Source organism: Dama dama, chromosome 12, assembly GCF_033118175.1.
Source record: "Dama dama isolate Ldn47 chromosome 12, ASM3311817v1, whole genome shotgun sequence".
Lineage (NCBI taxonomy): Eukaryota > Metazoa > Chordata > Mammalia > Artiodactyla > Cervidae > Dama > Dama dama.
The window spans coordinates 17,398,273-17,534,532 of record NC_083692.1 but is presented as its reverse complement, the minus strand read 5'-3'; the positions used below and the strand labels follow the sequence as shown (position 1 = coordinate 17,534,532).

The following is a 136,260-nucleotide window of genomic DNA, read 5'->3' as shown; positions in this document are numbered from 1 at the left end:
ATGGAGATTCATTATTCCATTAGTTCTCCACTACAAAGTGAGGGTCCAGATCTTGCAGAGTCATATGACCTCAGTGCTGGTGTGGGGGTGGGAGTGGGGTTGGAAACTGGATTGAATTGTCATGCTAGGCAATATTTGAAAATAATGCTGAATAGAGTAACTGGCTGATGTTATTTCTTTAAAATTTATTAAAAAAAACTAGTTTCTAAAATAAATGGAAAAAAAAACTAGTTTCTCTGTAGCATTAAACTATTGACTACCTACATGTATACACACTGTAGAATATATAAAGATGGATGGTATATAATCTTTGTCCTTAAAGAGCTTTTTATTTCGGTAAGGGACAAATATGCATGCAAATGATGACAATGCAATGCACAACATGAGAATTCAGTTCCATGAACATCCACTGAGAGCTCATGACAAGCCAGCCCTGTGACAAAAAATATTATGAGAGCACAAAGGAGCAGAAAGATTCCTTCTGGCTGGCAAGACTGGGAAAGCGTTCTTGGAGGAAACGGCATATTACCCAAGGTTACACAACCACAAAGAATAAGTGATGGAGCTGGGATTTAGTTCCAAGCAGTCTGAATACAGAGCCTACTCTGTACTGAATGCTAGGTTCTACCACCTTCCAGTACATGGAGTTGGAGTAAGGCCACTGAGGTAAGACAGTATAAGTAGTCAGATGTGGCTGGACCCTGGGTGTATATTACCCAGTATATACTACTGATATACTACTGGGTATATATCAACCCTGGCTGTACATTAGGACTTCGGGGGAAAGTTTACAAAAGACTGATACCCAGGCCTTCCCTCCAGAAAAACAGCTTTCCAGGTAGCCCTAAAACACAGCTAGGGTTGACTCTGGGGAGGCAAGGCATGTTTCAACTTTATCCTGTAGGTAAAGAAGAAGCCATTGGGTAGGAGAATGATAGGTTCAGATGTATTTAGGATTTAGGATAGGGACTTTCCTGGGAGCCCACTGGTTAACCTCTCAACGCACATTTAATCTCCAGTCAGGAAACTAAAACTCACACATCACAACTAGAGAAGCTCCTACACAACACAGTAAAGACTCAGAACAGCCAAAAGAAGCAGATGTATAGCAGGAGAGTGGTGCTGTCCCAGTGAGAAGTGAAGAAACTCACCTAGGGTAGGAGAAATGAAAAGGAAGGGACATATATAAAAGACACTGCAGAATAAATTCAATAGAGCCTGCTGACCAGTTAGAGAGAAGGGGTGACAAATAGGGGGGAAGTGGAAGATGACTGATGTTTCAGCATGGGAGGGAACACTGGAGAAGTGGCTTGGGAAATAGGGAGGTAATCACAAGTTTGTTTTCTGTCATATTGACTTTGAGATACCTGAGGAACATTCATGTGCATGTGCTACGTGGGCATTTGGAAACTTGAGTCTGTAACTAAGGGAGAGAACTAAGCTAGATGCCATTGAAACAGGTGAGAACTGAAATTTCAGCATTTGGTTGAAATCATTACGGAAGAGAATGTCTGAAATTGCAGTTATATGAGAAATAAGATTTGGAGAACAACTATATTTGGGAGGCAGGTGAGGAAAAGATGTAAATGCAAGAATATGAAAGAAGATGGAAAAAGGACATGAAAAAAGAAACCAAGAAGGCACAGAGAAGCAAGTGAGAAGAGAGTTTCAACGGAGAGAAAAAATCAATAATGTCAAATGAGTAAGCTGAAGAAATAGCAGCTTTTGTCTTTAGGGTCATTGGAAGGTCACTGGTAGCTTGGCCAGTTAAAAGCGGAGACGAGGAAACCAGACCACAATGGACTAGACAATGAAGGAGAGTCAAAGAAGTGGGGACAGCAAATGTAAAGCTTTCTATTAAGAAGTCTTGTGGAGGAGAAAGGATTGGAACCGTAAGGTGAGAGGTGAGGTCAAGGGAAATGAAGCTTTTCTTTTTTTTTATTTTTGTAAGGCAAAGCTAAGCATATTTTAAAACCAAAGAAGAGTGTGTGGATGGATACAACTTGAAGTTAACAAGATAGATGGGTATGGTGAGTCAATTCCTGGAAGGTACTGAAAGGGACTAAGTCAAGAGAACTCAAGGAAAGACAAAGATTTTTTCTTCCTCAGAAACAAGATGGAAAAAAGTCAAGATGGAAGGAGGCACCCTGGGAAATTCTGCCAGGCTAAAGAGGAGCTTTGGGAGTTAATGACAGGCAAGCCCCATGCTGAGATAATTGGGACCTTGAAAAGAGTGAGAAACGTCTGGAAATGCATACACAGAGAAGGCAGTCGAGAGACAACTAGGAGAGAAAACAGGGCATCAAAAGACTGCTTTGGAGCGCCACCAAGGAATTTATAACATGTAAAAACTGCAATATGACATGCTGAAGTAGCAATACTGACCACTGCTGTCTATATTATTTTCCATGTGCATGAATCTTTTTAAGTAGTTACAAGGGAAAAAGAGTAAGCTGACTGTTTCAAACAGCTTGCACAAATGAACTGAAGTATGAAGACAAACTCTCTTTTGATGTTAACGAGTTATGGAATATCTTTAGGGTTGAAACCAGGTTACACTGAGTATTTTGGATCTGGTGGTTAGCTTCACTATCATTACACTTGTCTGAGTCATTCCTGGGCCCTAAGAAGACAGGGCCAGAGTTACCACATGAGAGGAAAACATAATATCAAAATAATGAGATTGGCTACAAAAACTTCCCCGGAAAGAGACTGCGTAGCAAAACCTAGCGGAGTTGCTAAAATCTGACGCAAGCTCCAAACTATGTGCGAGGAAAAGCATGGAGTCGACAGCCGTACCTGGGGCCCGTACCAAGCAGCCGAGAGTGCCAAGAAAGGCGATCAGCATGCCCACTCCCGCTAAGAGGAGGGCCGACACCGGGATCTTGCGGCAGACTGACCGGAGGGCGGATCTAGGCGCTCCGTCTTTTGCCAGAGAAGGGCACACCCCATGATCGGAGAGCATCGCTCTGGGCAAAATACAAGCTCTTTGATGGAGCCCCAGAAGAGCCTCTCCCACCCTCTACCCACGTTCCCCAAGGGCAGGGCTGGACGGAGCTGAAGAGTTGGCGGGACACCCCGTCTAGTGACACTACTGGACCGCGCCCGCGGCCCCGGCGGCCCCGGGTGCGCGGACTGCGCTTGCGCACGCCCCCTCCCCACCCCACCCCCTCCGCCACCCAGCGGTGGGGCGGGGCTGGGCACGCGCACGTGCCCCCGTCTCCAGGCAACGGGAATAACAGCCGCCCTCTGAGAGCGCCTGCGCGGCCGGCGGCTGCGGGAGGGCGTGTGGTCCGGAAGCCTGAGGCCTGCGGCTTCCCCTGAGCGGGAGCCGCCTTCAAAAGAGCCTCAGGTACGCGGAAGGGCGGGAAGGCATGGGGTCAGCGCCTTGATCTCCCAAAGGCCCGACGGACTGAAGAGCCGAGGGCTTGTACCCGAAGCGGAGTCACAAGTTGGGGACGTCCCGGGTAACCCTCCAGGACAGAACGCAACTTCCGCGTTCCGATCTAAACCCGCGGTGGCCGGATCGTGTGGTTCTTGGGTGAGGGTTTGGCAGCCAGGCACCTGCTGCATGCCCTGAACCGGCTCTGTGCTCTTTAGGATCAAGCTCGGTTCCAGCAGGAGGGAAGCCCTGGGTGTTTTTGTGCCGGTCACTTACCAATGGGCTGCAGTTTTCTCGCCTATAAAATGATGGGGCTGGACTCAGAGTCTTGCGTCCCCCGAATTCCAGTCCTGTAACTCTGGGCGAATCCCCAGCGAGGGGAAGCTGCTTCTCCTGTGTTACAGGCCTAAAAACTGACTTTCAATCCAGTAACTCTTTCCATCTGCTATGGAGTGTATTATTGTGTGTGCTGGAGCATCACTGTGTATGGCAGAGACTGATAGTGATATAAAGGAAAGGTAGGTGGCAAGAACACCTGTGTCACACTCCTTTTTCTATCCTCAGAACCTAATAAGCACCCACAGAACACAGTAAGCATTCACCAAATGCTTATTGAATGAAAGCTCTGGTGGACCCAGCACCAGTGTCCCTAAAATGTCTAAGGGAAAATGTGGGTAGGCAGATGTAGAAACAGTTATACTTTAGCAGTGGAGGTGAACCTCAGACAAACTCCTCACATATGTCTGGTTTAACTCTCCCCTAGGCTTCAGTCCAGGCCCTGAATGGCTGGTCTCCAGTTGGCGTTGCCTCTGCCTATCGGCGTTATGCTCCCACATAATAAAAGGGATGCTCCAGAGCTCCATTCAGCTAAGCAAGACCCCTATAGAAAAAGTGACTCTTCTCAGCTGTCCTCTGCAGGGCACCCGAGGAACAATTTCCAGCAGAAGCTTTTGAGTAACCAAGAACTGATGCTGGATAATCTCTACACTCACCCCAAGTGGAACAGCTGCACAAAAGCCCAGAGCTATTCGTATCCCCACTGTGCTGGAATGAGCCAGCACGATCCAAGGAGCAATCCCCAGGGCCAAGCCAAGGGTTTGTTTTACACATCAGACCCTCAGTCCCGGTATCCCAAAACAAATGACCAAGAATTCATCCCCTTGACAAAGAAGCGAGTGGGGGTGGACCGGGCATACCCTTTGAAACCTGTGTTTCATCGGAAGTCCCATAGTACAGGTGAGGCTGGCACTGATGGGGACCAGAACGCTTCTCCAAGAACCCCTGAGCCAAGAAAGTATTCGTACAGTAGCTTTGGTTCAAGGAACTGGGTGAATTCATTGATGGTTGGTCCAGTTGCTGCCACTCAGGAGGAAAGGGTCATGGCAAATGCCAGCAGGACAGAGTGGATGCAAATCCAAAGACTAGAAGCTGCAGGGGAGATCTTAGGGGAGGAAATCAGTAGAAAAGAGACTCTTCTGAGGGAAAAGCTGAAGAAGACGGAGGAGGAACTCAGAAGGATCCAGAAGGAAAAAGAACAGGCTGAGGAAAATGAAAAAAGAGAGTTACAGAGAATGGTGCTCTCCCGGAGAAGAGTTAAAGATAATAGCATCACCACGTACAAACCTATCTTCTCTCCAGCATTCGGGTCTGAGGAGGTCTTCAACAGAGATACAGGAGAAGACGAAACTTGGGGACAATCTGAAGAGAATTGTAGTCCATTCCATTTCTCTGATTATAGAATTCAGAAGCTCAAAAGGGAAAGACTGATGGCAAGCAATAACAAAATCCGAGACCCAGTCTCAGGGCCATTGAAGGAGAAGTTTTCTCAAGCTCCAGAAACACCGCTCAACACTTTGCGGAGATACACCAGCAATTCTAGGTCATCCAGGGCACCAGACTCTTCAGGCTCCAGACGTCCCACTGAAGAGCCAGAACTGGGCGAGTGCAGCCACTGTGGCCGAAAGTTTCTCTTGCTCAGGCTGGAGAGACACTCCAGCATCTGCTGCAGGATGCAGGGTTCCAAGAGGAAAGTGTTTGACTCCTCCAGGGCCCGGGCCAAGGGCACAGAACTAGAGCAGTACTTGAACTGGAAGGGTCCAGCTTCAGTCAAGGTAACAAGGGCCTTATGGATTTGCCTTTGAGTGGGGATCATTTTTAAGAGCCTCTTATGTCCTCATCCATTTTCTTTAGAAAGATGTCATGTATCTTATAGGGAGAAAGAATTCAAATTTGATTTGTTGATTACTACTGTGTGCCAGTCACAGTGATGGGAGGTTTTCATATGTTCCTCACTACAGCCCTGTGAAGATTTCATTATCTTATTTTATCAGTTCAGTAATCAAGTTTCAGGTTAATTTGCTTACGATCACAAACAGCTTTAAATGGCCGCATATAAGTCTGGGTCAGAATGATTCCAAAATCTAGATTTAAAAAAATATGTCTTTTTGATTATATAAGTAATAAACACTTACTGTAGAAAATTTAAGAGAATGAAAAATATAAAAAAATATTATGAAGCATTTCACTACCCTGACAAAATTCCTCATTCTTTATAATATATTCTGCCATCACCCCAAATTAGGACTTGTTACCACTCCTGGAACTCTATCTACTTTTCCAAGTTTGGCTAATTTTGATATACATGAAACACATGATTAAGTTTGGAATTCTTTTTCTCCCCATTTAGAGTATAAACAATCTAAAGGTGGAGGACTTTATTTTTTAAATAATTTTTATTGGAGTATAGTTGATTTACAATGTTATATTAGTTTCAGGTGTATAGCAAAGTGAATCAGTCACATATAGGTATATCTCTATGTCTATACACACACACTCATCTTTAGATAGGTCATTGCAGAGTATTGAGTTTCCTGTGCTGTACTGCAGGTCCTTATTATCTATTTTATATACAGTAGTGTGTATATCTCAATCCTAATCTCCCAATTTATACCACCCCCAACTCCTCCTTGGCAACCACAAGTCTGTTCCCTACATCCATGACTCTTATTTCTGTTCTGCAAACAAGCACATTTGTACCATTTTAAAAAAAATTTCCACACATGAGTGATATCACATGATATTTGGCTTTCTCTTCACTCAGTGTGACAATCTCTAGGTCCATCCGTATTGCTACAGATGGCATTATTTCATCCTTTTTTTATGGCTGAGCAATATCCCATTGTGTATATGTACTGCATCTTTATCCACTGCTCTGTTGATGGACATTTAGATTGCTTCCGTGTCTTGGCTATTGTAAATAGTACTGCTGTGAACACTGGGTTGTGTGTATCTTTTTGAATTATGGTTTTCTTCAGATATATGCCTAGGGGTGATTTTTTTTCTGGGATAGCAGACTTTATTTTTGGTGAACATTCCTAACTATAGAATAACTAGGTTGTAAAAAGTGACTTCAAGACACTTCCATACGTTTGGGAGAACTTCACAAGCACATGTGGACAGTCAGATCAGGAGAAGATTGTCTGGTTATACCTTGTCAAGGTTACACCACTGGGATTGTAAATAAGTGTTTCTCAAAGTATGGCATGCTGACAAACATTTTTTACTTTAGTAATTTTAATGTGTATTAGGCAAGTAAACCAAAACAAGCCCTTGATTTCTAGGAATATTGACTTTAAAGAAAAATAGTAAGGAGGATAAAGTGAAAGTGGTCTGCAAATGACCAAAATGTGGGAAAGCCTAGACCACATGATCGCAAAGCCCTGTCTCTAAACTCTGAAAGCATTATTCATTTCCTTCCAACCCTCCCCACTGCTGCGCTAGCACTTCTTGTCCATTGGCAGTTTATAGTTTATGTGTTTATTTGTGGGGCCTTTAAAAACTCACATTTATGTAATGGCTGTTAAGACATGTTTTTTGCAGTTAAGAGTTATTTCTTTTAGCATGGGAAATGACTACAAGAAAGTCATTTCTATGTTTATCGATGATCTCCCTGAAATCCTGTTGCCAATGAGAAGTCAACATTTTGCTCTTGCAGGTAATGATATGATCACAGGTTCCTGTTCTTTCCTGTTTTCTTTCTGGTCAACCCAATAATCCACTGGGGAATTCTTTGTCCCACTGCAGTGGTTTATTTCTGGCCAGAGCCAAAAAGAATCTTGTATTTCTTAAATTCCCAAATAGCATAGCAATGAAGCAAAACAACTGGATTTCTGAGATTAGATGCCCTGGCTTTGTGGAAACTTGTTTGAGGAAACATGTTGTGTTGAGGATACCATAGCAGAAAGTATCTTGATTGAGATGCACTCCCCTCCTTGACTGTCCTGAGTCTTTTCCCAAAGCTTGGTGCCTCTGCAAGCTGAGTGGTTTGTGTCTGTCATTCCTTCTGTGTACTCACAAGAATAGATGGTTTTTCTCCTCTCCTTTATTATTCACATAATTTCCAATAGACTCGTACTTCTGGTCTCTCTACTGTACATCGTGCATTTGAGTGTAAGAGAGTACATCTTTGTGCTTTGTGATTCATAAGTGTTAATTGAACTTCAGTACAATGAAGAATTAAAGTGTGAGTATCATATGGTTGAGGAACTTTCCCTTAATTCTAAAGGTTGCTAGATACCATCTCTAACACTGATTCTCTTGTCTCTTTCAGTAAGACTCTCCTGATGGATCCTTCCTTTCCTTTTGATAACATCTCTCCCTGTATTCATCACCAAGTAGCTACTTGCCTTTTTTCCCCTTCTTTTTAATATTAATTTTATTTTCATCTAACATGAATTTCATCTAATATGAATTTGAATACATTTAAAAAATCACGTATTGCTAAGTGACCTGTAGTGCAGATCAACAGTCTTCTGCCTCATCCCTCTCTCACCTTTCATTTGTCCCCCACAGGCAGTTCTGATAGGTGACTCTTCTGGAATGTCTATTTCTAATATACTTATTTTCTTGATTTATCAGTTTTGCACATGATCTGTTCACCTCCACTTATGGACACTGTGGGTTCATATCCCCTCTGCTCCCACTTCTGTCCTTCTGTTGTAGTGAAATCACAATTTTGGGTTAAACCAGTAGTCAGCTATTTATGTGATAATAATTACATAAATTTTGCTCACTGTTCAGTGAACAGAATCTGCCCCTGCCCACATGTACTGAGTTAATAATTGACTCATGTTTTAATTTGTTTGGTTTCCTACATACCTATCTCAAATGTTTTTTTCCCCCTAAATGGTCCTCCCAGGTTCAGACACCGGTTAATGTTTTTGTAACTGCTCAAACACTTCTCATTGTCTATCCATTTGACTTTTTCATTCTGAAACCTCCCTCCCATTTTTTCCTTCCTGCTCCAGTCCAGACTGGTTCTTCCCCAGGCCTGGTGCAGACCTGTTGTCTTGAACCTTCTCTTTGCTTCTCTTCTGTTCCCAGCACCTTGTGTCTTCCTTTTTTTTGCTTGACTCCTTGCTTTGGAGAGGCTTATTAAAAAGGTGAATGGAGGCATGTTTTTTTTTTTTTTTTTTCTTGTCATGGGATGAATGAAAATATCTATACAATAGTCTTATTTTTGACTGATGAATTGGCCAGGTAGAGAATTCGAGGTGGAAATTATTTTCTGTTAGAACTTTTATGATAGTTTACTACTAGCTTTTAGCATCCTGTGTTACTGTTGAGAAATCTGATGCCCTTTTGTTTCCTTCTCCATTATATGAAATCTATATATTTTTGCTTTTTATCCAAGTTTATAGGATTCTCTCTTTAATATGAAATTCTATAGTGATTGTGTTGGGTAGTGCGTAGGCCATTTCAATCTCAAGGGTAGGGACCTTTATTTCTAGGACTGCTTAGTGTCTTATTTATTTAATAATTTCCTCCTTGTCCTGTTTTTTGGAACTCCTATTGGTTGGTGTTGGATTTTCTAGATTGGCTTTCTAATTTTCTGATGTTTTCTACCTTCCATTTTAATTCCTTTTTCCCATTCTGAGTAATTTTTCTGACATTATTTACAACAGCTGTTTTTTAGTTATCACAGTATTAATATATAATAGTTACTTCTGGTTTTCTCATTACTTTTTCATAATATATATATTCTCATTTCACAGACAAAATCTCTTCTAATACTCATTTGTTGATATTATGACTTTTAAATAAAATTTATTTTTAATTGGAGGATAATTGCTTTACAGTATTGTGCTGGTTTCTGCCATGCATCAGCGTGAGTCAGCCACAGCCTGCCTCTTGAATCTTCCCCGTACCTCCCACCTCATCAGCCCAGCTAGGCTGTCACAGAGCACCCGGCTAGGCCCTCTGCATCCTTCAGCAGAAGCCGCTGGCTTTCTGTGTTACACGTGGCAGTGCGTGTGTCTCAGTGCTGCTCTCTTCTTTTCCCACCCTCTCCTTCCCCCACTTTGTCCACGAGTCTGTTCACTATGTCTGCGTCTGTACTGCTGTCCTACAAATAGGTTCGTCAGTACCATTTTTCTAGATTCCACATATGTGTTAATATGCAATATTTGTTTTTCTGAGTTGCTTCACTCTGTATAACAGGCTCTGGGTTCATCCACCTCACTATAACCGACTCAAATTTGTTCCTTTTTATGGCAGAGAAATATTCCATTGTATATATGTACCACAATTTCTTTATCCATTCATCTGTTGATGGGACATCTAGGTTGCTTCCTGGCCTAGATGTCCTGGCCACTGTAAATAGTGCTGCACTGAACACTAGGATACATGTATCTTTTAGAATTGTGGTTTTCTCAGGGTACATAGGCCCAGTAGTGGGATTGCTGGGTCATATGGTAATTTTATTCCTAGTTTTTAAAGAAATCTCCAAACTGTTCTCCCTAGTGGCTGTATCAATTTACATTCCCACCACAGTACAGGAGGATTCCCTTTTTTGCATACCTCCTCTAGCATTTATTGTTTGTAGATTTTTTTGATGATGGCCATTCTGGCTTTCCAGGTAAGCTCAGTGGTAAAGAATATGCCTGCGTATGCAGGAGACCTCCGTTCAATCTGTGGGTTGGAAAGATCCCCTGGAGGAGGAAATGGCAATCCACTTCAGTATTCTTTCCTGGAAAATCCCATGGACAGAGGAGCCTGGCAGGCTACAGTTAATGGGGTTGCAGAGTTGGATATGACTGAACACAGAGATAGAGCATTCTGACCAGTGTGAAGTGATATGTTGTAGTTTTGATTTGCATTTCTGTAATAAGCAATGTTGAGCAAATTTATCATGTGTTTATTAGCCATCTGTCTTCTTTGGAGAAATATCTGTTTACATCTTCTACCCATTTTTGATTGAGTTGTTTATTTTTCTAATATTAAGCTGCCTGAGCTGCTTGTATATTTTGGAGGTTAATCCTTTGTCAGTTGCTTCATTTATAACTAATTTTTTTCCATTCTGAGGGATTATCTTTTCATCTTGTTTATAGTTTCTTTTGCTGTGCAAAAGCTTTTAAGTTTAATTAGACCTCCTTTGTTTATTTCCATTACTGTAGGTGGGTCATAAAGGATCTTGCTGTGATTTATGTCAGTGTATTCTGCTTTTTTTCTCTCTGAGTTTTATAGTTTCTGGTCTTACATTTAGATCTTTAATCCGTTTTGAGTTTATCTTCGTGTATGGTGGTAGGAAGTATTCTAATTTCATTCTTTTACACGTAGCTGTCTTGTTTTCCCAGCACCACTGACAAGACTGTCTTTTCTTCATTGTATATTCTTGCATCCTGTGTCAAAAATAAGGTGCCCATAGGTGCATGGGTTTATCTCTGGGCTTTTTATCTTGTACCATTGGTCTAAATTTCTGTTTTTCTGCCAGTACCATACTGTCTTGATGACTGTAGTTTTGTAGTATAGTCTGAAGTCAGGAAAGTTTAAAGTCAGAGCTTTACTCAAATGTCTAGTGATCCTTGTCTGTCCACTCATATTCAAGCATAAGTGGGGCTTGTTGACTGAGGGCTTTCATATTAGGGTTATCAAACAGTGAGCCTGTTAAGTGCGGTTGCTCAGAGTCAGCATTTCAACTTCTCTATCAACTGCTTGATGCATCCAGAGAAATCTCGTCTCCTATGAGGGTGCCAGTGTGCCTGGTACTCTGGAGGATGGTGGGGGACACAGTATATCATGTACAACTTGCCCTTAATCCCATTTCAGCTCCTAGATAACCCTGTTCTCCATTGTACCTGGATATCCTGAGTCTGAAACCTGTCTGGTTCAATTTCTCCAGAGAGGGTGTCGGAAGTGCTGGGCCCTTGGATTTGCAAGGTGGAGAGGAGCCATGTGAGCCAGCCTATTCTCAGCCCTATACCTCCCCCCTTCCACTACCTGTATTTCCAAGCATTAAGCTTCTCAGGGAAAACCAGCTTGCCTCTCAGTGATATTTGCCTTTGCAGGCCTTTAGGTTTAAGTATCTCCACTCTGGCAAGTCAGTTATTGTTGCTCCTTTCCTGTTCTCTTTGACCTTGTGTATTAACACCCTTTTAACTTCCTTACTATAATTCTAACGGAGACTCAGGAAAGGGATGACCTAGACACCAAGTTAAATGATTAGTCTTTCTTCAACTTACAGGCCAAACCTCCTTGGAAGAGCAACTGGAGACAGAAGCATGAATCCTTCATCCGTACCCTCCGTCAGGCTCGAGAGTTCCAGCAGGTGATTGCCAAAGGTGGAAACCCCTCAGACCTGCCTCCCATCCTGCCTGTAGAAAATCCAGACTATATTCAGTGCCCTCACTGTAGCCGCCACTTTGCTCCCAAGGTGGCAGAGCGGCACATCCCCAAGTGTAAGACCATCAAGAACCGTCCTCCGCCTCCAAGAAAGCACTACAATTGAGCAGACAACAGTGGAAACCTCCTCGATGGTCCAGAAGGCTTCTGCTTCTCTCGAGCAGTAAGTAGGAGTAGAGTAATTTGATGCAGAGCAGAAAGAACTAAAACTTTTACATATCCCAGATCTGCCTGCAGAGCTGAGATCAGTGAAGAAAGAGAGACCCATTGCTAAGCAGCAAGATGCAAAAGGAGGCCTCAGCTTCCCATTAAATCCCCACCTCCGGCTGATGTGCCTGATGTAATTGCTCTGAGAACTGATGGCTGAAGAAACTTGAAAGCAGTGAGCAGGCTACATTAAAGCTCTCTTCTCACCAGCCTGATTGTGGTTTGTGCTAGTTTAAGTGCCTGCATTTGTTGTGCCTTCTTGCCACTGCCTCTGCATGTATGTCTGTGGTTCCGGTTAACTCTTCTTGTTCTTGTAAGAAGTTGGCTCACTGGTGTCACAGGATCATGCATGGCATCTCTTATAAAAAATACACTTCTGCTCTAAGGCAAATGACCTCCCTGGTACATGCTCCTGGCAGAAAGTCAATGCAAGTATGTCAGGTTAGGGCGCCAGTATGTCCTAAACCCTCCCCATGCTGGGCTGTGTAATAAAGGGAACCTCATCTTTATGTACTTTACAGGGTAGGGATGGGGGAAAGCACACTGTGTCTCTTTTCTAATGGATTTCATATGTCAAAAAAAAAAAAAAAAGGAAGGAACTTTCGTTTCAGCTGCTGCTAGCACTCTGTTTTCAAATCAGTTTGGTTTGATGACTTTTAAAATGACGCAGCAAAATATACCCTCAAAGCAAGCTGGGACATTTCAGTGTCACATGTCTGTACTGATTATATCACAGTAAACGTCTCTTCAAGAAAGTAAACTTTGAAGGAGAAGATGCTAGATCTAAAATTTTCTCAGCAGAATCGTGCCTACTGCAAGTAACCTTCATAATTAGGCATTGAAAAAATAGGTTTGGGGAATTTAAATCATAAAATCAGTGAGTCCTAGACTTGTCAGTGGAGAAGAAAATGGCAACCCACTCCAGTATTCTTGCCTGGAAAATCCTATGGACAGAGGAGCCTGGTAGACTACAGTCCATGGGGTCGCAAAGAGTTGGACACGACTGAGTGACTTCACTTTCAGACTTGTCAAACAGGAGAAGTGATAAGGCAGTGTCTGATGGGGGAAATATCAGTTCAGGTACAATGAAGTGAGCATAACAGATCTGAAATACTAATAAGATTACTGTCCTGAGAGCATTACTTAAACTGTTAGTTTAAAATACTGGAGAAAAGTCAACGAAGCTGGTCCAGGCAAAGGGCGCTGTGCAGACCATAAAGCCATGTTTTCTAACTACAGGCGGCCGCTCACTCTTGTTCCGTTTCCTCTGCAGCTTCCGCCAAGTGGCTGGGCCAACAGATCAGACCAATTTGATATGCCCATCTTTAAGGCATTAGCTGTGAAGCTGCTGGACACTGGGCTGAAAACAAAATCATATATATTTTAAAAAACAGCATATAATGCTTTATGCTTTTCCTGTTACAAAGAAAAAGAGGTATAACATAACGGGGCCTCTGGTTGGTCATTTCAAGAAACCTCACAGAGAAACACCGGATATTTAACCCAATATATACAGTTCCCTGGCAAGTTTAACAAGGTACCCACTTTTAGGTTTCACACTTGACGGTAAAAGCAATAGATGATGAGAATGAGTGGTGGCCAAGGTCACAAAGTGGTAGCCTGTGGACTGCTTTGCTTCACAGGTGTGTTTTGACTGACACAGCATTAAAAGTATAATCTGACATTTAAAAACGGTGATATGGAGCATCTTTTGAAAAACTGGAAGTTCTGGAAACCCTGGGCCTGCAGCTCTGCTCAGCACCGACTGGGGTTCAGAACCAGCTGCTCCTTCCAGACGGGGCGGAGCAGAGAGAGCACCAGCACCCGTCCCTTGCCTTGTCTGTCTGGTCAGGACCCCTGGATGATGTTACAAGGTCACAGGCCGGGGCCTCCAGGGAGAAGGAATGTGTGTGTGGGGAGCACTTTCTTATGCTGCTAGAGAGATAAACAATAGTCAATGCCCTAGTGTTCCCTTCCATCTCAAAATGTTTAGGCCTTGATTACAACAGGAATATCCATTAGCCTTTTAAATTTAGCTTGATTGGATCTTTGGGAAGAAGTAAGAACACTTTTTCTAAGTCTCTTCCTGGATAGCAGAGGATGACAGAGGATAAATAAATGCTGCTTGTTAATGTCTCTGTGTTATACTACTGTATCCAAGAACCTTTAGTAAGTAGACGCTATAAATTTTTAAAGTTCAAAAGGTTAAGCAATGGGAAAAAAATCTCACAGTAAGACTCACTTCGTTGAAAAGTATATGCAGACACGCTGAGACAGTATTAACAGCAGTCTGTTGAATGCAACACCTCACCTTTGGCCAACATTTGCTGTAGGTCATCAATTTGTCACTTTTCACAGCTACACAGGAGGTAGCAGAGAAATGATATAGTGTGTTCCTCCTTAATGTTCATGATTCTGAGATTTAATGATCAGCATGAACCACTAAATTATCTCTATGGTTAATCACTGCAGTGATAAATGATTTTTTGCTTTGTGGCTGGAAGGAACACGTTTTGCAGTCCTGACTACAGCAACTCTGCCCTGACACTATCATGAATAATACTACTTTGGAGGCCCAGGGATGCTCATTTGAAATAATTTATTTACAATACATCCTTGCACCAGAGTTGTTCTATTATGAATGTTTCCAAATATATGGCAAAATCAAATGAAATGTGAGTTTAGGTCTGTTCTTGCTTTTAACTTTAGTGAAGTGTTCAGCCAAGAGAAGTTATAACTTGGCTGTGCTATGTCAGGGAGACCAAATACAGTTCAGCCTTTTTGAGGGAAAACAGTTTTATAAACATAAACTGGCAGTATCACTTGAAAAAGCCCACTAAGACTGAGGAGATAAGTACAAGACATCACCCTTCGTCTTTTAATGGCTCATGTTTTTTTCCTTCTGCGCTTTAAAGCACTATATTTTAGAAGTTTGGGGGTTGGGGGAAGAAAGTTGTAGCAGCAAAAATGATTCTATTACCAAGAAAAACAAATTGGAAAGAAGCAAAGACTATTTCTTTGCAAATGCCCCTTGCATTTATTTATTTATATAAAGACTTACTGAATCAAAGATTCACGAAGGCCTGGAGTCTGTGTGTTTGATCCCCAGTGACTAAGGTCCATGTGCAGGCTCACTGAGGCATAGCACTGATGGAGAGTTGAAATGTTTATTTAAAACAGAAATGCCAAACCACTCCACCCTCAACCTTTCAAACATCTGGCTAACAATAAGCTAATTCTTCAGCAACAATGTCAGAGCAAAGGAGTAACTCAGGTTATACTATAATGCAAAAGCAATACTACTGGAAAACTTAAAACACCTAGCACTACATAAAGAAGAAAAACAGGACACAATTTAAAATTAGCTACAGAAAACCAGTTAAAGGCATTTTTGCTGCCTCACCTTTCACTTCTTATCTGATGTGTGGCTGCCACCTATGAACTGGTTTCTGTTTGCATAGCTTTTTGGTGGGAAAAATCATGTGGCTGTCCCAGGCACAATTTGGGAAAGTGCAAATTGTCTCTAAGGCACAGAACTTAGATTCTCATCCAGATTAAGAGCAAACCAAGACTTCCCAAGGGAACATGCTAGAGCAGATGACCCCAGTGTTCCACTGCTGGAGAGCGACTCCCCCTCCGGAGCCAGGGCTCCCACCCTCCCTCAGTGCTCCTTCACCCACAGTCTCAGCAACGTGCCCATGTCCCTCAGTTCCATGGCACAAGCAATACTCATGATTAACACCATAACTGACCCTGCCTCTCAGGCCTGCTGAGATGGTGAGCATAAGGGATACAGGAACATGAAAGGCCAGTCAGTCCTTTAAAAAAAAAAAAGTTACATTTACATGATGAACCAAAACCCACTGTTAGGGTTTGTTGCAAACCCCCCAAGTCCCCAGAACTTGTAACTTTAATCCAGGGGTGGCCCCTTCCCTTATTTTAAGAAAAGGCTTCAGTGATTACATTAGTACCATTGTACTAGGCTTCCCAGAATTGAGAAAACAATGGGAATATCAAACCAAAGAAGATCCCATTGAGTAGAGTTGCCCATCCCCAGCTGTGGGGTTTTCCTGGAGCAGCAGCCTTTACACCACCAATTGTAGGGAAATGGCAAAATTTCCATTGCACAGGTCCTTCCAAAATATTAAATAGATATCAAACATTTACTTGTTGGTTGCGGAAAATGAAACAAATCATTTTAGCTCTTTCTAAGGAGGTAGGATGTGACGGTCATCAAGGCAGCTCATGTAAAGGCGAGCTGGAAACAAAGCTCGCCTCCTTAAGTAAAACCATCAAATGTTTCTAGGACACTTGCTCTCTTTGGAAGAGCTGGCGTGCTCCTGTCTACAATGACATGAAGACACGGGGATCAGAAGGGAGCTCTCAGCCAAAATTCCTCTCAAAAACTGGTAGGTTCCTCCTGTTCTGTCAGGCTTCAGGGACTACCAGGTTTTGGTGCTGGCTCTGGGCCACTCAAGTAGGAAAGATGATACAGATTCACTGATATGATAAAACACCAAAAGGGGAAAAATACTGACTAGACATACAGAAAGGGAGTGGCTGGGGCTGCTGATGTCAAGATTAGAACCCTAAGAGCCACGAAGGTAGAGGCACAAGTAGCCTCCTCAGAGGAGAAGACTCAAGTCACTCTAGGTCCTCTCGAGGATACCAAGCAGAGGCAGCTAAGGAGGACCTCCCCTCATGGTTTCCTCCAAAGTCCATTCCCTCTGCCCCATGGACTCAGTTCTCTACGAGACGCCTCATCTCTCAGAAGGCTTTCCCAAAGCTAGGAAATCCCACCCTGACACCCCTGCTGTGTGACGAGGAGGGGCCTGCCCTTCTTTCTCTGCTCCTCACTGAACAAGTTCCACTCAACTCTCAGAGGAAAAGCAATCTAAGCCCATTGTTCCTCCTAAAGCATTCAGCTGCACAAAGTAATTCAACTTTCTGAAAACAAGCTGGAGACTTACTCCACCAGACATACTTTCTTGGACTAAGGCTCCTGAGAGGGCTTAGAACACTTCACCACTCTCCAGATGACCCTGGATGGGCCATATCTGGTTCCAGCCCCCTCCAGCTTTACACTTTAACCTCCTCCACCCAGAGGTGCAATGCCTGGCACTGAATTCCCAAGGCAGCTTCCAATTAACGGTGAAAATGATAAGTGGGATATAAGCTGCTAGCAGCAAAATGAACGTGAGCATTGTGTCTCCTCTTCAAAGGTGGGATCACCAGATGAGGTACAGAGCTGCTGTTGCTATGGCAGTCACTGAGGACAAAGCCAGGGCCATGGGGCCCTCCGTTCTCCAACACAAAACCACTCCTAGATCCTAATAGGCAGTGCTACTCTCCAAGTGTACACGGAAAGTGCTTCAGAACCTCCGCCTCGCGCTCCTTGTCTGCAAGTGAATGAAGCCAGGAAAGCGCTCTCTGCGTTCAGTAAGTGTGCTGTGAAGGTCTTTGGATCCTAGTTTCCTGGAGGCTAGACAAGCTCAGGAGACTAGAGGCTGGGTCTACAGGAGTCTGTTCCCAGGAGACACCAGGAATCTGAATCTAAGTCAGGCTTTGGATCCACTTCCGTCTCTTCCTTTGCTGTCTGAGTTCCTCTGGAATGCATCCCCACCTGTCCAGATAAAACACAGTTCCAGGTTAACTGCCACCTGGTTACGGCGGCTCAGGACTACATTTTCAATGCCACCCCCTTAAGAATGTGCAGCCACAGTTTCGTGAGCCCATAATACTACCAGAATAACAGGACTTTATGTAAAGGCCACTCCTGGACACTTGTTGCAGGTAGGGTGACCAAGTGTTGCAATTTGCCCAGGGCTGCAGGATTTTCTGGGATGCAGAATTTTTGGTTTTTAAAACTCTTAACAGCCCTAGGCAAAACAGTCCTCCTGCCTGCTACCACTGCCAATCACTTCATGCTTACCTCAACTGTGTATATTACTTTCCAAAATACCGTCACAGACATTATTTCATTTAATCCTCAAAACAACCATACAGGGTAGGTGGTATTTTCTTCTTCTTTCAGGTGAAAACAAGGGCTCAGAGAAACAAACTAATTTGTGCAAACGTGTAAAGCCGATAAAGGAAAAAGCCAATGGTTCACAGTATTTCCCTATCCTAGTTCACTCTATACAGAGCAATACTATGACCCTTTAAAAATGATGCTAGCAGCAACACCAGTGAAGTTTTTTTTTTTACCAAAAAGGCTTAGCCTGAATCTAATCAAGCCTTAAGTCTAACTTATAGTTTACAGAAATGAGGTGACAAAAGAACAAGTGAAGTAACATCTCAAGAAAATAAGACAAAGCCAGAATGTAGAACATTCTGTTAAATGACTGACCCTGTTTCTTCAACAAACCAATGCCATGAAAAATTTTTTAAAAACAGAGGTACGAGTGGTAATGCAGGGAATTGTTCTACATAAAAGAAACAATAAACATAATGTCAAAGGAGGTTCTTAACTGGTTGCTGGTCTGATAAAAAGTTATAAAGAACATTTTTTTTTGTGTGGGAAATCTGGGAAAATTTGAGTGTCAACTGAGTACTAGATGAAAATTAAGAATACTAGTAGTATTTTTGTTAAATGTGATAATAGTACTATGGTTCTCCAGAAGCATGAGTGTCTATTTTTGGATGTATGTAATGAAGTATTTAGGGCAGCTATGTCATGACTTGCATAATTTGTTTGAAAATGGTTTAGCTAAAGAAAAAGAAAAAAAAATACACATATATACACAATCCTATTTCAAATACACACAGATAAATACCAACACATATTTAAACATATACACATTTGAAACAAGCACAGCAACATATTAACGACTGTTGAATCTAGATGGTGGATGTAGGTGAGTCCACTGAACTGCAATGTTTAAGATTTTTCATAATAAGTAAAAGAAAAAACAAAGGTAACAAAAAAACAATGGAGTTAGGTGATGAGATGATTCAATCCAGGTGCCTAAAAACAGACCGAGCTTCTGGGATTAATTACAAAAATTACACTGTCAAAAAATAAGTACTTGCAAAGAAGTAAGTCTATTTCAGTGACTGGTGTTTTGTTTCTGTGATTCTTCAAAACAAAATTAGAAATTGAATTATTCTTTTAATGCTCTCACCTGCTGCCCTCCTTCTAATTTATTGTTCAGCTTCTGTAGCTGGGTAAAAATCTGAAGATTTTCTTGCTGTAACTTCTGCTGTTCAGCCAAACACTTCAACACCAGACCCTGCAATCTCTCAACCTCCACCTGCAGAGTACTGCATGCACAGGTAGGAGCCAAGGGTGTTCCCTTCCCAGCACATGTTCCTGCAGGATTCAGCCGAGGTGGCTAGAGAGACAGGAGAAAAAGGGTCATAGGAGGTTCTGCCTGTATGCTACAGCTCCCTAATCCAATGTCCCTTCTATGTGCTACCAGATTTTACTTTTAAAGTAATAAGAAAAAACACACACACATGAAGTCAATGTAAGAGAAACAGAAAACTTCTGGGATTTCTGTAGAAGCTGGTTTTAACATCACAGAGCAAGGGAGCTCTCAGTGCCTCAGTTGCATTATGGTAAGCTAAAAGAAAAATCATCTATTTTGGAGGACTCTGTGAAATAATTTAAAGTCACTGATATCTTCCCAATTTAAAGTTGTGGGAGAATACACAATTTGATTTGGAACAAGTATGATCACAATGAGGACACCATGATTCAAAGGGTCAATATTCATGAAATATAGTGGATCATACTTGAGAAGAGATTTAAGAGGTGTTCAGTAAACTGCATCACCAAAACAATTCAAGACTGTTAACTGACAGAGGAATAAAAATGTTTACCTTGAAGTTTCAAAGGCTTTATGTCCTCTTCTGGGAAGCTTTTCAATTATGCTAGCCTGGACTTTTCTCCCTTCTTCTACTGTACTTTTAAAAAAGGGTCAACAAATAATAGCCATTGGCCAAATCCAACCTACAGCCTGTTTTTGTAAATAAAGTTTTACTGGAACATAAACATGCCCATTCATTAGGCGTTACTTTTGGCTGCTTTTGTGCTGCAATGTCAGTGTTGAGTGGTTACAAGAGACTACATGGTCTGCAGAGCCTAAAATAATTACTATGCAGTCCTTTAGAAAAAGTTTGATGATCCCCAGTTTACAGTTTTATTGAGACAGTTACCACAATTTGATTTCTACCAAAATTGGGGATAAATACATTGCTCTCCCAATAGACTAAAAGTATTATTTCTTATTATACTTAAAACTCCAACCTACGCTCACAGTGTCATGAAAAACTGGACTTGAATTTTGGAATTTCTAAGGCAGAGAGAAAAACATCTACTTCTGCTCCACCGACTACTCCAAAGCCTTTGACTGTGTGGATCACAACAAACTGTGGAAAAGTCTTAAAAAGATGGGAATACCAGACCATCTGACCTGCCTCTTGAGAAATCTGTATGCAGGTCAAGAAGCAACAGTTAGAACTGGACATGGAACAACAGACTGGTTCCAAATCAGGAAAAGAGTACTCCAAGGCTGTATATTGTCACCCTGCTTATTTAACTTATGTGCAGAGTACATCATGAGAAACGCTGAGCTGGATGAAGTGCAAGCTGGAATCAAGATTGCCAGGAGAAATATCAATAACCTCAGATATGCAGATGACACCACCCTTACGACAGAAAGCAAAGAACTAAAGAGCCTCTTGATGAAAGTGAAAGAGGAGAGTGAAAAAGTTGGCTTAAAACTCAACATTCAGAGAACTAAAGTGATGGCACCTGGACCTATCACTTCATGGCAAATAGATGGGGAAACAATGGAAACAGTGAGAGACCTTATTTTTGGGGGTTCCCAAATCACTGCAGATGGTGACTGCAGCCATGAAATGAAAAGACACTTGCTCCTTGGAAGAAAAGCTATTACCAACCTAGACAGCATGTTAAAAAGCAGAGACATTCTTTGCCAACAAAGGTCCTTCTAGTCAAGGCTATGTTTTTTCCAGTAGTCATGTATGGATGTGAGAGTTGGACTATAAAGAAAGCTGAGCACTGAAGAAATGATGCTTTTGAACTGTGGTGTTGAAGACTCTCGAGAGTCCCTTGGACTGCAAGGAGATCCAACCAGTCCATCCCAAAGGAGATCAGTCCTGGGTGTTCATTGGAAGGACTGATGCTGAAGCTGAAATATTTTGGTGAATACTTTGGCCACATGATGCGAAGAACTGACTCATTTGAAAAGACCCTCATGCTGGGAAAGATTGAAGGCAGGAGGAGAAGGGGATGACAGAGGATGAGATGGTTGGATGGCATCACTGACTCTATGGACATGAGTTTGAGCAAGCTCCGGGAGTTGGTGACGGACAGGGAAGCCTGGCATGCTGCAGTCCATGGGGTTGCAAAGAGTCGGACAAGACTGAGCGACTGAACTGAACTCAACTGAAGGCAGAGAGAAAAGAAAGACAATCATCTGGTATCGAAAGGTGTGGGCCTGTCAGAAATACGAAAGGGTAAATACTTTCCACAGAGGTCAGTTTAGCCTTGCATAGAGGCTTTAAGCACTACTGAACAGATAGTGTGAATTGATGCTGGGCAGCTGGGAAACAACGAAGCTAGAAGGGGAGACAGGAAGGCCAGGAGAATGGGGCGGAGCTTACAGCCACTGTTTATCTAGTCTTGACTTTAAGGCAAAAGCTCAGTTACCCAGGCTCCTGCTGGGGGCTTGTGTTCCAAAGGCTCTTCGGAAGCCATCTTGAGTCCTTGTAGCTCGTCATACGGCAGAGTATCTTTCTCAGATTCTGAAAAAGCTGCACTTAGGGGAGATGGGCTGTCAGGCATAGGGATGAATTCTGCATTTTCCAGCTCCTATGTATGAGAGAAAGAACCTCATCAGTTCTGAGCCATTCACTTTCGTCCGAATTCCTTCCCTGCTATAGCTTTCACTCTGACGTGTCATCGGCACCCTCTAGTGGAGCAGGACAGTTGTGGTTACAACACAGTTTGCCCTGTCAGTCAACATCCTGCCAGTCCTTCCTCTGAGGAGCTCATAGTGAAGGGAATTCAAATTCAAGAACACTTTTTGATACTCAGTGTGATGCCTCAACACATTCAGTCAACAAAGGCTATTCAGTAAGTTGGGAAGTTCTAAGGTGATGGCAGTGAGGCTAACTGCCAGGCTGCTAAAGGTTTAGACAGAACTGTGTGCCGCTTCTTTCATTCACATTCCTAAGTAGCTATCAAGTTTATTATTATTACAGAGGGGGCTTTACATCTACAGGTTCCGTTTTTTGTTGGGGGGGGGGGTAAAAAATTTTAAATTTCTCTTAATTATAATTTTTTTAAAGAAGCTTTTCTTTTTTAATGTCATTTTGTAAAGTCATTTTTAATGTCATTTGTAAAGTCTTTTCACTGTATTTGTTACAATACTGTTTCTGTCACTAGGCATGTGGTATCTTAACTCCCTAGTCAGGGATCGAACTTGTACCCCCTGCTTTGGAAGGCAAAGTCTCAACCACTGGACTGCCGTGGAAGTCCTTAACTATAAATATTGACTGTAGAAAATATGCAAATATAGACAGGCAAAGGGACATGATAAAAATCACCAGTAATTCCATCACTCACAGGTAACCATTGTTAAGGCATTTTTCTACTGTAAGGCATTCCAACGACCCCAATATCCTACTTCTACGAACCACAGTACAAAATCTACAAGTTTAATCTTTGCACACATGCATTACAAACACTTCTTTCAAGGAAGGTTACATTAATTTCCATTCACTTAAGTAATACAGGTATGAGACCACCTTATCTTTTCTTGTCAGGAAGAAAAAGGATTAGAGATTTGATGATTTCGGCTCAGGTAGAAATCAGAAACCTAGATGCCTGCTGCAAAGAACTTGAGCAGGACATGGGAAACAGAGATCCTTCTAGTCCCTACAGAGTTCCTGTCACCAAAGGAACTACCTTTCGAAGCCAGCCAGGACAGGAGCTGCTGGCCCCACTGCTGATCCGCATGGCCTCGGTGGGACTGACGAGACCTTCCATGCCTCGGTCTGCTTCCATTGTTCCTCGGAAGCCTCCACTTGGATCAGGAGTTTCAGATTCCTGCTGACTGTCCTCTTCTTCTCTTCCGCCACCGCTGCCACCTCCTGGGCTGGAGCTCTGAACCACTGACAGATACACAGCACAGAAATAGAGAGCTTTGCTATGCAGCAATATTTACAAGCTGACAGCCCCACCAAGCCCTGGAAAGCTTCCTAGAGTTGTGTGAAGTGGAACAGCAATGGTGTAAGTCAGATACCTGGGACTAAATTTCTAGTTTTTTACACAAGGTATTGTACATCAGGATCTTTATGACAGTATTCACTTCTACTTTCCAAACTTGCTTGTATTTATGTTCAGCAGATTATCACTGTTCTACAGGATTACTGAATACTGACCCCAAACACTGCATCCACACCTTAAATGTTCAGACTCCAACATCCTCCATAGAGGTTCATCTTATATATTGAATACAAAAGATTTTTCACATTTGAGCCAAACACCTCTTAAAGTTGCCAGATAAACTCACCATTAATTCCTTTTCTGGGAAAACAATTGAATAGAGAAGTCCTCAACCATTAAATTCATCAAATTCTTTAATGACTATCTGTAAGAATTTAAAAAATATGAGGGCTTCCCAGGTGGCTCAGTAGTAAAGAACGTGTCAGGAAGATCCCCTAGAGAAGGAAATGGCAGCCCACTCTGGTATTCTTGCCTGGGAAATCCCAAGGATAGAGGAGCCTGGCGGGTTATAGTCCCTGGGATTGCAAAAGAGTTGGACACAACTTAGCAACTAAGCACAATAACAACAAACACAAACAAATAAAACTGCGATGGCTGGTTCTTTCATGTCACGCAGCAGATTCCAAGTTACCTTTAATGAAGATGAGCTGATGCACAGACAGGAAATGAAACTGAATTTTCAAATGTGTCAAAGAAAAATATAACTGAGAAATTTGCCAAAAAACAACAAAAAAAGAGCTGCACGGTATCTTCTAAAGTTAAATGTAAAGGATTATTTATTCATGACGGCCAGCTAACTTGGTGTGAGGACTGCACAGTGCCACACTGTGCTCGTATGAAAGCGGCAGAACTGTGGACGCCAAAATAATCTCTGAAGCTTGCTTTTTTGTCTTAATGGCTTTAAAAAAAGTATATTACAAAAAGTAAGTTATATTACCACTGACATATACATAAGACTATTTCTAACATGTGTAAGTTTTGATGCCTAACAAAATAAACATATATGAATCTACTATGTGAAAGTACAATTACTTTCCAATATGGTAGCTATTAGCCATATTTTGTTATTTAAATTTAAACAGGATTAAAAATTCAGTTCTTCAGTCACAAGAGCCACTTTTTAAGCGCTCGGCAGCCGCATGTGACTGGTGGCTGTTACACTGGACAGCACAGATACAGAACATTCCCACTGCTGCAAAAGAGTTACAGGACAGGACTGAACAAGGATATTGCTCTATCTACCTTGTGAATTCCTTCCTTCTCTGGCATCCCACCTAGATATAACTACTCTGATTAATTTTGTATTTTTCATTTCTTCTTGAGAAAAAAAAAAACTTTATCACACACTTATGTATCCTTATACAATATATTATTTATTCTGTTTGTATTTAAACTTTATAAAAAGGCATGTAGACTGCTGTAACTTGCTTTCTACATTTCACATTATGGAAATATGTGTGGATGTTGTTCATTTTAACACATATAATATTCCACTGGATGGCTGTAACACATTCAATTAACAAACACTTACTAATTATAAAATTATAATACCATTTGCAAGGAACTCTTCTAGGCAATGTGGATAAAATTATTGAAGAAAAAAGACAAAAACCCCTGCTCTTATGGAGTTTACATCTTCCAGATAACGGACATGTGCTTTTAATCTTATGTTTTTCCTTTAAATACTGTTCCAGTAAAATAAAGCTGTAACAGAACAGCTGTGTTTAGCAAAAAGATACTTTATCATTTGTAACAGATATTAATATGGACAAACAGATGCTGAGCAATGAGTTACTAAAGAAAACTAATAATAGGTATGATGCGTGTTTATGTCAACTAGAGTTTAACCAGTCTGGATCAGATTTGCAGCTGTCTTTTTGGAGGATTAATTTGCTTTCATTCTGGGTCTTTATCTGTTTTGATTCCACAAAATATCCAGTTTTGAGACATCAAGGACTATAGGTACTCTAGCAAATGGAAAACCAAAAGGAACACAGATTCAGTTTCCTAGGAAGGCCCTAAATAAGGGAACCATGAAGAAAGCAGCCAAAGGAAAAGTATTAGAGACCTTCAGGCTGATTTGCCTGACCACAGTGAAAGTTAAGCCAACTTTTAATTCTGAGGGCCTGTTTTGAAGGACTATTTCTACAGATTAGAACACCCCTGGGAACACCATAGAAGTAAAGGGTGGACAGAACACATGGCCCCTAGCATTCTAAGGAAAGGAACAGTACATAAGTCACATTACAGTGTTGGGCTAGCCACGTAATTACTCCCACATGTGTGGTGGCAAAGATGTACTCTCCCCCTGACCACAAAGTAAAAGTCATAATCTATTGTGAAATCTACCAAAATATGCTCTTCCCTCTTGATCACTGTGCTCCTCATTTCCCAAAGATATTTCCTATTTCCTTTTTTTGGGGAGACTGCATGGAATTCAACCCAAAGACTCGCACCTGAGAAAACCACTGGAACCTGAGATACCGCTACTTACCAGTTCCGATGGATAAGCCACTGCTATTGGAACGGATGGTCTTAGAATTCAATACTTTCTCTGAGGAAAAATATTCAGTAGGTAAGCATTGTTTACAGCTAGAGGCAGGAAAAGTGACAAGACTTGGATAGGGACTTAATCTAGGAGAAAACTGCTATCTCTCACACCAGACAACTAATTACTATTTTAGATATAAATATTAGAAGCCAAGCACCACTAGCAACTCTAACTATAATCACTGTGTGAAGCAGCAATTCTCCACCTTAATTATTCTTTGGAATTAGCTGGGAAGCTTTAGAAAGTAGCAATGCCTAGTCCCAACCCAGAGGTTCCGATCTAATTGGTCAGGACAATGGGATTTCTAAAAACTCAAGGGATTCTAATGTGCAGCCAAGGTTGAGAACCACTGACCTAAAACAATGAACTTGTAGACCTTTACACAGGCCTTTATAATTTAGTTCATAACAAAGGAATCTTTATGCAGAAAACAGTTATGGTTTAGTTTCTTTTTAAAGGTGTACTGAATGTTTCTCACAGAAGCATGATTACAGATAAACTAATTAGTGGACGACCAGAAGTAACAAATTCTATGTTAAGGGGGCAGAGCCCAAAGTTTTCATGAGATAGCAAGTGACAAAGCTCAGGAAATAACAATGTTCTGTTCCTACCACCTGATCACTGTTAGATTACAGAAGTTGCTTCTTTTCTTTAGGACACTTTTGTTTGCAAGAGCGTGACCCTCAGTAACTTAGGTGAGGGTCTATCCTCTGTCAAAGCCATCCTAACCAACAAGTGGAACCCTTACCAACAATGAGAATGGTGTGCCAGCCTCGGCAAGACAAGTCTGGGACGTGATGCAAAGATCCAAAGATGGGCCGAGGCCATGAAGTGCAGATATCTGAGCCGTGGGGTCTCTCTGTGGGTGTCATTGCCAAGCGACCATTACCACCATTGCCCCAGGCAAAAATGTGATTATCTATAAAAAAATAAATAGCAGAAAGTTGAACAGAACAGTGGCTTCCCAACTCTTTTGGATTCCCCACCTTTATGTTCTAGAGCTAAAAAGATTTTTCGCCCCCGTTTATTCCCTTGTATAAAGCCTAAACAATTTCTGATGCCACCGACGTAAAAATGACCATCGCTTCTACATACTGCCATCCATTCATTCACTCATTCAACATTTTTGGTCATCCATTCAAGTATTTATTGGACATCTACTTCATGACAGGCACTGCTTGAGGTCCTGGGAAGACAGCAGTGAACAAAGCAAAGTCGCTGCCCTTGTGAAACTGACCTTCCAGTAGGGAGAGACTGATTAATTATTTTAGGTAGCATTAAGTGCTTTGCAGGAAGATCAACAATAAAGAAAAGTGGAAATAAACCATAACAGTGGAGTATCATTTCTTTAGATAGTGTAGTCAGAGAAGTGCTTGCTGATACCTGAGCAGACCGCCTGAAGTGAGAGGGAACCACGTCTATCCAGGGGAAGAGCTTTCCAGGCAGAGAAAACAGCTAAGCACATAGCTCCATGTAGGTAAGGTGAGTATCACAAACACAGAGCAAGAAGTCCTCTGCAGTTGGAGCAAAGTAAGGGAGCGGACAGTGGCTACAGAAGAGATCAGGAGGTGACTGAAGTCTGGGTCACGTGGGCCACTGCAATGACTTTAGTTTTTATTGTTTGAGATAGGAGACCAATAAAGATACTTAACAGTAGGTATTTAAAAGGATCCCCCAGGCTACCATGAGGAGAACAGACTGCAGGGGCCCAAGGGTGGAAGTAGGGAGATCAGTTGTAGTAATGAACTGTAATGATGTAGTAGTGAAGTGGTTGGATATATTCAAAGATAATCTATAGAATTTGCTAATGGATGGAATGTGAGGTGTAGGACAGAGGCGCTGTTTTCCAAAACAGGAAGGCTGCAGGAAGAACTGATTTGAACAAAAAATCAGAAATTTGTTTTGGAATACAGTAAGTTTGTTTGAGATGTTCATTACCTCTTATCCTAATCAGGACACTTTTTAATGAAAAGGGGGTGCTATTAACAATTAAGCTCAGACAATAGTAATGAATCAGGACCCATCTGGGAAGACTGGGCTATAAAGCCACCTTATCTTTAGACATTCTAAGTCAAGAGGCTGTTGAATTAGTGAGTCTGGGAGTCAGGGATGGTAATATAAAGCTATCAGTGTACAAGGGAGGATTTAAGGTAATAACCTCACTCAGAAAATAAAGGGAGGGAAGGACTGAGCCCTGGACACTTCAAGCTTTAGAGCCGGACACTGTAATCACAGCAGTGAACCTACCTGACTGCACTAATCTGTTTATATGTACATCTCCCCTACCCTACTAGACTATGAATTCCCTGAGAAGAGCAGCTAAGACTTTTTTTTTTAATTTAAGTATAGTTGATTTATAATATTTTATTAGTTTCAGATGCACAACATAGTGACTCAATAGTTTCATAGATTATATTCCACTTAAATTTACTATAAAAGAATAGCTATATGTTCCTATGCTATGCAATATATCCTTGGTGCTTATTTTTTATACATAGCAGTTTGTGTTTCTTAATCCCATGCCCCTATATTGCTCTTCCCCACTTCTTCCTCCCCACTGGTAACTACTAGTTTGTTCTCACTCTGTGAGTTTGCTTGTGTTTTGTTATACTCATCCATTTGTTTTATTTTTGAATTTCACATGTAAGTGCTAATATAGAGTGTTTGTCTTCCTCTGACTTATTTCACTAAACATAATACCCTCTAGGTCCATATACGTTGTTGTAAATGACAGTATTTCATTCTTTTTAACGGCTGAGTAATATCCCATTCATTGTATATGTATATCATATCTTCCTTATCCAGTCATCTTTTGGAGGACACTTATGTTGCTTCCATGTCTTGGCTATTGTAAATAGTGTTGCTATGAACACTGGGGTGCATGTATATTTTTGAATTACTCTTTTCCTTTTATTTGGAGATAAGCCCAGGCATGAAATTGCTGGATCACAGTTCTGTTTTTACTGAAACTCACTTCCATATTCCCAGAGTCTAAAAGAGGATCTGGAGCATAGTAGGCACACAGCTGATGTCTGCCATGTGAGTGAGGCGATCAAGTACAATTCAGAGAAGTAGAGGAACAAACATCAGTAGGTAATATGCCCAGTCACAGAATCTAATTCTAAACTCATCATTCTGAAGTTTAACCTGAGAAGTACACATCTACTGAAAAAACATTCCCTCTCTAAGGCCCTGTCAGAAAGTGCTACTGAACTTGCTACAGTATTTTTAATTCTCAATGACACACTCATTCTATTTCTAACATTTGCAGTTATCTAGCATGAACTAACCAGTCTGTTCCCTAAAACCCCTTGTTTTGAGACAAACAACTCTGAAGGCTGGTTCACTTCCTTAAGTATGGTAACAGATCACTTATCTGACACTATTGCTGGATCCCGCCTGTATGAATAGCAGGCACAGACTGAAAGAAAATAAAGACATCTCCGAGCATGAGCAATAGTAAAAAAAAAAAAAAAGAGTCAAAAGATAAGAAAATGAAATGTGTTTTGCTGCTCACCATTCACCAGAAAGAAATGACTACAAAAATCAAGGTGATACAGGAAGACAGAAAAAAAGAAGCAGAAGAAAGAGGAAAGGGAGTAAAGGGTAGCAGAAGTAACACCAAGAAGATGCTGAGGAGAATAGCTGAAAGGAAAGAAGAAAATCCCATTAGACCAATTCAGAAAGTTGAGAGAGAAACGATATACAGCCTTTCAAGTTTTAGCAATCCCCAAGGACATTGGGGTCACTGCAGTGCAGTGACCCCAACCTAGGAGCAAGGTCAAATCATGATGTTCTCCTCTCTAGCCAGGTGGCACCAGTGGTAAAGAATCTGCCTGCCAATGCAGGAGACACAAGAGATAGGTTCGACTCCTGGGTCAGGAAGATCCCTGGAGTCAGGAAATGGCAACCCACTCCAGTATTCTTGCCTGGAGAATCCCATGGACAGAGGAGCCTGGTGGGCTACAGTTTGGTGGGTCACAAAGAGTTGGACAAGACTGAGCACATAGGCGCACACACACATTCATCTCTCTAGCTACTCAGCCAACATTTATTGGAACCAACATTGTGCTGGGTAAGGTATACATATAAGTATTTGATAATTCTTAAAACATTGTGCCAAAAAAGTAAAAGTTAAAAAACCAGCAATTTAAGGGTACTAACTTGCCATTTCCTAGAAATCTAACCATTTTACAACAATCACTATGTTGGACACATGAAAAGTTAATGAGGCTCCACAAGCATAAAAACATAACCATCAATTTAACACAAATAAAAAAGTAAACATATGACCCAGCTATACATGGCCAGTCCCCCTCTTTCACACCCCAAAATTAAAATATACACATCTGTCCAGAAAGCTTGAAATAATGTGAACAGACTCACCATCAGTAGCTGCAATGGTAAACTCATCACCACAGGAGACTCTGATCACTTGTTTTCCACCTAAGGGTCCCCGCAACAGGTTGATTCCTAGACGCTTCTTATAATTTCCAACGCCCAGCTGTCCACACTTGTTGCAGCCAAAGGTCAGTAGCCGGCCTCGCTCTGAGACAGAAGCAAAAATAAATAACCAGGTACAAATGGGTCATGAAACAGAGAAAAGGCAGACAATGCAGAGTCCCACAGACTAGCTTTTGGTTATTAAGAATATACAAGTATAAACTGCCACACAGTCTCAGACCCAGGGCAGTTAGGGGAACTATGACCAATCAGATACAGGGAATGACTCAATATTATATATTCTTTAAAAAAAAAAATAATCGTATTTGTTTTTGGCTGTGCTGGATCATCATTGCTGCAATGGCTTTTCCTCTAGCTGTGGCGAGTGGGGGTTACTTTCCGGTTGCAGTGTGCGGCTTCTCACTGCCGTGGCTTCTCTTGTGCAGCACAGCCTCTAGGGTGTGTAGGCTTCAACACCTACACCTACACACAACACCTACAGCACAGTAGTTGCAGATCCCAGGCTCTAGAGCACAGGCTCAGTAGCTGTGTTGCACGGGCTTAGCTGCTCCATGGCATGTGGGATCTTCTTAAACTAGGTATGGAACCTGGGTACCCTGCATTGGCAGGCAGATTCTTTACCACTGAGCCACCAGGGAAGCCCTATATACTCTATTTTAAACATGGAAAATGGGTACTATTTAACTTAGAAAACGTCTCAGTTCAATTCAGTCGCTCAGTCATATCCGACTCTTTGCGACCCCATCAATCACAGCACGCCAGGCCTCCCTGTCCATCACCAACTCCCGGAGTTGACTCAAAACTCATGTGTATCGAGTAGGTGATGACATCCAGCCATCTCATCCTCTGTCGTCCCCTTCTCCTCCTGCCCCCAATCCCTCCCAGCATCAGGGTCTTTTCCAACGAGTCAACTCTTCGCATGAGGTGGCCAAAGTACTGGAGTTTCAGCTTCAGCATCAGTCCTTCCAATGAACACCCAGGACTGATCTCCTTTGGGATGGACTGGTTGGATCTCCTTGCAGTCCAAGGGACTCTCAAGAGTCTTCTCCAACACCACAGTTCAAAAGCATCAATTCTTCGGCGCTCAGCTTTCTTCACAGTGCAACTCTCACATCCATACACGACCACTGGAAAAACCATAGCCTTGACTAGACAGACCTTTGTTGACAAAGTAATGTCTCTGCTTTTTAACATGCTATCTAGGTTGGTCATAACTTTCCTTCCAAGGAGTAGGCGTCTTTTAATTTCATGGCTGCAGTCACCATCTGCAGTGATTTTGGAGCCCCAAAAAATAAAGTCAGCCACTGTTTCCACTGTTTCCCCATTTATTTGCCATGAAGTGATGGGACCGGATGCCATGATCTTAGTTTTCTGAATGTTGAGCTTTAAATCAGCTTTTTCACTCTCTTCTTTCACTTTCTTTTTTTTTTTTTTATTTGTTAATTGTTTATTTATTGAGAGACTATTTCTCACCCCAGATAGTCACAGTTTCATAGTTCAGGAACACAGGAAAGTGACAAACTTCCATAGAACTCAATCCAAGAAATTCTTTATATTCCAAATCACTTTGCACTCTGAAAAATACCAGCCTTCCTCATCTCCTCAAAATCTTTCATGGAATCATAATTTCTATAGAAATCTGCATATGCCTTCTTTCTTCGTTCAGCCACAGCAACCTTATAGAAAGTTGCAAACCCCAGAGAGACCATGAATGCTCCAACAATATGAAATCACAGACGTTTGGCCAGGAGGCCACGCATCTGAGGTTTTGCCAAAGCAGTGGACATGGTAGTTCTCCTTCTCGGCGGCTCAACTGCAACGTCCTTCCAGGCTGATGGAGAAATGGACGGCCTCTTCTTTCACTTTCATCAAGAGGCTCTTTATTTCTTCACTTTCTGCCATAAGGGTGGTGTCATCTGCATATCTGAGGTTATTGATATTTCTCCCAGCAATCTTGATTCCAGCTTGTGCTTCCTCCAGCCCAGCGTTTCTCATGATGTACTCTGCATATAAGTTAAATAAGCAGGGTGACAATATACAGCCTTGACGTACTCCTTTTCCTATTTGGAACCAGTCTGTTGTTCCATGTCCAGTTCTAACTGTTACTTCCTGACCTCCATACAGGTTTCTCAAAAGGCAGGTCAGGTGGTCTGGTATTCCCATCTCTTTCAGAATTTTCCACAGTTGATTGTGATCCACACAGAAAGGCTTTGGCATAGTCAATAAAGCAGAAATAGATGTTTTTCTGGAACTCTCTTGCTTTTTCGATGATCCAGCGGATGCTGGCAATTTGATCTCTGGTTCCTCTGCCTTTTCTAAAACCAGCTTGAACATGTGGAAGTTCATGGTTCACGTATTCCTGAAGCCTGGCTTGGAGAATTTTCAGCATTCCTTTACTAGCGTGTGGGATGAGTGCAGTTGTGCAGTAGTTTGAGCATTCTTTGGCATTGCCTTTTATAAGAGAGTTTTATAAGAAACTTATAATTTTTACAAGAAAACTTACAGATGGTGCTAATTAGAGACAGCAGTTGCCAGAAATTATAGGTATGGCATTTTCCTTAAGAAATGTATTCATTATACATTTGTAATGATTACCAACAAAACATTTACTTGAACGCCCAAGTTGTTAATAAGATAATACTTGATGAGGGGGGAAATAAGGAGAACATACATTTGGTTAAGAAGAGCTACTACCTGATAGAATAAAAGAACCTGAAATTCTAAGGCCTGTGCACACATTTGTAAATCAACTCACCATCAATAGCAGCAGTGTGAGTCTTGCCTGGGGCGATTGTACGGATCTTATAAAAGGACAACTGTTTGGCCAAGGTAAAGGAGGTGGTGTAGGGAACTTCGTGGTATGCCTGGAACAAGATAAACAAAGACTCATGAGGTAAAAAATGGAGGGAAAATAGGCTGAAAATATTGTTAGGGTGACCAAAAGGACTTTCAAGCAAATCATGTTACTAAGAAGGTACCAGGTAACTTTTCATCTCTAACAGAATAAAAAAAGAAATAAATTCAATATGTAATCAGAATTTAGCATGAGACTGGACTTTCTGACAACAAAAGTTTTAAATTCCTAAATTCAGTTCAGTTCAGTTCTGTCGCTCAGTTGTGTCCAACTCTTTGCAACCCCATGAATCGCAACACGCCAGGCCTCCCTGTCCATCACCAACTCCCGGAGTTGACTCAAAACTCATGCCCATTGAGTCGGTGATGCCATCCAGCCATCTCATCCTCTGTCGTCCCCTTCTCTTCCTGCCCCCAATCCCTCCCAGCATCAGGGTCTTTTCCAGTGAGTCAACTCTTCGCATGAGGTGGCCAAAGTACTGGAGTTTCAGCTTCAACATCAGTCCTTCCAATGAACACCCAGGACTGATCTCCTTTGGGATGGACTGGTTGGATCTCCTTGCAGTCCAAGGGACTCTCAAGAGTCTTCTCCAACACCACAGTTCAAAAGCATCAATTCTTCGGCGCTCAGCTTTCTTCACAGTGCAACTCTCACATCCATACATGACCACTGGAAAAACCATAGCCTTGACCAGATCGACCTTTGTTGGCAAAGTAATGTCTCTGCTTTTTAATATGCTATCTAGGTTGGTCATAACTTTCCTTCCAAGGAGTAAATGTCTTTTAATTTCATGGCTACATTAGGGTATGCAAAACATGAACTCTCCATCTCAGAAGGCATCTATATAAGGACAGAATCATTGACATCTGTCTTGGTTATACACTGTGCATAGCTAACAAAAGCAGGGCAAGGAATTAAAGAATCTTGAAGACTCTCTCTAGCCTATTAAGCTATCCGTTTACTGTGACCTAATTTTACCTACAAAGTTCTCAACCTGTTAAAACCCACATCCCCTTAGATTAGCATAAAATCTTGTCATGTAAGTTTAAAATTTCACAATACAATTCAATAACAAAACCCAAATCAAGTAATGTTAATTCTGAATATGTCTTTTCAAACTACATAGACACTCTCCTAAGACCTGCTCCAAATTTGTACTCTCCCATTTCACAATCACTACTTTAAAACAGAGATTGCTTAAAATTAATTCCATTCTTTCCCACTGAGTCAGCAAACTTGTCTCTCAATATGATTCTTTAGAAAAGGACGAAAACTCATACTACCACAAAGAGGGTACTAGGGCTTAATATTAGAGGTGCATTTTATGACATGCTTGAGGGAGGTAACAGTAATTACATTTAATAAGCCTGTATAGGATCAGTGATTTGAGAGTAATCTTAAAAACTCTCCTTGGAGGTGATACATGGAAAAATGTTTCTTTTCACAATGTTAATTTTCCTGTGTTTATATTTCAGGGACAAGGTAGAATCTGAATTCTGTCACTTGATTGTTTATAATCAATTAATTTATTGAGCTATAATGTACTGTACAATACTGTACAGCTTGATATATTTTTCTACAGGTATATAAATATAAAAACTACCCACACCAAGATACAGACCATTGCCACCATCCTAGGGTCTCTGCTACCTTTTCTGATAATGCCAATACCCCTCCTCCCGGAAGTAACCACTATTTTGACTTCTGCCATAATAAGTTAATTTTGCCTTTAAACTTCAAACAATGGGCATCAGTGGGCTTTCCAGGTGGCACTAGTGGTAAAGAATCTGCCTGCCAATGCAGGAGATGTCAAAGATGTGGGTTTGATCCCTGGGTCAGGAAGATACCTTGGGGGAGGGCATGGCAATCCATTCCAGTATTCTTGCCTGAAGAAGCTCATGGACAGAGGAACCTGGTGAGCTACAGTCCACGGGGTCGCAAAGAGTCAGACACCATTAAAGAGACTTAGCACACACAAACTTCAAATAATGGGCATCATATAGTATGTACTCTTTTGTGGCTGGCTACCTTTGCTGGACATAGTATCTGTGGAGATACTCACTTTCTTCTTAAGTGGTCACAAATCAATAATGGCATTTCCAAAGAAATTTCAACCTAGAGAGGTTCTGATGGTTTATTTAGGACACCAAATGGGGTACTCACTTCATGGTTGATGATTCCAGACATGCACTGATTCAGACCCAGTTTGTTGAACTCATTGAGTCCACAGGCTAACACTTTGCCTGACTGGGTCAGAAGAAAAGTCCCATCACAGCCACACTGAACCGCGACAATAATTAAGGCCTTGGGAACATCCACCTGCAAGAAAAAAACAAATTAGAAAAAAAAAAAAAAAAAGAAATCTCCCCAACACAACTTGTATTAGGAAAAATTCCTCAAATTCTTTCAAAACTGTGATGTTCTGCATTTAGCAGAATGACTACAGGGAAGTAAAGGTTGCTCTATTCTCTTCAGATTTGCAACCCAAAAAAGATGTCCTTTTCATTATAGGGGATTAGAATGCAAAAGTAGGAAGTCAAGAAACACCTGGAGTAACAGGCAAATTTGACCTTGGAGTACAGAATGAAGCAGGGCAAAGGTTAATAGAGTTCTGCCAAGAGAAGGCACGGGTCATAGCAAACACCTTCTTCCAACAACACAAGAGAAGACTCTATACATGGACATCACCAGATGGTCGACACCAAACTCAGATTGATTATATTCTTTGCATCCAAAGATGGAGAAGCTCTATAGAGACAGCAAAAACAAGACCAGGAGCTGACTGTGGCTCAGATCATGAACTCCTTATTGCCAAATTCAGACTGAAATTGAAGAAAGTGGAGAAAACCACTAGACCATTCAGGTATGAAATAAATCAATCCCTTATGACTATACAGTGCAAGTGAGAAATAGTGCAAGTGACCAGATCTGATAGAGTGCATGATGAACTATGGATGGAGGTTTGTGACACTGTACAGGAGACAGGAATCAAGACCATCCCCAAGAAAAAGAAATGCAAAAAAGCAAAATGGTTGTCTGAGGAGGCCTTACAAATAGCTGTGAAAAGAAGGGAAGCGAAAAGCAAAAGAGAAAAGGAAAGATATGCCCTTTTGAATGCAGAGTTCCAAAGAATAGCAAGGTGAGATAAGGAAGCCTTCCTCAGCGATCAATGCAAAGAAATAGAGGCAAACAAAAGAATGGGAAAGACTAGAGATCTCTTCAAGAAAATTAAAAGATACCAAGGGAACACTGCATGCAAAGATGGGCACAATAAAGGACAGAAATGGTAGGGACCTAATAGAAGCAGAAGATATTAAGAAGAGGTGGCAAGAATACACAGAAGAACTGTACAAAAAAGATCTTCACGACCCAGATAATCACGATGGTATGATCACTCACCTAGAGCCAGACATCCTGGAATGTGAAGTCAAGGGGGCCTTAGGAAGCATCACTACAAACAAAGCTAGTGGAGGTGATGGAATACCAGTTGAGCTATTTCAAATCCTGAAAGATGACGCTGTGAAAGTGCTGTACTCAATATGCCAGCAAACTTGGAAAACTCAACAGTGGCCACATGACGGGAAAAGGTCAGTTTTCATTCCAATCCCAAAGAAAGGCAATGCCAAAGAATGCTCAAACTACTGCACAACTGCACTCATCCCACACGCTGGTAAAGGAATGCTGAAAATTCTCCAAGCCAGGCTTCAGGAATACGTGAACCATGAACTTCCACATGTTCAAGCTGGTTTTAGAAAAGGCAGAGGAACCAGAGATCAAATTGCCAACATCCGCTGGATCATCAAAAAAGCAAGAGAGTTCCAGAAAAACATCTATTTCTGCTTTATTGACTATGCCAAAGCCTTTCTGTGTGGATCACAATCAACTGTGGAAAATTCTGAAAGAGATGGGAATACCAGACCACCTGACCTGCCTTTTGAGAAACCTGTATGGAGGTCAGGAAGTAACAGTTAGAACTGGACATGGAACAGACTGGTTCCAAATAGGAAAAGGAGTACGTCAAGGCTGTATATTGTCACCCTGCTTATTTAACTTATATGCAGAGTACATCATGAGAAATGCTGGGCTGGAGGAAGCACAAGCTGGAATCAAGATTGCTGGGAGAAATATCAATAACCTCAGATATGCAGATGACACCACCCTTATGGCAGAAAGTGAAGAAATAAAGAGCCTCTTGATGAAAGTGAAAGAAGAGAGTGAAAAAGCTGATTTAAAGCTCAACATTCAGAAAACTAAGATCATGGCATCCGGTCCCATCACTTCATGGCAAATAAATGGGGAAACAGTGGAAACAGTGGCTGACTTTATTTTTTGGGGCTCCAAAATCACTGCAGATGGTGACTGCAGCCATGAAATTAAAAGACGCCTACTCCTTGGAAGGAAAGTTATGACCAACCTAGATAGCATGTTAAAAAGCAGAGACATTACTTTGTCAACAAAGGTCTGTCTAGTCAAGGCTATGGTTTTTCCAGTGGTCGTGTATGGATGTGAGAGTTGCACTGTGAAGAAAGCTGAGCGCCGAAGAATTGATGCTTTTGAACTGTGGTGTTGGAGAAGACTCTTGAGAGTCCCTTGGACTGCAAGGAGATCCAACCAGTCCATCCCAAAGGAGATCAGTCCTGGGTGTTCATTGGAAGGACTGATGCTGAAGCTGAAACTCCAGTACTTTGGCCACCTCATGCGAAGAGTTGACTCGTTGGAAAAGACCCTGATGCTGGGAGGGATTGGGGGCAGGAGGAGAAGGGGACGACAGAGGATGAGATGGCTGGACGGCATCACCAACTCGATAGACATGAGTTTGAGTCAACTCCGGGAGTTGGTGATGGACAGGGAGGCCTGGCGTGCTGTGGTTCATGGGGTTGCAAAGAGTTGGACACAACTGAGCAACTGAACTGAACTGAACTTAGAGACTACTGTTTTCAATAAGGAGCTTAAGTTTTATAATAAAGAGGCAACTGCAAGTTGACTAAACAGATAGCTCCTGTCAAAGTTTTAGCAACACGTACTTAGTTACTACTTAGGAACACTTCTCAGAAAACACTGGGGAAGGAGAAGCTTCAATCTATTACTGATTTAGTCCTCTGAGATTCAACATCTCATGATGGTTACAGAAGAACTCAGCCCTGTGGAGTCCCAGTCATACAATAAATGAGGTGACCAAGGACTGAGGCAGCAGCCAAGATGTCTGAAGACTCATATCCCTCTGTAGCTAACTAGACAGGGCTGGAGAAAGGTGGGAGACATGATGGGTGTACCTGTGAAACCTGAAAACTCAAACCTTCTAACAATACCATAGCGTTTTCAGGTGAAGAGGAACAGCTATGAATTCTACTCAGTGAAAATGGTTCCCCAGATATATTACTTAATTTTTAAAATGTAAACAAACATCGTTCATAGTGAAAGGTATAGCTGATTACAGTCAACCTTCCAGGGGGCGAGCCTCTGTTCTAGGGTGGGAACGTGACTGTGCTCTCCCTCAGCTGGTTTCCGCTCCCATGCCAGCTCTGACAGAGCCAGCTCCCACAGTGCTGAAGAATTAGGTATTATGCTTCATACAGTATGACCCCTAAATACAAACAACTACTTCATCTGGTGTGTAGTTGTGGAGGAGGAAGGGAAATGGCTGTGCCAGGTGAGAGGACAGCATACTGCGTTCCAGCATCTTCCCTCACAGGGTGTGTGTAGCTTGATGTGCCTTCTTCACTGGACATGCTGACTGCAGTGCTGCCTGATGAGCACGCCGTGACTCCAGAGTGTCCACAGTGGCTACACCATTTCTCCACTTTTCAAGGTTTAGTCAGATGACAAGACCACAGAGTGCTAAATTAGGAATCCTGGATTGTCAATCTCCCAGATAGGGAATATTTCAGAAATAAACACCTTGATAGGAGGCGGCAGGGAAGGAGGACTTATTCCTGGACGCTGTGTGACCTAGACAGGCTCTAAGAAGAAGCTGCCTCTGATTTTACCTTTTGTGGTGTGTAGTAATCCTCTTCCGAATCCAAACCCAGTCGTCCTGAGACACACACGAGAAAGAAAATCATTAATGTGAGGGCTCCCATCCCAATGAAAATGTTCTGTAAGATCCTCTTTTACTAAATTAACACTTAAATAGAGGCTGCATGACAGGTTTAGAGGTGCACAAGCTTGAGGTCAGGCCGTGCCCCTGGGAATAATCGGAGAGTGTCAAGGCAGCACCTACCATATTCACCACAGCCCCAGGAGTAGACGTCTTTGTTTCGTGTCAGAACCACCACGTGATTATCTCCACAAGAGACCTGCTCCACTGGATTGCTCAGGAAGAAGTCCAGCTGCATGGGTTCTAAGACTTCAGGGCCAGCAACCTTGTCCACCCCCATGCAGCCATAATAGTCAGATCCAAAGGCATAGAGCTGACCTTCATCTGTGAGAAGAAGGAAAGCAGAACCCACCAAATCAATTACTTGTTTTGTCTAATGAGAAAGCTGGACAGGACTGGAACGAGGACAATCTCAGACAATGAGCTCATATCAGATGACTGCAGCAGAGAAATCTGACAGACTGTCTACGAAGCCTAGAGTTCTTTGTATTTAGAGGGTCATGCATACTGTTATGTAACAGTTTTTTTTAAAAAATGGTGGGATGATCGTGTTAAAAAGGCTTAAAATTTTGCCGGGCCATCTCTATTTTACAGAGAAAAAAGGAAGCACCAAGCAATCATAAAGTAATGGTAAGACCAAAACTAAATTTTAGCTCCTGATTCCTGATTTAGTATTATCTACACCTGACTAGGTAGTGAGGTTATTCCTCCCCAGCCCCGCCCCCAAAATGGGAAAGACAATATAGTTCTCCTAATCCCACCTCTTCTGTTACCCACCTGCTTTCTCCTTGCTCATCACTCCCATAACGCTATATCAAGTTGGGCATATTGCTATTAAAGTGTATATTTGCTCACTGCCTTTGGTTCTTTGGAATCTTGTCTTTTGTGTAAAATCCCAGCTAAAACTGCATAAAATTAAGTACAACACTCCACCTGAAATGCACCTGGGTGCTTTCTGCTGCTGGCTTACCTGTTACACAGACAGTGAAATCATCACCACATGACACCTGACGGATAGCTTTGCCTTGCAACTTTTCTACGTGCTTTGGCTGTCGGTAGGAGGCTTTGTCGCCATGGCCCAGCTGACCATGGAGTTTAGTACCCCCTTGCATGTTCTGTGAAATAAACGGGTCTTGTGAAGTTTTAAACTTTTCATGCGAAAGCAAATCAATCTTTAACATCACTTCTTATTAAGAAAAACAGTAGGAAAAAAATCAGCTGATAATTAAGAAACAAAAACAAAGCAAAAAGGTAAGGGCATGAAATCTTTTAATGACAGATAGTAAAAATCCCCTGCCAACAGATAAAGATTTTTAAAATATCTTATCAGGACTTAAAAGGACACATTCCCAATTCTATCTTTTTCCTTCAAGTCTAAGGTAAACTAATTATGGGTGATGATGAAAACAATGTCTTTATATAGTTTAGCTTGATTTTTTTCTATAGGAGGACAGACTCTTGGAAATCCTTACAAAAGTTTTACAAATTTTAGTCACAGGGGGGTTTCCCTTGTTGCTCAGCTGGTAAAGAATCTGCCTGCAGTGTGGGAGACCTGGGTTTGATCCCTGGGTTGGGAAGATCCTCTGAAGAGAAAAACTACCCACTCCAGTATTCTGGCCTGGAGAATTCCATGGACTGTATAGTCCACGCGGTCGCAAAGAGTTGGACACGACAGCATCCTTCACTCCCTGAAATATGCAAGTCATAAGGAATCTGGCTACATCAAAGAGGCTGCTAGAAGGCACTGACAATAGTCCTAAATGACTTCCCAGCAGTTTTAGAGAGGTGAGTCATTCTTCCCAACTGTAAGGCCTTCTACAAATGTTTTTTAAGGCACTAATTTCACTCTACCTCTAGAAGTACCCCCAGAAGCTAGTTCTTCAAGTGAGAGGGTATTTGGAAATAACAGCAAGTTAAAACTCTGTAACAGAGGTCAAATCACTCATTCTTTCCACAATAGTTGAGTGTCTACTCTGTCACACACTGGGGATAAAGCCTGTCCTCTTGGAGAACTTATCTGAAACTACCGGAAAAAATGAGCTTCCTCCAGAAGGAGGAAGAGTGGGAAGAACTGAGGTTCTCAGACAGGCTGGATAATGAAAAAGCAGCATGAAGTGAGCCTAAGAAGGCACAGCTGAAGAGACAGGAGGAAAGCCAAGAGAACATGCTCCCGTGGAAGCCAAGGGAGGACAAGGCTTCCTGCAAGAAGGAAAAGTGACCAATATGTTAATACTGAGGTCAAGCAAGGACTCAAGGGCACCTATCTGTTTTGTTTTCATAATTTAGAGGTCATTTTGTCAAGAGTAGTTTCAATTGACTGGCAGGTGAATGAGGAATGAGGGGGCGATAAGAAGAGACAGCAAAAATATGCAGTATGTTCAAGGTGAGAGAGAAGGTAGTATCTAGAGGGGAACAAAGGAAAATTCTACTCAAGATATACCATCTTCAATCACTGATGGAGGTCTTAGAATTTTCCTGACATGGTATACTACTTCATTTGTTTACAAAGCGACTTCACAGATCTAAGTTGCTCTGAAATGCATGATAATAGAACAGAGTAAACAAGTGACTTTCTGAAGTCACCCACCTGTAAATGAGAATCCAGTCTCCTGAGTCCGAGCCTTTTAATTCTTTCTCTCCTTCTCTCGCTCTCTCTCTCATTCACTCATTCAAAAAACACTTAAAAGCGACCTAACATGTACCAGGCACTTGGGACACATCAGTGAACTAAACAGAAAAAAATCCCTCCTCTCAAGAGCTTCCATTCCATCATCTCATGCTGCCACTTCAGCAGCACATACTCAACCAACAAAATTCTTACACATCCTGGGCCTAGTGAGGTGCACGTCATTGTTCTAAAGTATGTAGCTTTCACTTACCACCCAAGTGTATAGCTCCTTCTCCACTGTGACCACAGCAAAGTGGGTATTCCCTGCACACACCTGCCGGGCACTACAGCCACTCTTGATGACATCCAGTTTCTGGGGGGTGGATTTCCCACCACCCCAGACATAGACTTCACTTGTTCGGGATGTTACCACAGCAATGGGTGCTTCAGTCACAGTGCTTGACCTGCCAACAACCCCCAGAACAAAGGCACATTTAACATAAAAATTGTATCAAAGAAAAATGCTTTCAGTCTGTTCCCTGAGTAGAACTGCCAATTATGGTATGAGAAAGTATGTTCTTTCTTGACAACTTACTCCAACCCTCTATCATGGCAGGCTTTGCAATTCTTGCCTCAGGGCTTCATCACAGCCCAGCCAGATCAGATACCAGTCTGATCCATAACACCTACACTTTTCAGCTTTTCAACATTCATCATGATAATGATGTCCACTTTGGCAAGAGGGTGAAATTACAGCTTTCTTTTTCTCTGAAATGACTATTTGATATTTAAATGGATGCTGGGCTTCTGAAAGGATGCCAAAGGCTTCTTACTGGGATCAAACAATGTCCAGACCCAAGAAAGAAAGACCCCCTGGTGGTAATTTACGATATATTACTTTTTTCAAGAGTCTCCTGAGCATTACCTTGGTCTCTTTGTAGGTGCATTAAGCAGTGTGACTTTTTCCTCCATCTCTCTACCAAAAGAAAAGCAAAGATACATGAGAGAAATAATAGTTCTATATTGCACCAGTATCTCTTTAAAACCTTTCACAGACTTAATCTTCTATAAACCATATGCCTCATATGATGCTATAACACTTTTAGCAAAGTACTTCGATACAACTCAGTTACATAGGCCTAGCATTAGACAATTCATTAACCACAATGAGGCGAGCAGTCTGGGGTCATTTGTTGTCTATCTCTGAGGAATGTTCTAGGCTGGACCAGAGAGCCTCGAGAACTTCCTTCTTATGCACGTTTTAGGAACCTGCTAACATCTCCATCGAGTTTGCCCAGTGACTCCCGAAACTCAACATCTCTAAAGCTCAGCTCACCATCTTTCTCCCCATACAGCTTTTCTTTCTGACTCTCCTGATTCTGTAACCGGCACCTTCAATCCTCCCAGTGAGTTAGGCTTAAAACTTCAGCGATTCTGGATTCAGCTGTCTTTTCTTCAATATTCAAATTCTACAGATTCTACTTGTACAATGCCCTTTATCCTCACCTGTCCTTCTCAGCCTCACCACCTTAGCTCTGGGCAGCTTTACTTCCCAACTAGGCTGTTCAGTTCAGTTCAGTTCAGCTGTTCAGTCATGTCCAACTCTTTGCAACCCCATGGACTACAGCACGCCAGGCTTCCCTGTCCATCAGCAACTCCTGGAGCTTGCTTAAACTCATGTCCATCGAGTCAGTGAGGCCATCCAAACCATGTCACCCTCTGTCGTCCCTTTCTCCTCCTGCCTTCAATCCTTCAACCCCAGCATCAGGGTCTTTTCCAATGAGTTAGTTCTTCACATCAGGTGGCCAAAGTATTGGAGCTTCAGCTTCAGCATCAGTCCTTCTAAGGAATACTCAGGACTGATTTCTTTTAAGATTGACTGGTTTGATCTCCTTGCAGTCCAAGAGACTCTCAAGAATCTTCTCCAACACCACAGTTCAAAAGCAGCAATTCTTCAGCGCTTGCTTTCTTTTTGGTCCAACTCTCACATCCATACAACTGTCCAACTAGGCTGTAGAAGCACCTAATTGGTCTCACCAAAGTTTCAATACACTTTATTCAGTCCTGCACTGACTTAACACTGATATTAGTATTGCTAAATAACTTTTCCTAAGGTTCCATCTCTTATCACATGAACTGCCCTCTCAAATATCCAACACTTTCATACAATTCCCTGAATACAGCACAAATTCCTTCATCTGGCATTCAAGATTCTCTACCTACTTTTCCAGGGTTCCTCCCATCAATTCCCATGTTTCAGCTCAGGGTTCCCATTCTGCCTAAACCAATTATAGCTGAAGACCTGGGGCGGTGCTTAAACACCAGTAATTTTTAAAAGTTCTAGTGGTGTTGCTACTGAGAACGCCAGGTCTAAAACCTCTAGTGTAGCCAAATAGGACTTAGTGCTTCCTGAATATTTTCACAATTCTCTGTGTCTGTGCTTTATCTGGAAAGCTCTTATGTTTTTCCATCAAAGAACAAAGTGCTAAGGAAGTACTATATGTATATCTCCAATAAAACATCTCAATAAAAATTACAATTACAAATTATCAATGGAAATATTTAAATAAGAGATTTAAACAGTGATTATACTGTTAGAAAATAAGCCAGATAAAGAATTTAAATATGCCTACCGAGCCCTAAAGAGTGACTGCCTGAATATGAATAGAACATAAATGAAAGGTTACAGCGCTGCACTTAGAGTGTTATACGTAATTCTAGGCACTAAAACACTGGCTAGAGATCAACTGGAAAACCAGAAAAGATTAACACAACAGAATAAAGATACTGACCAAAGAACAGAGATTACAGAATTAGGTATACACTTAATGCATCCAAGGGCAAGACTTGAAAAAGAAGACAGTACAGGTTTGAATGTTGGGAAGATTCAAAAGAACTGGCAGAAGAAGTAAGGGTAAAATAGTGTAAGAGGATGAAACAGAGACTAGGGCATTTAAGAAGGATAAAGAACATCTTTTCCTATGAGCTAGGGTTTGAAGCCTCCTACAAAAAGTGAGGGATAAAGGGCCTTCCTTCTACCTCTAGAGACCTCTAACACTGAATAAATCTCAGAAAATAACCTGTCAGGAATCAATCAAACTCGACTATGGGAAATGGGCAAAAGGTATCTGAAGAGGACCCCTCCAATTACAACCTACCATCTAAACAAATGCACTAAAAAGCAATGGCCCAGTCCAATCCCGCACTCCTATCCAACAACTGTTGAGCACCTTGTGCCAGGCCCTGGGCTGAGCACTTTATATGCATTGCCTCCTTCAATCCTCAGCCGACCTCACTTCATAGAGAAGAAAACTAAGGGTCAGAGATGTTAAATAACTTGACAAAGACAGTGACAGAACTCAGATACAAACTTAAGGGTGACTGAGTCCAGAGCCTTCCTCTCTTAATTACTACACTCTCGTGCCCAAACTCTAGAGAACTCACAGAAGATGGGGGGTTTAGGGCCTCATCAGGATCGATTCAGAACATACTAGCAGGGGCGAGGGAGGTTGAAGTCGAGCGACGAAAGCAGAGATGCTGGAAGAAAATAGCACCAGAGTGGCCACGTCAGGAAACACCACCCTCTCTCTGCGGTACTCTGGTCAGGCCTATATAGTCAGTTGCCCATCTACAGAAAGACAATGAAGCGACTTCTTTGTTCTTTACCTTCTGCGTTTCCTGAGAAGGGGTCGATCTAGAAGTTCATCTGCAGTGGGTCTCTGCTCAGGATCCTAAAAAGTACCAATGGGTTAGTTTTAACTTAAAGGAAATGGGCAAAATGGGATCTAAATAGGCATTTTACTTCCTCTCAGAAGGCTGCAGGTTTGCTATTGAGAGACCACTATATATCATCCTTTTTATTTAAAAAAACTATTATGTCACATTCTATGCTTCATGCTCATTACCATCAGCACTTCCATGTCAGAATGAGAAATGCACCTTCCTCACTGGTTTTAACTGTTAGGGTAGTGATTCTCACATTTCAATATATACAGAATGTAAGAATCTCCTGGAGTACCTGATACAAATAAAGATTTCTGGGCTTTATTCACAGAAATTCTGATCCAGAAGGTCTGGGGTAGGGCCCAGGAATCTTCATTTTCTTCTTGTAAAACTTGCCCACCCCCTGGGGATTCTCACGCCTGTGGTTCCTGGAATACCTCTGAATAATACTGACTTAGAGCTACACTGCAAGGCAACTGTGACATTTAAAACTATATACATTCTGTACATCAGGAATTCTAAATTACCTCTTATTTTATACAGTTTATAAAAATTAATCTTGATTATAAAAAATGGAGCACAATTTCCCAAACTAATAAAGGGAGAATCTGTTGGCTGAAGCACACTACTCGCGTGAATTACCAATTCACCTGAATGGACCTCCTGGTGGCTCAGACGGTAAAGAATCTGCCTGCAATGCAAGAGACCCGGGTTCGGTCCCTGGGTTGGGAAGATCCTCTGGAGAAGGGAATGGCTACCCGCTCCAGTATTCTTGCCTGCAGAATTCCACAGACAGAGGAGCCTGGTGGGCTACAGTCCATGTGGTCGCAAAGAGGCAGACATGACTGACACTTTCACTTTTCATTCACCTGAATACAGCCACAAATACATCCTACCCTGGGGATGTGGACGTGGTTTTGTGCAAGTTCCTCTGTGCCATACTCCAGACACTAAGGCTGGAAGGGAAAACAGTGAACTGAAATCAATATGCAAATTATACTTACCTGGTCAAGGCATGCATGGACCATTTGGATCAGTTCCAAAGAGTACTGGCTAGAATCAACTTCCATGGCCCGGATGCCTTGTACAATCTTCACACACAAGTTGAGTGGATTCTATGAGAAAATGATTACGGTATTGTCCTTGGTTTTATAAAGATGGCATTACAATCTACCAGTAGGGGCTTTGAGATATCTGTGATTATCATATAAAGAAACGGCAATAGCTGTAAATTAGGTCTGACTTCTTTTTACAACTATTAGTATACTTCACTAAGAAATGGCTGGAGATGCACTACTACTATCAGAGAGAATGAAACCAACTGGCCAACACAGAGGTATGACTACGTGACCAACAGAATAATACTCAAGAGTATATTATAATCTGACCCCTCAACTGACTCCCAAGAAAAAGGAAAGCAAAGTTAGCTATGCTTCTTGACTTTAAGTATCTCCTTTGCTAACTAATTTGCCTCCTGATTTATGTATCCTAATAATGGTCAGGTGATACTATGCTGCAAAAGACAAGGCAATGAATAATAAGTTGATAATGATAAGAAATTATTATAACAATGCCACCACCACCTTTACTAAGAGATCATTATGTAACATAAGTTGCACATGTTTTTTAACTCTTGTAAACACCACACAAGGTTATCATCACCAATTCAGAGATGTAAGGTAACCTGCCCAAGACTACACAAACAGTAAAAAAAATGGAGCCATAATTCCAACCAAAGTCTGTTTGACTCCAAAACTCATTTTCCTTCCACTATATTACTTAAGAAAATAAACTTCAGGACTTAGAAAAATAAACAGGTCTCATAAAAGGCCAAAGAACTTTGCATTATCTTACATTTGCATTTTCATATACATTAGAAGAGCAGCTCTATAAGGGGAATATGTATCTTTTCCCTTGTTATTGACAAAACAAGAGAATCAAAGAGATGTGGTGATTTGCCTAAGTTCTCACATCTGGTTTGTAGAGGATATTGGATGTGAATCCACTTGTGCTACTCAAATTGTGGTCCATGAACAAGCATCAGAATCATCTGGGAGTCTGTCAGAAATGCAGAATACCAGGACTAGATCTAGACACACTAAAATAGAGTCTGCATTTTAACAAGATGCCCAGGTGATTTCCTATGTATATTAAAGCTTGAGAAGCACTACTTAACACTAGGATAAGAAGAGAGACTTAAAGGTATTTGTTGTTTATAAAACAGTTTTAGTAAAACTAAGAGTCAGTGTGTAATCTTTCACAAAAAAGATCAAAACACTTTAATGAGTATTATACAATTTGCCTTAGCTTTTATAAAATGATGTAGCTAGAGTATAAGAAATGAAATGGCTTACCCAAACCGCTGCATCACACAATCGATCCTACAGTCAGTTTTAAAATTATAGTCAATGGATTCAAGGACCATGCTCAAACTTCTTGATTATGATTATTTTTCAAAGGGGAATTCAAGTTGGAAATAAATCTTGTCTGTAGTACTTTACAATACACTACTAAGCCAGTGCCTGAACACTGGTTATTATTTTGCCTACAGTTGATTTCTGTTCAAGAAGTCAGAAGCTCAGGGGTAAATGAAGTTGATTCTCTCAACCAAGTTGGACCATTTGCAAGGACAACATAGGGATAATACATCAACTTACTGTAGCATCAAATGTTCTCTTCAGTGTAAGTAATTCAAAAATGACACAGCCTACTGCCCAGATATCAGACTTGAAATTGTATTTTACTCCTTGGCAGAGCTCTGGAGACATATAATACGGAGTTCCCACAAGCTGAACAACAAAGAAAGCAATCAAAAATTAACTTCTTTTCTGAGGTAACTATATTAATATTTTAACAACTAAATTAAACTTCCCAGGAGTTAGTGATAACTATAGAACATTCATCAGCATATCCCAAAACATTCCCATTAAACAGCATATCCCATTATCATTCTGAGCTGATGCCACTCTGGGGAGAAATCTTATTCATATCAAATGTCCTGGGCCAGTTATAAACAGACAATCTCTGTGGTGAAGACCTGTGGTAACTTGGGAGGCAGAACAGCTCTGTGATTCCTGGATCACAGAAGATTTAGGCATTCAAAGACCACTGAAGACTTCACAGACTTGGAAAAAGCATACTTGGTAAAAGTTCACCAATGGAAAAAAAAAAAAACAAAAAGCGGTAGTGGGAGATGGTAATTGAATAAAGGGGTTTAAAAGTTCTAACTGAAACACAGAGTAGTGAAACTCTGTAAACAACTCAACTTAACATCTGTAATACTAACATAGTGAATTTCTTTCAAATTCAAAAAGATCTTCTGAGTTCAAGAATGTGCTGGAAGGAAAATGTCCTGAATGGAGGTCATGCCTCTCCCGAGATGAGAGACAATGAGTACCCAAGAAATTCTAGTAACACTGATAGCCATCTTTAATGAGCAAAACAAAGCAATTTTTCAGACGGCTTACTTGGCATTTATTTTACTGGATTATTCTTGATGAGAAAAATCCATGCAAGGGCATGACTACTTCCTCAGAAACTCAATACAGCAACATCATACAAGCAGACTGTCTCTGAAGCAGACTCCCAACCCTGGCTATCAGTATCCTTGGATGTTTCTAGATTGCTTGCAGGGATATCTCAATATTATTAAAAAAAAAAAATCAGGACAAAATTAATTTTAGTAACTTACATTTTCAAGGTCTTCTAAAGACAGAGCACTGTGAAACCAGAAGAGTAATAATTGGGTTTTATAAGTCCTAAAAGGATCAGATCACTATCGTCAGAGATCAATTTATGTCTCCTCTTTACCAATGGTCCTTCATAGGATCAGGTGAGAAGGCAGCCCTGTGGTGCAGACTGTGTATCATATTAAGGATGAGATTGTTTTCTGGGCATCAGCCTTTACTTGTAATATAGGGTTTCAGAACCAGAAAAAATTCAAAGGAAATACAAAGAGAGACGTCTACCATTCGAAACTCAAAACATTAAATGAGAGACAAAGTGAGATCTACTGAAGATCCTAAGCTGGAAAAGATGGTAAAGCATTTTATTGCTTTTAGAAAGTCTTTAGTCAGGGTTGGAAACGGCGATGATGTCTGAGCTGTTAAGTGGACAATGGCTCTTAAAAAACACGCGAGCATATAAATACCTGGTAGTGGGTCTAGGGAAAAGACTCCTTTTTAAAGTATGACTTATAAAAGATTTGCTTTCTAAGTATGAAGAACTTGCAAAAACACTGAGAAAAAGCATGCAAGATTTAGGAGGTACAGTTATATCTCAAGGTGCAAGAAAGGAAAAGAAAAAAAAAAAAGTCAAGGGGGAATTCCCTGGTGGTCCAGTGGTTATCAGGACTTCACTTAAGGCCCCTCAGGCTGTGTGGCACCACCAAATTACAAAAAATAAATAAAAAATAAAAAAAGCCCAACTAAGTCAATGATAACACATACTTACCGTCTCAGCCATGGAATACTCAGAATTCAGTTTCTTTGCTAGGCCATAATCTCCAAGTTTTATCAGGTTTGCCTTGGTCAGAAAAATATTTAATGTCTTTATATCCCTGGAGAAAAAATGCTGTATATTAAACCCATACACTCAACTGTTTTATCTCATCTACCTTCTTGCCCCAAATTAGTACAAAATAAAAGAGTGTGTTACCACTGTTCAGGCTGTTATGGGATCCAAAAGAGTGTTCATTACTTTCTCATACATTTTAACACTGAGAAGGGAACTTGGGAAAGTAGAGGCAGAGAATTACTTCATTCTCCAGGGACTCACAGCATAGGCACATCCCCCAAAACACTGAAGTCATTAGGAAAAGTTGAAAGGTCAGATTAAAAAAAAAAGTGCCCTAGGTAATTCCTATAAGGTGTACTGCCTCTTCAATTACCACTGGTGCCTTGAATTAAGTGATATTCAGGCAATTTTAACACTGAGTTGTGTCAAAGTTTCAAATCTGTTAAGGCAAGAGAAGCACATCCCAGCAGCAAAATGATTAGGCCATACAGATCACCTAAATAAAATCACCAGCTATCTTTCTAAAGATGAACTGACCATTTGTAACACAAATAAACTGTGCCTGGTTCACCCTGTGCCTTCCTTTATTGAAAGATGTGAAAAAATCAGAACAATATTTTTGATAATTTTCAAAAATAAAACAATATACAACTGTAGCTACTCAACAACTATCAAGAAATATGTTAAATGGACAAACCAATAAAAAAAAAACTAGTGTATTAATATTAATCTCTAGCAGTAGTCCATGACTCATTTAAGGGTATAGTGAAGTGGAAATGTTCTTTTTTTTTAAGTTAATGGTCTTTTTATTGGAAAAAAAAAAAAAAGACTAGCATTTACAACTTGGAATGGACGTAAATTGTAAATTTCTTGAACAGTAATGTTGATGGTTGTGCTGAATAAAGGTGCTCTCCTATAGCCAGAAGTGAATAGAAAGCTGTTTCCCCCTGGTCAAGATCTGGTAAAACTGCATAATTAATTGTAAAACAATGAATAAGCTTTTTACTTAAATTACGCCAATTTTATTGCTCAGAGAAAACATTTACTGTGAATTCCAACCAGTCTAATACAACTTTTATAGTGGCCTTCTAGGCTATACTGATGAATTAATGAACTCACCTCTAAAATAAAGAGATGACTGAGAGTACTAAGCTAATAAGGAGACTCTTCCTAGATCACAAACAGTTTAACTTCAGGAAGTGACGATAATGCCCCTCATTACTCACTCTTTCCTTCCTAAATCATTATCAACGGAAAAGCCTTGACTGTTTAATCAAGAAAATAATAGTGCTGATGGGAGGTACTCAAGGTGGGGGTTGGATTGGTGGAAAGGAATCTATCCCATATTCTTTCACTCTTTACCTATGAAGGATCCCAGCTTTATGGATACAGCTCACAGCTGAAACAATCTGAAATAGGTACCATACCACCATCTGCAGAGAAAAAATAAATTATACTTGGCCTAGAAACAAACAAAAAAATATCATTTAAATAAATACACGCACACGCACACACACACACACACACACACACACTCAACAAAGAAAACTGCAACTAGAGGGTATGATTCAACATGACTTGACATTTCTTGCTTGTAGGTTGAATAGGCAAAGAAAAGTGGTAGGGGTAAAAAAAAAAAGCAGATTATCATAAAATAGTTCAAATGTTGTTATAAAATATAGTATGGTGAAGCAGACTTGTGGAAAGAAATCCAGGAAGAACGCAAAGGTAGAGAAAACTGGGCATACCAGTATGCAGTAATAGAACCGGGAAAGAAAGCCCATAGAGAATCATGATGTGGAGGTAAACCGTTTAGGAAGCAGCTATAGACAGCTTCCTTTTTAGAGGTTTCCTTTCTCATGAATATCAATCAGAGCCTGGAAGGAGTATGAACAAAAGGAAAAAAACACTCTTCATTGTTGGAAGAGTAAATACAGAACTAGAATGCAAGAATCACAATACAATTCTAGCTTCCTTTCACAGAAATGTGAATTACCTCTTCTTCAAACAACTTGTCCTTCTGTCGAAGGATTTTATCATACAGGTTCCCTCCTGCAATTAAATAAGAAACAGGTTTGAGTTGCTTAACAGAGATCAAAGCTACTAGGATTTTAACAGGTGGCATAGCAAGTGAAAGATTCTGCATGAGTGCATGTATGCTCAGTCATGTCTGACTCTGAGACCCCATGGACTGTATCCTGCCAGGCTCCTCTGTTCATGGACTTCGCCAGGGAAGAATACTGGAGTGGGTTGGATTTCTTCCTCCAGGGGATCTTCCCTACCCAGATATCAAACCCACATCTCCTGCACTGGCAGGCGGATTCTTTACCACCAAGCCACCTCGTTCTGCTTCCTTTGAAAAGATACCCCCCTCTTCCTTCGAGCTCTTCACATGGGTAAAAAACTTCCCATCTGTCAAGGACTATATCTGAAATATTCTCCAAAGATTCCCCTTCCTAATAGAAGAGACTCAGTATGAAAACGGGAAGTACAACATTTTTAGAAAAGATAAAAGTAAAGACCATTTCTCTAGTACCCTAATTCATGAAATTACTTTGAAAGTCTTCAAAATCAGATGACTTTCTTTTTCAAAACTCCTATTAAAGGAATCTGCAATATTTTGGTAACAACTTCCTCAGTCTATTAGAAGATTTGGGTTATACCTGTGAGGTTATGTTTTACAAAAATAGGTATATATCACCATCAACTTCTTTTTCTTTCCACTTCACACTGAAAAGGTTTCTCAAAATTTAGGGTAGACTCTAGATTGCTTCCAATTATTACTCCCTTTACTAACTCATTCCTTCAGAGTTAAGTCTGAATTTGCTTCTCCTTTTTATTATCAGGTAACAGATGGCAAATGATGATGGTTTGCTTTATTTCCTATCCGCAGCTATAACTTACTGTAGTCCTAGTTAAGTTTCACAACTTCTTCCCCTCTGCAATTTAGTAACTCAAAAGTTTCAATAAATGTACCATCCGTTCTAGTTCCTCCTAACCACAAAGGAAGTTAAGAGGCTTCTGCTACTTCAAAAATCTCTAATATAATCTCATACATTTAGGGTTGAAAACAATCAGGATACACAAGAACCTAGTAAATAAATGACAAATCTAGGAGCTTTCTCTTAGAGATTTAAATGAAGAATATGCCTGGACCATTTTAGCATGCAGCTCAAGAATGGGATTTGGGCGTTCTCTTAGGTAATAATGATAACAGCTAGTACAAAATTTATCAAAAATTTGCTACATATCAAGAACTACTGTAAAATAGTATACTTTCCCTTAAAATAGAAATGTTAAAGTTGCTGGAGCTTTACATATTCATTTAATACAATAACCCTAAGAGGTAACTACTGCTTATTAGCAAACTTACTTAAGATGAGGAGGCTGAGACACAGAGAAGTTAAGTAGTCCGTGCAAGATTATAGAGATTAAAAAGTACTGAAGCTTAGGATATGGGTTCAGGGTCTATTTTTTAACAAATAGGCTATACTGCCTTTTTTTTTTTTTTTAAACAAGCAAAAGGGCTCAAAGAAATCATTTTCAGTCAGCTATGGTCTTTAGACCACTTTTCAGTAGAACAGCTTTAGCTGAAATCATTACAAATAAATATCACCTATAAGATTTCCCTATTAAGTGTCAAACCATGCTATGCTTCTAATGCCTAACTAATGTTTCATAAGGAAAAAACCTTGAAAAATGAGTGTAAAATTCAACTGAACAAATAATTTGAAGATGGAATTATCATCACAAAGCAGAATTTGAGTATGCAGGGGGAAAATCCCTCCCCTCATTTTGTAGATCACTTCAAAACTCTTCTGGGCCTGAACTATTTCTCTTAAACTCTAGCAGTCCACTTAAAGTTCTTATTCTTTGTAAATATAGATCTTATTTTTCTCTCCCCCTCAAGGTAAGTATAAGCACAAGAATGTCTTGCTGGAGGAAGTCCCACTGAATTCTACCTTACCATTACAATATTCCAGCTCAATCAGCAGGGTGGTATTGTCCATGAAGTGATTGTAGTAGGCAATAATGTTGTCATGCTGCAGCAGTGCCAGAATAACAATCTCATTCAAGGCATCACGACGTTCCTTCTCAGATAGCCGGGTCAAATCAACTTCCTTCCACACGACCAATGAGTCATCCTACAACACAGCAACAAAGGTGTTGTGCTTTCCTCTAGCCTGGCAGAGAATGAATCCACACGGGGATCTCTGAGCCTAGAAAGAAAACTTCCTAGATGGGCAGAAACTGACTCTTTTTTCTCCTTTAAACAAAACATGAAGAGACTTGAAAAATTCTGCATACAATTGAGCATCAAAATTTACTGCAGGTCTAGGGAAAGCATCAAAATGTTATGTTGTTTCTACACTTAATTTACATAATGTCAATTCCAGGTAAAAAATATGGGATGGAAGTAGATCTCAGGGTTTCTACTGAGGGACATTATGAAAGACTGCTAGTCATGATGAGGACTGTAGTATGGTTAGACTACTGGAAAAATAGAGAACTGGAGAGTGGTTATCTATGGCTGACATTTCTTGTAAAATAGACATGTTAAAGTTGCCTCTAACTTTATATGGATTTCTCTAGTGATTTTCATTTCTTCTTTCTAGATAAAAATAAGTCATGTCTAAGAGCTCTGAGTTTACTTTCCTTACTCTGTCACGTTCTATGACTGTTTCTCCTGCATTTTTATGTTATCACATTTTCCTCTATTCATGAAGACTTACCTGCAGCTCCTAATATTCACTCCATTTTATAACACCTCTAATTTACTGATGTTCCCCAGCTCAGAAGCATCCCCACCTAAATAACCCTCCCTGTCCTTTAGAATGGCTGTGCTGGGCCTTTGAAACTTCAGCGGAAGATCAATGAACCTTCTACTGTGCAATCCCTTAATTCCCTTCCACTGAAATATTTGTCCATTCTTTCACACTTATATACACATACAACTTAAATGCTATTTGTTACTAACAAGATTGACATGTCTTCCCACTGAAATATATGCTTCTTGAGGGAAAAATTTGCTTCTAATTAAACCCTTGTAAACTCACAAAAGTAATAAACATTTGATGTTATGGATAATGCTATGCAATTTTGGGGAAAGCATAATCAAACTTAACTTAAAACAATCTTGGTAATCAAGTTCAACGCAATAATCATGGAAAGGCATGGACAAGCAGATGTGACCCTCCATTCCAGCCCAGGATTTGCTTCTAATTTAAGTGAGCAAGTCACTTAAATATACTACCTTAGTTTCTTCAACTATAAAATAGGAATACTAAAGCTCATCTCCTCATTCTCATGAGAATACTAACAGTAACTCATAATACATTAATCTTGCAACCACCTCTCTCCTCATCCATCTTTTAGACTTAAAAGTACTTGGAACACACACCTGACCTGCAGACAGATCACTGATAGAATCTCATCTTCAGCAACCCCAGCAATCCCACAGAAGCTTAACTATTCTGAAACTACAGTTTTAAGACTTTAGTGATCAAAGTTTATGAACAATTTTGGAAATAGATTCCCCACTCTAGGGTTTTAATAAGTATACATTCTGAACTGGGGACCAGCAATCCAAGAATCTCTTCAAAGGATTTGTATGTGTGCAACAGTGGATAAGCGGGAAGGTACCTTTACATTAAATTCTCAAAGAAGTCCTTTATCCCTCCTGAAGTTAAGAACGACTGGTTTGAAATATACCAAAAAAAAAAAAAAAAAAAAGTACTTCCCACGTATAAACACTGCTGGATCATCACTGATGAAGAAGCCCACACGCTACAATCTTACCAATGACCTTCAAGAAAAATCCCCAACTGAGTGTTCATATCTGAGCTTAAAGATTTGGCAAAGACAGTGAAGCTGCCGCGGATGTGGGAATTTTGAAGCTGTCCCCACTTCTCCACCTCGGCCTTGGAGAGATGTAAGGCATGAAAGGAAGGAAGTTTTGACAATACTCCCCATTCATATACTACTTTAACTCTCAATCTCCAAAGTATCCTCCTTCGATGCTCAAAATAATCTTAAAAAATATTACTTATAAGGCACTTAGCTATTCCTAACTCCAATTTACAGAGGGGAAAACTAAGGCTCAGAGAAGGTTTAATGGCTTGCTCAGTCCCCATGGTAAACAAAAACGACCGGCTAGAAAAACCAGTGCTGTTACGCACTCCTAGTACAGGAGCGGTGAGGACCCCAAGACAGACACCCCTGCGGGACCCGATCGCGGAGCGAGGACGAGGCAGGGGAGAGCGGGGCCGCTACCTCGGTGCGGCGGTACAGCGTGGCTTCCCCGAAGGCGCCGCGGCCCAGCACACGGATGGGGATGTAGTGCAGCTCCTCTTGCTCCGCCGCGCCGCCGCCGGCTCGCGGAGCCGGACCGGCGCTGGGCCCGGGGCCCGAGTCCCCGCCACCCCCGGACTCGCTCCCGAAGTCCGAATTGAGGGAGTCGCAGTGTCGCTCGTACTCGCCCAGCACCGACATGGCGTCGACGGCGGCGACGGGACAGGACTGAGTGTCCCGGGTGGCGCTGGCCGCGCTGCGCCTCTCCCGCTTCAGACGCCGGCCCGCGGCCCCGTCAGCCCCACCACCCCGCGAGGCTCCATGGTGGCTCTTCCCCCTCTTGACCCGGAAGCAGTTCTGGGTGCTTCCGGCCCGGCGGGGTTTCCGCCTCCTTTGCCGGTAGTTCCTTTAAGCCCGGGGGCAAGACTTCTTTCCCTCTAGGCGGGCCGGGCAAACGACGCCTCGGGCGGGGGTAGGCGGCACCCGGTGGAGACCGAATGGGACCAGATGGCTCCCACAGGGGCAAGGGCGTCCTCCTCGGGTCTATAGACCCCTCCCCTGATTCCTAGCCCGGTGCCCAGACAGTTTTGAGGTCCAGAGGTCGTCCAGTCTCATCTTGGCGCCAGGCCTATCTCAAGGGCAGTGACTGGGGGAAGCAGCCCTTCCTAGCGCGGCACAGCGCTCTTTGTTTTAGAGAATTGTTACAGCAAAGATATTTTTGAGTGCGTGCTAAGTCGAGGTGGTGTCCGATTCTTTGTGACCCCATGTACTGTAGCCCGCCTGGCTCCTCTGTCCATGGTATTCTCCAGGCGAGAATACTGGAGTGGGTATCTTCCCAAACCCAGGGATTGAACTGTCTCTTAGGTCTCCCGTTTACCTCACCTCCCTTCCCTCTCCCAGAGGAAAATTCTTGTCTCCTTTCATCTCAGTTAGTGGGCCCAGTTATTTCTTTCAGAACTACCCTGGGTCCCTCTGTCTTCCACACATCTTAGAGCAACTCTCCTGACACTCCTCTCTTTCCAGATTTCACATTCTTCTTCCAAGTGTATTTCCAAATCTTTGACCACCTGATGATCTCATGCAACATTCTTCATGCCGTAAGTGCCATATACTGTAATCGGAGGTGGGGAATCTGCAGAGCCCTCAAGTCACTAAGAGAATTGCAATACAGTGGAAAAGCGTGTTCCATCAGTTGTGTGCCTTGAGCAACTTTACATCTCTAACATAACTTTTTAGTCATAAAGTTGGAATTATTGACCTACAGAGATCACAGCTAACATTCATTATATTTATTATGTTCCTGGCACTATGCTAAAGGTTTTCTTTCCATGTGTCATTCCATTTAATCCTCATAGTATTCCCATTCTGCAAAAGGAGCTAAGATAGAGGGTTAAGTAACCTACTGTATGTTACATAGCTATTGAGGGGAGCTGGGAGTCAAAGCCAGCAACAAGGCCTGGGATCTCTTTCAGAGAGCAGGATATTTGGGGGCTAAGAGAAGATCATGTGGATGGAGATCATGGTATTTGTGGGATAGAAGCAGAAGACAAGGCCTCAAATATTTATTTATACAGAATTTGACATTTCCTGTGGGCAATGGAAAATATTGGACATTTTTAAGCAGAGGAGTATATGATCTGTGTGTCTGCATGTTCTGATTTGCTGGGGGGAGTCCCAATTAATACTTTTCCCCATAGCATAATTAATGAGTCTTCTTTTGTTCATGTGCCCAGCTCAGACAATAAATAATGTCACCTTGCATAAGACCAAAGCTATACTTTACAAAGAACTGATGACAACACGGAAGATAAAGACAGGAGGCCTAGAAACAGGCACTCAGGTGCTATCAGTGTGAGTGGACAGGGGGGCAAGATTTAAGAAATCCATCTGAGGAACATTTAGAACTTTGTGATCAGTTGGGATATGGTTGGTGAAGCAAATCTGAGTCCAGGAGACTCACATCTAGGTTTTTAAGTAGGTGGATAGTGACAGCAAACATAGGAGGAAGAGAATGGGTAGAATGGGGTGAAGGGTACGAGAGCTAATGAGCTCACGTTCCTCTGACCTCTGTAGAGTTCATCAGCGTTCCTTTTAAAGCATGATATCTTACACTCTGCGTGACATTCCGCAATGGTTCTGAATAGGAGGGACTTTTGTCTTTCTTGATCTGGATCCATTTTTTCTGTTAGTGTACCAGACTTAATGATGGTCTGCTTATACTGTGTTTGTATTTAAGCAAACCTCTTTTTCACATCCAATTTCATCCAAAGTAACACAGCTCTCCCGCCAGATCACATCACTCCTTATTTTCTTCACAATGTTTACCTTTAAAATTGATGTCTTATTTATTGTTTACTTTAATTCCCCCCTTCATTAGAACATAAGCTCCACGAGAGCCTGGATTTTGCCCTCTTGTTCACAACTATGTATCATCAGTGCCTAGAAAAGTGCTTGATATAACAAGCCTAAAATCTATTTGTTGAAAGAATATCAGGTCATTGTTATCATATATGTACATCTCTTAAACCAAAATGCCCGACTGATAACACCCTGGTAAATTTTTTATTGGTTTCATTCCAGGGTTCTAGACTGTATAGATAGTTTTCAATTTTCAATTCATTCATCCAACAAACACTAAGTACCAACTTGTGCAGGTGCTGGGTTACAACAGAGGTCAAAATAAACATGGTTCCTCTTCTCCTGGAGCTCATAGTCCATATGAACAGACAAAAAAACCAGGCAATTACAATGGTGTCTAAGTGCTATTATAAGGAAAGTACAATCTTCTAGAAAGGTGTTTAGGAGGGGCATCTTTCCAAGACAAACTAGCTGGGTTAGTGAAAGCTTTCTTAACTTCCACAATGTTAAGTCAGGGGTGGCTAAAGCAAGTATGGAAATCATGCTGGACAGAAGACATCCCATCTACTTCCTCCTATCAATTAGAAAGCACTTTGAGGACAGGTATTGCTTCTTTTTCACCTGGGTCTACTCCAGAGTTTCGTTCAGCACATTAAACAGATGATCAATAAATTTTTGAGTTGCATGGAAAAAACAATCGCTTAGAGCTACAAGTGTTGACTTGCATTCGGAGAAGCTGAATAGGTTTCAGCCAAAGCTTAAAAATTCACTCTTCTTTGTGTGGAAACTAAAAGTTTGCAATGTGGAAACAGTTTTCTATAACTTGGTTAGCCTGATATTATGAATTATTCTGATTATAATACATAGATAAAAGCTTAACAAATGTCCTTTTTCATCTTAGACAAAACAAAACTAAAGAAACTAAAGCTCAGCACTTCATTACATCAGATATAAATGAAACTAAAACTAAATATCTGACTTTCGAATACTCATAAGCCCAGAAATAGTCAACATTTTAAAGGTATAACTGATTTTAAAATACTTTTGGTAAAAAATGGTATTTCCATTTTATATCTTAACAAGTGAATAGTTAAATTGCCAAAGTACTTAGCAAAGTCTATAGCTTCATTGTTCAATATGGTCGCCAGTAGCGACCACTTGAATTATGGCTAGTATGAATGAAGACATGCTGTAAAATGCACACCAGATTTCAAAGACTATAAGGAAAAAAGAATGTCAGCTATCTCAGTCATTTTTACATTTCTATATTGAATTTTATGTTGAAATTCTATTTTGAATCTATTAGACAGTGTATAATTAAAATTAATTTCACACTATTTATAATAGCCAGGATATGAAAACAATCTAAATACCCATTAACAGATGAATGGATAAAGAAAATGTGGTAGACATATACCACAATGGAATATTACAATATACAATGGAAATTCAGCCATCAAAAGAACAAAATAATGTCATCTGCAGTGACTTGGCTGGACCTAGAGATTGTCATACTAAGTGAAGTAAGTCCAAGACAAATATGCTATCACTTATACGTGGACTCTTTAAAAAAAGTGGTACAAGCAAACCTATTTACAAAACAAATAGTCACAGATGCAGAAAACAAATTTATGGTTATTAAGGAGTAAAGCAGGGGAGGGATAAATTGGGAGATTGGGATTGACATATACATACTACTATGTATAAAATAGATAACTAAGAAGCTAGTGTATAGCACAGGGAACTTAGTACACTGTAGTGACCTATTTGGGAAAAGAATCTAAAAAATGGTGGATTTATGCAAGTGTATAACTGATTCACCTTGCTGTACAGCAGAAAAACACAACACGGCAAATAACTGCAAATCAACTATACTTCAATAAAAATGATAAAATAAAAAATTTCATGTTCCTTTGTACTTTTTAAATGTGGTACTAGAAAAATTTATATTATTCATGGGGCTTATGCTATAGGAGACTGTAGCAGACTGAATAGATAATAATTTGCAGAACATGCACAACCATTTAACAAATATGATACTGCTGACACAATTACATTTAAATTTAAATAACATTAAATTTAAAGTCATTTAAATTCACACTTAAACATTCTGCTGCCTTCACTATTTATGTTCTCTAAAGTATTAGGGAGAAAGGAGACATTTTCGAAAGTATTTCAAATGTTGAGAACCACTATTTATAAACTAGAGATTCACTGACTTATTAACTTTTTTTGAGGATTAGAGAAAGAGGCTAAATAGGAGGCTAGCTAGTCAATGTGTAAAGCACTTCACGCTGACTCTTAAGAAGCTTCACAGAAAATACTCAACTGCAAGTAAAAGGAAAGATGATCTTGCCTTTACCTGCTGGAGTAGGGTTTTACATAGATGTGATGGTCCAAAAAAATAAGTCCTAGAGGTTCTAAATTAGGAGGGGTATTTTAAGAATGGAAGGAAAGGGAGAAGACCCTGTAGTAATAACTTCAACAGCAGGTTCCAAAACAGAGAAGCTACAGAGAATTCCTGGCTTACAGAACCCTATTTAGTCTTTCCAAATTAATATATTTTAATATACATAGTTATACATTTACAAATAAAGTATAATGAATTTATGCTACCTCACATAAACTTTATCCATCTGGAGTACATTACAAATATTTTTTTCTCTAATCTGTCACATATACCTTGCCATACTTTTAATACTGAGGAATGTGGAGGAATTATTGTCAATCCAGACAAAGAGATACTCATGAGTAACAGAAAAATACAGCTAAGATGGTTTCTGCTAGCCTTTATTTGAGAAAATTTACACAAAAATCCCAATCCAACACTTACAAGTGAATCTGTATAAATCCCACATGCCTCTTTCCATTAAAAAACACAAAAACAGCTTATGACAGGGGCTTATGACAATGATATAACAAAGCTTACTTAAAACTATCACTCTGATCAGTAATTTAAGACTGTGTTGAACAACAGAGCCCAAAATAGGGGAAAACAGACAACATCCTTGTTTTTAAAGCTGATTTGCTCTTGCACTAGTCTTTTATCAAAAGCAAATAATTTTACTTTTCAGATAAAATCAAAGTGTAATATCAATGAACTTTAAACCCAAAGCACAAATGTCCAACTTGGCAGTCTTGACATGAGTAAAGGAAAGGATGTGAAAGAATTTCAATTTCACAGTCACGTTTGGGAACAAAACATTAGCAAAATAAAATATTTTCCTCTCCTATCTTCTTCTTTGACACTCTGTCAGAAGACTATAACCAACGGAGCAGCTTTCATTGCTTCTAAAAAGGGGGAAGGCACCAGTTAGAAATGGAAAAGAGGATCTTGTTTGGCTAATGGTTTGGAACAGAATTTCACCTTTAAATGTCTGAAGATGGAGCTTAACTCACAAGTTGGGTTATTCTCGCCCTGTCTGGATGTTGTTTAGTATCTGTAATATGTAATAGCCTCTGTTGTTTAGTATATGTAATACCACAGACTCTCTCAACATCTGTTGCTCTTATGGGGTGTCACTGATGGCTCAGATCAGATGGTAAAGAATCCGCCTGCAGTGCAGGAGACCTGGGTTCGATCCCTGGGTTGGGAAGAACCCCTGGAGAATTCCATGGACTGTAGAGTCCATGGGGTCGCAAACAGTGGACACAGCTGAGCGACTTTCACTGAAACTAAACACTGTTGCCCTTAATGATGAGATTTGGCTGTCAGGATCTCAGAAGCAGTACCTATTTTTCAACAGCAGATGGCAGCGTTACACAAACTGATGGAAGAACCACTTTCATGCCACATAGGAGGAATTCGAGTGTGTGCTCAGTTGCTAAGTCATGTCCAACTCTTAGCGACTCCATGGACTGTCACCCACCAGGCTCAGACTTTATCCATGGGATTTCCTAGGCAAGAACACTGGAGTGGGTTGCCATTTCCTTCTCCAAGGGATCTCCCTGACCCAGGGACAGAACCCATATCTCCTGCATTAGTAGGTGTATTCTATACCACTGAGCCATCTGGGAAGTCCAAGAAGAATTCATACGAGGGGTCAAAAGACGGTGAAAAGCCTTTTGTGTTTACAGTAGCTGGAACATTAACAGAACAGGCTGAGATTTTAGCAACATAATTTGCCCCCCTTCCCCCTTGGTACTTTATCCAGGTCATCACAACAGTGTTCTGTTAATTCTAATATGCTGCTTCTTAACTGCAAGCTGCACAGCCCTAACTCCTATAATTCTTGTCACTGCAATGGGACAAGCCCTGTAAGAGTCAGAAGACTTAAAAAAACAAAAAAAGAGATTACAGAAAGGACAAACTCCCACCCACTTTACTGGGAGAAGTGGGGAAAATGTCAAGTGATATTATATGTCACTGTCAATGAACATGGTCATCTGTGCCCACACTTTCTCTTATTCATATTAGTATTGGCGTTTAGGCAGGCATATGTCCCAAAGCGATTCTTGGCTTTGCTTTTACAACAAATATTTTCAAGTATTTACTCGATTCATGATCCTTCTAGGTGTGTTTACGTCATATATCTTAATTTCCTCATGAACACATGAGAACACAAATCAAATAATCAAGTCAGTGACTTACCATGTAAGAATACTCGGCAAATTTTACTTGTTTTTTCTTCTGTAGAAGTTATGTTAAAATTTAAGCAACCACAAAACTGACAAAGGACTTGTATCTAGGATATATAAGCAATTCTCAAATTCAATAGCATAAATCAACTATACTTCAATTAAAAAAAAAAAAACCTCAGTAGTGAAAAGAACACACAATCTAATCATAAAATGGGCAAAAGAATAGGTATTTCACTGAGGAAAATATACCAATAGCAAATGAACACATGAAAAGATGTTCAACATCATTTGCTAATAGGAAAATACAAATTAAAACCACATGCCTCTCAGAATGACTAAAAAAACTTTAAAAAAAAATAATAGCAAATACTGAGGATGTTGAGAAACTGGATTGGTCGGACATTGCTAGTGGGAACGTAAAATGACACAGTAACTCTGGATGAAGAGCAGGACGGTTTCTTACAAAAATAAACGTCTGTTTACCATACAGCCCAGCAATTGCTCTTTTGGGCACTTATCCCAGAGAAATGAAATTTGTGTTCACATAAAAACCTGTACATGAATGTTCACAGCAGTTTTATTAGTAATGGCCCAAAACTGAAAACAACACTGATGTCCTTCAATAGCTGACTGGTGAAACCATGGTACACCCACGCCACAAAAGACTACTAAGCAATAAAGTGACACAAACTACTGACATATGCAACAACTTGGATAAATTTCAAGGGCATTATGCTGAGTGAAAAAAGTCCATCTCAACAGGTTTTATGTATATACCGTATGATTCCATTTATGTAACATTCTTGAAATGACAAAATTAGAGAGATGGAGAACAGCTTAGTGGCTGCCAGAGGCTGGGGCTTGGGGTTACAGAAGGAGGTGACTGCAGCTATAAAAGGGAACCACAAGGGATCCATGTGATGAAATGGTTCTGCATCTCGTGGTGGAGGTCACACAAACCCATACATGTGATAAAACTGCATGGAACTAAACACACGTAAATACACAAAAAGAGAAAAGTTCAAGCAGCTGAGCACAAATGTTTTAATTCTCTAAAGTGAAATTTTCTTTAAGAGCTATCTACAGTTCAAAGCTCATTTCTATGAGGTGTCACAGCCATCACCCTTTCAAGAGACATAAAATTATGAAAGGGTATCACCAGAAGCTAACTAAACATTTCGGCTAAGGGTCAAGAGAAAGTTAAGGGTGTTGTCACGCAGAAATCCAAAGAGGACAATCAGAGAGAAACAAGTTCAACATGGTCATACAAATGTTGGTAAAACAAGTAAAATGGAAGCCCAAGCTGGTGAGCAAGTGGGAGAAGGAAAGAAAACATGGTTCAAACAGATCATATGAGGAAACCCAGTACAAATGCTGGCTTTGGCATTATCTAGGTAACCCCTATTTTTTGTCATAGGTGACTCTAATAATAGTCTTGTTGCAAAACCAGTCCAAATCCTACCAGGTTAAAAAGAAGTCCCTCTTTGACTTCTTGGGTGAAGGTGGTAACACACGTCCTCCCACATCAAAGAGATCAGTTCTGGCAAGAAAGCTCCAAGGTGCCTTGATGGTGCTGTTGGTAGGATGCCTTTTGCCAGCGATGTTCTGCTGGCCAAGATTCAAGGTGGGAGCAGACTGGGCTTAATTACTCAATCAACTTCTTGGCCTTGAAGAAGCGACGCAGGTAGAAGACCTGCCAGGTGGCCAGACCAATGAGGCAGAACATTGAAAAGATGCTGAAGTACAGGACCCGAGTGTTCGTGGACTCTAAAACAAAACAAAAAGCAGTGTAAACATAATGAAGTGAGGCTCAGCAGGCTAAATGGCCAGGGGAAACGGCAATTAATTAGCTTCACTCTGCCCCTAAACCTTATAGTAGGACTTCAGAGAGTTTTTTCTTTAATTTTCATTATCCTATATATATATGTTAAAATTACAAAGATTAGTGCTATTAATTTGATACACTAAGCTGACTGATATGATCAATTGCTTATTACAGAAAAAAATGTTATTCCCTTGAAAATCAAACAAGGCTCATTTACCTATAACAGCAACAGCACTGAAGTGAGCAAATCACCCTTCATAAAACACCCTTTGGTAAAACTGAGAAAAGGGTACATCAGAATTTAAAGTACGGGGACCTATCTCCTTTATGGTGCACTCACTGAGAAGTAAGAGTCGCCCTCCTCTCACCATTGGTATCGCGCATCTCTTCTTCTCGCTTCTTCATGTAGGCAAAATCATTAACAATAGACTCTGAAAGGTCCTCTAGGCGTCGTAGCTCCACCTCCAAAGGTTTGAGCTTCTCAACTTTTGCAATCTGGAAAAGAAAGGAATTATGAACCCATTCCCTAAAAAAATTGCTCTGGTCAAGAACACTATGTAACAGAGCAGTCTTTTTAAAAGTTTCACCGATCTTAAAATCTGTCATCATTCTAACACATTTTAAAATTTGGGCTTCTTCCCTTTCCTACTGTCTAGATGTTTTTATCTCAGACTTTTTTTTATACTTTCATTCTAATTAAAACCTCCTTAGAAATACTAATAACATGGTAGGCTATATTTCCCAATTTTTCTGACTTTAATAAAGCATTTTACTTGACATTTCACTTTTGTCTGAGAAATAAGCAATATTATTAGACATAAGTGTGAGCATCATAGTATTAGTCAAATGTGATTTTAAGAAGAAAACATACCAAATTCCCAATAGAGAATGCACAGGAATGAGAGAGTACAGATAACTATAGCACTAAGATAATAACTCAAACTGCAATGCCAGTTATCAAAATAAATCCCCAAGGATACCCTCGTGTGCTAAGGAGCATAGAGTGTGAGAAATAAACTTGCTTCTTTTTTCAACCCAGACCACTGTGAAACTTCTAAAAGCATCTAGTAACTGAAAGCACATATGACCAGAGCAAGGATTTCATTATTTTATTTGTGTTTTCTTATCAATCTTAGATTATGATTTGCTTTAAAAATGTGGATATAGTATCAGAGCTTTCCAAATCTTAAAACTCATGTACCAGTTGCTCTTAATTTTCTACCACAGAGAATTCTTCAAAAAATATTTCTGCATCTGCTTCTTTATTCCCTATACATTCTCTACATAACTCCCTACTTTTTCTTCTCTTTTGTCCAATGAAACTTTCTTGTACTTTCTCTGTTAAATGTTGACAGCACTTAACATGGGGTGAATGGGAACAGCTTGAGGGTGTTCTTATGTTCTATTTACTGAAGAACAAGCCAAAGTTATTAAAAAAAAAGAAAACTAGAAACTGTTAAGATAGGAATATAAAAATTGACTTTATATTTAAGGTACCTAAAAATATGGGGATGGGTTTTTAATGATCCATCTAAGTTTTCTTTCACTGGATGTACATTTTCTTATAATTATAAAAGGTTGGGTAGAGTTAATGGCACGACTGACAGATGCAGAACAGAATAAAGCTAACTGGGTATGAGATTTACACAACAGTCAATACATTGAGCTAACACTTCTAGCTGAATACACAAATGTCAGGCTTTACCATTAACCTACAAGATATATCTATTAATTGATCTCACATAGAGATGGAGAGCAAAGAAACCCCCCCAGGAAAAGGATACAAGACACATAATTAAATAAGCCGAACGTTAGCCTGTTTAACATTTTCCCTCCTGGTATATGCTTTCCCCTCCAAAGCTTCTTGAATGTGATAGTATAAAGGCAACAGCATAATACGTCTTTATAGAGGTAAGTGATTTAAGGCTCCCTAGATAGAAACTTGGGCTTCCCTGGTAGCTCAGCTTCCCACCGTAGCTCCCTGCTGTGTGGGAGACCCGGGTTTGATCCCTGGGTTGGGAAGATCCCCTGGAGGAGGGCTTGGCAGTGCACTCCAGTATTCCTGCTTGGAGAATCACCACAGACAGAAGCCTGGGAAGGGCTCCAGTCCATGGCGCCGCAAAGAGTCGGACACAGTGGACACCTCAGCACAAGCACAAGCAGACAGAAACTTAAGGAACTGGAAGTGAAACTGTGGCTGTACCTTTCTCTGCCGGCTGAAAATAATATTCTTAAAAATCACTTTGAAGACTACTTCTAACTCCCCATCCTTTTTTTGGGTTAAGAGACAATACCCCAAAGGCCTAAGATCCAAAACAGGAGGACGGAATGAAAATAAATTTGGTACTGAGAACAGCCTCAGTAGTCTCCTAAAACTGATCCTAATCCCAAACAAGAAACACATTCCTCCTACTAAGGAATTTAAATTATTCAGAAGTAAAGAAAATAAAAACAAAAGGCCCATCTTCACAGCTCCTCAATCCCTACATCCACCCATTCCTTCCTAAAGGTAACTTTGGTTATGAATTTAGTGTATATCTTTCAAGACCTTGATAGAAGATAACACACTATTTATGCCTTTGTGTGTCTACAAATGTACAAAGGAAAATATAATTAAAAACGTATCTATAAATGTGACCATAATGTATATGTTGTTCTATGGCTTCCTTTTTTTCATTTAATAAAATCTTTCTAAAAACTTAAGTGTTTGTAGATTGACCCCATTCTTCTTGACTGCTGCACAGTATTCCATATGGTACACAGGCCAGTGTTTAAGCATTCAATTTCCTAACCCCTTTTCTGGTATAGATCTTACTCTACTCTATACTTCTACTCATAACATATCATCCAAGTTGAATCTCATTTCCCCAATGAAATCCCTACTCAATCCTGTCTTTAATTCAGTAAATTATCTCCAGACTTCTGAGTGGGATGAACATCAGTACAAAGAGCTAACAAAAAAATCTCTATCAATATCCCCACTGACTGTTCTGCTACTCTAAACATCTGATTTAATGTTCAGATAATCTTTAAGAATGTGAAATTAAACCTGTTTCATGAAGGCAGGCCATTATTATTCTAGTCTACTTTTCTCTTCCATGATCATAAGGATGACGTGTGTTTTGCCAAGTTTGATAAAAGCAAAAGCCTATTTCACAGGTTTTCCACTAGGAGGTAGCATTCCCCTTTCAGGCTGCATTTAACCATTAAATAAATATCAGGGCTAAAAGAGACTTCACTTTACAAATAAGGAAACTGACAATTTCATAAAGTTATTCAGTCCTCGGAGTGCAAGACCAAGACCACCAGTACCATAGTCTCATGACTCCCTATTCAGGGTCACCAAAGCATTTATTTAGCATCAAAACTGCAAAGCTCTGCTATAAAATGTAAGCAAAAATGAATCCCTGACTTCCAAAAGCATACTCATTCAGTGTATCCAAATCCCACCTATCTTTCCAGCCTTAACCATGAAGCCTCCTTTAACCACTACTGTCCACACTGATTCCCTCTTCTCTAAAGCCCCACAACATTTAAGACTGTGCCACACTATTAACACTCAATCATACACTGTCATATCCACGTTGTTTTGCTTTTTATCCTTTTCCCCCACACTAGTTTGGATCTTGAATGCAACAGCATCAGAATGATATATACTTTGTGTAGTCCCACATGCCTGATACAAGGTACATACTTGAAGCTGACCCACTGTATCCATTCTGTGCCTTCTTTAAGGAGTCAACTTCCTATAGCAGATATTAAGTGCTGCTGGTCCCCTGAAGCAAGTACTTCTTGAATGTTAAGAGCATCAACTGTTACTCAGCATTCATTTTCACCAGGCCCACTGCCTAGGAGAAAGTTTTCTCTACCACAATATCTATCACTCTCATCTGTAGTGGGAGGTATTATTTGAAAAAGCTTTCCCTGCACATCTACAATACCTCCCAAATAACTGTAAAGTTACCCTTTAAACTATACCCAAATCTTCCATTCCTCTAATGATTTGAATTCTGAAGAGTTCAGAGTTCTATGTAATTATACCAAGGGAAGGTGGTAAATCTGAAAGACTGCTTCCTGAAACACACACGTGGAACCTGCCTCTAGGGAATCACTGCATTCTTTCCCTTGGTGGAACTTTGAGAAACTCAAGACAGAAGCTTCATGAGGAGAGCCAGATTTAGGCAAATGACTGTTATCTCCATACCCGCACTCACAGCCCCTGCAAATTTTAGAAGCATAGCAATAAAAGAGGAAACCACCCAGTCTTAACACAATCAAGACAATGAAGACAGACTTACACCCAAAGCCAGGTCTACTTATGCACGAGGGCACATGGATCACAGGCTTCTTCAACGAAGGTCAGAAGGTCAACAACATGCCAAAATAAGTCCAGAAAAGACTGCCAATCTTAGGACTCAGTGAGTGAAATTTAGAAAGATCCTTTATTCACTCTGTCATAGCCATGTGGCAGCTTCTAGGCAGGGTAGGAGAAAGGAGCTAAAATCTACTGAACTGATCGCCTATGTGTTAAGTAGCTTACCCATGTTATTTCATTTAAGCTATATCAAGAAAGGGCTTTTGGATCTAGTATGTAGAACCAGAGTTCCTCCTCATGAGGGCATTCAGAGAAACAGAACTTTTGAAAAGGCTTCAGCTGATGCTTCAAAAAGTGCAACTGTGTTTCTGGTGTATCTGTCGGTAGCAAATGGTATACTAATAGAACCTCTAGGCAAAACATGATTTTAGTTGTGCTGAAAATACTGACACCTAAGCAAGAAGGGACATACACAGCCCAGCGAGTTACAGGATATGTCAGACAGCTCCTTCCTGGTGGGATAACTGCCTTCATTCCCACAACTTCTAAGATTAGATAATAAGTGCCTGCAAACAGCTGTTCTAGTTCACAGACCACAAACTAAAAAGAAATGGCTCAATTCACATACTGATTCTACCAAAATGGGACCCTCTTAGGGGGCAAAAGATAGTGGTGAGAGATCCTTAAAATCTATTGGAGGGAATTAAAAATGTTTTATTTCTGAGGAAATTAGCATTTTTTCTATTTAAAGATTTCAAGCTACAAAACTATTTCTTTACAAAATGTCAACCATTCTGCCTTCAAATAATGTTACCTTACATTTGTAATTTGTAAACAAATTACATTTGTCTACATAGCAAATGTAGACAAATGCATTCACATGCATTAACTAAACCTCCATAATAATTTGGTAGGTAGTGTGGTACTCTGTCCAGTTGTTTAGACAATGATTACTACTTAATTCTACAGGACCATGTGGGATTTCAGATTTATGAAGTCCACAAATGTGAGGTAGAGATATATTCAATGTGAAAAAACATTAAAAGAAATATACCGGGGGGGGGGGGGGAATCGGGATGGGGAACACATGTAAATCCATGGCTGATTCATGTCAATGTATGTCAAAAACCACTACAATATTGTAAAGTAATTAGCCTCCAACTAATAAAAATAAATGGAAAAATAAATAAATAAATTCCCTGATCCCAGTCAAAAAAAAAAAAAAAAACAACATACCACCTTCCTGAATCTAAATACTGATGCCAAAGGGCCCCAATCCTCTGGAGATAAAGCCTTTCCCTTGCCCCAAGGGCCTGAAATTAAACGCCTCAAAACCTCTACATATGTTCAGTGCTCTCTGGTAATAAGCTACACAGCAAGTGCTCCTATTATTCACGTTCCTGTCACAGGTATCGGACCAGCGACAACTAAACAGCTATTTCTGAGCAAGGTTCAAGGGAGCCAGCCTAGCTCTGGCCTGAGAAAAGGGCCGGTTTTTGGCCTGTGTCATAATCACATGTCATCCTCTGTCTCAGTTTGATCTGCTTTCTGATTGAGGGGTCGGGGAGAGGGGAGGCAGGGCACCGAAGAAAGTAGTGGGAGGAGTTTCTTGGTTAAGAAAGAGAATCTGAAGCTGTGTTGTAACCATGTGCGTAAAGAAAGGCTTAGGACGTGCCAGACTGCTGAGGCAGGAAGCAGCAGAGGAAGCTCCGTGGTTTCCTTTCTGCTAGGGATTCCCCTCTTGGGTTAAGTAAAAGGTCAGGAAAGATAAAGGCCCTTTCCTAGTGTCAACAAAGTCCAAGGATGACGGAAATTCCAGGAGGTACAGGGGTATGGGGGTTCTAAAATGCTATACGGTGGTGATGTCCACATTACTGTATATGTCAACTCAGAATAATACTGTCTGTTTCAGAGAAGCAGCAGCTATGTCTAGCATCTAATCTGAGGGTGAGAATATAGCAGCAGTATTCAAAAACTGAAAATTCTTTTACCTATTCTTCAACCTCATAATAATACAACATTTTTCGTAGTGTTTTATATCATACAACAGTGCTTTAACTTACTAAGTACAATTAGGATTCCTCTGACTCATAAAAGTTCAAAAGGATTTTTCAATGTACTCTTAAGTTCACTGAACAAAAAAGCTCTTGGCTTTATTTCTTTTAATTAAACCAGCCTGGAGACAGAAACAAGCAACCAAAGTCTCTACCAGGAATTGCCTTCCATTCACAACTGCATCACTTGCTCCGATTTACTGCCTACAAATAATTCAGTCTAGTTTTGTTCAGTTGAATGCATGAACTAAGAAAAAAGAGGAAAGACCTGGAGAGCCACAATTATTGTACTACTACTTCCTGTTGCAGAGCCAGCCACTGGCTTCCAATCTTCTTCCATTTTAGGATATTTCCCTTCCAAATTCTGACCAAAGATAGAACAACCTCTCCGGTTCCACCATTCCTAGAAAATTACCTTAAATCACTTAAAACAACTTTCCTTTGTTTATTCAGTTTACATTCTTCAAAATCCACTTACATTTCCTGTAGCCTGTCTCTTCTATATGCCTTCAGGTACTTTCATAAAAAGACTGACCTCGGGTAAAAAACACTCTTATCTTTCTGTAAAGATCAATCCTCCAGTCTTAAAGAGGTCTTGTGGTTTTCACAGGTGCTCTTCATGTAAAGAAGCGTTTTGTGCTGCCCCAGTCTCTCACAATAGATTAGAAGAGCCCAGTCCCCCTCCCCTAATTCTAAGCACACTTCCAGCTCCCTACCACCCAAATAAACGCCTGTTTTTATTCTCTACAATACATGCTGTTAGCAAAACTCCAAGTCTCTTGTAGTTTTTTCCTTCCATCTTGCTCTCTTTTTGAAAAATTTGAAATTATTTTAATTAAAAGCTACTTTTGATTATTGTGTTTCTCAAAGACAACACAATTGTTCAAGTCTAAAGAGCACTGAATCTATGCCCTAGCTATACCTACACATAGCTGTCAGTCTGGGAATAAAAACCATAGGAATAAAAAAAAAAATCACTTTTCTTAACCTTGAACATTAACATTAATGAATTCTAGCTTTTAGAAATTCTAAATATATATCTGATTTCTGTCTCAAGAGCACTTCTGGCATGTGCTTGAGTGTTTTATCACACCAACATTTCTATGGGACAGTTGGTCCAGTCATTTGGCTGACAGCATAGCCAGAATTATTGTTCAAGGCTGTTAACACAACTTTTTTATATCAAGCTGGCTATCACATGACTGCTGAGAAAACCACAGCCTTCTGGGCAAAGCACAGCCTGTTGGCCTGACTAGGTCACAGAAACCTCACAGAACGGCAAGCTACTGCCTCCACTGGCTGTTAAGCAGGACGTACCTCTTCGTAATTTTTTGCTTCCACTCCATGCTTCATGTCTAGGATCACGAGTTGGTCAGGTATCCGCCCTGTTCCTGAGAAAGAAATCAAAGGGTTCATTGTGAGGAATATTTAAAATTCCGGGAAATCACCCACCCGCCCTCCCTCTCCCTAACCCCTACCCTCTCAATAGAGGGAAACAGTCGCAACTCCTCCCCCTACTCAGCTGCAGAAAATTCCTGGCTCTAGTTAAAAATCACAAGCATTCCAGACAAAGCCTCTGTGTGTGTGGGGTGCCGGAAAGCGACAAGAACATGCTGCTGGCAAACATCTCTGAGGGAGCGGGACACACGATCCTGCAGCCGGTAGAACAGGGGAACAGAGTAGAAGAGAACACACACAGACTCACTAGGTTAGGAAACCAGAGCCAGAACCGTGCACCACCGTGGCATATAGACAGTAGGTAGTGGGCACCCACGCAGGCTGAACAAGCACATTTCCACATCTGAAAAAGGCTTGCGAAATTCTGAGAGAAGGATTACTAGGTATCAGCTGAGCTTGGATTTACTTAACATAAATATGAGTACTGAAAAGTACACAGGATTTGTCTACTATTCCACTTCTTTCAAAGGTTTTAGTCAACGTAAGGCCATTTCAACAGGTAAATAAAATGGTGCAGGACTATCCCCACAAAGCCCTTAGAGGAGCCCAAGAAGAAACTCAATAGTAAGAATACAATTCTCAGGGATACCTCTTACAAACAGAAAAGTCCATTTGGGATATAGTAGGACCAACAGAGCAACGTTCCCATGAGAAATGGTAATCTGATCAACAAGATTTCTATCCTTATCAAGTAGGAGAAAGGGAAAGATTGCAAAAAGCCCCAGAAAACTGCTCAGTCCTCATCCTGTGGAATTCACCTGATTACTTATAAAACTAACAACTACCTGCATGAAATCAGGAGTTCTGGGAAACAGTGCCATTTAAGCATTGTGGTTCCTGAGACCATAAGCCATAGGGAATGGTACTGTACCCTGAGAAACACTGGAGATTTTCTGAAATATCAATTCAAAAAGCAACTCACTGAGAACTCACAAAGTGCTAGGACCGTGGTGGTGACTGCAATCCTTGCCTTCAAATAATTTGATGGGCATCTAAGACACAAATATGCATAATAGCACAGTGAAAATACAAAGCAGTCTAAAACTTTAAGGAAAAAACAAAACCAAAAATGGTTCAGATAATCCCGGCTATTCAGCAAAGGCTAGAAGAGGGAAGAGATTAGCTGTGGACAGACGTCAACACCTGAAGGCAGATAAAGAAAGTATCTAGGCAGAAGGGAACACATGGGCAAAGACTCAGCTATTGGAAGGAATGGAGGACTTCCCTGGTGGTGCAGTGGATTAGAAGCCACCCGCCACAACTAAAAAGTGGCTCCCACTCGCCTCAACTAGAGAAAGCCTGTGAGCAGCAACAAAGACCCAGCACAACCAAAAATAAATAACCAGGAAGGGAGAAAAGAGTGCAGCATGTTTAAAGGACAGTAAAGATGTTCTTCTGGATAAACCGGACAGATCAAGTCGAAAGCAATAAAGTAAGACTGAATAGGTAGGATCAAGAAACTAAGCTCTGGTGGTCCAGAGACTAAGGCCCTGCACTCCCAACACAGGGACCCCGGGTTTGATCCCTGGTCAGGGAACTAGATCCCGCATGCTACCACTAAGAGTTCACATGCCACCACTAAAAAGTCCACATGCCACAACAAAGATTGAAGATTCCAAAACTAAGGCCCGGTCAAATGAATAAATAAATACTAGAAAAAAAAAAGAAACTAAGCCAAATCACAGATCCCTTCTGAGCATTAAACCAATTAGGTTTCCAAGAACAAAAGAAAGCAAAACAAAAAAGGGACCCTCAGAGAGGTCTCCTCTCCCAAATCCAAATTTTTTGCTTCTTTTTCCTTATTTAAAAGTGAAATCCAAGCAGCTCATAGCTCCACCTGTTCCAAATGATCAAGATACTCTCCTAACAGACTTCTCCCACAATCTCTCTGTCACAGCACAGCTTCAGCATTATTCAAACACAAGTGAAACCACAAAACCATAGACCATCGGAGTCCAAACCATAGTTTCTTGCACAGAATAGCCAGCCTATCCCCTTAGCTGACATCATGGCTTTAAAGGGTCTCCTTTGTAAAAAGACCCATTAGTAATTTCTCTTTGCATTTACCTGGCAAATGGACAAGCTTTTAAAAGGTGCTCCAAAGACCACGGGGTATCAGATATTCATAACAGAATAAACAAATGGATAAACTCAAATAAAACTAGAAATTGAGTGTTGACTACAATATGTGTGTATATATACATGTTTATATATATATGTACACACACACACACAGTTTAAAACTAATTCCTAGACATTTACATGCACGGCATCAGCATATAAGAAATTTAAAACAAAAGATCTCTGCCTTCAAAGAACTCAAAATTGGGAGTGTAAAATATACACATGAGACATTTAAACAACACAAGGCTGTGTGTGTGAGATATGTGTATCTCCAGTAGCGAGTGATGCGCTGTTCGGAGGAAGCCACAGTTACCCCCTTGCTACTTCTGAGACAAGCTCAGCATCTCAAGGTGTTTGCTTTTCCCCAAAGCCCTCATGACCATCTGACTTATATTTGCCTACTGTCTATTTGATCCAATGAAAATGTAAGCTCCATCGAGAGCAGAGACTTCTGTTGTATTCATTGCTATCTCCCCAACACCTAGAACTGCGATGGATAAATCAGTTGATTGAGATATTAAGCAGACCAGAATGGCTGCGAGATGTATTCTAAAAGTAAACTTATGTTTAATATAGGAAGAGGGTATTCCAGCAAATGAATAAATGTGAGAAGTTTAGAGGGAAAAACGAACCAGAATGGCTGCAGCCTGATGGGCAGAGGGAGATAAGGCTGGATGGAGCAAAAGTATAAAAGCTATTAAAAGCCACGGTGCCTAAAATCTCATCCAGCTTGAAAATTTCATGATTCTGGGGTTCATTCTACAGAACAGGAACATCACTGCCACTACAAAGCAGCTACAAAGCTTTCAAAGAAGGACTGATATAATGCAAGTTTTAGGAGATAAATCTGGTGGCAGTATTTGGATGTATGAAAAGCAGGGATACTAGTTAGAAGGCTACTGACATAATCCACAATTTTATAGATGAGAGTTCAGAGTTGTGTGGTGGCAGATATAGGAGGTATTTTGAAAGAAGTATCAGCACAACTTGATGACAGACCAGAAAAGACTTAAGTATGTAATTTCAAAAATGTGAGCCCAGATAACTGGAAAGACGGTGGTAATACTGACGAATAAAGGGAACTAGTCTGAAAGAGGTGGTCATGAGTATAGTCTTAGATGTCTGAGTTTTGAGGTAAGAACAGTACAACCATCTAGAATACTATTGAGACATCCTGGAACTGGCAAGGCAAGAGGCAGGGAGAAGGGTATCAATCATGAAATCATTATTACAGTCTTTTAATGGTCCATTCTATTATTCCATTTACTTTGGGAGAACTTCTTTCAGACTAAACTGACCCATTTGAGGTCAAGGGGTCAGTTTCTGGTTAACTGTTAAAGGCTGCTAGTTCTTTTGCTATTCCTGGGAATCCATTGGTGCTGCTGGCTAAGGTGCCTGTTCTTCTTCTAGGATCATTATGTTCTGAACACTGTATAAATGTAAAATTGCCAGAAGTCCTTTTGCTACCCTATGGAGAAAGCCTGAGAATAAAGTCAAATGGAGGTAAAAAGCACTAAAAATGAGGTAAAATGCCCATGATTCTACTAAAACCCCAAGATACTGTCGTTCCTGAAGTCAGCACCACATTGTAGACTCCACGGCTCACAGTCACACAGTCTTCCTTTAAGCCAGTTTGAATTTCGTTCCTTTTGTCCTGCAGCCCCAAAGGGTCCCAAGTAATATGACAGGTATAAATGCATACAGTTTTTAGAGTCTGGTGTCCTGAAAGCTGCAGAACAGGGAGTGAAGAAGCATCTGCTTTTTCACCAACCACCATGCGCAGAAGCCATCAGGTAATCAATAAGCCTAGAAGTTTCTAAGGACTCTTGGCCTTGATATGCACAGAAGAAGCCACAGCAAGACACCAGGACTGGGAAACATCAAGTGCCCTGGAGATCAAAAGTGTTTCTGACGAGATGTGATTTGTCAGACAGACCCTACTTCTAACCTCTAAGAAAACATGTCACTAGCATATAAATACACTATTTTCTAGCATCTATACAAAATTTAACTCTGTTATTCAAGCCAAGTATAGCACTCAAGAAATGCCTACTCTTGCACATGCAGAACTCTACCCACTCACCGACTTTCACTTATATGTATATCAGTTCAGTTCAGTTCAGTCGCTCAGTTGTGTCCCACTCTTTGCAACCCCATGAATCGCAGCACGCCAGGCCTCCCTGTCCATCACCAACTCCCGGAGTTTACCCAAACCCATGTCCACTGAGTCGGTGATGCCATCCAACCATTTCATCCTCTGTCGTCCCCTTCTCCTCCTGCCCTCAATCTTTCCCAGCATCAGGGTCTTTTCAAATGAGTGAGCTCTTCACATCAGGTGGCCTAAGTATTGGAGTTTCAGCTTCAGCATCAGTCCTTCCAATGAACACCCGGACTGATCTCCTTTAGGATGGACTGGTTGGATCTCCTTGCAGTCCAAGGGACTCTCAAGAGTCTTCTCCAACACCACAGTTCAAACGCATCAATTCTTCGGCACTCAGCTTTCTTTATAGTCCAACTCTCACATCCATACATGACCACTGGAAAAACCATAGCCTTGACTAGATAGGCCTTTATTGACAAAGTAATGTCTCTGCACCCCAGCAAATGTAGTTTTCATTTCCTCTTCCTGCCCAGGCCAGGAGAGAAAAAGTTCATGCTCTAACTTACTTGGAAGATGCTGCTTAATTCAGGGAAAACTTATTTACTTACCCTTGCTCTCAAAACACACTTCAAACATGTCATAATCTTCAGTGGTAAAGGCAAATTTTCCCTTGGTTGCATCCTCCTTGGAGTACAGAATATGGCCAGCAGAATCTGTGATCTAAAAGTAAAAAGTAAGTAAGAAAAGGTAGCAAATAATACTTGTGAAGAGAACTTATAGAAACTGGAGAAATAGAAGAAAACACTCTCTATAAAAGACAGTCTATTATGACGATATGGTCTAAACACTCCCAAAGACAAGAATTAGGTTAGAAGGTGAAACCCAAATACAGTAAATTTCAAACATTCTAACCGTTGATACAGTTGATTTAAGTGACTTTATTAGCAAAAGCTCACTTTATACACTGTAGGCCAAGATCATTTCCTAGAGAGAGATGAGTCACAAAAATACAAGTGGACAATTACCAAAAGAATATACTGAAAAAAGGAGAAAGATATATGAGGACACATTTCTTGTATAACACAAATCTTGATGTGGTGCGAGTGGAGAGTGGAAATATCCTTGTATCAGGGCCCCTGATACAAGGAGAGGCAGAAAAGATGGCTTGACAGAGGACAAGTCTGGGAGAGCTACTCCTGCAAATTTCACATTAATTATGCCAAGGGCTACAGGAGGTGTGGGAAGATGGGCATGGGGATAAGAAGTTACTCCTAAAAAAAGACAGCTTTGCTTCCCAAAAATAACAATCCCTGTCTTCTAAGTTGTTGGCTCTTCTAAGTTTTCCAAACTTAAACTGCTCCATTTCTAGAGAAAGGCCTGTAACAGATGAAGCGGCATATACTGCTAAGTGAATGGTCGCAAATAAAGCAAAGGTCTGACACAGTACTATGACAGACTGGGTCTCAGGCTTCTTTTCTAGAGCACATGAGTGTCTGGGCAGAAGGCACATTTCATTACCTAAGACAGGAAGCTACTTGCGATGTGGAACTCAAAAGGAGTAGATTCCTTATAATAAACTGGATGTTCTAATGCTGTTTGTAAATCAAGATTCAATTATAGGTGAGATTTTAAAGACAAAAATTGAGTAGCATACATATAAACATATTTAATTAAAGCACTTTAATAACATTAGTTATTTTTGAGTAGTGAGATTTCTCTATACTTTTTTTTTAAAATGAGAGTAATGTGATTCATCTTGCAATTCAGAAAGATAAATCTGCTAACACTGTGAAGAGACCCAATACTGTGAAGAGATTCAAGAGGGAAGAATACTAGAGATAAGAAGATGGGTTAGGACACTAACCCAGGAATCCAGGTTAGAAATGATAAAGGCTCTGGGTATGGAGAGACAGGGGCCAGGTTTGAGAAATTTTAAAAACAGAGAGCCCACAGAACAAGACCACAAAGCGTATGCCCGCAAGGATGAAGCAGGCAGCATAAACTGAGTCCAATGGGCCAGTACAAGTCCGCAAAAGGGCACAGCAAGCTCGCAAAGGGTCCCTCTTAAACAATAAAAGAACAGTTTAAAAATTTACTGTGAAGTTCTTAATTAAACAAAGGTAATACCAAGCCATAAAATCTGTCCATATGACATCAAGGAATAGGAAGTAATAAAGGTCTGTTTCTAGATAACACCTTCGGAAGAAAAAAGGCAAGGTAAAGTTCACAACTTATAAAATAGGAAAGTGTCAATTGTACATGCACGGTAGCTGATGTCAAGAATATGTGAATACTCACATCATAAAACAAGTGAGAATACAGGTCCACTGGGAATACAGACTCATTTAGAACTTTATTTTCTTGGACCATTCTAGGTATTGGTCAGAGAAGACAGGTTCTTGGGCAGGTCCTGCTCTGGAAGCCTGACACTCTTCCTTTGCCACACACTCAAGATAATACCCTGCCTGCTTCAAAAGGATCAAGTAGCTTAGGCCCAAACAGGCAAATAAAGCAATTAAGAATTTAAGGAACAGAGTTCACCTGGAAGAAGAAACAAATAGGTACTATCAAATAGAATGAAGGTACTAACAATTAGAACTAAGCAAATGGTATCTGCACAATAAATCTGGCTCTCAGTTTTCCGGAAGCCAAGATTAAGAAAGAAACAAGTTGGGTTACACATCATTTGTTTACTGATGAAAGCTCACAAATTTATCTTCCAAGATAATTTTCCTGGAACTAAACGAGAAGAACAATTTATCAGGAAGGTCCTTGTGAAAGGACTGTAACCAACATTAGACTCTCCACTTTCAAACATGGCTTGGCTAAAGATACAAATATTAATACAACTGAGACAGATCCTTTTAGTGACCCGCCATAACATCTGCCTGATCTAATGCAGAGGCAGGACCTGAAGGAAGTGGGTGAAAGCTCCTGAGCCCCAGGCCTCCGCCCTTTACCCTATCCTAGCTCTTCTGGCTGCCCTGAGAACTCTTAGCCTTACGAAAAGTTGCAATAAGGCTGGGACTACTTTTGGCCACTTACTGCTACTACAAGAGTGTGTATGTGTGTGCGTGTGTGCGTGTGCGTGTGTGTGTGTGTGTGTGTTTAAATGTCAGGAAAAGATATCTTAAAATAATACTACCCATCCAGATCTTGGGTTCTAACTACCATTCTTCAATAAAAGGCCCCCCTGGAGAAATGGCTGAACCCAGAACTGGGGCAAGAAACACACAAGCATCTTGGGGCATCTTGTAGAGCCAGAAAGTAGAGAAGCGCTCAAAACAAACCAAGAAAAAAACGACAACGGGGTATGTCAAAGGGACACACGAACTGAACGAAAGGACACCCAAAAGCCAAAGCTGAAACAATCTGAGCAACAGAATAAAGTAGTACTGGAATGTAATGCAGAGTATAAAATAAACAGCCATGAATCCATAAGTGATCAAACAAACAAGGAGGGGAGAAGAGAAAAATATTCCATGAAGAACACTCTCAAATGATTTATATAGAGACAACACCCTCAAAGAGGTCGAGCATAACTCCCCACTCAAGTGTGGGCTGTACACAGTGACTTCCTTCCAAAGAGTGCAGTAGAGAAGGGGGGTAACTTGAGAAGTCTGACAGACACGACCTCTGCCATATGATCAAGGTCAACACAACACTGATAATTCATGTTGACAGTATGCTCCTGTATGTTCCATACGATATGATGAAAATGACACTTTTGTGTTCTTCTTTCCCCAAACCCATAATCCCAGTTTCATCACAGGGAAAACATCAAATGAACTCTAACAGAGGAGTCCCTTAAAACATACTTGACTAGTATGCCTCAAAACTCAAATGGCTGTCAGAAACAAGGAAAATCTGAGAAACTATCATAATCTAGAGGAGCCCAAAGAAATATGACTAAACGTTACATATCAAGGATGGTATCCTGGAACAGGAAAACAAAACATTAGGTTAAAAACTAAGGAAATCTGAATAAAGTACAGACTTCAGTTAAAAATGATGTATAAATACTTGTTCATTCCTGTGACAAATGTACCATACAACAGGGGGAACTGGGTGTGGGGTACCTGGAACTCCATTATCTTCACTGTTATTCTGGAAATCTAAAACTAAGATAAAAAGCTTATTTTAAAAATACTATTCAGAAGGATGAGGTCAAACACATACATACACATATACCTCCAGAGTCTTAAGAAATTTATAATCAAAGTCAAGCAAGCAAACAAACATTTTCATATCCTTATGTTGTGTGTTAGTTACTCAGTCATGTCTGACTCTGTGCGATCCCAAGGACTGCACCCACCAGGCTCCTTTGCCCATGGGACTCTCCAGGCAAGAATACTGGAGTGGGCTGCCATTCCCTTCTTCAAGGATCTTCCTGACCCAGGGATCGAACCCGGGTCTCCTGCCTTGCAGGCAGATTTGCCACTGTCTGAGCCACCAGGATGTATTTAAACACAAACAGGTAATTCGGACAAGTCTACACCTACTCTTGTAAAGTGACATATTGTCTGCGGGGGAGGTGGCAAGGCTGTGTCTTTCTACTAGCATAGTTCACACACTGCTTCCATTTGCTGAATCAGCTCCACACCCCGGCAGTCCAGCTCCATGCACCACTCAGGCCATAGCAGCTGAGGCCAATCAACTTGCAGCTTGAGTGTAGTTGGTGAAATTCTGAAAATGTAATCAATCTCCTTCATACAGGCTCCTACCCTGCACTGTCTTCCTTAGGTTTATGATCAGTCTGTGGTATAATACTGAGTACACAAAGTGTACATGTGATTTTAAGGATAAACATCAACCTTGTAGCTTCTGAACAACTAAGGAATTCAGAAACAACCAAGTCCCTATACACTGAACAAAATGAACCAAATGTATAGAACCAAATGAACCCTATACAATGTATAGAGAAGCTCTATACCTTGAACAAAAATGAACCAAAACAGAAACACCTACCCTTCTCTCCCTCTGAGAGACAGTAGAGCACAGTAGCTAGACCGAAGGTTCCAGACTCAAGCTTCAAGTTGGTGCTCAAGTCACAGTTGGGCCACTTACCAGCTGTGAAACCTTGGCTATGTTCCTTGACCTCTCTGTGCCTCATATGTAAAATAATGACAAGAGTAAGTACTTCATGAGATTATTGTGAGAATTAAACATTTAAGTAACTAACCATACTTACACCTAAAAGTGCTAATGGATGGCAAACTAAATAAAGTAGTCTACACTGACTAAACCCAGGGATGACTAGGGCCGACATGGTTGTTATACGAAAAAGGAAAAGACAGGTAAACCTAGACGAAGCTGCAGAAAGATTTAGAAACTGAAGGGATACAAAGTGCCTAACAAAGCACGTACTTGGTTCCTTAATGCAGCACTTTAACAAAACATGTTAAAGGGATTCAAGGGATTAGATCTGACAGAGTGCCTGAAGAACTATGAAAGGAGGTTCGTGACATTGTACAGGAGAAAGTGATCAAGCCCATCCCCAAGAAAAAGAAATGCAAAAAGGCAAAATGGTTGTCTGAGGAGGCCTTACAGAGAGCTGAGAAAGGAAGAGAAGCTAAAGGCAAAGGAGAAAAGGAAAGACACACCCATCTGAATGCAGAGTTCCAAAGAATAGCAAGGAGAGATGAGAAAGCCTTCCTCAGTGATCAATGCAAAGAAACAGAGGAAAACAAAAGAATGGGAAAGACCAGAGATCTCTTCAAGAAAATCAGAGATACCTTTATCAGAGATAAAGTTATCAGAGATAACTTTTCATGCAAAGATGGGCTCAAAAAGGACAGAAATGGTATGGACCTAACAGAAGCAGAAGATACTAAGAGGTGACAAGAATACACAGAAGAACTGTACAAAAAAGATCTTAACGACCCAGATAACCACGATGGTGTGATCACTCACCTATAGCCAGACATCCTGGAATGCAAAGTCAAGTGGGCCTTAGGAAGCATCACTACGAACAAAGTTAGTGGAGGTGAAGGAATTCCAGTTGAGCTATTTCAAATCCTAAAAGACGATGCTATGAAAGTGCTGCACTCAATATGTCCGCAAATTTAGAAAACTCAGCAGTGGCCACAGGACTGGAAAAGGTCAGTTTTCATTCCAATCCCAAAGAAAGGCAATGCCAAAGAATGTTCAAACTACTGCACAATTGCACTCATCTCACATGCTAGCAAAGTAATGCTCAAAATTCTCCAAGTCAGGCTTCAACAGTACGTGAACCATGAACTTCTAGATGTTCAAGTTGGATTTATAAAAGGCAGAGGAACCAGAGATCAAATTGCCAACATTCGCTGGATCAAAGAAAAAGCAAGAGAGTTCCAGAAAAACATCTACTTCTGCTTTACTGACTACACCGAGGCCTCTGACTGTGCGGATCACAACAAACTGGAAAATTCTGAAAGAGATGGGAATACCAGACCACCTTACCTGCCTCCTGAGAAATCGGTATGTAGGTCAAGAAGCAACAGTTAGAACCAGACATGGAACAAGGGACTGGTTCCAAATTGGGAAAGGAATACGTCAAGGCTGTCTACTGTCACCCTGCTTCTTTAACTTACATGCAGAGTACATCATGCAAAATGCCAGGCTGGATGAAGCACAAGCTGTAATCAAGACTGCTGGGAGAATTATCAGTAACCTCAGATATGCACATGACACCACCTTCATGGCAGAAAGTGAAGAAAAACTAAAGAGCCTCTTGATGAAAGTGAAAGAGGAGAGTGAAAAAGTTGGCTTAAAATTCCACATTCAAAAAACTAAGATCATGGCATCTGGTCCCATCACTTCATGGCAAATTGATGGAGAAACAATGGAAACAGTGACAGATTTTATTTTCTTGGGTTCCAAAATCAACGCAGGTGGTGACTGCAGCCATAAAATGAAAAGACACTTGCTTCTTGGAAGAAAAGCTACGACCAACCTAGACAGCATATTAAAAAACAGAGATGTCAGTTTGCTGACAAAGGTCCTTCTAGTCAAAGCTATGGTTTTTCCAGTAGTCATGTATGGATGTGAGAACTGGACCATAAACAAAGCTGAGAGCCAAAGAATTGATGGTTTTGAGCTGTGGTGTTGGAAAAGACTCTTGAGAGTCGCTTGAACTGCAAGGATATCAAACCAGTCCATCCTAAAGGTGATCGGCCTGAATTTTCATTGGAAGGACTGATGCTGAAGCCAAAACCCCAATACTCTGGCGAGCTGATGACTCATTGGAAAAAACCCAGATGCTGGCAAAGACTGAGGGCAGGAAGAGAAGAGGACGACAGAGGATGAGATGGTTGGATGGCATCACTGACTCAATGGACATGAGTTTGAACAAACTCCGGGAGTTGGTAATGGACAGGGAAGCCTGGTGTGAAGTCCATGGGGTCGCAAAGAGACACGACTGAGCGACTGAACTGAACAAAGCAGGTATTCAATGAATCGTTTTAGCTGCTACCAAGCCACAGTAAGAAATATCAGACGACTTCAGCAATTCCTGCATGTGTTTTACTGATGTAATAAACATGAAGGACTCAACAACATTAAGTTTGGGGGAGTAAAAGAGAGGACTGTGGATGCATATTATTATGCTCAGAGGTTGCAGGTCTATACGTTTCATTTCGTTAAGAGTTCACACTGAACCTAAAGCTGTAGGGTCTATTACTCTAATGGGAGAGAACACCAACTCACCGAAGATACTATAGTTTTACACTAGAAAAGTAGTATCAGAAATACTTCCAAGAGGCTACCACAAGTTCTATATACAAAGAATATGGGTGACTCTGATAGCCTAGCAGCTGTATTTAATGGTCATAAAACAAATTTACTCTGATCTTTCAAACAAGATTAAGTATCAAGTCTACCAACAGCATCCCTGAAATCAAAGGACATCTAGATTTTACCCAGAGCAAAGTCAAACTTAGAAGGCCATAAGCAGCAATAAGCAACACTAAATTCTTTCAAATTTCCAACACAGTTCAGCAATAGCATAGCACAGCACAGAAGTGACGTTTAAGGAGGCTTCTGAAGTACTGAAAACTAGACATGGAAAATTTCCAGGCAGTGGTATGATAATGGATAGATGCTCTCTTCCTGAGTCCATCAGCATTTACTGTATCAACTCAACACAGGCAATACGTCATTATTGACTGGGGTGGGGCGGGGGGGTGGGAGAGAGGGGGAGTGCAGGGTAGGCAGGGGAGAAAGAGAGGGAGGAAGGGAAAGGGAATGAGAAGGAAAGACCAGTTGCTGCCCTAACAATACTGCTGCGGGGGTGAAGCCAGATCAAATGTTTTTTTTCATACTGTTCCAAAGTTATTTACGGTAAAAACCTCCAGCGTGACCCTTTCAGGCACAAACAAAGCCTTGTTCTTTCTCAACAACTAGTCCCTTGATTTCCCACAAGTTGTGTCGAACAATGAGGTTGGGGGCACAGGATAAAGCAGATGACATCAACCTCCCTCAAGTCGGAGGCTTGTTTGGGAGCCCAAATTCTGGTCTGTGGCCAGCTGGCTGCTTTCACAGAAGGCGCCACTGTCCAGGCTGCAAGGCCGCATATGCATATGGGGGCCGCAGCTCAGGATCAACCACCAGTCAGCAGCTCACACAAGAAACAGTGAAGAAGCCACCACACCCCACCAGGTTACCTTTAGAAATCGGTTTCCTGTTCCTAGAAACATGAGAAGTCATCATAAAGATATGATACAGCAATTTCAAATTCTAAGCAGCCCCCTTCTCTAGATCACTTGAAAAGAGAGAAGGCTGTGGACAAATGTCCAATGAGAGAGGTTTAAATGAAGTAATGCTGTTTAACTTTTGTGGAGACGGAAACACACAATTTAATTTAAATTAAATTTTTAATTAAAAAAATTTTTTTAATTTAAATCTAGAAATTAGTATATAATACAAAAAATAAACTAGATTTTAATATCATTACATTTTAATGTACCAATTAGCCTTCTGTACTATTTATTGATCTGTTTCTAACCCACTGTACAACAGTCACACATCAAATGTAAATTTGAGAAAGATGTATTTTTCTTAAGAGAAAAAGATCAGCCCTCAGCATAGACAACAGTAATCATGAGCTGAAGCATAGCTACTCCAAATAAAATCAATTAAAGGTGTAGTGCACATGTGTGTGCACACACAGACACAATCTTTTCATACAGCTTTTAGTGGTGAAAAAAGTATAGGCCAATGGTTTCCCAATGGCCAAGGTTCTTCTTTTTTTTGTTTTTTTTGTTTTTTTCAAGGTTCTTCTTGATCATTTTTAGGCTTAAACTGTGATAGGCCTATGACTCAAGGGTGAACTTTCCAAATGATCTTGTTTGGCTTTCTTATCTGTAAGCTAGCTGGGAAACACTGGGACCATATCTGAGTATAATAGCCAAATAAAAAATAATCTCATTTGACAAAATGGATTATTAATAGCAACAGCACTCTTAAAGAATAACAATGAGAAAAAAGTTAGACCAACTGGATTATTTGGAAGAGGCTAAAAATGTATAAGTGACCTAAATTATTACCATTAGGCTTTTCTTTCTTTTCTGGTGATGATTACGACATCTCCTCACAACTGCTTTCTTTTTTTCTGTAATGTATTTCCAAAGTATAAATCACCCTTAGGCAATAACTCATCTCATTCCCTAAAATTAATTCATCCTCCAATTTTCACTATTAACACAGATTCCAAAGAACAACTGATACTGGAATCTGAGACTCTGTCTGCCAACTGAGGAGACACAGGTTTGATGCCTGATCTGGGAAGATTCCCGCATGCTACCAGGCAACTTAAGCCCATGGGTCACAACTATTGAGCCTGTGCTCTAGAGCCTGCGAGCCACAACCACTGAGCCCACATGCCGCAACTACTGAAGCCCGGGCGTCCTAGAGTTGGTGAAGCCACTGCAAACTAGAAGCCTGCTCACCATAACCAGAGAGTAGCCCGCACTCCTGTGACTGGAGCAAAGCCAATGCGCAGCAATGAAGACCCAGAGCAACTGAAAATTAATTAATTAAATTATTAAAAAAAAAAAAAAAAGGCCTTGGCTGGCCACTCAAATACATTTTACCCTATTAACCACTCCTTACCACCTATTGCTTGATTTTTCATTATAAAACTTATTACTACCTGAGATTTGTCTGTATCTTTTTAAACTTGTATTTTGTCTTTGTTCTCACTAGAGGTCAAGGACCTTGTCTGCTATTCATGCCTATAACCCCAGCTATGTTTGGCATCTGTGCTAAGCATTAAATAAATATTTACTGAATGAGGGGGAAAATCACAAAACTTCAGAATTACTCTCATTAAAATGCTCTTTATCTGTCACTGCAATGACACAGGGAGAGGAAGTGAGATAAGCAATTCAATTTTCATTTACTAGAGAGAAATGCAAAGTACTAATATCTATGGCCCACTGCAATAAGCCCTGCACAATAAAGAGCTCACCTCCATTAGCCCTTCTAATAATTCTATGAACACTATCATCCCCATCTTACATATAAGAGACTCAAAGAGAAAGGTTAAGTAATTCCCCTAAGACCATACCCCCTTTAAAGAGTGGAGCTGATGGGATCTGAACCCAAATCTGTCTGACTCCAGACCCAAGCTCAGTAAGACTAAAATATTTAACTCAGTTGTACAACAATGCCTACACAGTAGGCATGATATTACTTTCCATTACTGGGGAAGCACACAGGAGAGGTGTACAGGCAAAGACTGGTCCCGGTTAAAAGAACATTTGTGTTCAAAGAACTGCAGGGTATTCAGAATGGCTACAGTGAGGAGTAGGAGGAGACAAGTGAAGATGAAAAGATCAGAGATGAGATTAGAACAGTGCCAATTCATTTGTTCACTCACTCCTTAGGCTGAAGTTCTACTATGTACCATCCACTGTATTAGACATAGGCATTTCAATGACGATTCAGACATAGGCTCTGCTCAAGCTTAAAGTCTACCTGAGGAGTTGGGTAAACACTGAACTACAAGGCAGAGTGATATATGGTAACACTCATGTATTCATTGGACATTAAGGTGCTCCTTGACAGGAAGATGATGAATGAGACAGGTTCATCAAGACACTACATTCACAAAGATCCTTCTAAGAGAGAGTGCCTCCATCAGGGCAATAGCTAAATGCCAAGCCCAGGTGACCAACTTTTGCAGAAAGTATCCATGTCTCCAAACCGTGGCTGCTTAAACCAGGGGTAAATATATGACCAAAAGGAAAATAATTAACAGGCTGTTTGGAGACCTAGAATGTGGCCTGGGATATAAAAAGAAGCTGAACCAACCAGATCCTTGCACACTGGAGTTGCACCTCAGAAGGTGAAATGATGCACAGAGAGAATTCTTGAGGCAGAGTCTGGACCACTCATGGCCCACTGCTTTAAGAGAAAGCAGAACTAAGTGGACAGAGGCTATGAAAAAGGTTGCAAATTGTGCTAAGGAGTGGGATCAAGCTCACATATAGGTTCTGCAGCCTGCACAATATATTAAACTTTTAAAAATGACACCTGACTTATGGTCTCTAAAATACCATGCCTCACAAAAAGGAACCACAACTTTTCGGAGGAACAGCTGCATCCAGGTCAAGGGTTCGACATACAAAAGATGAGCCAAGGGCACCACCTAGCTATTCCACAAAACAGGTAAGCCATCAAAGTCCAACAGGATTGGGTCAAAAGGATATAGGAGCCAAAGGGACAAGTGAGCATAAAGAATGACTGCAACTGACTAAAACAATCACTCCAAAAATGGAAGTAAACAACAATAAAAAATGATCTCAGTATAATACTTAAAACAACAACAACCTTCTTCAGACTACAGTGGCAATGACAAGGGCAACAACTGTTTGCTCTGAAAACCAACAATAAAAAGGAATGAACTCTGCACTGAGCCCAACTTTCCTTCCTGAATTATAAATTTTAGAGTAATCAAATGGCCTTGAGTGATGAATTTCTTAAGAATAATTCCAGCTAGTAAATACGAAAGGAACAATTAGAAAATCATCATTTCACAATCTTAATGAAACAATATATCCACATAAGTCATCAATAGCTTCACAAGTTAAAGATTGATTGGCAGCTTTACATTAGAGGCTCCAGGCTGTTACCAACTTCGTAGGCAGGATAATGCCCCCAACCCCCAAGAGATGTCCATATCCTTATTTCCAGAACTTGTGAATATGTGATTATATGTGGCAAAAGGGGGTTTGCAGATGTGGATTAAATTAAGGGTCCTTATAAGGGAAAGAAGGAAGCAGGAGAGTCAGAGGAGATGAGATGATAGAAGCTGAGAAGGGAGAGAGGTTTGGGTGGGAGAAAGGAAGAGAAAGTTTTGGAGATACTACGCTTCTGGCTTTGAAGATGGAGAAGGGGTCACCAGTCAAAGAGTACAGGTGGCCTCTATGAGTTGGAAATGGCAAGTAAATGGATTCTCCCCTAGAGCCTGCAAAGGAACACAGTCCTATTGACATCTTGATTTTAGGATTTCTGACCTCTAGAACTGGAAGATAAATGTGTGCTGTGAGCCACTAGTGAAAGTCGCTCAGTTGTGTCTGATTTTGTGACCCCATGGACTATATAGTCCATGGAATTCTCCAGGCCAGAATACTGGAGTGGGTAGCCTTTCCCTTCTCCACGGGATGTTCCCAACCCAGGGATCGAACCCAGGTCTCCCACATTGCAAATGGATTCTTTACCAGCTGAGCCACAAGGGAAGCCCAAGAATACTGGAGTGGTAGCCTTTCCCTTCTCCAGGGGATCTCCCCGACCCAGGAATAGAACCAGGGTCTCCTGCATTGCAGGTGGATTCTTTAGCAGATGAGCTACCAGTGAGCCACTAAGTTCATGATGATTTGTTATAGCAGCAGCTGGACTTTAATACACACAACTGAACCCACTGATCTACCTTAGCAGCACCAAGGGGCACAAAAGTACTGTGTGCAGTGTCATGATGTCACATGAAGTACACAATACCACTCGTGAAGTAACCTCACATAAACGCGAATCCAGTTACCTCTTTACAGTTGATTACTTTTACAAGAACAAGGGGGACAGACTCGTCAAATGACACCTCAAGGAAGCAGAGACAAACCTATAATGTAGGACATGATTTAAGGACTACTGACTCCAATAATATAATTCAAGCATATAAAAAAAAGGGAGCTGGGGAAGAGAGAGTGAAACTATTGTAGATTAAAGAGACTTGAGAGATACAACAAATTAATTTTAAATAGCTATTTTGAGACAAGTGGAGAAATTTGAGTATGAAGTGGTAGGTGGCTCAGTGGTAAAGAATCCGCCTGCCAATGCAGGAGACATGGGTTTGATCCCTGGCTTGGGAAGATCCCCTGGAGGAAGAAATGGCAACCTACTCCAGAATTCTTGCCTGGGAAATCCCATGGACATAGAAACCTAGAGGGCTACAGTACATGGGGTCACAAAAGAGTCAGATACAACTTAGTGATTAAACATCAATCATTAGATAGCATTAAGGAATTATTGTTAACTTTGCAAGGCATGAAAACAGTCACATAACATTGTGATTAAGTTCATATTTTTAAAAAGATTCATCTTGAAGTATGAAAGACTGAAATACCATGATAATTAAACTTTAGTTTAAAATTAAACTTTAGTTTAAGTTTTATTCAGCATAAAATGAGAAGGGAGAAGCAGTTAAGATGAAACAAGTCTGACACGATTCCGATAATCTGGGTAATGTGTACATGGTGGACAGACTGTACTCTTCTCTATAAAAAATAAACAAATACCAAGACCAACTTGAATTAGTTGGTGATATTTTAAAATCAAGAGCTTTCGCTTCAAAATCTGGATTTCTAACTTCATTTGAAAAACCAGATGTGGCAACAGGTCCACATCAAGAGATAAGTACTGGCTATTCCAAACTGAGAGTTTCCACTACTCCTCGTTATCCCCCATTTATCATCACAGCTACTGTTTTTCTTATAGCTGGCCCAACTCATTCATTTATGTTACCTACTTGGCATCTAGAAGGACCTCAGAAGTAGTCTGAGTAAGCTGGTCAGTAGCGAAGAGAACAGAGCAGACAGAGGATGAGATGGTTGGATGGCATCATCGACTCAACGGACATGAGTCTGAGAAAACTCTGGGTTATGGTGAAGGACGCCAGGGAGGCCTGGTGTGCTGCAGTTCATGGGGTTGCAGAGTCGGGCATGACTTAGAAATAAACAACCACAAAGTAAGAGAACAGAGCAGACATGGGGAGAGCAAGTGTGTGATGGTAAAGTGCTGGCGTGTAGATACAGATTCCTGCTGCTGAGGTCCCTTCAGCAGCCTTGGATATAAACGTAATTCCTGTAAGAACTTGCTATATTATATGCTTCCTGTATTAAGTGTTTACTAGAAGCAAGTCAGTATGCTTGACATTCAGAAAAAAATGAACATGAAAATAATTACTGCCCTCACGATACTAACAGTCTAATGAGGAAGGCAAGATATAAATACAAGTAGCTACACTGTAAGATGAAAATAAACTGAGTTTAGGGTACCGTTCAGGGCGGCTCATATATAAAATGCAAAGGGGGATGACAAAGTGCATAAAGCTCCAGGAAGAGATCATGAAGAGTGCTACAGGGTATGTTGGAAAATTTAAACTTTACCAGGTAAAGAACAGTTAAGGTTTTAAAACATAAGCACCAATCAGAGGAGCAACACTAGAGATGAGAGTAAACTCTCTTTCTTTCTTTTTTTTTCTTTGAGTAAACTCTCTTTCATTGCTCAAATTCTTTTGATTCTATGCACTACACCCTTTGAAGAGCCAGAAGCAGGACCCCCAAAATACTGTATCTAAGTCTATAAAGTTACGCCATCATTCCTTTCTTGGCCAGAGAGAAGTTTGGGGCCTGAAGAGAATAACAAAAGTCTGGGTCATGGTGCAACAGTGGTGAAAATAGTTTACATCTCTCAAAGTTCAAATAATCTGCATCTGTTAACCACTGTGCATACTCAGTCACTTTAGTCATGCCCAACTCTTTGCGACTGTAGCCCTCGCCAGGCTACTCTGTCTGTGGGATTCATCATGCAAGAATACTGCAGTGAGTTGCCATGCCCTTCTCCAGGGAATCTTCCTGACCCAGGGATCCAACCCTCATCTCCAGAGCCTCCTACACTGCAGGTGGATTCTCTACCCTCTGAACCACCTGGGAGGCCATCTGTTACCACTATTGGGTTCCAATACCTTAAAAATAAACTATGGTCTTATTACACCCAAAGCTCTAATAAAGTGTAAAAATGTTTCTTCCTGTCTGGGTTCAAGACCCCTCCTGCTAAAAACAAAAACCAGGTGCTTATAGTGAATGAATAAAATTACCTAAAATACAATCAAATATTGACAGATATCAAACACATTAACGCTTCAAAGATCAGGTCTGGTCATCATCCCCAGTCAATATGGGACCAAACTGGCACTACAGCAGTAATTGTCACCATCCAAGAGCATCACTGAAATTTACAGAAAACTTGGCCAAGCCCAGACTCTGGGGAACCAGAAAGGAAAGGACTAGAGACTGAGACCGTTTTGTCACCAAAAACCGACTTTAATCAATCACAGGAATGACAAATAAAAGACACGGTGAGAATAGGACTGCAGCAGTTTTCTGTCACCTTACTTAACTCCCAACCCAAGAATCCACTTCAGCTCTGACACCAGCTCTATTACCTTTCTGAGCCTCAGTTTTATCACGTGTAAAATGAGGCTAAGCAGTAACTTACTTCATAGGGTAGGGTAGGAACTAATTGCTAATATGTGTATAGCAGCACGGGACCTAAACACAGCTGATGCTCAAGAAATAACAGCTTTTTATTATTCACAGTAAATTTAAGTGATTTCATTATTTTCCTGCAGGTAACAATGTCTTATGATGCTAATCCCCATAAATAATCAGCCTCCAAAGACTTCTTCGAAGACCCCTAGTTACCAGTTCAAAGTACCTAAAACCAAAACAGGGACAGGACCCTGACAAGGACCCAAAGTCAAGGCCGCGGCCGCTCAGCGGTTACCACATCCGCCAAGACCCTAGCGGGCCCTCTAAAGGGTTCCCGGCTTCGGTGCGCGGTTCCCAGTCCCGCCCCGCGACCGCCAACGAGCGGGGTGAGGGGGCGGTCTCGACGGCGCGCCCTTCGCTCTCCGCGCGGCCAGGCCAGCCCTCCAGGCCTCCGCCCGCCCGACTCCCCGATCCTCGGCCACCTCGCCGGCGCCTGCGGTCTCCCCTCCCCGCCCCACCCCGCCCCGCACCTTGAGATGGGTGCGCAGGCCGCCGGCGCCCCCAGACTGGTCGGTGATCTCGTACGCGCCCGTCACCAGCAGGTCCTTGTGGATCTCCTCGCGCAGGCACTTGCGTGAGTTAACGGGCAGGTGGAAGGAGATGGTGAGGACCGAGCTGGGACCGAGCAGGAGTAACAGCAGCAACGCGAACGGACAAGGGCCACGCCGAGCTTGTGGGCCTGAGGAGCCAGACATGGTGCCGGAGACTTCGCCGCCCTGGGCCTCGATCGCGCCGGAACCGGGAGGGCCCACGGAACTCACCTCTGACCTTCTCAAAGTCGCCGGCGCCATTTTGGAGACTGGCAAATAGATGGGGGCGGGGGAAATGTATTAGTAAACCTTTAGAAAGTGAAGAAGGGATATGATACTACGTCATGCCCACAAGTTAACGTGGTTAAATCAGATTTTTCCAGGAGTTTCCAGGAAAAGTTTCATTTTTATTAAGCTCAGTGCCTGCTCAGTCGGCCATAGCAAGTACGGGCAGCTCAGGAAGTAATTTTCTTTTAACTTCCGGAAGTAGCGCCCGCGAGGTTTAAGGTCGGTGATACCATAGCAACCAAGCCCCAATAGGAAACAGCCACACTGCCTATCGCTGGGCCCGCCCACCGACCACCCCCCACCGGCTGTGGGGCAGTCCTAGCACCCTGGTGACAGTTGGGACGTAGAGCACTTAAGAGGAAGACTTCGAGAAGCAGAGGGAAGATTCTAATTTCGCTGTTAGGCGAGTTGGGGCCAGAACTTCAGAGAAGTGGTGGAAGTCTCCTGGTGAATGTGAGCTGGAGGTGTCCAGTTCGTGCGCCTGAGCGGGGGTTATTTGGGCTGTAGTAACTAATTTCTGAATGTGCATCTTGTTTGGCAAATATTGAGCACCTACTCTGTCAGGTATTATTCACGCTAAATTTGGATTAATATTTAAATTGAATGAACACTGTAGATGGACCTAATGTGGTTTACCAGATTAGAGTTGTACATGGAGGGCAAGTATTGGTGTATTTTAAACGTTTAAAATAACCGTCTTGTGCTCGCTTCGGCAGCACATATACTAAAATTGGAACAATACAGAGAAGATTAGCATGGCCCCTGCGCAAGGATGACACGCAAATTCGTGAAGCGTTCCATATTTTTAAAAAAAAAGAAAAAAAAAAAAAAGAAAAAAAATAACCGTCTTACGGGTCATAGCAAGAAAATGTACATAGTAATCATTCATGCTTTCCTGTAACAAATATTTACTGGTTACCTATTGTGTGCCAGACTCTATACCATTCGTACATACTCACATGTTTATTGATTTAATCATTATGGGGATGCTGTGAAATATTCAAGGCTAAAAAAATAGGAAGATGAAAAAAAGAGTACTTAAGTTTGAAATTATCTTACTTTGATTCATGTTTATTGAGCATCTACAGAAATACCCAGAAGGTGGACTGTCTGCACTTAGCAAATTAAATAACTGTTCCGTATTTATAACTTCTTTCAGCCTACCTAGTTTTCCTGGAGCTGAAGTCGCACAAACAAAACAAGAACAAACATAAAGGAGCTGTAAAGCATTTTCAGTTTAGTTCAGTCACTCAGTCATGTCCGACTCTTTGTGACCCCCATGAACCGCAGCACGCCAGGCCTCCCTGTCCATCACCAACTCCCAGAGTCCACCCAAACCCATGTCCATTGAGTCGGTGATGCCATCCAACCATCTCATTCTCTATCGTCCCCTTCTCCTCCTGCCCTCAGTCTTTCCCAGCATCAGGGTCTTTTCAAATGAGTCAGCTCTTCGTGAATCATTTTAAAATTTGACAAAAGGCATATAATAATTATTTTATGAGGTGTTTACTTAGGAACACTTAGTTTGATTTTTTTTATCCCTCTTCACAAGAGATATGATTGCTAATCTACTCGGTGGTGGTTTAGTCACTAAGTTGTGTCTGACTCTTGTGACCCCATGGAATGTAGCCCACCAGGCTCCTCTGTCAGTGGAATCCTGCAGACAGGAATACTGAAGTGGGTTGCCATGCCCTCCTAAAGGGGATCTTCCCAACCCAGGGATCAAACCCAGGTCTCCTGCATTGCAGGCAGTTTCCTGCATTGCCAGTAACTCTTTAGCAACTGAGCCACCAGGGACGCCGTCTGTGTGTGTGTGTGTCCGAAGTTGCTTCAGTCATGTCTGACTCTTTGTGACCCTGTGGACTGTAACCCACCAGGCTCCTCTGTCCGTGGGATTTCCCACTACATCCTGATAATTTGCATTGGTCTTTTCCTTGCCAGTGCATGAAATCAGTACCAAGTCATTATCTAGTTCATTGTTTACTAACAGTCCTGAGGCTCTGCTGATCATCAGCAAGAGATTTGCAAACCATAAAAAAAAAAAAAAAAACTATAAAAAAAACCAAAAACCTATGTGTATGTTTTCTTTAGATTTCTTACATTTAAATAATAGCTTACATGTTTTAAAATATTTTCACACGTATTAATTATCTTGTTTGGCAGTTTCAAAAACCAGTGTGACATAGGCTGGGCAAATCTTTTGATTTTATAGATGAGGAAACTGAGGTTCTGAGACCCCAAAGAATTCTTGTACCCAAAGTCCCATAGTTTAAAAGTGACAAAGTCAGTCTGAGGGCCTGAACTATCTTTAAAAGGTGCTATTAATATTATTTATATTTTACAGGTGAAGAAATTGAGACTTAGAGAAATTGAGTTACTTTCCTCAGTCACAGCTGTCAAGTCCTTTCCTGTCTCACTTACCCTGGTCCCCAGCTCTTCCCTGTCCCCCACCCCCTCTGCCCACCCTTCCCTCCTTTATATTTTTCTCCTTAGTACTCATCACTATCTAATGCTGCATATATTTTACTTATTTATCATTAAATTAATAATATAAATCTGTCTTAATATTAATCTGTCTCCTTAATTAGGATATCTATTTGTTAGGCGCAGGGATTTTTGTCTATTTTGTTCACTACTTTATTTTCTGAATCTCAAACAGTGCCTGGCACTTAGAAGGCACAATAAATAATGATTCAATGAATGCAAGATTAATTTCTTAGCTCCTAGCAGGAGGTCTAACAGTAAATCTATTCCATTATTCCTTAGCTGTTTTCACACAAATTTATTTAATCCATAATGTATCCAAAGTGTAGGATACCACTTCAGTTTCAGCAACATTTTTTTTTTAATTGAAAAACGTGTTCTTGTTTCCATACAAGGTTACAGGGAAAAAAACCAAAAAACTCCCCTCTCTGCTATGTAACTAGAGGGCAGAGTAGATACTCCAGGGAACTAGAACTTTTCAACTTTGCCTCTGTGTTAAATAAGGATTTCCCTGGTGGCTCAGATGGTAAGGAATCTTCCTGCAGTGCAGGAGACATAAAAGATGTGGGTTCGATCCCTGGGTTGGGAAGATCCCCTGGAGAAGGGAATGGCAAATAAGGTACCATTTCACATCTGTTTGGGGAAACGGCCTCATTCTGAATTGGAGAGCAAATGGAAAGTGTCCCCCAATTAGAGAAAATGGTGTTTTTTTTTCCCTGGCCTCACAGTGCTCTGCTATCCCATCATCCTGAAACTTCCCCAGTCAGCCTCACCTAAGATTCCTGAAAACCCCACTCCCCTATCCCAGCCTCTGAAGGTGAAGAGATGTCACCAGGACACACCCTCCACCCAGTCTGTCCTTAAGCCACAGATTCACAAACTTTCGTTTGTATGAGAGGGAGTTTATTTAACACACACCTCACTCCAGACAGTGAATCAGAAGCTCTTATTAAAAATCTGCATTTGTAATAAGCTTGCTGGGCAGTTCTGTGGTTGGGAGTCGCTGGACGAGCTACGGCCCCTTGATGCCTCCTTCAAGCAGCCTAATCCTCTGGTGTGGCTTGAGGCTCCCCGGCTCCCACGCAAAAGCAGTCAAGGATGCCTAACTCCGGTGTCCCTGCCCATTTGTGTGTACAGTCCCACTCACAAAGCTGTATTTGAATAGCTCAAACAAGATGGGTTCTGTGAAGAGACAAGAGAGCCTTTTGGAAAGCAGTTTGTCATGTGTCATACTCTTTGACCCAGAGAGTGACTCCAAGGATCTTTTCTGTGGGTCCTCTAAGTTCTAGAGTCCCCTGGGGAGCTGGTCCTGGAAACTCTATGCTGCCCTGTGGGTGATCTCATCCCATCCAGGACTTGAAATGCATCCATATAGGATAACTCCCAGGTGTGAATCTCCAGCCCTGCCCTCTCCCCTAAACTCCAGAGTCTGTATTAGGCTCCTGACCTGACATCTCCACTTGGATGACTAATAGGCAACTCACACTTAACTCTTGATTTGCCCTCTCCCCCCTACTCCCAAATCTGCTTCTTTCCCCATCTCAGTAAATGACACCACTTTCTACTTCTTCACTGAGGCCATCCTTGTTTCCTCTTTCTCTTACCCCCCAACCCACACAGAGCCAGTTCATCAGCAAGTCCTATGAGTTCTGTGTCCTAAATATATGCCTATCAGTTTCCACTTCTCTTGAGCTAGAGATCGGCCAAATACTGCCCAGCTAGGCAGGCCAAATCCGTCCGGCAACCTCCTGCTTTTATATTGCTCGGGAGCTAAGAATGGTTTCCACACTTGCAGAGGATTGTTACAAATGAAGGAGAAGGGGCAGGAGAGAGAGGGGGAGAGGTAGAATGTGTGCAAGAGCGCTTATGTGGCTCACAAAACCTATTTACTATCTGACCCTTTACAGAAAAATTTTCTTCTCTCACCAAGATAAGACTACAGCCTCCCTCCTGTTCCATTCTTGCACCACTGTAGCCACACTCCTTAATACGTCTCTTGAGTTTCCTGAAAAGATGTAAATCAGACGGATCAGAATAAAGCCCAAATACTTTAGCACGTCCCACTGATCGCCCCTGCAATCAGTCTCCTGCCTACCTCTCTAATCTCACCTTACTCGATGATCACTTCCTCCTACCACCCACCCAGTCACTCTGCTGCAGTCACCTGGCCTTCCAAACAGTTGAAGCTTCTACCTTCATCAGGGCCTTTGCACTGAACGCCTACCTGGAACTTTCTTCTCCACAGCTTGTCCCATGGACCCTGGACTCTGCAGGCTGCTCCTGCTGTTCAGGTCCCAATTCCAATGTCACCTCCCAGGGAGCCCACCTTACATAAGTAACTCTGTCCCCAGGTTACTTTCTATCATGTGATCTGGTTTTATTATCTATATAAGGTGCATGTGCATGCTAAGTCGCTCCAGTCGTGTCCAACTCTTTTCGACCCTACAGACTCTAGCCTGCCAGGCTCCTCTGTCCATCGGGTTCTTGAGGCAAGAATACTGGAGTCGGTTGCCATGCCTTCTGCCAGGGGGTCATCTGGACCCAGGGATGGAACCTGAATCTCTTACATCCCCTGCATTGGCAGTCAAGTTCTTTACCACGAGCACCACCTGGGAAGCCCTTGCCATTATTTGACAGTATCTTGTTCTTTCATTTTTGTTTGTTAATTATCACCCAACCCCACTGGAACTTAAGCTCTAAGAGAGCACTGTTTGCGGTGTGCCTGATGTATCTCAGAGGCCAGGCACAGTATTCTGTGCACACTGGGTGGTCAAATATTTGCTGAATGAAATACTACAACATAACATAAAGCACTTAGCACATCAGCATAGACCAGTTGCTCCATAAATGCTAGTTCCTCTATCTAGTATTTTAATTGCCATTTTTATATGGAGAAGCTGAGGTCTAACGTTGTTTAGTGACTTGCTTCAAGCCATACGATGAGTCAGTGTTAGAGCTGAGAATAGAAATGAGAGCGGACCCGTTTGCAGACATAACTGTCATTACATTTGATAAAACATGATATGTATTATTTAGTCCCCACTCTACTAAGAAGTTTTTGATTCTTCTGGGTTCTCTTTTTCTACTCTCACTTATATTCAAAATACAACTTTTGCGGGTTTAAGTAAATGTAAGTCTTCCAGAACATTCTTAAAGATGTTGGTAGTTGATGTGAAACTTGTAGAATCAATTAACATCTCCCCTTAATTCATTTTGCTTAAAAAACAAGATTTATTTTCTCTCCAGATTCCCATGGTGCTGAATTTTTATCTCCCTAGTAGGAAGCATGACCTCCTCCCTAACCCTCCATCACAATTAATGCCCTTCATTAGTGTTGTCTCTAGAACATTGGCAAGATAAGCCTATCAGGGCCCAACCTTTATGTTACATCCTGTAAATCCTTAGTGCCAGGATCAAAGTTTTTCTAGTGCTGTATGTGAGTTGAGAACACTAAGAAGTCTGGATTTAACAAAAAATTATTAGGAAGAACCTTTATTTATGTATTTATTTGGGGCTGTGCTGCATGGCATGTGGAATCCGCACGTGGAATCTTAGTTCCCAGACCTGGGATCAAACCCGTGTCCCCTGCAGTGGAAGCAGAGTCTAAACTCCTGAACCACGAGGAAAGTCTCGGGAAGAACTTTAAAAATGAGGCAAGCACACGATAAAAATATATGTTCCCAAAGAAGTTTCAGAAAATATGAGAACCATCGCATGAACCGTCACCACTATGCATATGCCTTGAGAGCAAACCAAAGCCGACAAGGGCAGGAGTGGAAGGGAGGTGTCACTTCTGTCCCATCGGCACTGTTTGCTCATGGAGAATACCAGCCCCAGACCCCAGGGCAGAGAGGTGAAGTCCTGGAGGCCAGGAAGGCAGAATCCCAAGGCAAGACTGAGATGAAAAGAAATCCACCTGGCCAGCTGGAGTGGAGGTATCAAGGTGCAAAAAAAAAAAAAAAAAGGAGTTGCAAAGATGAGACTCTGGGGGGAAGGATGTAGGGTCGGGGAGCTAAGATGGAACTGCAGGGGTCCCATGTTTACCTTATGTCTGCAGCCACTTATGCTTCTGAGGAGGAGAAAAAAAAGTATTGAGAAGGAAAGACAGAAATGGGGAAATTGCTCAGTGCTTTGTGAAGTAGCTCCAGAGTTGCGGCAGCCCAAAGGAGGATTTATAGCCAAATGGCATCTACCCTCAAGTCCCTGGAAACAGCTGTGCCTGAAGCCTGCACACAGGCAGGTCCTAAGAGCTCTCGGGATCACTTCGGAAAGCCCTCTGAGACTTAAAAAGCTTGCTGACCAAGAGCAGGGGACTACACTGGTTTTGGCCTTCACTCCTGGTTCTGAGAAAGTTTTGTTTTCTCTCCAACGCACCGTCCTTGATAGGCCACTAAGCGGTCAGCATCTGGTGTCCGCCATCACCAGCTGTCTCTGAAATCTACCAGAAGTTATTCTCCTCCCCCAGAAGCTCTATCTTATGAATGATATGGACCATACAGATGAGAAAAGACCAGGAGCTGCAGACACCTTGATAGAGCCCACATGACCTTCTCTTCATTATTTACTTGATTCATCTCTGTACACTGAATTCACCTGGCAGATTTTTAAAGCTTGCCAATGCCTAGGACCCACCTGGGACCCAATGCAGTCCCAGGTCTGCAGAATATCTGGGTCTTGTCCAGAGGAATAGCATATGTCAGTGGTTCCCTAACTTTGCTACACACTGGACCCATCTGGAGATCTTTAATAAACACTGATGCCTGTCTTCTCCCATGACACCCCTTCCCCCAGACATTCTGATGCAAATGGTACGGGTACAACCTGGGCATTTAGATGTTTTAAAACTTCCCAACATGGCACCCAGAGTTGCAAATTAATGCTGCACCTAACCCTTGGCCATTCCTATTTCCATCCCTGACCTTTCCACACCTTCCAAGGAGCACACTCTCCATATATATTTCTCAGTCCGATTTCCATCCCGGTTTCTCCTGCCTGAGCACTGCTGCCCTTTCTCCTGGGACATGACATGAAATTGGACCTCTGGTAAGGGGAGTCTCTGGAACTTTGTCCCAAGCTGGGGGACAAGGTTCATTCCTGGGCCAGCCACGTTCTGCCAGCTCAAGTGTCAGCAAAGGGGGAATGGAAAGCCAGGACTTTAGATGAAGAGGAAGTTCTCTCGAAGGCACATGAGGGAGGCTTTTTTTTTTTTCCTTTCTTTCTTGCAGAAAGTCATTGTGGCACGTGGGCAAAGGAAGTATTATTAACCGTGCTAAAGAGGTACTTCTCCAAGATTTGGTGTTTCACAGACCACAGCCAGTGCTGTCAGTTCTACAGATGGCCAACTTCTGCATTTCAGATAGTGGCTTCCGAAGATAGCTCAACTTGCATCCCTAAAGCAGAAGACCCAGCTGTGGGGAAGGGAACTATCAGAGTCTCTAAGCCAGAGGTCACCGCCACTACCCACATGAGGGTCGGCGCAAGCAAAATCGTTAGAAGTGACTCTTTTGGAGTGAAGTTGAAGTAACGACATCCAGGCTTGCAATAACCAGGGCTTCGTGGTAAACCCACAGTGAGAGCCTTGGCCTGGACTTCCGGCAGGAGATGTGTCCTTTAGGGGTCCTGGCTCTGCCCTGCCACCCACTCACTGGGCGGCCTTGGGCTAGAAATTACACCATCTAGGTGTTGACTTCCTCCTTTGCAAAATATGAAGCCAGAGACTGAGAACAGAGCCTTTCTTTGACTTTTTATAAGCATGCATCCAAAACATAGTGGAGAAATTGCAGACTCGCAAAGGTGATGCCACCGCATTGCTCACAGCCAGGTTCCTCTACCTTCCTCTCGGGTCTGGTGTCCCGGCTGGGGGTTCAGCAAGCACAGCTGAGCTGTCTCTGGGCCAGGACCTCCACAGTCCAGCATCTAACTGCAAAGACCTCTGATTGCAAAGACCGGCAAAGGATGGGCCGAGAATGAAAGCCTCTGTATTACTAGTTTCCACGCTCTGCCAATAACACATTACCACAACTTGGTGGCTTAAAACAGCAAAAGTGTATTCTGTCACAGTTTTGGAGGCCAAGAGTCTGAAATCAGGGTGTCAGCAGGGACAAGCTCCTTCTGAAGTCTCTTCCCTTGCCTCTCCATTCTTGATGGCTCCAGGCGTTCCTTGGCTTGTGACAGCAAAGCTCCAATCTCCGCCTCTGTCTTCAGATGGACTTCTCTTTTGTGTCTCTCCTCTGTGTCTTATAAGGACATTTGTGTTTGGATTTAGGGTCCACCCAGATAATCCAGGATGATCTCATCTCAAAATCCTTAACTCAGTTACATCAGGCAGAGACCCTTTTTCCAATTAAGGTCTCTTTCACAGGTACCAGGGATTAGGAGGACTTCAGCATATTTTTTGGGGGACACAATTCAATCCAGTATAGCCTCCAAGTGGAGAAGGGTAGAAGGATATGAAAAACCCTAGTTGATACTTAACATCCACAGTTTGTTGTGATCCACACAGTCAAGGCCTTGGCATAGTCGACAAAGCAGAAGTAGAAGTTTTTCTGGAATTCTCTTGCTTTTCAGTGATCCAGTGGATGTTGGCAATTTGATCTCTGGTTCCTCTGCCTTTTCTAAATCCAGCTTGAACATCTGGAAGTTCTCCGTTCACGTACTGTGGAAGCCTGGCTGGGAGAATTTTGAGCATTACTTTGCTAGTGTGGACTTCCCTGGTGGCTCAGACAGTAAAGCGTCTGCCTACAATGCGGGAGACCCGGGTTCAACCCCTGGGTCGGGAAGATCTCCTGGAGAAGGAAATGGCAACCCACTCCAGTATTCTTGCCTGGAAAATCCCATGGACGGAGGAGCCTGGTAGGCTATAGTCAGTCGGCGGGGTCGCAAAGAGTTGGACACGACTGAGTGACTTCACTTTGCTAGTGTGAGATGAGTGCAATTGTGCAGTAGTTTGAACATTCTTTGGCATTGCCTTTCTTTGGGATTGGAATGAAAACTGACCTTTTCCAGTCCTGTGGCCACTGCTGAGTTTTCCAAATTTGCTGGCATATTGAGTGCAGCACTTTCACAGCGTCATCTTCCAGGATTTGAAATAGCTCAACTGGAATTCATTCACCTCTGCTAGCTTTGTTTGTAGTGATGCTTCCTAAGGCCCTCTTGACTTTGCATTCCAGGATGTCTGGTTATAGGTGAGTGATCACACCATCGTGGTTATCTGGGTCATGATCTTTTTTGTACAGTTCTTCTGTGTATTCTTGTCACCTCTTCTTAGTATCTTCTGCTTCTGTTAGGTCCATACCATTTCTGTCCTTTATTGAGCCCATTTTTGCATGAAAAGTTCCCTTGGTACCAATAATTTTCTTGAAGAGATCTCTAGTCTTTCCCATTCTTTTGTTTTCCTCTATTTCTTTGCATTGATGACTAAGGAAGGCTTTCTCATCTCTCCTTGCTATTCTTTGGAACTCTGCATTCAGATGGGTGTATCTTTCCTTTTCTCCTTTGCCTTTAGCTTCTCTTCTTTTCTCAGTTATTTGTAAGGCCTCCTCAGACAACCATTTTGCGTTTTTGCATTTCTTTTTCTTGGGGATGGTCTTGATCCCTGCCTCCTGTACAATGTCGCAAACCTCTGTCCATAGTTCTTCAGGTACTCTATCAGATCTAATCCCTTGAATCTATTTGTCCCTTCCACTATATAATTGTAAGGGATTTGATTTAGGTCATACCTGAAAGATCTAATGGTTTTCCCTACTTTCTTCAATTTCAGTCTGAATTTGGCAATAAAGTTCATGATCATGAGCCACAGTCAGCTCCTGGTCTTATTTTTGCTGACCGTATAGAGCTTCTCCATCTTTGGCTGCAAAGAATATAATCAATCTGATTTCGGTATTGACCATCTGGTGAGGTCCATGTGTAGAGTTATCTCTTGTGTTGTTGGAAGAGGGTGTTTGCTATCACCAGTCCATTCTCTTGGCAAAACTCTGTTAGCCTTTGTCCTGCTTCATTTTGTACCCCAAGGCCAAACTTGCCTGTTACTCCAGGTATCTCTTGACTTCCTACTTTTGCATTCCAGTCTTCTATGATGAAAAGGACATCTTTTTGGGGTGTTAGTTCTTGGTCTTGTAGGTCTTCATAGAACCGTTCAACTTCAACTTCTTCAGCATTACTGGTTGGGGCATAGACTTTGATTAGTGTGATATTGAATGGTTTGCCTTGGAAATGAAGAGAGATCATTCTGTCGTTTTTGAGATTGCACCCAAGTACTGCATTTCAGACTCTTTTGGAGGGCTACTCCATTTCTTCTAAGGGATTCTCATCCACAGTAGTAGACATAATGGTCACCTGAATTAAATTTGCCCATTCCAGTCCATTTTAGTTCACTGATTTCTAAGATGTCAATGTTCATGTTTGCCATCTCCTGTTTGACCACATCCAATTTACCTTGATTCATGGACTCAACATTCCAGGTTCCTATGCAATACTGTTCTTTGCAGCATCAGACTTTACTTTCATCACCAGTCACATCCACAACTGGGCATTGTTTTTGCTTTGGCTTTGTCTCTTCCTTCTTTCTGGAGTTATTTCTCCACTCTTCTCCAGTAGCATATTGGGCACCTTGTGACCTGGGGAGTTCATCTTTCAGTATCCTATCTTTTTGCCTTTTCATACTGTTCATGGGGTTCTCAAGGCAAGAATACTGAAGTGGTTTGCCATTCCCTCCTCCAGTGGAGCACATTTTGTCAGAACTCTCCACCATGACCTGTCTGTCTTGGGTGGCCCTACACGGCATGGCTCATAGTTTCATTGAGTTAGACAAGACTGTGGTCCTGTGATCAGTTTGATTGGTTTTCTGTGATTGTGGTTTTCAGTATGTCTGCCCTCTGATGGAGAAGGATAAGAGGCTTATGGAAGCTTCCTGATGGGAGAGACTGACTGTGGGGGAAACTGGGTCTTGTTCTGATCTTTAGTCCAATTTTCTGTTGATGGGCAGGGCTGTGCTCCCTCCTGTCCTGAGACCAAACTATGGTAGGGGTAATGAAGATAACGGTGACCTCCTTCAAAAGGTCTTGTGCACACACTGTTGTATTCTGTGCCCTTGACCCTGCAGCAGGCCACTGTTGACCCATGCCTCCACCAGAGACTCCTAGACACTCACAGGCAAGTCTGGATCAGTCTCTTGTGGGGTCACTGCTCTTTTCTCCTGGGTCCTGGTGCTCACAAGATTTTGTTTATGTCCTCCAAGAGTCTGTTTTCCCAGTTCTGTGTAAGTTCTGTGATCAAATCCCACTGACCTCCAAAGTCAAATTCCCTGGTGGTTCTCAATGCCTTTGCCAGATCCCCAGGTTGGGAAATCTACTGTGGGTCTTAGAACTTTCTTAACAGTGGAAGAATGTGTTTGGTATAATTGCTCTGCAGTTTGTGGGTTGTCTGCTCGGCGGCTCTAGGGTGGGGTTAACGGTGACCTCCTCCCAGAGGGCTTGTGCCGCATGCTGTGTGACCCAGGTCTGCTGCTCCAGGCCATGGCCACAAAGTAATTAATTAAATAAAAAATTTTAGAAATCTTATGATAACTTGTAAGGGAAAAAAAGGTGAAAAATAATGTGTATTTATATATTTCTATATATACATATAAAACTGAAGCACTTTGCTCTACACCTGAAACTAGCATGATATAAATCAACTATTGTTGTTCAGTCGTGTCTGACTGTTTTGCAACCCCATGGACTGTAGCCCGCCAGGCTCCTGTCTCTTGGGATTTCCCAGGCAAGAATCCTGGAGTGGGTTGCCATTTCCTTCTCCAGGCGATCTTGAAACTAACTAATGTTATATGTAAATTATACCTCAGTTGAAAAAAAAAAAAAAACCCAGGTCAAATGCCACCTTACCCAGGAGAACTTGCCTGTTTTCATCACCCAGATGTTACCTCCACTGGGCCATCCAGTAATTCCTGCACTATGTGTTCCCCTCCCACCTCTCGGCCACCAGCATCAGAATCACCAACAGAGCTGATTAAAAATACAAATTTCTGTCCTCCTTGCCTCCAGAGTCAGGCTTTCTGGGCCCTGCCAAGGGGTGTGCCTTTTAGATCATCTCTCTGGGAGAAACCATGCTGTGTATACTCCATGACCACTTCTCTGCTGTATCTCTAGATGCCTTACATGTTTTTAAGCTGATGAGAGTCAGGATGTAACTGTGTAGTCCTAGAGTCAGAATACTCAAATTCTGTTACCCGTGAAGTCATGCATGACTTCAGACTGGTTACTTAATCTCTCTGTGCTTTCTCTGCTGTGATTTCTCTGAAATCTGTTTTCTCATGTAAATGGGAAAAATTATACTGTCTACCTTTTAAGCTTATGGTGAGGATTAAATGAAATAAAACATTGACAACACTGAGAATAGTTTCTGGCGTACAGTATACACTCAGTAAATGTAAGTTGTCATGAAACAGAACAGGCTGGCACGGCTTTTTTTTTTTTTTCACTATATTCCTAGATCCCTCCCTCCCAGGAACGTCCCCCATCATCACCAATTAACTGCTAATGAATCTTTTTCTTTTCTGGGCAGCGTGCTAAGCTCAGTACATGTGTTATCTCATGTTACTCTCTCAACAATGATAAAGCAGATGGTATTATTTCCTCCCATATTGCAGATAAGGAAACTGAGGCCCAGGCAGGTTAAGTAACTTGCCCAGAGTGCTGCAGTCAGGGGATGGTGAGGCTGGTATGCGCAATATCAGCTTGAATCCCCACTCCCTCTGCTTACCTATGCACTCTGCTTCTATGATCCCGCCACAGGACCCCCCTGCACGCTCATCAGGCCCAGCTGTCTCTCTGAACCAGCTTGCCAAACCTTCCCTCCACAGCTTCCCCACAGCAAGCTCCACCTTTTTTTCTGTGCTTTTCCAGGCTTTGCCTCCTCGGGCTGGGGCCCTCCAAGAAAATGTCCTCTTCCCAGAAGTATTGAATCAAACCATAGTTTCCCTCCATTTTCCTGGAGAGCACCTTCCAATCCTACCTCTGCCCCTAGGGTCTCCCAAAACCCAAATCCTTCGCCCCACACACAGCCGCTCCAGCTGGTTTCTTCCTCAACCCCCAGGTGGCCCTGGTGTCCGCTGAGAGCCTGCCTCCCTCTTCCTCCCCTGTCCCTGTAGCCCCTTCAGCTGGCTGAGACCTGGATGCCAGGGAAGCAAAGCCAGGCAGGCCCCGGGATGTGGCTCTCTTCCTCCACCGAGTCCCAGGTCCACAGCCTCCCCCCAGTCCTCCGCTTGGCTGCTGTCAGGGAGGGGCCTCTCACCGGGCCCCACTTTGCTGCCCACACTCCTGCTTCTTGTCACCGATCAGCCCAGGACATGGGGCCACCATCAAGCACACAGGCCTTATCGCTACACAAACACTTCCTCCTTCCCCCAATACTTTCTCTCACACAATGGGTAATCAGGGTGAACTTCCTCTGACAATTTACTGAGCAAACACTCACTAGGCCCCTGCCCTATGCTGAGGCTTGCGGGGCAGCCCAACCTGGTCCCCATCTCAAGGAGCCTTGAATCTGGTCGAGATGAAGCACACACACAGGAGTGTCTGGCGCCCTGGTGCTCTGTGGCCCAGGACACCGGGGTGCTGATCCCGTTTCTGCTCTTCATGGGCTGTCTGTGCCTCGGAGCACGTTACTCACCCTTTCTGATCCTGAGTTGTCTTAGCTGTAAAATGGGAATGATGCTGCTTAGGTTGGCTGTGGGAATTAACTAAGATAAGATTCACAAAGGGCCTGGCAGAGCCCCTGAGATAATTATGTTAACTCTTGAGTTCCAGGGGGACACGGGGGAGGGTCTTCCAGGAGTTGGAGGAAGCTGCCTTCAGGTGGGAAAGGATCATGCTTATAGGAATGGCTTCCTCCAGGGACTGAGTTTCTGCTTTGAAAGCAAAACATCATAAAGAATGGCTTCTTTCTCTAGTCCCGGCTCTTCTGAGATCTAGGTGTAGGCATGGTTTCGACCTCTCTGGTTTCAACTGAGTGGTCCCAGCACATAGGTCAGCCAATCGCTTAGTCAACAAGAACTCATTGGTAACTCGGGTGCTGGGAAACCCAGGTGGAGTGTAGAACAAAACCCCTCAGTCTACCATGGGGTGGTGGCAGTGGTTGGTCATAACATGTCCACATGCAAAAAGAGAATGTTAGAGGATAAGTCAGTTTCCTAGGTAGGTGCTAATACTGTGGGCACAGCCTTTAAAGGAGAGATCACAGGAGGCCTGGAGCAGTTGGGAAATTTCTCATGGCTGAGGAATCAGTATGCAAAATCACTGCAACGCAGGTAAAGCATCAGCTTCATGTCGAAACAGGAGTGAAAGCAGTTCCCTCCCTTTGCCCTTCCATAAAAACATGCAAGCCAAATGGACAACCTTTCAGCCTCCACATTTGGCTTTTTTCCCCCTAACACTTTAGAGTTTCTTTGTGCTCTGGCCTGGGTTCATAGGAAACACAGTTGAGGAAGAAGAGAGAGGGGCCAGAATCGGCTGGGCACTGGTAGAGGGCACCCAGGGGGCCGGGGCCACAGAGCAATGGGCATTGGGTAGTAGGAGTTGGGAAACTGGCTCCTGCCCTTGAATGGAATGACCTGGGGGAAAATGTGATGCTGTTTATCCCTCCAGTGAAGGAAGGTTCTAGAGTTGGACACCAAGAGGGAGCATGGTACAGTGGTGGACGAATGCTGAGCCAAAGTGAGAGGCCGACTCGGTTTTCACTGAGCCCTGGACACCGATCTGCCAGGTGACCTTGGCCAAGTAAGTTACTTTACCTCTTTGAACCTCAGTCACCCAATCTCTCAATGAGAAGAAAAGCATCTGCTCCATGGAGCTTTTGTGAAGACTGAAAATTACAGAGCACAAAGCCTGCCAGAAGGTAGGTGATCAAGTTCCCTTCCCCCTTCTCAACCTTCTAGGAATGCTCCAGAAATACAAGACTGACTATATTTAGTGTCTGACTCCCTCCTCCGCCCACCCATGGTAAACTTAGAATTAAGCTACTTATGCTAAAGCCCCTTCCAGTTCTCAAATTCTCTGGTAGCAGTGTGGACTGGGTGGGAGGGGACAACCAACAGTTTACCTCCTGGGGCTGTGTTGACTGTTGCTGCCACAAGCCTGGACGCTGAGCAGCCCACACAGTACCCCTGGGTGCAAGAACCTGCTAGTTGGGACCCTGCAGGGGGTGGGAAAGGTGCCCAGAAGCCTGACAGCTCCTCCTTTCCTGTCTAAGTTTCCCGTATTTCCTTCCCTTTGCCAAAATTTGCCTTGGGTGATGGTGGGTGTGGAGATGGGGGTGAAGGTGGGGATTCCCCACAAGGGTGGTTGTGTAGGAAAGCTAGCCAGAGGCTGATTTTAGTCCACTCTGAGAAAGAACATTATAATAATGGGATGTCCAACACTTGGAACCGTGTCTCAGGCATCAGAGAGAGCTTGGGCTCTGGAGAGCTCACCCAGACACAATGATTCTCAACTCTGAATATATTCCAGGGAGTTTTGGGGGAAAAAAAAAAACAACACTGCCATTAGCCTGGCCCCATCTATGAGACTCTCATTCTTTTGACCCGAGGCAGTGGCTGTGGAGCCCCGGAACTCTGTTAGCAGTGCCCCTGGGGGACTGCACACTGCAGGTGGAGGTGAGGATCAGGGTTCCCCAGGCTGGAGACCCTCCCCCCCAGGCATTCCTGCGTCTCTGGGCCAGAGCTCCTCCGTGCTTCTTTCTGAGTCTGGGAGTCCCCGTGTGTGGGGTGATATTGTTGTAATCACGTGGACTTGCTTCCATCCTGGCTTCTTGTCATATACTGAGACACAGCAGCCAGAGCGATACTTTTTAAACATAAAATCGGATTCCATTCCTTCCCCACTCCAACATCTCTGCCCTCTGCTTGGGGTGCTCTTCCCTGGTCTGGTTCCAGGTTCGCTCCTCCTCGTCTTCTGGACCTCGCAGGCCCCCTCTTCAGAGAAGTCTTCCCTCACCTGCCCAGCCCACGTGGTGCTCCTCCCCCACACCTGCACCTCCCTATCACACCACTCCCCCACCAGAAAGTAAGTCCCATGAGAACGGGGAACCTGTCTAACTGGTTCAATCACAGTGCCTGGCACAAATGGATTCTCAATAACTATTTGTTGAACAAATGAATGCATATGTACATAGAATATGTTTATATATTAAAATCACATGTTTCATGTACATATTCCTGTATATAGGGGGCTTCCCAGGTGGCTCAGTAGTAAAGAATCTGCTTGCCAATGCAGGCGATGCTGGAGACATAGGGTTCAGATTCCTGGGTCGGGAAGATTTCCCCTGGAGGAGGAAATGGCAACCTATTCCAGTATTCTTGCCTGGAAAATGCTATGGGCAGAGGAGCCTGGCAGGCTATACAGTCCATGGGGTCACAAGAGTCAGACGTGACTGAGTGACTGAGCGTGCACACTTGCATCTGTATATAATGAGATAGGAGGTCTGCTGTGGAAATAAACAGATGTTACTAGGGAAGATGCTTTTGAACTGTGGTGTTGGAGAAGACTCTTTGAGAGTCCCTTGGTCAGCAAGGAGATCCAACCAGTCCATCCTAAAGGAAATCAGTCCTGAATATTCATTGGAAGGACTGATGCTGAAGCTGAACCTCCAATACTTTGGCCACCTGATGTGAAGAGCTGACTCATGTGAAAATTTCCCTGATGCTGGGAAGGATTGAAGGCAGGAGAAGAAGGGGACGACAGAGGATGAGATGGTTGGATGGCATCACCGACTCAATGGACATGATTTTGAGTAAACTCTGGGAGTTGGTGATGGACAGGGAGGCCTGGTGTGCTGCAGTCCATAGGGTTGCAAAGAGTCGGACACGACTGAGCGACTGAACTGAACTACTAGGGAAGAGGGCACTGTAGGAGAAGAGAAAGGAACATCTATTGTGGACAGACTCAGAACCAGGCAGTAGGTTAGGCTTTCATACATTTGATCCTCACAACAAAATTCCCATGATCCACGGCCACCACAGACCAACAGAATCAGAATCTTGGAGATGAAGGACAGTGTTACTGTCCTCATTCCACAAATAAAGAAACTGAAACTTATGAGAGGGGAAATCACTTGCTTGAAGTTAAATTGCTAACAAGTGCCAGAGTTGGATATAAATCCCAGTTCATTGGAGTCCAAGCTTGCCTTGTTCATTGCATCATTCTTGCAGGATAAATTAATTATTACCTCTTTTCACTATTGGGAAATGTAAGACCTCTGGTGAACGTGGCCACAGATGGCAATGGCTAGTTGGTAACTGGAGCTAATAATGTTAACAGAGGGAGCAGAACAGATACGGAAGGGAAAGAGAATTTACTAGGAGTCTTGCCACCAGATCAATCAAAAATCAGCACTTTTAAATTTTATTTGTGATCAGTTAAGAATTTGTTTTCCTTTCTTTTCTCAAAAAAATTTTATGGTCTTCTAGACTTAAGTTCCTAAAACTCAGCACTTATGAATAAGATTTCCTGGGTCATTGAGATGTCCTGAAGATACAAATAACCTTTCTGAACACCCAAATGCATAATCCAGAGGATTATGATATATAAATCCAGGAGCATCTGGCCTCTTTGAGCATCAGTCAGGCCCTCTATCTTAAGTTTCCAAATCTAGTTTCTAGCCAGAGAATTAGAATATATCTTCTAGAACATACTTCTAAAAATTTCCCCAGAACTTGATTGATACCCAGATTCTCTGTAATCTTAGTCTCTGGAAAACATTTCTACTCTGAGCCACAGGATGCCTTTTCTTACTTTAAAATGTCAGAGCTAGTTCTCAAGGAAATCTGATCGGGAATATGTCAAGCCATCTGGCATAGGACAGAAATGAGTTAGACCTCCTTCTTGCCCATAAAATGCAAACAGTCTGATAGCTATCTCCCAGGGGATTGTTCCACAAGGGCTTAAGCTTAGTTAGGGAAGAGCCAATAAGTGAGATGCAAATACAATGTGGAGAATTTGTAACGCAGGATGAGAAGTTTCGCTGCTTCGTTCTGTAAAAAATAGGGAGCTGTATCATTTAGGGCTCTTTAGTTTCAGAAGACAGGAATCAATTTTAGGTTAGCTGAAATGAAAAAGAGGACACTCTGTTGGAAGGACATTGGGGAGTTTATAGAATTGAAGGGAGAACTGACTAAGCGAGAGGGGATTTTCAGAGGATGAATCCATGACTCAACTTCAAACCTCTTATGCCTGAATCCCCACTCAGCATTCAGATTCCAAGGACAGAGTCTCATTGGCTGAGCTTGGGTCACGTGCTCACTGCAGAGGCTTTGGGACTGACCTGCAGAATACTGCAGAAGAGGGAAAGGGAGACAGTTCCCAAAGGAAGAGATGCCAGTCAGCCAGACTAAAGGAGACATGTAGGCTCCACTAGCTAGTGGGTGCTTCTGAGCACAGAAACAATGTGGTTAACTTAGATCACATGTCACTACGTGCTTGGATCCATAGTTTTGTTTGATCCTTACAACAACCTGGTAACGTGGGCACATTTCTTAACCACTATTTTTAAAGATGAGGAGAAGAACAATTTTGAGAGATTACATGATGACTTTTCCCAAGAAGGAAAGCTCTTTTTGGACACCAAATCCTATTTTTCTTTACTGTATGATTTTCCTGCTCATTAGAGGCATTGGTTTGGCTGTAAAGTGTTTAAAGATAAGAGAGAGGCAGAAGATGGGTTAGCGAGCTGTCAGGGTCAACCAACATGGGAGAAAGGAACTAGGCTGGGACCACGGGGAATGGAAAGAAGCAATGAGACATGTGTCACAAGGGCTCAAAAAGTAGTTTGAAAAGTTGACTGAACATCAGAACTGTCAGGGCAGCTTGTTACAGGCACCAATCCTGAGAGTCTATCTCTGACCTGAACCAGAATGCTCTCTGGGTGGTGACTGGGAATCTACAGTTTTAAAGCACACACCCATCCTACGGTGGCAATCATTTTGCAATATATAAGTATATAAATGAACACATTGCACACCTTCAATGTACACAATGTTATATGTCAATTACATCTCAGTAAAGCTGGAAAAAAACTTAAAGAAAAAAAACACATCCATCCTCCTTACAGGTGATTATTCTGTAGCCAGCAGGACACTGGTCTATAGATCGGCGTTTAGAAATCACTGACCTATTAGACCCTTTTTTCTAAATGTCCTCTACTCCAGTTTCTTGTCTTATCTCCCTGCTGCTGCAGCTAAGCTTTATCAAGGTATAGCTTTAGAGTAGTTACAATTTGTACTCATTACATTTAGCGTCACATATCTGCATTATCTTTTCTGAGGTCTGAGGGATAAAAATGAGAACAGGGAGGTAGGGTGGCTCCCGGCTGTCCCCTTATTTTGTTCCTGTGTCTGGGGTTGGTGGCTTCTGACAGGGACTCCTAGCAGATGACTTTGCCAGCTTTCCCTTTGAGAACAGTCCTGGGTTCTTACTCTCCTTCTTGCTATAGTAAGTCTCCATAACAAACACACCCAAGTCTGGTATTTCTGAACTTATGGCTCCATGCTGAATACATACTGTTCCTGGAGCTGGGCTCGTTCTATAATCTCTCCTCTTAACCCCACCCTTTGGTCCCGCTGATGGACTGATCCAGCCTTGGCACATGATAACTCAAGGGTTCTTTATGTTCTCTCTGTGACATTCCAAAGAATTATAGACTTTGTGTCATGTCTGGAGTTAAAAAGAATGACAGTTTTGGGGATGGGGTCTGGTAGAGGCTGAAGCACAGGATTTATAATCTCAATTTGCTTCCTCTCATTCATACAGTGATAGGACCCAAGAATGAGTTATTAGGGGACTTCCCTGGTGGCCCAGTGGTTAAGACTTCACCTTCAAATGCAGAGGGTACAGGTTCAATCCCTGGTCAGAGAGCTTAGATCCCACATGCCTCACAGCCAAAAAAAAAAGAAAAAAGAAAAAAATTAGTTACTAGGAAAGGGTTTTCCAAACTCAGTCACTTGAATACCATCTCCATGGTTGTTGCCAATTCTGTGTACCATCTGTTATTTCCTTCATATTTTCATTAAATTAATTATCATGTTTTTCTGGAGTGCCCACAATCCATTCTAGCCTTCCCATAAACAATAATATTCATGAAGTCCCTGACACATGAAATCAGGTCTGATATGCTACCCATCAGTTTTCTTCTGGACATTTTAAAATAAATATGCATCCACTAAAACTGTGTAAATGTTCACCCATGTACTATCTAAAATCCTCCCATAGAGGGACGCATATGTATCATTAGAGGTAGATGCATCACGCTTTGGAAACCTTATCCTAGAAAAGCCCAGGTGCTGGACACATGTAGTCCCAGACCCTCAATTCACCACCGTGTGGATGTCAACCCTAAGAATATTGTTTGAGAGTCTATTTAGGGGCAAACTCTGCTTTTATATACTCTTGCTGCAGAATTTAAGGTTCAGAGCGAGAAACAGAGCCACTTAAGGTATGTTAAGCCAGAAATAAAATTAATAATTTAATAATTATCAGAAGAGTTGGAGGACTGAACTCCCTCTTGGAATGAAAACCAGAGCGCTGCAGAACTAACCTGCCTGGGGAACCATGACTCCTCCATAAGCAGGAGGCTATGAATGAAACTGCCCGATTTAAGAATTCACTGTCATGGCTGTAATCCAGGGATCAAGTACCACCTCTGCCACAACTTCCACCTGACACTCATGGACCCTGAAACTAAACACGGGACTGCTGCTGTAGCTGTCCACGTGGCTTCGACATCGCCCTTCAGCAGATACAGCCAAGGCATCAGAAAGGTGCCCCCTGACGCCCTCCTGCCATTTAAATATCTCATGAGTGCATTTAATTGGTGGAGCCTAATTTGCATCATTCAGAACTCAAGGGATTCTGAGAAACAAAGTTTATGGTTCTCTAGCTTTTAAGACGGAGAAGGCAATGGTCCCCACTCCAATACTCTTGCCTGGGAAATCCCATGGATGGAGGAGCCTGGTGGGCTACAGTCCATGGGGTCGTGAGGAGTGGGACACGACTGAGAGACTTCACTTTCACTTTTCACTGTCATGCACTGGAGAAGGAAATGGCAACCCACCCCAGTGTTCTTGCCTGGAGAATCCCAGGGACGGAGGAGCCTGGTGGGCTACCGTCTATGGGGTCGCACAGAGTCGGACACGACTGACGTGACTTAGCAGCAGCAGCAGCAGCAGCAGCAGCTTTTAAGAAGACCCAGTAAAAAGTGGAAGTGAAAGTGAAAGTGTTAGTTGCTCAGTCGTGTCCGACTCCACTTCTCTATGGACTGTAGCCCTCCAGGCTCCTCTGTCCCTGGAATTCTCCAGGCAAGGATACTATAGTGGGTTGCCATTCTGCCATTCCCTTCTCCAGGGGATCTTCCCGCCCCAGGAATTGAACATGGATCTCCTGCGTTGCAGGCAGACTCTACCATCTGAGCCACCAGGGAAGCCTTCTGTAAGAAGTGGGACTGGATGCTGAACACCAGTTCGTCTCACCTAATACTTTGCCTGTCAGTGGCAGCTCTGCTGCTGATTCCCAGTGAACTGAGAAATCACCAAGCCAAAGGGAAAAAAACCAAAATCAATGCAGGTTGTTAACAAGCAGTTGTTCTTTTGTGAATCGGAAGTGTCTGTGTGTGTTTAAAAGTGGGTTTTGTGTAATCTGAAAGCATACACTTGCAAACAGGCTGGCCAAGTCAATAAAAAGTGACTTTGGTAGCATAAATTGACATGCTAGGCTAAAAACCTCATTGGCTCCTTACTGCCTGTGGGAGGGAAGTCTGGTAATAGCCTCATGTTCTATGCCTTTTATCAACTGGCCTTGAAACCCAGCGTGTTGTGTGACAGCACTCTACTCAAGTCAGAAAGGTCTGGTAATTCACAAGAAGGTCCCTACCATCCTCTTTCTGCCCTGCCTTTTCTGCCAATAGGTCCCTGCTTAGAAAACTGTTTTTTCTTCTCTGCTTACTTGAATCTTCCCTGGTGGCTCAGACGGTGAAGCGTCTGCCTGCAATGCGGCAGACCTGGGTTCGATCCCTGGGTCGGGAAGATCCCCTGGAGAAGGGAAATGGCAACCCACTCCAGTATTCTTGCCTGGAAAATTCCATGGATGGGGGAGCCTGGTAGGCTACAGTCCATGGGACCACAAAGAGTTGGACACGACTGAGCGACTTCACTCACTTGAATCTTAATCTTCCTTCAAGGTCCAGTTCTGTGCTTCTTCACTTTCTAAAACAGGCTTTGTGTGAGCTCTCTATCTGCTCCCACTTTACCACGAACTATTCTCCTTAGTTGGGACCTAGTTTCCACCCTCCTAGTCACTGTTTCAGGTCTTCCCTTCCCTGTGACCCACCAGGGGAGGTGCTGCAGCTCTGCACTCCCCCTGTACTCGGCACTTCCATCCACAGGGATGTGAAACCACTGCTGCCCTCACTCCCCTGGGAAGACAAAGACTTGGGAGGAGGGTGGTCTTGACTTAAGGAATGAATCTAGTAGATCCTTACAAGTGGTGACACCAAAGCTTTAGCCAAGTCATCAGCTGTGCAGAAGAAAATCTGAAGCTGGGGAAAATGGAATTGCTCTACAAATGATAAAGGGAGAAAGGGGGTTGGCTTCTGAGAGGCAGGAAGAGGTAAAGTGGTGCAGGATGGAAGTTAGGGAGGAGGCGAGGTGGTTGCTGTTCAGTCGCTAAGTCGTATCCAGTTCTTTGTCACCCCATGGACCGCAGCATGCCAGTAGAGAGGGGAGAGGGCCAATCAATCACGAAGGAACTCCAGGGAGAGAAATGCTTAGTGCTCTTGTGGCGATGATAGGGTGCATGTCTCAAAGCTTGGTAGGGTCTGCTGCTCCCACCAAAGCCACAGCGAGTGACTTTTGGGGCCAAGACTGAAATGGGACTGAGCTCCAGATCCGGTTCTCATGGAACAGAACAGAAGAGACCCTTCATGGGGATGGCAAGAAGATTTACAGGCTGACCTAATTTAGGGGAAGGAGGAGCTTGGCCCCAAAAGTAACCGTGATCACTAGAATCCTGCAAGAGATCAGATAAAACACAAGGTTTATCTGTGTGCAATCTTTGAGTGTCTGCAGTCAGAACAGTGCCGGGACACGCCTCCCCAGAGCTCATCAGAAGCATGGCACACTCCTCTTCCCACTCTCACCATCAACCTCACGTGGAACCAAGACCTGCCAATTAGGATTCCAAAACTCCATTTGATTCCTAGCTCCTGTAGCAGACAGCATTTCTAAAATGGTCCCTGGTCCCCATCCCCAAACCCACAGATTGCCTACTCCCAGAACCTCTGCATATGATGAGATGTGACTCCCTTGATTATAGCATGTTATATGGCACAATTAACCTTTAGAGAGGGAGATTATCCAGGTGGGACTGATCTAATCATGTGATCCCTTAGGAGCAAGGAGTTTTCTCAGCTTGCAGCAGAAGAGGAAGTTGGAGATTCAGAGCGTGAGGGAGCTTTTACTGGTGGCTCAGATGGTAAAGAGTCTTCCTGCAATGCAGGAGACCCAGCTTCAATCCCTGGGTCGGGAAGATCCCCTGGAGGAGGAAATGGCAACCCACTCCAGTATTCTTGCCTGGAGAATCCCATGGACAGAGGAGCCTGGCAGGCTACAGTCCACAGGTCGCAAAGAGTCAGACATGACTTAAAAACTAACACTGATGGCTTTGAAGATTTAAGAGGCCACTTGAGAAAGAATGTGAGTGGTGTCTAGGAGTGGACAGTGGTGGACTCTGGCTGGCAGCCAGCAAGAAAACAGGGACCTCAGCTCTACAGCCACAAGCACTTGAATTTTGCCAATACCTGGATGAATTTAGAAATGAGTTCTTCCCCAGGGTCCCCAGATAAGCACCCAGGCTGGCTGATACCTTGAGTTCAGCCTTGCGAGAAACTATGCAGAGAGCTTGACCTATGCAGAGAGCTTAACCGAGTCTGCTGGGCTTCTGACCTATAGGACTGTCAGCTAATACGTGGGTTTATTTTTGAGACACTAAATATGTGGTGTGATTTGTTATGCAGCAATAAAAAATGAATGCAAGCGCTGACCTTGGCATCACCTTTTGGCCCTATGGGACTCATGTAACTCTAGTTAAAGGATGATTTAGTTAGGACCCCTTTTCTTAGCCCTTCAATATTTGTCACACTCTACTGACCCTATGTGAACATAGGCTTAACCTCCCTTGGACTGTGGCATCTCAGGGATCCTTGAGCTGCACCTGCAAGGCCTCTGGTGTATTGTGCACCGTTTCCCTCAGTTGTTTGGGTAATTACTACATTTAACTGACCTGGACTAGAGTCCCAGGACTCTATCAAATGGGAAATTTATTACCCATATCCCTGACACCTAACACAGTGCCAGGCATGTAGTTGGTGCTCAATAATATGCGTTGATGATGCTGGTGAATACAGAGAGAAGGAAATCTCTGGATCATCCCCATCATACGTTCCCAGAGTTGGCATGTGATGCTCTAGCTATGTTGTACTATGTGCAATTCCCAGGAGATACCATGGTCTCCCTTGCCTCTGAGTTTCTCCACCCTTAGCCTGCTTTTCCTCCACCCTCACCCCTTGTACCTTCCTCCCTCTTTCAGCTGGCTAAGTCTTCTTATTCTTCAGCTCTCAACTTACATATGACATTATAATTGTCAGTTGCTTGTCTGGAATCCCCACTAGGTGGTGGGTATGTTCTCTGATGGTGGGATGTGCTTCCTTTTTTCGCTTGAGACTCCAGCATCTTTATAGGGTAGGTTTTCAAGAAACGTTTGCAGAATGGTCATGCTTATTTGTCACCTGCGAATCCTGTTAAAGTGCAGGTTCTGATTCCTAGATCTGGGTGGGGCCTCAGATTCTGTATTTCCAACAAGCTCCAGGGTATGCTGATGCTAGTGGCCCATGACCCACACTTTGAGTAGACACTCCCACCACTATCCCACTGTGGTAAAAAGATTGCGTTTCAGAGAAGCTGAGCAAGATTTAGGGAGCAAATAATGGCCACAGGAGAAAATTTCCCCTGTCATCGCTAAGCCAGCTGACTCATTTACAGAGATGGAGCCAGTAACCTTGGCCTTATTAACAACTGAGCTAACTGCCACAAACCAATAAATAACAACATTTGGCTGATTTGCATTTCAAAATTGTTTCCTTCCCTTGTTCACACTCTATAGCAGGTGCTAATGAACCATGAAATGTCTGAGGCATTGGCAGCAAAGAGAGAGAGACAGCTGACCCATGCCTGACGAATAATGATCCTTAAAAATCAAGAGCCACAAAATTCAATGTGGTATCCTGGATTGGATCTTGGAACAGAAAAAGGATAGCAGCCGGAAGCCGGTGAAATCAGAATAACGCCTAATGAAAATGCCTAAGTGAAGTAGGGCCTTTAGTGAATAGTAATAGAGCAATGTTGGTTCCTTAGTTCTGACAAAGGTACTGTTTGGAGAAACTGGGTGAGTGTTTTATAGAAACTCTCTGTATTGTCTTTGCAACTTTTCTGGAAATCAAAAATTAGTCATAAGTAAAAAGTATATTAAAAGAATCAAGAGTTAGACTGTATAGATTTTCTTTACTTCATTTAATGGTATTATAAGTCTCTGAAAATATATTGGCGGGGGGGGGGGGAACTTCCCTAGTGGCCCAATGGTTAAGAATTCACCTGTCAATGCAGGGGACACGGGTTCAATCCCTGATCCAGGAAGATTCTTAGTTGCTTACAGAGCAACTAAGCCTGAATGCCACAAGTATAGTGCCCAGGCTCTGCAACAAGAGAAGGCACCACAATGAGAAGCCCAGGCACTGCAGCTGGAGGGTAGCCCTCGCTTGCCACAGCTAGAGAAAGCCTGTGTGTTGCAATGAAGACCCAGGGCAACCAAAATAATAAAAATAAAATAAAAATTTATTTTTAAAAATTGGTAATGTGTATTCATGGGGAAAAATACTCCCTCTAAAACTCAGTAGCAGTCAAGGAAGAAGTTGGAGGATGGCTGGTCCTAATGGCATAGCTGCAAGGTAGCATACCAGTGATACCTGCTCTCCAAATTGCTTGGCCATATGCCATGACTCCAAGATATTCTGCCTGCTGTTTGCTCCTGATTCCTGCCTTTATTTATCCAACATGCCAGGAATTTTTTCCATTCTTGAGAATCTCTTGATTCTATACTCAGGATTCAGAGTGTTTTTGTTTGTTTGTATAACAATATGATCTTCAAGACTTGGTCAAGATATCTCATTTTGCTTTAGCTGTGTTTGCTTAAGAGACTCTAAGCTTGACTTGTTTCTGAAGACTGTAAGCCTAGTGAGGTCACGGATTGAACTCATCCATCACTGTATGCCCAGCACCTGACTCCTAACTGGACACATTATACATTATTAATAATTATTTGTTGGACAGATGAGTAAAGGAGATACTTTAGCATTTGAAGTGAATTCCTGCCTGAAAAATACAAATTTTCTAATGATATTTCACTATGTAAAGATTTCCCTTTGGTGGAACTTGATGAAACTTAAAAGGCCTTCAGATCTTGTCAAGAAACTTATCAGGCCTTTTTCATCTGTGGCAAATTTATGGAAATTCATGAAGGTCCTATTAACTCTTATGGAAACTATGGCTTTAACTAAAACAGTGTAGAGTGAGTGTGCTCTGGCCTCAGGGGGCTGCTCCTTGGAACGTGCATGAGGCCTGGGATCTGAGCTGGCCACAGAGGTATGCTCAGAGGCTGTGTGACCAAAGGTTCATGCATGTATTGCTTTGTCTGTTCTTCAGTTCCTTCCTCGCTAAGGAGGCTGCTCCTCTCCTACTCCAATGTGCTAGAAAAGGAACTCACAGTTCGTATGTCTCCTGGGTAGGCCTCTAGCCCCTGCCAGGCTAATTGGAGCCTTCTCTGTGGTTTTTAAAGTTTGGAGCTGGAGGAGAAGTGGCCTTTGCCTTTTAGAGCATGGAATTGGGAGGGTGCGATATAAGCACAGTTATCAGCCTCCTCACCTGCCACACTGAGAAAATCTCCAGAAGGATAGAGGGTCCTCAGTCAAGAAATGGCAATGCAAAGAAAAAGAGAAACCTAACACCCAGAGTTAAGGGTCTGGGTCCAATTGCACTTTAGGTTGCCTTGTTCCCCTGAACTTCCCAGTTCAGGGAACCAGCAAATGCCCTTTCTCCTTAGGCTGATTTGGGTTTTTGTCAGTTGCCATGAAGAGTTCTATAATCCTGGAGGAAAACATGCAATTTCCTTCCCATACTTCAGTCAGTCCCTCAGTTCAGTCACTCAGTCGTGCCTGACTCTTTACAACCCCATGAACCGCAGCATGCCAGCCCTCCCTGTCCATCATCAACTCCCAAACCCATGTCCATTGAGTCAGTGATGCCATCCAACCATCTCATCCTCTGTCGTCCCCTTCTCCTCCTGCCCTCAATCTTTCCCAGCATCAGGGTCTTTTCAAATGAGTCAGCTTAATGGGGGCTAGTACCAGCTCAGCCAGGAAACAGCTCTGCAGGTCTCCACTTGGACAGGGCACTGTGGCCGCGAAGACCTACTGCCCTCTGCAAACTCAGGCTCTCCCCTCCCTTGCAGACACTGTCACTGGGGGATGGCACCCCTACCCTGCCTTCCCCAGACTGTACTTCTCATCTTCTCCATTTAGGTGAGCATGCATGGTTAGCTCTCATCAAGCGAATGAGTGGAAATGACGTGTATCAATTTCAGGCTGGAAAGCAGTGAAGAGGCAGGGGTTCCTCAGCATTCTCTTCTTTTTCCTGTCCATTAGCTGGATAAAGAGGATTCTGAGACCTTCAAGTATAGCAGAGCCACAGTTGGAAGGAGTCTGGGTCTTGCCTTAAGACCAGGAAAGTTCCCCTTTGACTGTTATATGAGTGAGAAATAACTCTTCTGGATTTAAGTCCTTGAAATGTTGAGGATTTGTTGGTTATAGCAGTGAGCACTACTCTGACTAATACACTTCCAAGAGCTGGAGCTGGGTTTAGCTGAAGATTTTGTAAGTACAAAGAGTCACAAGCAAAGCTTGAGATAGACTGGCCCAGAGTTGAAACAAGAGCTTAATTATGTGGTTAAGTCCAAGAGATGATATCAAGGATGGAAACAGGAGACAAAGTTGGAGGGTCAGCCCTCAGGTGGGCCCTGAAAGAAGCTGTGAGTGGGGAACCAGAGAAGGGACAGATACACGGTGAGAGCCAAGCAGACCGGGAGCCTCCGGCTTGGTTTCTGCGGCTGCCGGAGCGTGGAACATGAGGAGGTCTTCCTGGTGTAGAGACCTAGGGGCAAAGTGGGCAGGAAATACAGGTAGCCTGAGGAAATTGTGCCAGGTGTTAGACCAGGTGGATGAGTCGAATCCACAAACAGGAAATCAGTCACGATTTCAGAACCTCCAAGTCTTGGGAACCTTTTGGGATGTAGAATGGAAAGCAGGTCAAGGCAAGTGGCTTAGAACTAACGAGCTAGGTATTTTGGAAGCCTCATTCTTCTGTGGAGTCTTGAGATGGGCCTGGTAGGTAAAGCAAAGCGAGGTGGCAGGCCAGGTGGGGATGGGGCCAAGGGACAAACACATACCCTGTCCAAAGGGGGCCATTGTTGCTCAGCTCCTGTGGATCATTGCAGCGTGGACATGCAACCCTGTGTCTCCAATTTTCCAAGAAAAGCAGGAAATCCTGATTTTTTTTTTGGTGTGTAAGTGGGGGAGGGGATATCTCCTGATTTTTCAATGCTGGCAAGTAATTCAAAAATTTGAAAAACAGCCTGCAGGCCAAAGAAAACACATTCACAGTCGGAGTTGGCTCACAGGCTGCCAGCTTTTGGCCTCCAGCTTAAAGGAAATGGGCAGAAATAGACACATGTAAAAAACAAAAACAGAAAACATGAAAATCATTCAATTCACAGTTTCCCTTAATTTCCAAACACCACAAGATACTACTAGAAAAAGAGCTTGGCAACAACTGCTCAGAAAACCACAATATGTTTGGTCTTCAGAAAAGCTATAGGCTTCTGGAGTTGCCAGAGAAGCACCGTGTAGTTCTCCAAATCTGTTGCAGTTTTCCCCAAATTGGACCTATAGCTTTGATGGAGTGAGTTCATTTTCTTGCATCTTTCTCTCAGGCCCATCAGGTATTTTGTTGTTGTTTATTTGTTTTGGTACATCAGTTTTTATGTTTACTTTCTTTTCTGAAAGGCCAGCAACTTTATCTTGACAGCTGTGTTTCCAGTAAAAGCAATTACTTGAGTGAAGGCAATTTAGAGAAACAGTACTTGAGCCAAATAAGAGTTTGGCTAACTAAATTTTATGATACGAAATGTCTCCAGGCCAAAAACCTCAAAAACTGGTCAAAGGTTTTCAAAGACTGGATCCAACTAGTTCAGTTCATTAACCTTGGCCTTTGTCCGAGCCCAGGGTTGTGCTCAGAGAATGTGGCAAATATAGAGTCTGATTTTTTAAAAATGTGGTCTCTTGGACAGTGTATGTCTACATGACTAGCTGTTGAAACATTCATTTGTGGTGCCCCAGCTTAGTCTCTAGCTTCAGGCTTTGCACATCCCAGCTGTCCTGTTTGCCCAGGACTGAGCTATTTCCTGGGATGTGAGACTTTCAGTACTAAAACCCAGACAGCCTTGGGCAAACTAGGACAGTTGGTCATCCTGCATCCCAGGATCCTTTTCTCAGGGTTTATGCTCTGAAGTTTTGACACCTTTTGACTGTTCCTTAAAAAAACAATAAAAAGACAAACAAAACAAAACAAAACAAAACCCTCAAAACCAACCAACTCTCCCTCCTCAGCTACAATAGCGCCCGCTCTCCTGGTTTTCTTTCCTAGTTCTCTAACTACTCTTACTCATCTCCTTTGCGGCATTCTCTTCCCCCTCCTAACCCTCAACTATGAATTGCATCTCAAGGTCCAGCCCTTGGGCTTCTGTTCTATTTTCTGCCCACCTCAGTGGACTCATCTTTACAGGGAAGATTTCCATGTTTAGATCTTGAGCTGCTAGTCCTGCTTGAGATCCAACCCTCCAGTTCCAACATTTTCATGAACATTTTCCACTGGGATATCCGTCCAGTCAAGGCTATGGTTTTTCCAGTAGTCATGTATGCATGTGAGAGTTGGACTATAAAGAAAGCTGAGTGCTGAAGAATTGATGCTTTTGAACTGTGGTGTTGGAGAAGACTCTTGAGAGTCTCTTGCACTGCAAGGAGATCCAACCAGTCCATCCTAAAGGAGATCAGTCCTGGGTGTTCATTGGAAGCACTGATGTTGAAGTTGAAAGTCCAACACTTTGGCCACCTGATGCGAAGAGTTGACTCGTTGGAAAAGACCCTGATGCTGGGAAAGATTGAAGGCAGGAGGAGAAGGGGACAACAGAGAATGAGATGGTTGGATGGCATCACCAACTCAATGGACATGAGTTTGACTAAACTTTGGGAGTTTGTGATGCACAGGGGGGCCTGGCATGCTGCAGTCCGTGGGGTCACAAAGAGTCAGACACAAATGAGTGACTGAACTGAACTGATCCTTGATCATCTGATGCCAAGTCATTATCTTGCAGCCCTATCCAGCTCCCACTTACTCACCTGGCATCCTCTTCCATTAAAAGCATCAGTGTTTTTTCAAGCTTTCAGTCTCAAATCCTGGAGATGCTAATCCCAAATTAGCATCCATGCATTGTATTACATATTTGCAGCAGTGGGGCTTCCCGGGTAGTTTCTTGGAAAAGAATCCACCTGCCAAGCAGGAGATGTGAGTTTGATCCCTGGGTTGAGAAGATCCCCTGAAGGAGGAAATGGCAATCCACTCCAATATTCTTGCCCGGGAAATCCCATGGACAGAGAAGCCTGGTGGGTTACGGTTCATGGGGTCACAAAAGAGTTGGACACAACTTAGCAACTAAAGAACAACAGCAGCTACCTTCCTGCTGGACACATTGGAAGGACTCAGTAAATGCTTGGTAAATCAAATCAAATCTTGGGAATGAGTCTAAGGAGGAGGACATGTCACAGCATCCTTCCAGAGGCACAAGATATTCAAGGAAGTAACCAAGATTTCCTGGAAGATGCCAAATGAAGATCTGGCAGATATGATCCATGCAGGTGTAGTTATTCAAATTTTCACTGATTCAACTTCATCCATAGACATTTAACCATCTGGTAGTTAACTCAAGTGTTATTAAATTTCTAGTTCACTTTGTTTATGTTGACATAGGTTTCAGGGGCAGTCAAAGATATTTCCAAGGTTCTGAATAATGATAAAGGTTACATGACAAATATGGATTTTATTCTTTTGCTTTATTCTTCTGGGTTCCTGATGAAGAAGTCTGCTTTTAATTACCAAATGTTCAGAACCAGAGCAAGCTAGTGGCCAGAATCTAGGTGTTTCTCCTTTGTCCTCTGTCCTTTCCCACACTCTTTCTTTGCCTTAAAAAATATTTATAAGACAATAATTTATTTTTGTTATCATTTCATGTTTTTAATAATTTTTATTGAGGTATAATGGATTTACAATGTTGTGTTAATTTCTGCTGTGCAGCAAAGTGATTCAGTTATACAGATATATACATTCTTTCTTCAGGGGTCCTTTCCATTATGGTTTATCACAGGATATTGAACATAGTTCTCTGTGCTATACAGCAGGACCTTGCTGTTTATCCATTCTGTATACAATAGTTTGCATCTGCTGACCCCAAACTCCCAATCCATCCCTCCCCTTCTCCTCCTCCCTTTGGCAATCATAAGTCTGTTCTTTACGCCTGTGAGTCTGTTTCTGTTTCGTAGATAAGTTCACTTGTGTCATATTTTAGATTCCACATGAAAGTGAAATCATATGATATTTGTCTTTCTGTTTTTGACCTACTTCACTTGGTATGATAATCTCTAGGTTCATCCATGTTGCTGCAAATGGCATCATTTCATTTCATTCTTTTTATGGCTGAGCAGTCTTCCATTCTATATATGTACCACATCTCTTTATCCATTCATCATTTATTTAAAACATATTTTTGAAATAGAGCTGTACCATATTTTGAGGGGGAACAACAGCTTGGAAACATTGCTCTTATCTTTAGGAAAATTCTCCTCCCACTAGGTCTTCATTTTCAGGTGTCCCCAAGTCTGGGGATTTACCCAAGTCCCTTTGCTTTGCATCTGTAAAGCAGAGAATACCCCTTAGACTGGTTTCTCAGCCTTAGCACTATTGACATTTGGGGCTGGATAATTCTTTGATGGGGGAGGGTGCTATTCTGTGCCTTCTGAGATGCTTAGTAGCATCTCAGGCCAGCAACACAAACACACACACTCCTTGGAGCAAGTTGCACATGGTTGAGAATCACTTTCCTTGATTCTCTTACTTGGAAATGAAAGTGGAGCCTGTTAGCCTGCACCCCTGGAATGCCTCTTTGTTCTTTGAGTCCCTTTGGACCAGGCCCCCACCAGTTGTGCTCCCAGAACTGGGAGAGAGGATTTTTCGCAGGCAAGGCTCAAGGCTGAACTTGATAGGCCCATCAACCTAGGAGGCCCTAATTGGATCCATTACTTATCTGAGCAAATTCTCCTTTGTAAGATCACCATGCTCCACCTGCCTCTAGGATAACCTGCCTTTCCTTGTGGTGATGGGAAGGAGCGGGGTGCTGGAGAAGGGCTGGGATCTGAGGTGCCACCAGAATGGGTGGCCTGAGTCAGCAGAGCTGTTCTGGGTCTTGGGGGTTTCCAGGGGGAACTGCGTGGACAGAATTCCCCTGGGATGATGGTCTAGACAGGGCTCACCCTTCCCTCTGTTCACCAGGGCCTTCTGCTTCCCCTTTAGGAAGAGGAAACACCCCAGATGTTTATTTTGGGGTTGAGGATCTGTTGTGAATAAGCCCTAGGATGGGTCGCAGGACAAGTGTTCCCACGTGTGGGGTATCTCAGGAAAAAGACAGCCCTTGTCACAGAGCTCCCGAAGGACCATTGATCAAGCAGGGAAGTAAAGGAAGGGACAATGCCTGAGACTAAATCCAGTAAACAAGAAAAAGTAACTTAAGAAAAGTAAATAAAAGAAGATTAGAATTCTTGCTAATTTTTCCCATCTTATAACCAAGCTATTTTTATAAAAAAAAAAAATCCCACAGCCACTGACAGCCAGTATTGAAGTAAATTCCAAGTACAAATTAACATAAAGAGATAGGCTTATATTATACATGAAAAGTGAAAGTGATAGTCGCTCAGTCGTGTCCAACTCTTTGCAACCCCATGGACTATATAGCCCTCGAGGCTCCTCTGTCCATGGGATTTCCCAGGCAAGAATACTGGAGTGGGTTGCCATACCCTCCTCTGGGCCATCTTCCCAACCCAGGAATTGAACCCAGGTCTCCTGCATTGCAGGCAGATTCTTTACCGTCTGAGCCATATTATTACAAAATTTTCCCCCTAAAAAAATGTGTCTTCTAAAACACTATTTCATGTTGATAATCATGTATGTTCTTTATCATTTTTGAAGACTAAACATGCTTTCAGTGGTACAAATATGCCATAACTATTTTAAGTAAAATCTATGTTGTTGTTGAGTCACTAAGTTGGGTCCAACTCTTTTGTGACCCCATGGACAGCAGGCCACCAGGCTCCTCTGTCCATGGGATTTCCCAGGCAAGAATACTGGAGTGGGTTGTCATTTCCTTCTCCAGGGCATCTTCCTGAACCAGGGCTCAAACTCAAGTCTCCTGCATTTCTGGTAGATTCTCTACTGCTGAGCCTCCATGGATGCAGGAGACGTGGGTTTAATCCCTTGGTGGGGAAGATCCCCTTGAGAAAGAAATGGCAACCCACTCCAATATCCTTGCCTGGGAAATCCCATGGACAGGGGAGCCTCATGGGCTACAGTCTATGGGGTCACAAAAGAGTTGGACACAGCTTAGCGACTGAACAACAAAATCTATACCTAAACACCTCAATTGTTTACATTTTTGCCATTTGCAACAATGTATTTGTCCATATATTCTTATGCTTTTCCCAACTGCCATCTCTAAAACTTTTAACTCATTTTCTTTCTTCTTTTTCCCACCTTTCTTCTCTCTTTCCTGCACCTTCCTCCACTCAAATGAATGTTGACAAAACAGTATGTATTTTTCTACACCTTTCTCTATGCCTAAGCAATGATGTACAGCTTGTCGTTGTTCAGTCACTCGGCCGTGTCTGACCCTTTGTGACCCTATGGACTGCAGCACACCAAGGTCCTTCACTATCTCCCGGAGTTTGTTCAAACTCATGTCCTTCGAGTTGGTGGTGCCATCCAGCCATCTCATCCTCTGTTGTCCTCTTCTCCTCCTGCCCTCAGTCTTTCCCAGTATCTGGGTCTTTTCCAAGGGGTCGGTTCTTCGCATCAGGTGGCCAAAATATTGGAGCTTCAGCTTCAGCATCAGTCCTTCCAATGAATATTCAGGGTTGATTTCCTTTAGGATGGACTGGTTTCATCTCCTTGCTGTCCAAGAGACTCTCAAGAATCTTCTCGAGCACTACAGTTCGAAAGCATCAATTCTTTGGCGCTCAGCCTTCTTTATGGTCCAGCTCTCACATCCGTACATGACTACTGGAGAAACCATAGCTTAGACTATACGTGCCGTTGTCGGCAAAGTGATGTCTCTGCTTTTTAATATGCTGTCTAGATTTGTCATAGCTTTTCTTCCAAGGAGCAAGTGTCTTTTAATTTCATGACTGCCGTCACCATCTGCAATGATTTTGGAGCCCAAGAAAATAAAGTGTGTCACTGTTTCCATTATTTGCCCATCTATTTGCCATGAAGTGAGGGGGCCAGATGTCATGATCTTAGTTTTTTGAGTGTTGAGTTTTACGCCAGCTTTTTCACTCTCCTCTTTCACCTTCATCAGGAGGCTCTTCAGTTCCTCACAGCCTATGGACACTTGTATGCATTTGGCCACTTGTTTATGAGTAATGGAATGCTGCTCCACATTCTTAGTGATTGGCTTCTTTCTCTTTTTTAAAAAAGATATTTATTTTTATTCATTTATTTGGCTGTCCTGTGTTTTAATTGTGACATGCAGGACCTGGTTCCCTGACCAGGTATCAAACCCAGGCCCCCTGCATTGAGACTCTTAGCCAGTGGAGCCTCAGGAAAGTCTCATTAGTTTCTCTATTGATGAGAAACCCTCTATCTCTATCCACATGTTCTTTCCCCGATGTGAGCACCCATGGGGTCAGGAGATCTGAAAACTTTCTCTTTCCATACCTTCCACTGCAACTTGGAGGCATTGGACAGAAGCCATTATCTCCTCAGATTTTAGTTTCCCTGCCTATGAATCCTGCTTCTTCACAGAATTACTTTGAGCAAAACTATCAATATACAAAATGAGCCTTGACTTGTTAGCTGTTGGTGGCCAAGACACACTGTGTGCTTTACTTGCTAACTTGTAAACATCCCTGATCATTTCCTGCCTCTGTGCCTTTGCTTCCATCATTCACCTTGCCTGGAATATCCTTCCACCTGCTCCCCTGTCCAAGTCTGACCCGCCCCTTAAAGCCCAGTTCAAACCCCATTTCTCGCCTTGTCTCCAATGCTTCCAGCTGCAAGTCCTCTCGTCCTCCTCAGGACCTTTCATTTCCTGCATTACTCACTCGTTTCCTTGTGGTTTTCTGCTTTCAGTTTTTAAAATATGAATTTAAAAGCTCCTTAGGACAGGAATTATATCTTACATGTCTGCTGTTACCACAGGGTCCAGCAATCATACCCATTTTGCTCTCAAATATTTGTCAAATGAAAGAATGAATGAATTGAATGAGTAAGTAAATGAATGTTCTCTCTTACTCCTACACAAACATTCCCCTCCATTTCAGGAAGAGATTAGAATCGTGGAAGATATTTTGGAGGTTCTTTATAACATTTTGCCCTTGTTGGAAAACACTGTGTGGTGGAAAAATACAAAAAAGCACAAAGATAAAGATGGAAATCACTTACAGTTTAGCCACTCAGAGAAAATTCACCTGTAACATTTTAATGTACATATTTTTAGTCTTTCTATACATATATATATTTATAAAATATGACATATATGTATTTATGTATATATACCTCCCCCACACATACATACATAACTTTAAAAAAAAAATAGCACTTGTGCTCTGTAGAGGAGAATAGATGGGAGGAGTAACTCCTGGATGCCCTGGGCACTACTCAGCGGTTCTAGTTCTGGAAGATCCAGAAGCATTTCCAGTAAAGGCAAGCTGAGGCAAGTTCCTGGGGCCCTTTGGGCTCCCTGAGTTACTGATGGGTGGGGAGGGATCCTGAGCAGAGAACTGTAAGTCCCACAGGGTCCTGTGACCCTTGGTCCCTCATGGGACAGAGGAGCAGCGTCTACTGCCTTCCTTCTTCCTCCATTCACTCATTCTTACCCCTCTGCAAGTCCCCCCAGGACTTCTGGGTCTCACTCATCTGAGAAAATCTCAGTCCTGGGGCCACGGTTTCCCCCTCTGTTTGCCCCAGCCCTTCCTACAGGAAGCACCACAAGTAGAAGAATCCCCAGGGAGCGGGTAGGGGAATTGGTTCTCCCTGGGAATTGGGACCCTTCCAGAGAAGGCAGAGGCCTACGTGCACGCCCCAGGAGAGAGCCGCAGACAGTCTGTGGCTGGTGGGTTGAGGGTGTGTCAGGGGTGGGGCACTCGATGAGAGCGCTCATTCATTGTGCCTTGACTCTGTGCCAGACGGAGCTGGCCCTTTACACTCTTTCTCATTTAACCTTCAAAAGAAAGCCTCAAGATGCTATCTCCATGCCCATTTGACGGAAGAGGAAACTGAGGCTGACGCCGAAGCCTCTAAAATGAAACTGTGAGCACACCTGGTGTCACGCACGAGCACACTGCTGTTCACTCGCGGACGCTCCCTGATCACCTCCTCCCCTGCCCAGGCTGCCTCCATCGTTCGATAGGAGTGCCCTTTCTCCTTCCAGGAATGTCCCTGACTTTTTCTTGCCTCGGCATCCAGGCCTTTCACAAGACCTGCGGACTCGGGCTCCAAAGCATCTCCCCAGTCTTCCTTCATCCCTCCGTCTTCACTGCTCCCGCTCTGGCCTAAATCACCCCCATTCTCTCCTAATTGCAGGAGCCCCACTGCTTGATGGTTTAGTCTCCATATCAAAGCCAAAATGCTCTTCTAAACAGATCATATCATTCTGCTTAAAAGCCTCTGATAGGTTCCCAACAAATCTTCAAAACCTCAACTCTCTGCCTTGGCGTATGAAGCCTGACAGGATGTAGCTTCCTTGCTCCAGCCACACCTCCCACCCCTCTTCCCCCGATTCCTCCAGCACCCTTCTCAAGGACACTATGGCTGTTTCTGCTCTTGGCTGGACCTCTGGACTCCTCTCCTCTCAGCTGCCCACGCGGCTGGTTCCTTCCGGTCATTCAGGACTCAGTTTAAAGGTCATTTCCTTTGAGAGGTGCTCCCCAACCACCTGTTGTAAGTAGCCATTTAATCACTTGCTATCACGTCATTCTGTTTTAATGATCTGCATGGTACTTTCCACTGTGGGGTACTTTAAAAATCTCACGGTGCTGGGAAAACTGGACAGCCATACGTTAAAAAAAAAAAAAGGAAATTAGATCATTCTTTAACACTATACCTCAAAATAAGCTCAAAACGGATTGAAGACTTAAATGTGAAGCTAGACACTATGAAGCTCCTAGAGGAAAACATAGGCAGAACATTCTGTGACATAAATCACAACATCTTTTTCAATCCATCTCCCAGAATAATGGAAATAAAAGCAGAAATAAACAAATGGGACTTACTTAAACTCAAAAGCTTTTGCACAGCAAAGGAAACAATAAACAAAACAAAAGTAACCCACAGACAGGGAGAAAATATTTGCAAATAATGTGACTGGTAAGGGATTAGTCTCCAAAATTTACAAACAGCTTATGACGTTTAACAGCATCAGAACAAACAACCCATTCAAAAAATTGGCAGAAGACCTAAATAGACATTTTTTAAGGAGGACATACAGATGGCCAGCAGCCACATGAAAAGATGTTCAACATTGCTAGTTATTGGAGAAATGCAAATCAAAACTACAATGAAATATCACCTCACACTGGTCAGAATGGCTATCATCAAAAAATCCACAAACAACAAATGCTGGAGAGGTTTCGGAGAAGGGAACCCTCCTACACTGTTGGTGGGAATGTAAATTGTTGCAGCCACTATGGAGAAAAGTATGGAGGTTCCTTACAAAAATAAAAGTAGAGCTACCATATGACCCTGCAATCCCACTCCTAGGCTTATACCCAGAGAAAAACATAATCCAAAAGGATGCATGCACTCCAGTGTTCATTGCAGCACTGTTTACAATAGCCAAGACATGGAAGCAACTTAAATGTCCATTGACAGAGGAGTTGATAAAGAAGATGTGGTGCATATACACAATGGGATATTACTTAGTCATTAAAAAGAATGAAATAATGCCATTTGCAGCCACATGGATGGACCTAGAGAGTGTCATACTGAGTGAAGGAAGTCAGAGAAGGAGAAATATCATATGACATCCCTTATATACAGAATCTAAAAAGAAATGATACCAGTGGACTTACTCACAAAACAGAAAGAGATTCACAGACTTAGAAAACCAACTCATGGCTTCCAGGGAAAAGGAAGAGTTAGGGACTTTGGGAAGGTCATGCACACACTGCTATATGGCTAACCAACAAGGAGGTTAAAATAGATAACCAACAAGGACCTATTTGTAGAGCACAGAGAACTCTGCTCAGTGCTTTGTGCTGGCCTGGATGGGAGGGGGATTTGGGGGAGAATGGGTACACGTATATGTATGTCTAAGTCCTTTTACTGTTCCTCTGAAATAATCACAACATTGTCAATTGACTGTACCCCAATACAAAATAGTTTAAAGTTTGGAACAAAAATAAATAAATAAATAAAAATCTCATTCATTCATTCATTCATTCTCCGTGTCCTCCCAAATAGAATCTATCCCCATTGCCAACAGTGCCTAGCATATAATGGTTTGTTCAATGAATTTGTGAATGAATAAATGATATTTTCCTCTATTTAATTAATTCAGTGAACATTTATCATCTGTTAGCGGCCAGATGCTATGCTAAGGGCTATGTGAAAAGTAAAGATGAACAGAGCACATTAACCCTTAAGAAGTGTTTGATTTATGATGTCTGTCTGAGATGTACCTTCAAATAATCTAAAGGGCGGGGGAAAGATGGAGAAGAGATGAAACAACACTGGCCTAAGGCTGATGATGGTTGAGGAAGCATGATGGCAAAGAGGGGGTTATCATATTATCCTCTTGACTTTTGTTTATCTTTGAAAAAAAAATTTTTTTTAAAAACAAAAACACAAACTATTACCAAGATGGAGAGAAGTGTAAACAAATGACTACTTTGCTACAAACTGTTGGACTTGGATAAATGAGGGAGTTTGTTAGTAGGTGAACTTTTAATACAGGCTTCTCTGGTGGCCCAGTGGTAAAGAATCCACTTGCCAATGCAGGAGTTATAAGAGATACAGGTTCGTTCCCTGGGGCGGGAAGATCCCCTGGAGAAAGGAATGGCTACCCGCTCTAGCATTCTTGCCTGGAGAATCTTGTGGACAGAGGAGCCTGCAGGCTACAGTCTATGGGGTCACACAGAGTCGGACATGACTTAGCAATTGAGCATGCACACAAGAATATTTATTACATTGACCGAGCATCTAGTGTGTAACAGGCCCAGTGCTGAGTGTCAGGAGGATAATGATAAATGAGACATGCGGTACTGGCTTTGGTGCAACGCACAGTCTAGCCTATAGACGTGGGGACAGGAGCTGCATAAAAGGGCAAACCCACTGTGCAGGGAGAGTGTGTAACAGGGAGCACTCACTTAGTCTGGGGTTCACGAAAGTGAGGGCAGGGACAGCCTCTCTGAGGCAGAGGGAAGAGCTTGCACGGTGGCTCGGCAGTGTGAGACAGCGTGGCTCACCCCAGGAACCAGGGAAGGCCAGCATGTGATGGCAGACAGAGCATGGAGGCAAGTGGGAAGAGATACGTCTGGACTAGTGAACAGGGACCAGACCCCACAGAGTTAGGAAGATCCTGTTGAACATGTGGGACTTTACCCTCCACCACTGAAGAAGGATGTTGGAATGTTTCTTGAAGTAATGCAACCTATGAACAAGGCTTTGAAGGTTGGGGACAATTGCAACAGGCAAAAGTAGCTCCAGAAGGCATTCCTAGCAGAGGTGACAAAGTGAACTCTGCTCCGGAGGGAAAGAGTTCAAGGTATTGAGGAAATAGTGGGTGGCCTGGCATGGGAGGGGCACAGGTGTGTGCCAGGGTGTAGAGGGCAATAAGCCTAGAGAGGAAGGTCAGAGACAAGCACCAGACGTAGTATGTGACATAGTTTGGACTTTATTCCTCAGACAATGGGGAGCCACTGATGAGTTTTTGATCATCAGACAGATATGATCAGAGCTGCCCTTGGGAAGGTTGTATTTGATGGAGAAAGCAGGCAGGAGATTATTGATGTGAAAGGCAACATGGGTCCAGCTTTAACACTCAGCAATTTACACTGAGCGCATACTGGGTGCCAGGCATCAAATCAAAAGTTGGAGAAGCAAAGCGGACAAAAGGACTGCCTCTGTCCTGAGCAGAGTTCAGAGATGGGTAAAGTGACAACAATATTATATAGTGACAGAGTGACCGGACCAGCTTATTACAGGAACCTTCAAGAAAGGGGGCCATTCAGAGAAGATTAGCATGGCCCCTGCGCAAGGATGACACGCAAATTCGTGAAGCGTTCCATAAAAAAAAAAATAAAAAAATAAAAAAAAAAAGAAAGGGGGCCATTGAACTCTGCCAGAACTGGGGGCAGCGGTCAGGAAAGGCTCTCAGAACCACATGAAGCCTCAGTGAGCCTTTCTAGAGGGATGAGTTACTGAGGGAAAGTTGGAGAGTAACCTTTCAGGCAGCAGTGGGAGCACAGCTTGGAGGTTTAAGGGCAGAATGACTGCAGACGTGGGCTGAGGATGGAGAAACTGGCACTGGGCCTAGAGAGGAGGCCAAGGAGGTGAGAGGGAGACAGAGTGAAGGCCTTGCATGTCAAACTAGTTTGTTTCTTCTTATTAAGATAAGGGAAAGTGGGAACTTCCCTGGTGGTCCAGTGGCTGAGGCTCTGTGCTCCCAATGCAGGGGGCCAAGGTTCGATCCCTGGTCAGGGAACTGGATCCCACATGCCACAGCTAAGAACTGGTGCAGCTTTTTTTAACTCCCTTTTTAAATAAGGGAACTTTATTATCCCTAATTCTTCCCTTTGTTCCCTCAGCTCTGGGGGTGGCAGTAGCTCCTCCCTATAGTTGCTGCCTCAGTGATACCTTAGCCTTCTCTCTGTCTTTTCTGTTGACAACTTAAAACTTAAACAATTGATCTGAAATTAATCCTAAGTCTTAAATGAGTTCTGTTATAATCATAGCTGGTGTGATTTCAGTTCTCTGACTGGACCCTGATTGATAGAGACAGCTTGAGAGATTTTAAAAGATTTACATTTTAGAAAGATCTCTCTAGGGACAATTATGGAGAACGAAGCCCGGAGGCAGGGGTCCCAGATCAAGCAGCCACTGCAGTATTGCAGGGGAGATAGACCTAGAATGACGAATGCGGACCGAAAGGAAGGGATACAGACAAGAGAGGCTAAGGAAACAGAATT

At 42.3% G+C, this 136,260-nt stretch overlaps 3 protein-coding genes and 2 non-coding genes across 5 annotated transcripts; 3 read left to right on the top strand and 2 right to left on the bottom strand.

Moving 5' to 3' along the window:
* Nucleotides 1-3,249: 3,249 nt before the first annotated feature.
* ZC2HC1C (zinc finger C2HC-type containing 1C) lies at nt 3,250-12,477 on the top strand. Its single transcript, XM_061156594.1, has 3 exons — nt 3,250-3,352; nt 4,146-5,493; nt 11,904-12,477. Exons 2-3 carry the CDS (start codon nt 4,165-4,167, stop codon nt 12,165-12,167), a joined length of 1,593 nt encoding a protein of 530 aa, XP_061012577.1. The 5' UTR covers nt 3,250-3,352; nt 4,146-4,164; the 3' UTR covers nt 12,168-12,477.
* Nucleotides 12,478-14,852: 2,375 nt separating this feature from the next.
* Nucleotides 14,853-56,962, bottom strand: NEK9 (NIMA related kinase 9). The gene is made up of 22 exons (XM_061156593.1): nt 56,614-56,962; nt 54,308-54,485; nt 52,337-52,392; nt 51,703-51,773; nt 50,278-50,383; nt 48,483-48,614; nt 46,830-46,940; nt 45,769-45,833; nt 43,028-43,078; nt 42,374-42,566; nt 40,465-40,609; nt 39,618-39,818; nt 39,385-39,431; nt 35,561-35,716; nt 33,299-33,407; nt 30,466-30,627; nt 26,828-26,998; nt 26,023-26,082; nt 23,208-23,413; nt 21,948-22,109; nt 19,393-19,602; nt 14,853-17,891 (listed from the first exon to the last, which is right to left on the bottom strand). The coding sequence occupies exons 1-22, from the start codon at nt 56,830-56,832 to the stop codon at nt 17,769-17,771; spliced, it is 2,934 nt and encodes a 977-aa protein (XP_061012576.1). The 5' UTR covers nt 56,833-56,962; the 3' UTR covers nt 14,853-17,768.
* Nucleotides 56,963-61,763: 4,801 nt separating this feature from the next.
* TMED10 (transmembrane p24 trafficking protein 10) lies at nt 61,764-94,013 on the bottom strand. The gene is made up of 5 exons (XM_061156592.1): nt 93,724-94,013; nt 78,056-78,167; nt 73,082-73,155; nt 65,764-65,890; nt 61,764-65,337 (listed from the first exon to the last, which is right to left on the bottom strand). Exons 1-5 carry the CDS (start codon nt 93,946-93,948, stop codon nt 65,216-65,218), a joined length of 660 nt encoding a protein of 219 aa, XP_061012575.1. The 5' UTR covers nt 93,949-94,013; the 3' UTR covers nt 61,764-65,215.
* A 758-nt stretch (nt 94,014-94,771) lies between these two features.
* On the top strand, nt 94,772-94,878 carry LOC133067604 (U6 spliceosomal RNA). The gene has a single exon (XR_009695372.1). It is a non-coding gene; the product is annotated as a U6 spliceosomal RNA (small nuclear RNA).
* A 40,383-nt stretch (nt 94,879-135,261) lies between these two features.
* Nucleotides 135,262-135,366, top strand: LOC133067524 (U6 spliceosomal RNA). The gene has a single exon (XR_009695312.1). It is a non-coding gene; the product is annotated as a U6 spliceosomal RNA (small nuclear RNA).
* Nucleotides 135,367-136,260: the final 894 nt, after the last annotated feature.

What these genes read in the sequence shown, in the direction of transcription:
- TMED10 (XM_061156592.1), bottom strand. Translation starts at nt 93,948, where the DNA reads ATGTCTGGCTCCTCAGGCCCACAAGCTCGGCGTGGCCCTTGTCCGTTC. An exon ending in AGTGTGTTTTGAGAGCAAGG is followed by an intron (nt 73,156 to 78,055) that starts GTAAGTAAATAA and finishes TTTCTTTCTCAG; the next exon opens with GAACAGGGCGGATACCTGAC. An exon ending in AGAGATGCGCGATACCAATG is followed by an intron (nt 65,338 to 65,763) that starts GTGAGAGGAGGG and finishes GTTTTGTTTTAG; the next exon opens with AGTCCACGAACACTCGGGTC.
- NEK9 (XM_061156593.1), bottom strand. Translation starts at nt 56,832, where the DNA reads ATGTCGGTGCTGGGCGAGTACGAGCGACACTGCGACTCCCTCAATTCG. An exon ending in ACAAGTTGTTTGAAGAAGAG is followed by an intron (nt 51,774 to 52,336) that starts GTAATTCACATT and finishes TTTTCTCTGCAG; the next exon opens with ATGGTGGTATGGTACCTATT. An exon ending in AGGAGCTATACACTTGGGTG is followed by an intron (nt 40,610 to 42,373) that starts GTAAGTGAAAGC and finishes TTTATTTCACAG; the next exon opens with AACATGCAAGGGGGTACTAA.
- ZC2HC1C (XM_061156594.1), top strand. Translation starts at nt 4,165, where the DNA reads ATGGCTGGTCTCCAGTTGGCGTTGCCTCTGCCTATCGGCGTTATGCTC. An exon ending in AGGGTCCAGCTTCAGTCAAG is followed by an intron (nt 5,494 to 11,903) that starts GTAACAAGGGCC and finishes TTCAACTTACAG; the next exon opens with GCCAAACCTCCTTGGAAGAG.